General features: G+C 34.3%; 13 protein-coding genes and 1 pseudogene across 23 annotated transcripts; 7 read left to right on the forward strand and 7 right to left on the reverse strand.

Annotated features, from left to right (window-relative positions):
* Nucleotides 1-6,942: 6,942 nt before the first annotated feature.
* Nucleotides 6,943-9,878, forward strand: LOC145628590 (wall-associated receptor kinase-like 8). The gene is made up of 3 exons (XM_081680923.1): nt 6,943-8,061; nt 8,186-8,362; nt 8,541-9,878. The coding sequence occupies exons 1-3, from the start codon at nt 7,128-7,130 to the stop codon at nt 9,734-9,736; spliced, it is 2,307 nt and encodes a 768-aa protein (XP_081537049.1). The 5' UTR covers nt 6,943-7,127; the 3' UTR covers nt 9,737-9,878.
* Nucleotides 9,879-10,985: 1,107 nt separating this feature from the next.
* On the forward strand, nt 10,986-15,077 carry LOC145628591 (wall-associated receptor kinase-like 8). The gene is made up of 3 exons (XM_081680924.1): nt 10,986-12,050; nt 12,148-12,315; nt 13,713-15,077. The coding sequence occupies exons 1-3, from the start codon at nt 11,069-11,071 to the stop codon at nt 14,885-14,887; spliced, it is 2,325 nt and encodes a 774-aa protein (XP_081537050.1). The 5' UTR covers nt 10,986-11,068; the 3' UTR covers nt 14,888-15,077.
* A 2,544-nt stretch (nt 15,078-17,621) lies between these two features.
* Nucleotides 17,622-21,916, forward strand: LOC145628592 (uncharacterized). Of its 3 annotated transcripts, XR_014111460.1 has the most exons (7): nt 17,622-17,915; nt 18,633-18,733; nt 19,338-19,415; nt 19,521-19,592; nt 19,915-20,012; nt 20,732-21,445; nt 21,559-21,916. XR_014111460.1 is itself a non-coding variant. In XM_081680925.1 (6 exons), exons 1-6 carry the CDS (start codon nt 17,892-17,894, stop codon nt 21,298-21,300), a joined length of 942 nt encoding a protein of 313 aa, XP_081537051.1. In that variant the 5' UTR covers nt 17,622-17,891; the 3' UTR covers nt 21,301-21,916. The 3 variants fall into 3 exon arrangements, 2 of the variants coding, with proteins under 2 accessions (XP_081537051.1, XP_081537052.1); XM_081680925.1 differs by having other exon boundaries at nt 20,732-21,916; XM_081680926.1 differs by lacking the exon at nt 18,633-18,733 and having other exon boundaries at nt 17,623-17,915; nt 20,732-21,916.
* Nucleotides 21,917-28,488: 6,572 nt separating this feature from the next.
* LOC145628593 (wall-associated receptor kinase-like 2 pseudogene) lies at nt 28,489-32,696 on the forward strand (annotated as a pseudogene). Of its 2 annotated transcripts, none has more exons than XR_014111461.1 (2): nt 28,489-29,823; nt 31,445-32,696. The product of XR_014111461.1 is annotated as a wall-associated receptor kinase-like 2 pseudogene, transcript variant X1 (transcript). The 2 variants fall into 2 exon arrangements; XR_014111462.1 differs by having other exon boundaries at nt 28,630-29,823; nt 31,445-32,676.
* Nucleotides 32,697-40,091: 7,395 nt separating this feature from the next.
* LOC145626372 (wall-associated receptor kinase-like 8) lies at nt 40,092-42,842 on the forward strand. 3 transcript variants are annotated; one of them, XM_081678793.1, is made up of 4 exons: nt 40,092-40,366; nt 40,811-41,890; nt 41,998-42,170; nt 42,414-42,842. In XM_081678793.1, the coding sequence occupies exons 2-3, from the start codon at nt 40,867-40,869 to the stop codon at nt 42,117-42,119; spliced, it is 1,146 nt and encodes a 381-aa protein (XP_081534919.1). In that variant the 5' UTR covers nt 40,092-40,366; nt 40,811-40,866; the 3' UTR covers nt 42,120-42,170; nt 42,414-42,842. The 3 variants fall into 3 exon arrangements, with proteins under 3 accessions (XP_081534919.1, XP_081534918.1, XP_081534921.1); XM_081678792.1 differs by having other exon boundaries at nt 42,420-42,842; XM_081678795.1 differs by having other exon boundaries at nt 40,092-41,890; nt 42,420-42,842.
* Nucleotides 42,843-43,214: 372 nt separating this feature from the next.
* LOC145626373 (wall-associated receptor kinase-like 6) lies at nt 43,215-47,384 on the reverse strand. Its single transcript, XM_081678796.1, has 3 exons — nt 45,276-47,384; nt 45,005-45,163; nt 43,215-44,740 (listed from the first exon to the last, which is right to left on the reverse strand). Exons 1-3 carry the CDS (start codon nt 46,297-46,299, stop codon nt 43,497-43,499), a joined length of 2,427 nt encoding a protein of 808 aa, XP_081534922.1. The 5' UTR covers nt 46,300-47,384; the 3' UTR covers nt 43,215-43,496.
* Nucleotides 47,385-49,879: 2,495 nt separating this feature from the next.
* LOC145628594 (wall-associated receptor kinase-like 2) lies at nt 49,880-53,712 on the reverse strand. Of its 4 annotated transcripts, none has more exons than XM_081680930.1 (4): nt 53,582-53,712; nt 52,136-52,663; nt 51,854-52,012; nt 49,880-51,533 (listed from the first exon to the last, which is right to left on the reverse strand). In XM_081680930.1, the coding sequence occupies exons 2-4, from the start codon at nt 52,512-52,514 to the stop codon at nt 50,302-50,304; spliced, it is 1,770 nt and encodes a 589-aa protein (XP_081537056.1). In that variant the 5' UTR covers nt 52,515-52,663; nt 53,582-53,712; the 3' UTR covers nt 49,880-50,301. The 4 variants fall into 4 exon arrangements, with proteins under 4 accessions (XP_081537056.1, XP_081537055.1, XP_081537054.1 ...); XM_081680929.1 differs by having other exon boundaries at nt 52,136-52,750; XM_081680928.1 differs by having other exon boundaries at nt 49,880-50,741; nt 50,832-51,533; nt 52,136-53,712.
* A 3,830-nt stretch (nt 53,713-57,542) lies between these two features.
* On the reverse strand, nt 57,543-64,601 carry LOC145628597 (uncharacterized). The gene is made up of 8 exons (XM_081680933.1): nt 63,724-64,601; nt 62,148-62,239; nt 61,293-61,993; nt 60,011-60,081; nt 59,319-59,408; nt 59,012-59,209; nt 58,428-58,500; nt 57,543-58,266 (listed from the first exon to the last, which is right to left on the reverse strand). Exons 1-8 carry the CDS (start codon nt 64,102-64,104, stop codon nt 58,103-58,105), a joined length of 1,770 nt encoding a protein of 589 aa, XP_081537059.1. The 5' UTR covers nt 64,105-64,601; the 3' UTR covers nt 57,543-58,102.
* A 1,387-nt stretch (nt 64,602-65,988) lies between these two features.
* Nucleotides 65,989-67,896, forward strand: LOC145628599 (TLC domain-containing protein At5g14285-like). Its single transcript, XM_081680935.1, has one exon. The coding sequence runs from the start codon at nt 66,826-66,828 to the stop codon at nt 67,570-67,572; it is 747 nt and encodes a 248-aa protein (XP_081537061.1). The 5' UTR covers nt 65,989-66,825; the 3' UTR covers nt 67,573-67,896.
* Nucleotides 67,897-77,811: 9,915 nt separating this feature from the next.
* LOC145628598 (ALBINO3-like protein 2, chloroplastic) lies at nt 77,812-86,743 on the reverse strand. The gene is made up of 14 exons (XM_081680934.1): nt 86,290-86,743; nt 85,700-85,806; nt 84,675-84,802; nt 84,519-84,590; nt 84,093-84,194; nt 82,490-82,549; nt 82,185-82,250; nt 81,186-81,233; nt 79,973-80,149; nt 79,357-79,412; nt 79,155-79,272; nt 78,869-78,955; nt 78,347-78,456; nt 77,812-78,206 (listed from the first exon to the last, which is right to left on the reverse strand). The coding sequence occupies exons 1-14, from the start codon at nt 86,652-86,654 to the stop codon at nt 78,041-78,043; spliced, it is 1,662 nt and encodes a 553-aa protein (XP_081537060.1). The 5' UTR covers nt 86,655-86,743; the 3' UTR covers nt 77,812-78,040.
* A 2,099-nt stretch (nt 86,744-88,842) lies between these two features.
* On the forward strand, nt 88,843-95,958 carry LOC145628596 (dynamin-related protein 4C-like). 2 transcript variants are annotated; one of them, XM_081680931.1, is made up of 3 exons: nt 88,849-88,889; nt 89,049-89,262; nt 94,040-95,958. In XM_081680931.1, exons 2-3 carry the CDS (start codon nt 89,052-89,054, stop codon nt 95,956-95,958), a joined length of 2,130 nt encoding a protein of 709 aa, XP_081537057.1. In that variant the 5' UTR covers nt 88,849-88,889; nt 89,049-89,051. The 2 variants fall into 2 exon arrangements, 1 of the variants encoding a protein (XP_081537057.1); XR_014111463.1 differs by lacking the exons at nt 89,049-89,262; nt 94,040-95,958 and adding an exon at nt 90,112-90,244 and having other exon boundaries at nt 88,843-88,889.
* A 919-nt stretch (nt 95,959-96,877) lies between these two features.
* On the reverse strand, nt 96,878-104,920 carry LOC145628600 (wall-associated receptor kinase-like 1). The gene is made up of 4 exons (XM_081680936.1): nt 103,987-104,920; nt 103,788-103,898; nt 101,129-101,377; nt 96,878-98,093 (listed from the first exon to the last, which is right to left on the reverse strand). The coding sequence occupies exons 1-4, from the start codon at nt 104,918-104,920 to the stop codon at nt 97,135-97,137; spliced, it is 2,253 nt and encodes a 750-aa protein (XP_081537062.1). The 3' UTR covers nt 96,878-97,134.
* Nucleotides 104,921-106,636: 1,716 nt separating this feature from the next.
* Nucleotides 106,637-110,075, reverse strand: LOC145626374 (wall-associated receptor kinase-like 22). Its single transcript, XM_081678797.1, has 3 exons — nt 109,199-110,075; nt 108,982-109,095; nt 106,637-108,196 (listed from the first exon to the last, which is right to left on the reverse strand). Exons 1-3 carry the CDS (start codon nt 109,995-109,997, stop codon nt 106,992-106,994), a joined length of 2,118 nt encoding a protein of 705 aa, XP_081534923.1. The 5' UTR covers nt 109,998-110,075; the 3' UTR covers nt 106,637-106,991.
* A 6,464-nt stretch (nt 110,076-116,539) lies between these two features.
* On the reverse strand, nt 116,540-121,189 carry LOC145626375 (wall-associated receptor kinase-like 6). Its single transcript, XM_081678798.1, has 3 exons — nt 120,271-121,189; nt 120,071-120,181; nt 116,540-117,805 (listed from the first exon to the last, which is right to left on the reverse strand). The coding sequence occupies exons 1-3, from the start codon at nt 121,187-121,189 to the stop codon at nt 116,610-116,612; spliced, it is 2,226 nt and encodes a 741-aa protein (XP_081534924.1). The 3' UTR covers nt 116,540-116,609.
* Between the last annotated feature and the right edge of the window lie 7,137 nt (nt 121,190-128,326).

A 128,326-nucleotide genomic window follows, 5' to 3' on the forward strand; every position in this document is an offset into this window, starting at 1 on the left:
AATTTCTTATGAGGCAGGTAGGTATTTTATTTTACAAATATACTAATTTTAAAAAGATTATGGATGTATCAATTAATTAATTTCTAAAAATGTTTGGTTGACTTTAGGGTTATCCATCCTTTTGAACGCGAAAAAGAGAGACCATACAAATTTTTGAAGGGAACATATCATTCAACTGGTAATACTCTTCAATCCTTCTATTCCACAAAGATGTTGAAATGAAGATTGTAATGAAAACTTGATGAAATACAAATCGATTAAAAAAATTACCTCAACCAACAGCGCGTGAGCTCGATCAAGCTCACGGTCTTATTTTATTAAGTCTGCGGTGTACCAAAGCCTTGTTGCCTAGTTGGAGCTTGTCATTGTTGAAAATCTTCATGTGCCACACCAACTCCTTCAAGATCTTTCTTTGCTAAATTTCCTACCATTTGTTGTGCATATTCCATGGCTTAGACTAAAATAATTTGAGCAGTAAACATGCATCTTCCTCTTGGAGCTTGTCATTGTTGAAAATCTTCATGTGCCACACCAACTCCTTCTCCTCTTGCTCTCAATAAGTGCAACCACCTTGGTAGTCTCCAACGCTTTGATAACACCAAAAACCATGATCACAGCCGCAAACACAACCAAACCCGGTTGCCAGCAGAAATGTGGTAACCTGACCATCCCATACCCCTTCGGTATTGGTGCTAATTGTTTCCTTCATCGCTGGTTTGGTGTCATATGCAACACTACTTACAACCCTCCAAGAGCGATCCCTGAGATAGCATTTGGTTCTAGAAAGTACAGACATATTAGGCACAATATGTTCAAGTCCTGCAAGATGGTTTGAAGGAAGAGTTTCTCACAGTTGCTAATCTTGCAATGCGTTGTTTAGATTTGGATGGAAAGAGAAGACCTGCAATGAAAGAGAAGTACTACTAGAAATAGAATCAGTCTTATCACTTCATTTACCACAAATGAATGAACCAAATAGACAACAATCAGTCTTATCACTTCATTTACCACAAAAAGACAAATGAATGAATGAACCAAAGATCGGTAGCTTGGGAACACAACTTGTGAAACAGAACGAGCCACTGGAATTTAGCAAATATTATGAGAATCAATATCAGGCTGCAATGCAACCCAAGGTTTCAGGGAAACCCTTGCCTTCATGACTGCGTGCCAAGGTACTTTTAACTACTCTTCCTGTGCTGTTACTTCTTCTCGAGTTATTTTTCTTACATTACACTTCTCCGGTTCAATTCCACCCTTACCAACATATAAAGGTTCAGCCCCATTTGAAACCTGTAAAGGGCTGACTTATTGAGGGCTAAATGCCTAAAAATACATAATGAGCAGTCACCCAGGGCGTGGCCTGCCTGTTTTGAAACTAAACCTTTCTATTTTGTTTCATGCTCTATATTACTCCGTATGATTTTCTTCAAATTCTTTGTTCCTGTAAATCTAAAGTATAATCTCTCTTCGTTTCTTTGGTTTGTACCATAAAAGCTATATGAAGATTAAGTAATCTAGCTTGTACTATGTATAAATTGAAGAACATTACTCCGTATCATGTATCATTTATAAGCCTATTCCCTTTCCCATTTTCCTTTTTTTTTTCCGTTTTTCTTTTGAAGGGCCTAACTTTTGTTAATTACACAAACTTGAAACTCCCAATGAAATTTGAGCTGGTCGCATCCACCACGACACTACATCTATAGTCCTATACCAATTCAACAATGTCAACTGATTTCATGTAGGCTTGCACATGCTAGTAATATGTAAAAATCTCCACGAGTGCAATACCTTGTTTGATTTATCCGGAAACTTCTTAAACGCGGACATATACTCTACCAAAACACTGGCCAAGAAAATTTGTTCCATGCAATGGATTGAATGAAGATCTGATCTTAATAATCCGGAGCTATATCCATTTCTTTTAGCCTAGGATCCACGATCAAAATTGGATCAAAGTCATTATGCTAATCTAATCATCAGGTCACGAAATAGTGACACTTGGCATTCTAACTTTTCGCCAAGTGTCGCGCCACCTTGGATAGATTTAAATAGATTCATAAGATAAAAAAGTTAGTTAAAATTTCTTTTTTCAATCAAATTAGGATAGAATTTTAGAATAAGATGGTTAGTTTAGAGTTTTATTTTCGATAAAATACCAAATAATAAACTTATAATTAGGCCACAAGACAACATCGTATAGCATTTTAACTTTTCGCCAAGTGTCGTACCACGTTGGATAAATATAGATAGACTTTGTAGAAAAAAAAAAGTTAATTTAGAATTCTATTTTCAATCAATTAAATTGAATTATAATATAATTTTATCTTAAAATTCCATAAACAACCCGGGCATCGCACGGGGCACAAAACTAGTATTATATATATAAAGGAGAGTTTTTCCCCGAGTTTTTAGAGTGCCACGTAGGATTTAATTTTCTTAGCGCGCCATTGACGATTTACATGTAAGTTGTAGCCAATTAAATAAGAGATTATTAATATTTGTTACAATTAAATAATTCAAATACCACGTAAGCAAAATTGACGAATGAGATTTTAAAGTTTAAATTAATCAAATACAAAATATTATCTTTTGAGATTAGGAATTTTATCTAATAGTTTAAAACTAATTTAATAACAATTTTAATCACATAAACATGAAAAATATTTTTTAAGAAAATACTAACAAACCGTGCATCGCACGGGCTTCATCTAGTACAATAATACTTACGAGTAGATATTTTAGAGCTATTTTGTGACCCAATCTCTTTTTGCTACTTTACTAGCTCTAAGAAAAATCCATGATCGAAATTGGACCAAATTTCCTTTGACACTATTTTTTTGTACAACATCAATCACGTAAAATCCAATGCGAAGCAATTATTTGGAATAAAGTAAATATTATCATTTTCCCAAGACTCCCAACAAGTAGACCAGTATTAACTGGCAAAGTCACATCTTTTTTCCCTGCTTTACAATTAGTACTGTTAATAATGCATGCAATAATTATTGAGAATTTGGACTCATATGTTTTCTTTGGAATACAGTCATTATTACGGAGTAGTACTGTTAATAATGCATGCAATAATTATTGAGAATTTTGACTCATATGTTTTCTTTGGAATACAGTCATCATTAGTACTGTTAATAATGCATGCAATAGTTACAATTAGCCACTGCACACCATGAAAGTTACTTTGATGATTGTAAGAGATCGACTTCCATTCATACTTATCCAACCCGAAAAAAAAAAATAATAATAAAATTTTTTGCAAAAAACCACTTTTTAAATCTTTTTTTTGCATTTAACCACCTTTTTAAAAAATGTTGCAAAAAACCACCAATTTTAAAAATTTTATTGCAACTTACCACCAATTCAATGTAAAACAATTGATAAATTTGGCTAAAAAAGTGGTAATTTGCAACAAAATTTTAAAAATTGGTGGTCTTTTGCAACATTTTTTTTAAAAGGTGGTTATTTGCAAAAAAACAAGATTTAAAAGGTGGTTTTTTGCAAAATTTCCAAAAAAAAGTACTCTTTGGGGGAAATTGCCCATAACCACGTCATGGCCATGTCCATTTGAGATTTATGAACATTGCATGTTATTGTAACACTTGTCCAATACAGTGTGGTTGCTGAGATTTTTTTAAAAAAAAATATTGATGACTTCACGTGGGGAATTGGAGGAATGGAGAAAGGTGGGAAAACTTATTTGGAAAGTGACACTTGACAACATGTTGTTTATTTCTGCAATCAATGACCACAAAATTGAAGGATAACTAATAAGAGGGCATGGGCATAAGTGGGCATGAGCAGTGACGAAGTCATTATAGGAACATGAGGGGACAACTGTCCCCCCATTTTCAATAAAAAAAATTAAAAATTAATTTTGTAAGCATAAACAGTTTAAGTAAATAACAATACATACATTACATGTACAACTAGTATCATAAAGGTTGAATATGGTTTGGCAGTTGTTGGGTCTAGAATAAGGCTTATTTCTTCCTTCATTTCTAGGTTCGATTCTTCACAAATACATTTTTTTTGTTTAATTTTTATTACTTTATCCTCTTTTGAAATTTTATATTTTATTGTATAGTTTATACATACAAAGTGCTCTCATTTAACTTCTTTTTCGTCATATTGGTTTTTGCCCTTTTATTTACTTGTATTTGGATTTCATTATATAGTATATAATCTATATATTTAAAGTATTATAAGTCTTCAAACCTCTAACTACTCTCATTTAGCTATTTAATCAAATACCGGCGTACCGCCTTGTTGATAATGATTGCTAATATGTTATTCAACTATATATGATCTTTTAATGAATACATATTTCCGTAATTTTTTCATCTCTTTAATTATGTGCGCTTAAATTCTATTTTATTATTTTTATTAACGATCCCGCTAACGGGCGCCCCGAGGCGTTAGTTAAGGTATAAATATTTATATATAACTTATCAATTTATTAATTATTACTCATTTAATGTGATTATATGTCCATAAAATAATGTAGCAGAATCAATTTTCAATAGATTAACATTTAATGCTACTTTTCATTTAAGATATTCAATTCTCCATGATCTCATATATTTCCCATGAGTAATACAACAATACAAGAGTAGTATTATACTGTAGTTAAGAGTTTACTTTTTTTTTTTTTCCTTCATATCAATTTTATTTATTTATTTTTATTTTTTATTTTTGTGAAGAAACGCTTCATATCTACAGTAAAATGTAGTTATTTTTTCCCCATTTTTTCCATTATATTGATTCTTACTCCAAAAAAAAATATGATTTTAGATGATTTTACCATCTTGTTTTTTGGTTCGATCTTTTCGAATGCTAAAACCATGGAAGCGTGCATAATTTTGGTAGAATACCCATGCTTCTTCTTCACTAAGAAAAGTTTGACCCACAAATGGCTCAAGCCATAAGTTCAATTGATCATGATTTTCTTCTTCATATGATGGAGGTTTATTCAAATCAAACATTTTTTATTTTCAGTTTTTGTTTTTGACGATTTATATTTGATGGAGGTTCATATTATACCCATGAAATATCAATTTTTCATATTTCTGTTTTTGACGATTGGAAGAACAGTGATATACATGTAAAATAATTGTCTTTTTTATCTTCCATGAATTAAGGAGAGTTATGGCAGTAATTAATTTTGGTTTGCATTCACATTTCACATAGTACTCAGAGTATTTTTCTTTTGGGACATAAGAAATATTTAATACAATAGTAATAAATGTGAGAAAGACAATGCATCAGATATTGCTCTTATCTAGTGCCCCCGGGGCGCCAATTAGCTTTTGCCTTTTACTAATTGTTTGGAACTAAGTTTCATATTTTACTTTGATAGATTACATTGTAATAATTTCAATAGTCAAACAAAGTTGATTTAATTTTTTTTTTCGAATGTAACCCAAATCTCTTTATATCTATTATCAATTTGTTTAATTGCTTGTTATTTGATAAATCATATTTATTAAATAACTTAAAATTGGGGTTTACCAACATTTTTTTTTTTTTTGGTTGATAATTTTCTTAATGTATATGCAATGAATCTTTTAACCACTCCTCTTTTGTCATATTAGAATATTTGTCATATTTCATATGCAATTTTAAATACATATTAAGCAATTATGTGATCCAAATTTTTTGTCGATTTATTAAATATCTTAAATTTGTCCCCCCAGATTTGTAATCCTGGCTCCGTCACTGGGCATGAGAGTTGGTCATGAATGAGGTGTAAGAAAAAGAAATTGATTAAAAAAAATGTGATGACCACCTTGTCAATGGTCATCCATTGACTATACTCTTATACGAACTAATTAAGCCATAGAATTGTACGAATTGTAAGATTTATTTGAAAGACTATATTAGACTATTGTATTTGATATATTGCTATATATATTCATCAATTTGTATTTTATTGGTTTTCTTTACTCATACCGTGTATATCAGGCTAACTACAGTGCCATTTTAGACTTGTTGAGAATATGGTTGGAATTTTCAATGTGATTTTATAATACTATACAAAATTTGCAATTTAATTCTTTTTCAAAAGAGGGTTGTTGTGTTTTCAATTTATACGCAACTAATGCTATTCCACGTGTTCACACCCAAAATATATATCTATATGACTGTATTAGTTGTATGTGATAGAGAATATCTCTCATCTTAGGTTTAGGATATATTTTGTATAATATTATCTTTGATATCTATACATATCTTATGTTACCTAATATGATTAGGTTTCTCATTGTAACCCTATAAATATTGATCAATGGAAATCACTCTGATCAAGGAGTTTATATTTTCTGACATGGTATCACAGCTTAGGAGATCTTGGGATCATATACAAAAATTCTCACTCTGCCGGTGGGTTAGAAAATTAAACCCACCGGCGGGATATACAAAGTTTTTTATGCTTCCGCAAACACACATATAGATATTATTTTTCTTTTTTCAAAGTTTTTTTTAGAATCTTTATGTAACCTTAGCTTGCGCCTCCCACCAACAGTAGCAACCGCGAAAGCCGCCTCCCGAAATCTAACAGTATGCTCAACTTCTTATTGGGCAGGTAGGTATTTCATTTAACAAATACTTCGTATACTACTAACAAATTTTAAAAAGATTTATGGATGTATTAATTACTTTCTAAAAATGTTTGGTTGACTCTAGGGTTATCCATCCTTTTAAACGCGAGCGGTCTTTTGAAAATTGACTACCATATTATTTTTATGATATATAATATAATCGGCAACTTTGGGGTATTGTTTGTGAGATATAAAATATTCCAAAGTTGCACATAATATTTAATGGAGATAGTAAAAAAAATTACCTCAACTAACAGCGCGTGAGCTATATCACGGTCTTATTTTATTAAGTCTGCGGTGTACCAAAGCCTTGTTGCCTAGTTGGAGCTTGTCATTGTTGAAAATCTTCACCACTTCACCAACTCCTTCAAGATCTTTCTTTGCTTAATTTCCTACCATTTGTTCTTTCAAAAAAAAAAAAAAAAAAAAAACAATTCCTACCATTTGTTGTGCATATTTTAATTTACTTGTATTTATCTCAGGGCTTAGACTAAAATAACTTGAGCAGTAAACATGCATCTTCCATGGCTTCTCCTCTTGCTCTCAATGAGTGCAACCACCTTGGTAGTCACCAACGCTCTGATAATACCAAAAACCATGATCACAGCTGCAAACACCACCAAACCCGGTTGCCAGCAGAAATGTGGTAACCTGACCATCCCATACCCCTTCGGTATTGGTGCTAATTGTTTCCTTCATGGCTGGTTTGGTATTATATGCAACACTACTTACAACCCTCCAAGAGCGATCCCTGTGATAGCATTTGGTTCTAGAATATACACAGACATATTAGATATAACCGAGACCCAAATAATTTTCCGAAATGCAGAGGTAACTTCGCGTTGCTATAATCCCCAGGGGAATGTGAGCTCTGAGTCTGGAGGGAGCTTAGATATGTGGGGTTCACCCTTTGCTGTATCAACTGCAAACAAGCTTACGGTCATTGGCTGCGACGAGTATGCATTGATTGATGGTTCTGGAGAGAATTTACGCTATGAAAAGGGTGGTTGCATTGCCTTGTGCAATTCAGAAGGGGTGACCAAAGGTTCTTGTTTGGGGTCAGGTTGCTGTCAGACGTCTGTGTTAAATGGCTGGCAAGGGTTCTCTATTAAGCTCTTTAGCTTGGAAAACCGCCGTTCATTTACTAATAAGTCCACTTGTAGCTATGCTTTCTTTGCCCGAAATGGAAGCTTCGTATTTGGTGGAGCTTCAGACATGACAAATACGGGTGTTGTTCAAAATAGAATCCTGGAGCAAGCCCCTATTGTGCTCGATTGGAACGCAAAACTTAATACTTCCTGCAAAGAGGCGAAAAAAAACAATTGGACTGATACACCATATCTTTGTCAGTCCAATACTGAGTGTATTGACACTGATCTGGGAGGATATCGCTGCAGCTGCCTCCCTGGCTATGAGGGAAATCCTTATCTTCAATCCAGTTGCAAAGGTACAGTCTACAGCATTTTCAGATTTGGTGTTTGTGTCCTAATTATTTTGAGTCTTAATATTAAGGGAAAATTTTCAATTTGATTCTAAATAAAGCACTCCATTTTTGTTTAACTTTCGCACAGACATCAATGAGTGTGCTGCTGGTCCAAATAATCCATGTACCACGGCCTGTGTTAACACCCCAGGGAGTTACAGATGCTTTTGTCCCAGAGGATATTCTGGCGACGGATTAAAATCTGGGACCGGCTGCATAAAGAATTTAGGCAAAAGCTCATCCTCCCTCAAGAAAATCACTCTAGGTAATTTATCTGTTAATCTGTTTATGGTTAAATGATGACTGCAGAACATGTCAAGCGCTTATGCCATAGGCATTGAAATTTTTTTGTTTTTTTTTTTAATGCTAGAAAAAAAATATATTGTGTTTTGTAACGGAGGTAATGATGTAATAATTTTAATCTGTATTTGTGTGAACTACAGGACTAGGAATATCCTTGGGAACAATAATTTTGCTACTTGTTGGTTGGTGGTTTTCTTCTGTTATCAAAAGGAGAAGGATCGCCAAGCAAAAGGCTGTATACTTCGAGCGGAATGGTGGGTTGCTGTTAGAACAGCAAATGGCTACTGATGAAAGTGTAGTAGCAAGACTAAAGATTTTTACTTCTGACGAATTAGAAAGAGCAACAGACCAGTTTAATGAAGACAGGATAATTGGACAAGGAGGTCAAGGAACAGTTTACAAAGGAATGTTGGGTGAAGGAAAAATTGTTGCTATAAAGAAGGCTAAAGTGGTTGATGAAAGTCAGCTAGGAGGTTTTATCAATGAAGTGGTTATATCATCACAAGTAAACCATAGGAATATAGTGAAGCTACTAGGATGTTGTTTGGAAACTGAAGTTCCGATATTAGTTTATGAGTTTATTCCAAATGGAACTCTCCATCATCATATCCATAACCCAAGTGAAGAGTTTCCTATCACTTGGAGAATGCGATTGCAGATTGCTTCTGATTCTGCAGGAGCACTTGCTTACTTGCATTCATCGTCTTCTATTCCTATCCTTCATAGAGACATCAAATCCTCCAACATACTCTTGGATGATAAATACAGGGGGAAGCTGTCAGATTTTGGGACTTCAATGTCGATTGCTATTGATCAAACCCATGTAACCACTCGTGTCATGGGAACCTTTGGTTATTTAGATCCAGAGTACTTTCGATCAAGTCAATTCACTGAAAAGAGTGACGTTTACAGCTTTGGAGTAGTCCTCGTCGAGCTTTTAACAGGACAAAAAGCAATACGTGCCACGTTAGAAGAAGACAGAAGCTTGACATCTTGGTTCCTTTCCCATATGAATGATACTCGTTTGCTCGATATTATCGATTCTCAAGTCTTACAAGAGGGTTCAGAGCAAGAGTTGCACATTATTGCTAATCTCGCAAGGGAGTGTTTAAACTTGGATGGAAAGAAAAGACCAACCATGAAAGAAGTTCTAATAGAGATAGAGGGAGTAATGTCACTTCGTATCCCCGAAAGAAATGGAAAGAACGGCCTAGAAACCGAGCACACTGGAACAGCTAAACATACTTGTGATGGGATTGTAAGTTCTAGCTCGTTTTACACAGAGAATAGCTCTTTAGATTCTGCTGAAATGTCACTGTTATTCAATCCCCGATAATTTACATCTCTAGTAGATGATGGAATAGTCCTTCAGTTAGTCTAGAAGTCAAGGGGAAAAACTATAGACTGAGAAAATCTGGAAAACAGTTGAAAAGATTATAACTGAAAAGATCTACGTAATTAACTATTGTTTATCTTCATTTCTAGCTTAGAAATTCTTGTCTCATACTAAATGAAATGAACTCTTAATTAAAGTGTTGTCTAATTATTTACCATCTTTACCCCATGTGAAATGACCATAACATCTCTGTGAACGAGTCTGCGCAGTGTGAACTGTATTGGGTTAAGCCTACCTTATTAGCAGAGTAGCAGCAACTCCAGCAAGTACTCCGTATGAAAATAAAACGAGTTATCATACCTAGACAATCGCCGCTATCTAGCTATCCCCCCTCTCAAGCCAGTATAGGTTCAGGATCAAAAATCTGAGTACTAAACTTTATTTTTCTTATAAAACTGTTGATACTCATTGATATATATCTAGTATAAGGCTAGAATGAAAGTCCTAATTGAAGAAACCAACAAGTTATTTTAAGTGTTATTTTACTAAAATTAAATACTCCGTAACTCAAACTTTAGAGAAGACTGTTTTACGTATATTCTCTATCCAAAAACAAATTTAATATTTGCTAAAATGGATTTTACTTTTTAAAATCATTTTTGCTAAAGTAAACCCACTTGTTCTGAACTGACTTATTTTAATTAGAAAGATCATGGAGTAGCATACTAGCATATACATATAATAAATGAAGTGCATATTCAAACCTGTGAAAAGTATGTAAAACATCTCTGCCAGCTTGCTTGGTTAGTCTTGTGGCCTTGTGGACGGTAACCTTTCATTCTCGTCTACAAACACATATATAAATGCACAGTCAATCCTGTGAAAAGTATAGAGTGCTTCAATTGTCTAAAGCATACTTATCTTTATTTAATTAAATAAAATAACCAAGTGGAGCACTGAAGCTCAGTCGTCTCTCAAAACAGATCCACATTATTATAACAATATGGCAAACAAGAACTTCAGGCTGTTTCTTTTATTTTCCTTTCTATATGTATTACATGCATTATGAAATTTTCTGTGACCAAGAGCAATTATACTTTGTATGCAACTCAAGCTCTAAGATAGAAGTATTCTTCGGATGTCAAGTTGCTCTAAGAGAGAAGTTTTCTTATTTCAAGTCGCGCACGATGTTACCAGACACAAATAGTATATGCTTAATCAGGACAATTTCTACACAATGGGCGTTTTCTGGCTGAGGACATTGATTTTATCAATGCAAGTAATAGATTTGTCAATGCAGAACTTGGTAATTGAACTTTGAGGATTGTAAAAATGAGTCTTTCAGTTCCATGGTTTCTCCTCTTCCTCTTGCTGGTCTCAATGAAAGCCATAGCACTAGCCCCTCTTGCCAGCAACAACACAGCCATAATACCTAAAAACATGCTCACAGCAAGAAACACCACCAAACAAGGCTGTCAGAGGGAGTGTGGCAATCTAACCATCCCATTCCCCTTTGGCATTGGTTCAGAATGTGCACTTGATGCCTGGTTCATAATCAAATGTGACAACACCTACAACCCACCGAAATCCTTCCTTGAGACACCCCCTGATTTAAAAGATAGGGAAATCGTGGAAATAACAGAGACCGAAGTAGTGATTCGGAATAAGATAGCATCCAAGTGCTACAGGTCCCAGGTGAATGAGATCCCAGAGAGGTTTGGGGACTTAAATATAGTAGGTTCTCCCTTTACTATATCACACACAGCAAACAAGCTCACAGTCATTGGTTGTAATGATTATGCAATGATTGGTGTTTATAGAGGGAATCAGTCTCATGAGACTCCCTTTTATTATGGGGCTGGTTGCATGGCAATGTGCGCTGAGCCAGATAAAACAAATGAGGTGATCCCAGGGTCTTGTTCAGGTTTAGGTTGTTGCCAGACATCCATCCCAGTTGGCTTGCAAAAGTTCAAAATTGATCTTTACAGGTTCTTTGAGAATCCCCATAATAAAACAATTAGTGAACTTCAGCCATGTACCTACGCTTTCTTTGCTAGAGAGGGTAACTTCAGTTTTGGCGGAGCTTCAGATTTGACACCAAATGGCACTGTATTCAAGAGAACCATGCAGGGAGTCCCTGTAGTGCTTAATTGGGCTTTTGAACGTAGTGCTTCCTGCAAAGAGGCGAAAAAGAACACTACTGCGTATGTTTGTCAGTCAAATAGTGAGTGTGTTGAATCAGATGGGGGAAAGTATCACTGCAGTTGTCGTTCTGGATACGAGGGCAACCCTTACCTCGAACCAGGTTGCACAGGTTGGTGGTACTCCATACTTTATCAGACTTTCCCTATTTTCCCTGCTCTTTATTTGATGATGGAATTTTAACAACCAAATTGCTTTTTTTCCTCCAGATATTAATGAGTGTGCTGCTGGTTCAAATAGCCCATGTAGCATGGATTGTATAAATACTCAAGGGAGTTACAATTGTTCTTGCCCAAATGGATATTCTGGTGACGGATTCAAGTCTAGAGCTGGCTGTGTAAAGATTTCAGAAAACAGCTTCAAAGATGTCATTATTGGTAATTTCTGAATTCATCTGACTTTTTAAGAATAAGTCCTTCCTATATGCTGACACTGCCAAAGTGAAATTTTATTGAAATGTGGCATTAAAAAGACATTGAACGATGCTCTAGGACTGCATAACTAGATTATACATTCAAGCCTTACAAAAGCAAAAGATTGCAACAAACCAAAATTCTAACGCATTATAGTTATAATCATTGTGGATATAAAAATCAAAATTGATCTGACAAAACAAAACCACCCTATGTGGCTTAGTGGCTTCTTACCTCAAGCAATTAAAGTCTACTTAGGAACACTCATAATGCTTGGTCTTTTAACCAAAGTAACAAAAAACAATTTTAAGTGAGACCTTTATCTATCTTGAACGGTGGAAAGTGAATAGAAATTAATCGCTTCAATAAGAAAATATCTTAAACAGATTTTCTAATCTGACTTCATTCTTCAATCATGTCGCTACAACAACAATGTCAGACTATATTCTCGATAACTTGAGGTGTTTTCATCTAAATATTTATAGTTCTGGTCTAGTATGAACCCGTGTGAAATTTTCTGATCTAGACTAATTTTCATGTTTGGTCTAAATTTGGTTCTTCATGATTGTTTCTACTACTTTGGACTGATTTTTCAAGTCAGATCTGAATTATTTCATTTAATTTGATCTAGTTTGGTTTTAACAAAGATGAAAATCAAAAGCAATAAGAATAAGGTGAAGAGTACAAAGTCCTAGTCACAACACTAGCATGGGTGACCCAATCAATGAGAGAAATGAAATGTTGAGCTTAAACATATATAAATGCGTGTTTTTGTAGCTTCCTGGTGTTTCCAAATTCTGATTACCTAGAAGTTATATTTTATGTTTTCATTTAAAATGGTAAAGCAGCAAATTGAATTGTCTCTCTGTTATGTACTCAATGAGAAAATCAGTTGCAGTCTTGTAGAAAGATAACACACTACTTAAGAAAAATCTTGTGGGTTTAAATTTAACTATTTAACTGATACGCCCCTGAATAAAATTATTTTCTTCTAGTATCTTGTCTATAATTTATTAGAAACATGAAAATGCAGGGATATTAGACTTTTGTTTTTTTTTTTTTCTTTTTGGTACTAATAGACTTAATATACACTTATTGGAGAATGGAAGGAGTAACTTAGTTGTATATAGCTACTAGTAAGCTAAGGGTCTGTTCTGATTTACTGAACTGAATTGAACTGATTGGAGCTGAACTGAACTGAATATTTTATGAGAGGAGAAACTGAACTGAACTGAATTTAAGCTAAAGAGAACAGGCCCTAAGAATTTATTTTTCTTTTGATACGATAAGATGCAAATGAATTAGCTCAAGAAGTCGTAGTTATTGATCATAAATGCATTTTTTTGCAACCTATACCACAGGACTGGGCACATCCCTGGGAACAATAATTCTGCTTCTAGCTGGGTGGTTTTTGTATGCAGTTACGAAACAAAGAAAACAAATTCTGCAAAAAAGAAAAAATTTAGAGCGTAACAGTGGCATGTTGTTACAGCAACAAATTTCTTGTAGTGAAAGTGTTATCGCAGGGATGAAAATCTTCACCGCTGATGAGTTATACAGAGCTACTGATGGCTTTAACAAGGACAGGATACATGGAAAAGGTGGCCATGGCACTGTGTATAAAGGAATGTTGAGTGAAGGAAAACTTGTTGCCATAAAGAGGACAAACATAGTGAATGAACTAGAGTTACAACAATTCATCAATGAAATGGTAATTCTATCACGGATTAACCACAGGAATATAGTTCAGCTATTAGGATGTTGTTTGGAGACAGAAGTCCCACTCCTAGTTTATGAGTTTATTCAAAATGGAAATCTCTTCCATCATATTCATAATCCAAATGAAGACTTTCCAATCACTTGGAAAATGCGCCTGCAAATTGCTTCTGATTCAGCCGGAGCACTATCTTATTTGCATTCATCATCTTCTAATCCTATTTTTCACAGAGACATCAAATCGTCCAACATATTGTTGGATGACAAATACAGGGCAAAAATATCAGATTTTGGGACTTCAATATTAGTCGCTATTGATCAAACCCATGCAACTACTCGTCTTATGGGAACCTTTGGTTATTTGGATCCAGGATACTTTCACTTAGGCCAATATACAGATAAAAGTGATGTTTATAGTTTTGGAGTGGTTCTTATTGAGCTTCTAACTGCACAAAAGCCTCTACGCACAACTAATGAAGAAGACAGAAGTTTAATTTCATGGTTCCATTCCCACATGAAAAATTCTCAATTGCTGGACATTATAGATCCTCAAATCCTAGAAGAGGGTTCAAAGGAAGAGTTCCTTGCTATTGCCAATCTCGCAATGAGGTGTTTAAACTTGGAAGGGAAGAAAAGACCCGCCATGAACGAAGTTCAACAAGAAATAGAAGAGGTCAGATCACATCATTTGCCCCAAACAAATACTCCAAAATGGCCAAAGTCCCAAGAAGTGTGGACTGAAATAGTAAAATATGGTCCTTCCCCAGAAAATAGTTCTTCCAGTCCTAGTGAATTGTCTAGGTCATTCAGTCCTAGATGATACTGATATCTTCGACATTTGCTACTTACGCTTTCGATTCAAGTTTAATGATAGTCTTATCATTAATCATTCCTTCTTTAAAGTACATGTACTCAATACAGATCATATATGTCTTGCATTCCTATATTGTTCCTCAAATTGTTACGAAATTTGTCAAATAAACTTAACAAGTTATATAATCAATTGGGTGAATCAGAAAAGTGCAAATCTTGTTGGGTATATATTTAAGATTCATTTATATGTAAACTCTAACATTTAACAATCTATAAATAATGCAAAGAAAACAAGAAACAATTAAGAAAAAAAATGAATTAATAACATACTATCATTAATGTAGTAGCATATTCACATACCTCTATCAGGCATTTCATCAAACAGTTGACGTGCAAAAGGTCGTGTAAATTTTTTTAGCAATTTGATCAAACCTGGAAATCAAGCAACCTTTTGTAATTAGATACGCAGTTATAAATAAACTAATCAAAGAATGTTTCTTCACATACCAATAAATGGAGAGTAATAGTTGGTGATTGTGAATTCATAACGGTAGAAATAATTACGGAGCACTTTCAACGAATTTGAGGGATGTTTGGTTGATAGAAATCAAGATTTCAATAAGAAATTACTCCGTACACAATTTTCACATACTCCATTTCTTGTTTCATGAGTTTAGGACAGTGAATCGAGTGGAGGTGAAATAATGAGTCTGGAGCAAAATAACTAGTAAAGGAGTTTCAAAAATCTATTTGAATGAACAGTAGTATTATGATTATTATTTTTTTTTTTTTTTTTTTTTTTTGAACACGATGGGACAATTTAGTATCATTCAAATTTTTTAACGACCAGACCCAAGCCCGACCTAGACATCCAAATCCACACATCTAAATAGTACCATGAGTCAAATTTGATATTGATCTAGGGATGTCAGTAGAGCGGGTCAAATAGGAGACATGCCCCATCCCCGTCCCAATAGAGTGAGGAAACGTCTTGGTTTGGCGGGTGATGGGGATAAAGATCATACCCGCTGTGGGTGATAGAGCGGGTGGATTTTAGGTTGTACCCGTCCTACTTCATACTAGCTCACCCCCATCACTCGTAATCAACCGATCCCGAATCCCATACCCCACATTTTTTTTTTTACATGAAGAAGAAGGATTTCATTAATAATAGATAGCTAAACGCCACTTACAAACAATTTCTAAGAAATATACTATTCCAACACAAATACATATCACCTTAAAATTAGTTACATCGTAAATTCGATCAACAAACGCCTTATTTAAAAATTTTATCGCAATAAAATATGTGAGTTAGCACTAATTCGGCTTGAAATCCATTGATGCAGAGTTGTTTGAGTGATAATACTCGTAAGGTGCTCTAGATTTCGAAGATTATGAAAACTTAAATCTCCCATCCTCGTCGGACGAAACCAATAAAGAAATTAAACCTAATAGATGGGATCAATTTATTGAAAGCAATTAAAAAGTTTTTGGGCTTACTACCGATAAAAATAGTAGCGGAAGCTTCAACCAAGATTCACAATTGAGATCAGGAAAAAAAAAAAAGAGATATAAAAGAGAAGGAGAGAAAAAGGGGAAAAGAGGGAATGAAAACCTATATTTAAAAAAAAAAAAAAAAAAAAAAAAAAACCCACCACCTAGCGATGGAGAAAAACCATCTCAAAGGAAAAAACCTAGAGGGAACTAGAAACCCTCTCAAAGAGAAAGAGAACAAAGTTTGGCATCACATCTATTTGTTTTTTAAAAAAATGTACTTCCTTTGTTTTTTTTATTAAATGCATCCCTTTTTACAAATGGAAGTTTATTTTAGATGCATTATTTTTCATTTTGGTTAATGTATTCTCTCTATCTCTTTTTTATTACATGGGTGCTCTCTATTTTTTATATTTACCTCATTGCACTCTAAAAATTACATAAGAATTCGTAGTTACAAAAGTGATGAATTTAATAATAATAATAATAATAATAATAATAATATAACAGAGGAAATATATACCATTATACTACATAGTATTCTAATATAAAAATTATGTATTTTGAAATTGTAAATATAATACATTGTAATATACTTATATATATTTTTTTTTTAAAAAAAAAATTGAAAGTATAATATCAACAATGAATTTTTTATATTATTATTATTGTAATCTATAATATGTAGTGCTGTTGTATTTGAAAGGATTAAACGAGTCTTGGGTAGGGATTATGTGGGGGTGTGGGAGGAGAAAGTTTGTTATATACACCCATGTGTATATTGTTCTTATTTTAATAATAATTATTATTATTTTTTATTTAATCATCAAATGAAGATCAAATACTAATCTTGTGTTAACTACGTGTACGGTATACTCGGGGGTATATAACAAATTCTAGTGATATGGAGATGATTTTAAAATTGTTTTTGCCAGGATAAGAGATAAGGATGAATTTTCGAACTGCCGCGAGGTATAAGGATTAAGATGGAGATGGGGATTAAAATATTAGGCGGAAATGGATATTAGAATGTTAGGCGCAAAATCTTAAGCTGACCACACTAAGCCCGACCTGATTTTGGGCAGATTTGCCCCGCACAATTTTTTTGTTTTTGGGCGGGTTTAGACCGGCTAATTTGGGTACATAATTTTCAATCCGAATCTTGATCCGCCCCCAAAAAAAAAGGGCTAATTTATTTGGCCATGCCCCCGCGCCCCGCCCCACGAATACATCTATCTACTATCTAGAAATACAACAGCAATTGCGGGAATGTACGTTTGACGTTTTGCCGGGAGAAAAAGGAAAAAGATAAAGAAAAATCAACAGTGATATTGGCGGTTCATTAGGAAAGGGTCAAAGTGTCAAACTACCCACAAAATTCAGATTCTGTTTTTATCTATCTGAACGATTTCCGACAAAATAAACCAGAGCAATTCTAGGGTTTCCGACTTCCACATAATTTCTTCCCAAATTCAACCTCCTCACTTCTAATTATTTCTGAGCAGAATTCCACGATGAGTATAACTCAATTTGCAATGGTACTCTTTCTCTCTCCTCTTCTTTCTCTCAATCATCAGTTTTGTGCATTTTTCTGTTGTTTTTTATTCATTCTAATTTGAATTTGAAATCGATTGTATTGTTGATAAATTTGCGAATTTAGGTATAACAATTTCACAATTAGCAATGATTAATGGTAATTCCCTGAAATTAGTGACCTTTTCTTTCTTTGATTGTTGATTAATCCTTGTTTAGTAGACCTCTTTTAATAATCAATTGACAAATAATTCCCAAGTTTCCTAGGCTAGAGAATATGAAAGTAAAGATCTTTACCAATTATAGAATAAGGGAATTTGTTGGCTTTTTTAGTTTGCAATTGCTTTTTTTTTTTTTTTTTTTTTTTCTCCCCTTTGTGTGCTCAATAGTAAGTCAGCCATTTAGTTGGTGATTGCAGCTCTATTGTCGGTCTGTGCTGCATTAGGTTTTAATTGGATTTTTGTTGGTTTGAAGCTTTGAACAGTAGAATCTAAAGTAGATATTCTTTTGATCTTTTTAAACCAAGGTTCTAGTTTTTGGACCATATGTTTAAGTTCTAAATTTATGGCTCTGAAGTGAAGTATATGTAAACTGCATTCGCGGTGACTAACATCTTAAGTAATTAAACTAGCGAAGTCTTTAGTAATTTCTATTTTCCTTTCGATGATGCTTGCATTTGCTTATGCTGCTTTTGCATCAATTTACTTGTGTCGTACTTACAGGTTGAGGAGCTTGGTTCCCTTATAAAAGATAACTATCCAAGCAGACATCTTGTGCTTGCAGTTGAAGAGGCCTTGGTTAATTACCTTCAGGATGATCCGAGGTTTTTATTTTAAACTTCTTTGTATTGTTTTAGATGGTTTGGACGCAATAAATGGAAGTTCATGCTACTGGCATTCAGCAGCACTTTTTTTTTTTTACATTCCGATTACTGATACTTATGTCACCATTATGCCCTGCTGACCACTTTTCTCAACTTGATTCATGCACCCCTATAGGTCATGATAATACTTTGTATTATAGGGCTATAGGCACTGCTGACTGCCATTATTATATAACCTATAAATCTTTGCATTTAATATTTTGAACTTACTTAACATAATGGCCTTCTGTCTTTTTCCCTTATTTTGGCATGGAATTGCAGGCTTTGCAGCCACACCTTCAAGTGTATTATCACTTTGAAATAGTCTGTTTTTTAAGGACTCTAATCATTTTTACACTTGGTAAAAGGTGCTTGCAAGCTTTTTAAGTTACTAAATGATGAAGCAAGCAGAGTTTATGATTTCATTAATAGCCGTGTAGGGATTATTAATTTTTTTGGCATTGGGGAGAAAAGGGATGTGGTTGTGATGTGTATAGCATGTATGGTAGTAGAGTTGTAGTTAGTATATTATCATTATCGGTAATTGGAATGTTATTTTTTACAGTCCAGGTGGGATTCTTGAGTTGGAACCCATGAGTTCATACAACCGCCTTATCATACACCGTCTTGCTGACATTTTTGGGTATGATATGAATCTTAAGATTTATTAGTAATGTATGAGTACTGTTTTTATTTTTTTTTTGGTCTGGTTATTTTGCTTTTCTGATGTATTGTTTGGTTTTTCTAGATTTGTTCACGAATCTGTAGGTGAGGGAAATGATCGCCACTTGGTTCTGCAACAGTGCTTGGAGACATCAATGTATGTGATGTTCTACGTTATTTCAAATACTCATTGGTTTTTTTTTGTTTTTTTTTCCTCCTCCTATTTTCTGGATTTCAATTACAAGCTTTTTTTTGGCATTACTTTCTCTTGTTGATGTGTGGTACGAGTAATGAGCTGGGATGCTTATCTATTTTAGAGCCTGCATACTCTACACTTGCATTGTAGATCTAAGTCTTAAATTGAAATGGTTTGTTGTTACATGTCTGCCATGTTCTGTTGTACTTAATTGTGAAGTTTAGTTGCAATGGTTCTTCTATGATCTATACTGATTTAGCTGAAAGAATCTTTGAATTCACAGACCTTCTATACTTGTTAGTGATGTTCTCTGGCAATATGGTGCATGTGACTCTCCTTCAATGCCTTACCAATTATTGAGAAGAGATGAGGAGTGCACTGGTAAATTTTTCCCTTCCACTTTTCTAGAGGTTCATTAATTGATTATTGATAATTATTTTATAACATTATTTTGATCCATAGTAGCATTTACCTATTTGTCTAAGGTTGAAGTCCATCCCTCTCATAACAGTCATAAGTCATATCTGCAATTCTATCTGGTGGTAATTGCACTTCAGATGGTCTTCTGTTATCTTTTATTTGAATTCATGTGACATGATTTAGCTTATAACCTACGTTCCTAACAGTTGAATATGATTCATATTATTACTGCTGGTAAATGCAGGTCATTTAGTCTTAATGAGTTGAGATCCTGTTTCACTAAAGCATAGTAATGAAGATGAAATTGTGTGGCTGTTTCTTATTACATATTTTAATAAATCTTTGAAAATGGAGAAAGGTAAGATGGTTGAACATTGGTATTATTAAGACTTAGCCTGTTAGCCTTTACTTGGTTTTTGAGAGAGATAAAGCTTGTCTGACTTTACCTGATCTGGTTGTGAATTGATGAGTTGAGGGTTGAAATTTCACTTTCCTTTTTGCATGATTGTGTCATAATTAATGAAGTGGTGAGTTGATGATACAATCTCATCTTCTGCAGTAGAATTGAATAAGATTCTTTGTTGATTTCTTATTGAAATTTAGTCATTTTGGAGTAATTATATATGGACTCTGGAACTTCTATCAGATTTTGTATTAAATTCCTTTCCTGTTCATTTTAGTATTGAAGATGAATTTACCCTCTGCCCCAAATTTTGTTGAGAGAGAAGCAGCTTATCTAGCTGCACGTGAACGCATATTTGGTATGGACGAAGTTCAGGCAAAAGAAGCTGCAAGACAAAGGCCAAGAAATGTTCCTGTTGTTGCCCGTCGCATGATTGCCCATGCGCTTGGCCAAAGAATTAATCATTGCAATCAGAACCAAGGCTATGATGCTAGACATTCTAATGGGCAAGCTATGGTGGATGACCTAGAAAGAAGTATCAAATATGATTTAGATTTGCACCACAAATCCTCCCTTGACTCCAGTGTTAGCACTGACAACATTGTTGAATGTATTAGTGCAGAAGGTAATAATGCGGGTGATTGTTTCCCTGCTGCTCATGGAATCTTATTGCCGGAGGCATCAGATAGGAACTCTTCTGGCAGTGGTCATAGACCAAGTGGAAGAAATGGGTTGGTCATCTCTAAAATGAGTATGAAAGAGGAAAACATGGGAGCTGCAAAAAGAATGTTTGCTCATGCCCTGGGTATACCGGCTTCAAAAGATGGCATTTCTCGGGGAAAGTGAAAGTTAAAGTTGGTATGGATAAAGAGTTGACGGATATTTGAACATACTATCAAGAGGTATCTCTTGTGCCATTCTCAGCTTCTGTTTGATCAGGAAACTAGAAGAGCCCACAGTTGAAGCCATTACTGAGAGTTGAATGCTTGAGGTATTAAGATCTGGGGATTTTTTTTCTTTCCTTCCTGATGCATAGCAAAAGAGTTGGCCATGGATATAGTAATGGCTATTTGTTGACAGTTTAACCTTTCTTGTTCGCCTCAGGATTGATTTGTTTAGGTCAATGTGCTTTGTTTGTATCAATTGCCAGAGCTGCAAGATTGAAATGGACCTCTAGCTACTCATTCCGAAGGCAGCAATGTTTGTTATCTCACCCAGTCTTTTAAACGTATGCTCTACCCAGGTTTCATTATGATGGTTAACAGTTGGGATGAAGTGCAGGCTTTACTGGATCTCTGAGATGTTGCTAAATAATGACTGCTGTATCAAGAATTTAGGACTATTGTTATATTTATGGATGTTTTAGTTAACACTTAAAGTCTTCTAATCAGAATGATTGTTTGTGACATAATTTATTATGTACTTTATATCTTTAAGTAATATATGAAATCGTTGTTATTTATTTCTTTATGTTATCTTTTTAATAGTCAAACTGTCACAACTTTGTGAGCTTAGATACCTACTGATTGTTACTGTTTATTATGAGTTTATGACTTGGTGCTCGTCAACCAGAGTGAAGATTAATTTTTACGTTGTTCTGTATGCAGCACAAGTTGGACATTCACAGATCTTATTGCGTGCATACAAATTCTGTTCACTGAATTTATACACATGTATTCTGGTCAAATCGATCTGGGTATGATTTATATACAGAGTACATATTAAGGCTGTTTGCTAACTGATAACAAATCACTGTTACATGTAGGTCTGCCACTGATGATAAGAAGTGTGACTTTGCTACTTTTGCTACTTTTTTTTTCTTCGCTGTGATAAATTTCCCCCAATATTTCCTATCAAAAAAAAAATACAACTAAGTAATTTGGTTCCATTAGGAGAACATTGACGGTTGACCACTTGACTTGTATCATTCATTCAGTATTCCTTCTTTTGGAATAAAATGATATCAGATCATTCATTAGCTGAGCAGTCAAGTTGTGTATTCATCTAGTATTTTGGATGACAATTGTCTCTCATTCTTCGGTGTGGGAACGTCAAATTTGTGTAAAAAGAAACTAGTTGGTTGATTTTAGTTCAAATCTTAATGGTTGTTTTCATATGTAATCATTTTAAGCTAATCTTTTTTCTCAGACAAAATTAATGGTAGTGAACTGTTGCTCAATAATACATACCTTAACGAAATTTTGGTCTGTGTTTGGGGATATTTAGCCATGAATCAATTATTAGATTAGATTAGTGTGACTTGCATGAAAAGAGCAGTGTTAATTTAGACTCTACATGAAAAGAGCAGCAGCCTAATTGTGAATTCATCTTGCTTGGGTGATCCTCTTTCCTTGGGATTGTGTGTCAAAAATAAGTTTCGTTATAAAACATGGTAGATAATCATATTCTGAAATATTAGTATCAAATGTGAAGTATTTGTCATGCTATATAATGTCAAAAGTTTCATTGTATCCAGATCCCTTACATCAGATGGGGCAAACTCTAACAAAAGGCAAAATCGAGAACAAGAGAAAACCAAAGTTGGATTCAAAGGAGGAGTATTTCATTATAATTGGCGCGGTATTTTGTTGGGAAAGCATTGAGCCAAGGCCACCATGAGGGAGCTAGGCAACTGAAGATTTTCTCGAGCAAGGATATTGAAATGTCTACAAACAACTATAACCCTGATTATTTATCTGGCACTGATGGTAATAACTATATCCTTTATAGAGCAACCATCGATGATAAAAAACGGACAATTAATTTTAGGATGGAGGGAGTAGTAAATTAATTTATTAGGAATTTAAATTTCAACATCTTCAACATGACTTTCAATAGAATTCTTCAGCTGTATGAGAATGTTTACTGTTGCTAGTCCTACCATGATTTTAATGTTTATTTGAATGTCATAACATTTTACTACTATTTGAAATTTTGAATGGTCTCCAACTCAATTTGGACAGATTTTCTCCCACTTTCTTCTCAACTTTTCTGTTGATTTTGCCCTATAATAAGCGTTTTTCCCTTTTCTTCGTAAAGAGTAAAATTGATCATCTTATATTGCTGATTTGAGCTAATTTGAGTTCCAAAATCTCCTTATTCTAAGGCAGTGATTCTTCACGTTACAACATCACGTAAATTTTTGGCCTACATTCCCATTTGTTTATTGCCCTTTACAGTGTTCTTTTTTCCTAAATTCTGAGTTCATAAATTCGTTGGTCTAGATGAAAGTCAAAGCTCTCAGAGGTATGTTTTATCAATACATACTGACATACTGAGTACTCATTAGTTATTTATTTTGCTAAAGCTGTAATCTTTAAGCTATCACTAGTTCATTCGGATTTAGCTGTCACGATAATAGTTTAAAATATTACGAGTATATATCAACGTGACAACTAATTACGGAAGGGACAAAGTAACCCTGACCTAGAAAATCATAAGTCTTTCTATTGATTTACACAAGCACATGAAGCTATACCCTAACAAATTGCAACTAAGAGAAACAAGAATAAGATCAAGAACTAATTTAATTGTTCAATGCTTTATCCTGGGGAGGACTTATTTTCATTGTTAATGGTGGAAAATTCCAACTGTATCTCATTAGTTTTTATATGCGTACCACCTGTTTGTTATAATGTCCAAAATGATAGATTAGTTGAAGGGCTTCATATGTCATGATTGTCATCACTCAGTAATAGTGTGTAATTCTTAAACCTTTCAAAGGTAACTCAATTAATCATCTGTGTTTTGTAGGTTTACAGTTCACAGGCAAGCAATATGATTTCATAAGCTGAGCAAAAAAATCGAGCCATAATAAGGAAAGGTTAATTAATTAAGGTATAGATGGGTCAAACTCAAACAAAGTACAATAACAACATATGGCCAAATTTAGAATCCAAGGAGGAATATTTCATTAAAAATGGAGGAATTTTGCTGGAGAAACAAATTGCTCTGAGCCAAGGCCAACATAAGGGAGCTGGGCAGCTGAAGATTTTCTCTAGCCGGGAAATCGAAAAGGCGACAGATAGCTATAACCCTGATCTTATTGTTAACAGGAATTCTTATAGCACCGTATATAAAGCAACACTTGAAGATCGTATTGTAGCTGTCAGCACCCCGCCAGATTTACTTACAAGTCACCAAACTCCCAAATTGATTGATCTTTTTTTGACTGAAGCCTCAACATCAATGGTAATGAACCATGACAATATGGTTAAACTCTATGGTTGTTGCCTTGAGACATATATTCCAGTACTAGTGTATGAGTACTTATCAAATGAAGACCTCTTTCAATGTTTGCATTATGTTGAACCTAGCAAGTGTATAAAGTGGGCAGATCGTTTGAGGGTCGCAACTGATACAGCTTATGCACTATCCTTTATGCATAATGCCTTATTAAAGCCAGTGGTGCATAGGGATGTCAAGTCATCAAGTATACTACTTGATTCTTCATTCAGCGGAAAATTAGATAACTTTTGCTATTCAGTGTCTATTACTCCAGGGGAGACTCCCCGAAAATGGCCTGTTGAAGGAACTCCAGGGTATATTGATCCTGAATACATAGAAACTCAAGAGGTGACAGATAAATGTGATGTGTACAGCTTTGGGGTTTTTATGTTGGAGCTATTAACCAGAAGGCAGCCTCTTCCGATGGCCAAACGTGGTACAGACTTGGTGGATGTGTTCGTTTCAAATGTGGAGCAGAATTGCATGATGGAGATGATCGATAATGAAGTCTTGCAGCAAGCAAGCAGGGATGAGATTCAACAGGTTGCAGGGCTTGCATTGGCATGTGTGGCAAAGAAAGGAGCTGAGAGACCAACAATGATTGACGTTGTTTCTGAGCTTTGGAGCATACAAGGACGAGACATGAGGTGGAACAGAAATTGTGTATGACATGCCAGATTCAAGTTTAGTAATAAAGATGCAGAAGAGCAAGGCGTATAGCAGAAGACAACAGGTGATTTAGTAGTACACAGTCAAAATTGAGCTTTATAATTAATGTTCTTTTTATGCATGTCTTTTTATGTCTATATAAACTGTAGGTGCCAAAAAACTGTAGTTTTCTATGGAAAAATATTTGTTACAATTAAAGGGGCTGGTATGTTTCTTAATGCCTATGCTTCCAATTCACCTTTTATGTGCTCTTTGGTCACATCTTCAATCACTTTCAGTTTATACAATGAAAAACCAATTCTAATTCCTCATTTTAAGAAAGCATATATTTTTAGTCCTTGGGTCAAATATATAAATATCTTTTTGTTCTTATGCAAGCATGTTAAACCTTTCTTCCTCCTTTGGCAATATACTTGTATGATTCAAAGACTACTGCACCAGAAAATTTGTTATTAGACAATCTTCATTGATTAATACATTGGTATATATATTTAGTTATTTAAGGGTTTTTGTTAACACATCACTGTTATGTAGGTCTGCCACTGATAATAACAATTGTGACTTTGCTACTTTCTTCTTCACAGTGTTAAAATTCCCACCAAATATTTCCTATCAAAAGGCTGACCGTTGACCACTTGACTTGTATCATTCATTAAGCTTTTTTTTTTTGACGAAGATCATTCATTAAGCTCAGTCAAGCTGTCTATTCATCTAGCATTTCTGATTACGTACAGTTGTCTCTCTTTCTTTGGGATAGGAATGTCAAAAATGTGTAAAAAGAAACTAAATGCTCGAATTTGGTTCAAATTGTAAGCCAATCTTTCTCTTCAGACAATATTAATGGTAGCTAACTGTCCCTCAAATAATACATGCCTTAACAAAATTGTGGTCTGTCATTGGAGATTATCAGCCATGTATCCATTAGTAGATTATACCAGTGTGACTTGCGTGAAAAGAGCAGTGTTAAATTAGACCCTTCATGAAAAGAGCAGTAGCCAAATTGTCAGTTTATCTTGCTGAGTTTCTCCTGCTTGGATGATCCTCTTTTCTTGGGATTTTGTGTGTCAAAGGTAAGTTTCTTTATAATAGATGCATAGTTGGTAATCATGTTTTAAGTTACGAAATAATAGTATTCTGTATAAAACGTGATGTATTTGTCTGTCATGCTAAACAATGTCAAAAGTTTCATTGTATCCAGGTCCCTTACATCAGATGGGGCAAACTCTAACAAAAGGCAAGATCAAGAGCAAGAGAAAGCCAAAGTTTGATTCAAAAGAGGAGTATTTCATTAAAAATGGCGGTATTTTGTTGGAAAAACAAGTTGCATTGAGCCAAGGCCACCATAAGGGAGTTGGGCAACTGAAGATTTTCTCGAGCAAGGATATTGAAAAAGCTACAAACAACTATAACCCTGATTATTTATCTGGCACTGATGGTAATATATATATCCTTTATAGAGCAACCATCGATGATCGTGCAGTAGCAATCAAAGCCCCGACTGAGCCAGAACCAAATCCCGAATTGAGAGATCTTTCTTTGATTGCAGCCTCATCAGTGATGGTGATGAATCATGACAATATGATAAAACTGTATGGTTGTTGCCTTGAGACTTTTGTACCAATACTAGTTTATGAAATTCCACCTTGTGCAAACCTCTTTGATCATTTTCATAGTAATGTAGCATCTAACCAACGTGGTATAACATGGATTGATCGTTTGAGAGTTGCAACTGGTACAGCCTATGCCTTATCTTATATGCACACTGCCTTGCCAAAGCCAGTGGTGCACAGAAATGTGAAATCACTGAGTGTATTTTTCGATGATTCATTCCGTGCCATATTAGCAAACTTTGGCTACTCAGTGTCCATTACTCCAGGGGAGAATACCAAGGGATAGCCTGTCAAAGGAACACCGGGATATCTTGATCCCGAATATGTAGAAACTCGGGAGGTGACAGATAAATGTGATGTATATAGTTTTGGGGTTTTATTGTTGGAGCTGCTAACCAGAAGGCCACCCTGTGTTATGGCCGAAAATGGGATAGACTTGGTCAGTATGTTTGTTTCTATGGTGGAAAAAAATCTTATGATGGAGATCATAGACAGTGAGGTCTTGCTACAAGCGAGTAGGGATGATATTCAAAGGGTTGCACAACTTGCTTTGAAATGTGTGGCAAAGGAAGGTGTACGAAGACCGACAATGATTGAAGTAGTTAGAGAGCTTTGGCTGATGCAAGATCAGCATTGAGTAAACGAAACGGATGGGACTCTAAAGTCTCCTTTGACTAATTGATGATTTATGTTTGTTTTATTTTGATATAATATATACTGTTGCACACATTTTTTTGTTTTTGTTTTTGTTTTTTTTTAAAAGTTACACGCTAGTTTATTTGGACAATGATTCTCTCTATCTCTTTCCTCTTCGTCTTTTAAGTCATGTAATAACTTAGACAATTTCTTTCTCATAATTTGAATCTTTCATGATTCTTGTATAGTTGTATGTAATAACTATGGAGCAATAAACAATTTTTTTTTTTTTTTTAATAATGCATTATAATACAAGTACAAATTCTATTACCTCATTAATCAATAAGTTGGTGAGTAGTCATTGAATTATGGTGAGTAGCATTCAAATTTCAACATCTTCAACATGACACGACAGTCAATAGAATTTTTCAAAGCATCCCCCTTATGTCATTGGTATTCTTTGGTTGTCCAAATTCTAAATCCAGAGTCTCTTAGATATCTCAATAATTTCTGAGTTAAATCATAAATTCGTTGCTTAGAAAGTGTTTGTTAAAATGCTCAACAGAAATAGAAGAAAGTCAGAGCCCTCAAAGGTAAGTAATCCTGAAGCTATCATTACTCATCTGAATTTAGTTGTCACGATAATAGTTTAAAATATTATTGAGTATATATCAACGTGACAATTAATTACGGAAGGGACGGAATAACCCTTACCCAGAACAATTGTCTTTCTAATGATTTGCACAAGCGCAGGAAGCTATTTTCAAACAAATTCCAACAAAGAGAAACAAGAATAAGTAAGATGAAGAACTAATATAATTGCTCAATGTTTTGTTTATTGGAAGATTTTTTTTAATTGGTAATGGTGGAGAATTCTGACAGTATGTCATTAGTTTTTATATGCCTACCACCTGTTTGTTAAAATGTCCAAGAGAAGAGATTAGTTAAAGGGGTTCATATTTCATCTGTAAGGGTGTGTAATTCCTTAACCTTAAAAAGGTAACTCAATTAATCATCTGTGTTTGTGGGTTTACAGTTCAAAGGCAAAATGATTTCATGAGCTGAGAAAAAAATCGGGCCGGAGTAAGGAAGCATACATCAAGTTATAGATGGGTCAAACTCAAACAAAGTACAAGAACAAGAAAGGGCCTAAGTTTGAATCCAAGGAGGAATATTTTGTTAAAAATGGAGGAATTTTGCTTGAGAAACAAATTGCCCTGAGCCAAGGCCAACATAAGGGAGCTGGGCGGCTGAAGATTTTCTCTAGCCGGGAAATCGAAAAGGCTACAGATAGCTATAACCCTGATCTTATTGTTGGCAGCAGCTCTTATAGCACCATATATAGGGCAACACTTGAAGATCGTATTGTAGCTGTCAAAGCCCCGCCACATTTAAGTATAAGTGAGCCAAATCCCGAAATGATTGATCTTTATTTAACTGAAGCCTCAACATCTATGGTAATGGACCATGACAATATGGTAAAGCTCTATGGTTGTTGCCTCGAGACATATATACCAGTACTAGTGTATGAGTTCTTACCAAATGGAGGCCTCTTTCAATCTTTACATGGTGATGTTGCACCTAGCAAGCGTATAAAGTGGGTTGATTGTTTGAGGGTTGCTAGTGACACAGCCTATGCCCTATCCTATCTGCATAATGCCCTATTAAAGCCGGTGGTGCATAGGGATGTCAAGTCATTAAGTATACTGCTTGATTCTTCATTCCGTGGCAAATTAGCAAACTTTGGCTATTCAGTGTCCATTACTCCAGGGGAGACTCCCCAAAAATGGCCTGTTGAAGGAACTCCAGGATATATTGATCCTGAATACATAGAAACTCAAGAGGTAACAGATAAGTGTGATGTGTACAGCTTTGGGGTTTTCATGTTAGAGCTATTAACCAGAAAGCAGCCCCTTCTGATGGCCAAAGGTGGCACAGACTTGGTGGATGTGTTCATTTCAAATGTGGAGAAGAACTGCATGATGGAGATGATCGATAATGAGGTCTTGCAGCAAGCTAGCAGGAATGAGATTCAACAGGTTGCAGAGCTTGCTTTGACATGTGTGGCAAAGAAAGGAGCTGAGAGACCGACAATGATTGATGTTGTTGGTGAGCTTTGGAGCATACAAGGACGAGACATGAAATGAAACAGAAATTATGTTGGCTGATTGGTTCAACTGTTCTCAGAAATAAAGATGCAGACGAGCAAGGCACACAGACATTTCTGGTAAATTTTGACATTACTAGAATGCTGTTCTTACATATGTTTCTACTATCTAGTATTGGTGCAAAAAAAATGTAGTTTGCTATGGAAAAATGGTAGTTTTGGTCCTTTATTTGGATTAGGAATACTATTTACAATCTTTTAACTTTTTAGTCTGCTAGGACTGTAGGAGTACTGTCTTCTTTCAGGTTTTAGGTAAACTTGATTCCACCCCCCCCCCCCCCCCCGATTAATGTTTGCAGTAGCATCTGAAGATAACTAATAACCATAAAAAAGGACTATTTATGTCGATCTTTTTCAAATACCGAAAAAGGGCTGGTATGTTTCTTAATGCCTATGCTTCCCATTCACATTTCATGTCCTCTTTGGTCACATCTTCAATCATTTTCAGTTTATAGAATGAAAAACTAGTTCTAATTTTTTTTTTGGGTCCTTCCGATTGAACACATCAAGCACAACCAGTTATCAAGAATTTAGAAATAGTAAGCATCATGGTGGTCATAGGTATTCATGTCCTCAGTGACCACATGTATTGGCATTTGCTAGGGGGTGTATGTTTTTTCTTCTTGACTAGGAAATATTCAAGATGCAGGCTTTGTAAAGAATGATGCAGAAAGGTATAAAAATTCAGGTACTCAGCAGAAGGCAACAGCTTGCCAATCTAATGGAGCAAACATGCAGAGCATATACTTTGTGTTCTTCAATGTTAGAATTGGGGATGAACATTGGAGTTGTGTTTAATGAGACAGAAATGAGCTTTTGTCTAGTAATCTAGTACTTCGTATATATACATATGTCTGTACAATTTCTGCTAGATTTTACACAGAGATTGAGATTATATACCTTGTGAAACCTTGTGTTAATGTCATCAAGTGGTAATACTGCTCTTGCTGTCTTTCTCCCTTTCCTGCACTTTTTAGTTAATCTAGAAAGGTTAAGGTTTGTGGCCTTCCTGGTTTCACAAGGGGTGGCCTCCTCGAGCGCCCCAACTTAACACCCTTGAAAGCTATGAACATCACAGTTCTCTGTGACCTCGAGTTTCGATGTCTCTGAGATTAACAAACCCACAAGTAAAATTATTGCAATTTATGTAACATCTAAAATGACATTATGGCCCATGGCTGCACATTACTCTGAACTCGTGGCTTTGATAAAATGTATAGAATGTAATGTATAGAGTGTGAGAATCTCATGTCATCATTTAGTGTATGAAGTACTATTTTAGAAAAAGAACTTCTAAATACAATTTTGTTACTTTATTTATTTATAAAAAACGAGCTGCAGGCCTGCAGCAACCAAAAATTATGTAAGGACCATAGACTTGTTGGCCATCCTGCATCTGCCTAGAACCTGTTTGATAAAATGCCACACAGAGGAGATAAAGTCAACGGTAGATCTCACTATTCTCCCTGATAATTTAATCCTAAAAGGAGTTTTCTGTCATCCATTCCTTGGTAATTTTTTCATTCCCAAAAGTATAGCTGTGTTCGAAAGGTAGATCACTATTTCGTCTGTAGTCATTAATCGGGTTGAGTTATAATCATAAATTTTTAATTCAAGAGTCAAATTTCTATCATCTGTGTTTCGTTTTGTTAATTTACTAATCGAATTTCATGCTTCACAGGCAATATGATTTCATAAGGTGACTGAAATTTTGGGCTAAAACAAGGAAGCATTCATCAAGATATAGATGGGTCAAACTCAAACCAAGTACAAGAACAAGAACAAGAGAAGGCCTAAGTTTGAATCTAGGGAGGAATATTATATCAAAAATGGTGGAATTCTGCTGGAAAAACAGATTGCAGTTAGCCAAGGCCAACATAAAGGAGCTGGGCAGCTGAAGATTTTCTCAAGCCGGGAAATCGAAAAGGTGACAGAAAACTTTGACCCTGATTTCATTCTTGGCTTTAGTGTTCATAGCACCACCTATAAAGCAACCTTTGAAGGTCGTCTTGTAGCTGTTAAAACCCCACTAGGGCGAGATCCAAATCCCGAACTGATTGATCTCTTTTTAACTGAAGCCTCAACAACCATTGTGATGAATCATGACAACATGGTAAAACTCTGTGGTGGTTGCCTTGAGACATTTATACCAATATTAGTGTATGAATACGTTTCAAGTGGAAGTCTCTTTGAATGTTTACATGGTGATATTGCATCTAGGATTAAGTGGGTAGATCGTTTGAGGGTTGCAATTGATACAGCATATGCACTGTCCTACATGCATAATGCCTTGTCAAAGCCAGTGGTGCATAGGGATGTTAATTCAAAAAATATACTACTCAATGAATCATTAAATGGAATATTATCGAGCTTTGGCTACTCAGTGTCCATTACACCAGGGGAGACTCCCCAAAAATGGCCTGTTGAAGGAACTCCAGGATATATTGATCCTGAATACATAGGAACTCAAGAGGTGACAGATAAATGTGATGTTTATAGTTTTGGGGTTGTTATGTTGGAGCTATTAACCAGAAGGCAGCCTCTTCTGATGGCCAAAGGTGGTACAGATTTGGTGGATGTGTTCGTTTCAAACGTGGAGAAGAATTGTATGATGGATATGATTGACAGCGAGGTATTGCAGCAAGCAAGCAGAGATGAGATTCAACGGGTTGCAGAGCTTGCATTGGCATGTGTGGCAAAGAAAGGAGCTCAGAGACCGACAATGATTTATATTGTTAGTGAGCTTTGGAGCATACAAGGCCGAGACATGAAATGAAGCAGTGATTGTATGACATGTCAGGCTCAACTGTTCAAGCTTAGAAATAAAGATGCAGACGAGAAGGCACGCAGCAGAAGACAACAGGTAGTTGATAAATTTGAAATAGTTTGTAATAATATATCTAATACAGTTGCAAGAGTGCAGTTTGTTCGGAACAGCAGTAGTTTTGATCCTTTGGTTTAGGACAAGTACTTTTTAATCTTTACAATCTTTCATTTATTTAATCTCCTAGTACTACTGTCTTTGCTGTTAGGATCTAGGTATACTCGCTCTTAATAAAGATTTATATACAACGTATGTAGACATGTAGTATCTAGGGGAAAAAAAAACAGGGTCCAAATTCTGTTGTTGCTTCTTAGAATACTGAAAAGGTTCTGGTATATAATTTGTTAAGCCTTTGCTTCCAATATCCCTTGTATGTGTTCTTTGGTCACATCTTCAATTGGAAAAAAAAAAGAAAAAAGAAAAAAAAAAAAAAAAAAAGATAAATATCAGAGTTACTAGCAATGTCATAAGTAGAGCTGACAAAAGTTGAGCCGACCCGAAATACCAACTCAAATCCGATAATTATCCGACCCATCTGAACCCGAAAAAATGGCGACCCAAACCCGACCTGACCCGACCTCAAACCAACCCTATACCCGAGTTGATCCGAGTATGTAAGACCCGAACATGAACTGATCTGGAGATGACCCGACCCGAATGTAACCCGTAAATTATTGACCTGAACCGAACCCGACTTGAACCGAAATTAACCCAAACCCGTTTTAATCCGTCGAAACCCGAATTTAACCCGACTTTTTACTAACCTGATCTGAATTTAACCCAACCCATTCCTAACCGGACCCGAATTTAGCCCAACATGTTACAAACCCGACCCGAAATCAACCCGACTTGTTATTGACCTGACCCAAATTCAACCTGACTTGTTATTGACCCGACCTGAATTTTACCAAACCTACTCTAACCCGACCCAAAAATTCAACCCGATATATTACTAACCCGACTTGAAATCAACACGACTTGTTATTGACCCGACCTAAATTCAACCCAAATTGTTCCTGACCCGATTTCAAATCACCTAAATGCAATTTAGACCACCTTATTATTGTTGATCAAAGCATTTTGTCTAGGGAGACCAAGTCGGTCAAGGCCAGCAAAAAAAAGGAGTATTATCCTCAAATTTAAGAGTTAAATCATATAACTAATATATAAAGCTAAACTTTTAGCCAGGTCACGAAACAACGACACTTGGCAACTTTTTGTCAAGTGTCGTGCCACGTTGGATAGATTTAAATAGACTTCACAAGATTTAAAAAAAAAAAAGTTTAGAAATCTATTTGGATAGAATTTTAGGATAAAATTGTTGGTTTAGAATTTTATTTTCGATAAAATACCGATATTTCAAATGTACAAATTGAATTATAATTCTATTCAAAAAAAATTATTAGATTATAATTCTAAAAAAATTATCATATAAATTTATCCACTAAAATTTCAATATACCCCGAGATATATCCCCTAAAATTTCAAGACAACAAATAATGATCATATACCCCGAGATATATCCCCTAAAATTTCAAGACTTTTCGACACCGGGTCCCGAAACCTCTAAATTTCTCAAAAAGTGTGGATATTAGCCTTCAATTTTGGAATTTTTACTTTTTTTTTCGCCAGGAAATAAAAATTTCCGAATTGCTTACCATGGTCCCTCATACCCTCCGGGAATCCAATTGGGTGGATGGAACCATCCAATTTGCCTTTAAACGACCAATTTACCGGTATACAACTTGCACCGAGTTCATTAACTCAAGCCTACCACGAACATTTATGACAACATGTAATGATTATATATGATTCCAAACGGAATTATATGACCCCAAGATGTATCCCTTAAATTTTCAAGGCTTTCCGACACCGGGCCTTGAAATCTACAAAATTTCTCAAAAAGCGTGGATATTAGCCTTCAATTTTGGAATTTTTCGACTTTTTTTCACCCCAAAATAAAAATTGCCGAAATGTTTACCATGGTCACTAATATCCTCCGGGAGTCCAATTGGGTGGGTGGAACCATCCAATTCGCCTTTAAACGGCCAATTTACCGATTTACAACTTGCACCGATTTCATTAATTCAAGCTTACCACGAACACTATGACAACATATAATGATCATATATGGTTCCAAACGTCATTATATGACCCCGGGATATATTCCCTTAAAATCTCAAGACTTTTCGAAATCATGACCCAAAACCTCCAAAATTTCTCAAAAACCGTGGATAGCCTTCAATTTTGGAATTTTTTTGACTTTTTTCGCCCGAAAACAAAAATTCCCAAAATGTTTACCATGGTCCCTAATATCCTCCGGGAGTCCAATTGGGTGGGTGGAACCATCCAATTTGCCTTTAAACGGCCAATTTACCGGTTTACAACTTACACCGATTTCATTAACTCAAGCCTACCACGAACATACATCTATAACAACATATAACGATCATATATGCTTCCAAACGGTATTATATGATCCCCATATGTATTCCCAAAAATCTCAAGACTTTTCATCAACACCGGGCCCTGAAACCTCCAAAATTTGTCAAAAAGCTACAGTGGACATTAACCTTCAATTTTGGAAATTTTTTACTTTTTTTCGCCTGAAAATAAAAATTGCTGTAATGTTTACCATGGTTCTTAATAGCCTCTGGTAGTCCAATTGGGTGGGTGGAACCATCCAATTTGCCTTTAAACGGCCAATTTACCAATTTACAACTTGCACTGATTTCATTAACTCAAGCCTACCAGGAACATTTATGAAACAAATAATGATCGTATATGGTTCCAAAGGACATTATATGACCCTGAGATGTATTCCGTAGTTACTCAAGACTTTTCGATACCGGGCCCCGAAACCTACAAAATTTCTCAAAACACGTGTTTATTAGCATTTATTTTTGGAATTTTTAGACTTTTTTCGCCCGGAAATAATAATTGCCGAAATGTTTACCATGGTCCTTAATATCCTTCGGGAGTTCAATTGGGTGGGTGGAACCATCCAATTTGCCTTTAAACGGCCAATTTACTGGTTTACAACTTGCACGGATATCATTAATTCAAGCATACTACGAACATTTATGACAACATATAATGATCATATATGGTTCCAAACGGCATTATATGATCCTGAGATGTATTCCCTAAAATATCAATACGTTTCTACACTGGTCCCCGAAACCTCCAAAAATTTTCAAAAAAACGTGGATATTAGCCTTTAATTTTGATTTTTTTTTTACTTTTTTTCGTCCGGAAATAAAAACTGCCTAAATGTTTACCATGGTTCCTAATATATTTGGGGAGTCCAATTGGGTAGGTGCAACCATTTAATTTGCCTTTAAACGACCTATTTACCGGTTTATAACTTGCACCGATTTCATTAAATCAAGTCTACCACAAACATTTATGACAACATATAATGATCATATATGATTCCAAACGTCATTATATGACCCCGAGATGTATTCCCTAAAATCTCAAGGCTTTTCGACACCGTGTCCCGAAACCTCCAAAATTTCTCAAAAAGCGTGGATATAAGCCTTCAATTTTTGGAATTTTTTGACTTATTTTCGTCCAGAAATAAAAATTGCCAAAATTTTTACCATGGTCCCTAATACTCTCCGGGAGTCCAATTGGGTGGGTTGAACTATCCAATTTGCCTTTAAACGGCCAATTTACCGGTTTACAACTTACACCGATTTCATTAAGTCAAGCCCACTACAAACATTTATGACAACATATAATGATCATAAATGGCTCCAAACGGAATTATATGATCCCGGGATGTATCCCCTATAATTTCAAGACTTTTCGACACCGGGCCCCGAATCCTCTAAAATTTCTCAAAAAGCGTGGATATTAGCTTTCAATTTTGTAATTTTTGACTTTTTTACGCTGGGAAATAAAAATTGCCGAAATATTTACCATGATCCCTAATATCGTCCGCGAGTCCCATTGGGTGGCTGGAACCATCCAATTTGCCTTTAAACGACCAATTTACCGGTTTACAACTTGCACGGATATCATTAATTCAAGCATACTACGAACATTTATGACAACATATAATGATCATATATGGTTCCAAACGGCATTATATGATCCTGAGATGTATTCCCTAAAATATCAATACGTTTCTACACTGGTACCCGAAACCTCCAAATTTTTTCAAAAAAACGTGGATATTAGCCTTTAATTTTGAATTTTTTTACTTTTTTTCGTCCGGAAATAAAAACTGCCTAAATGTTTACCATGGTTCCTAATATATTTGGGGAGTCCAATTGGGTAGGTGCAACCATTTAATTTGCCTTTAAACGGTCTATTAACCGGTTTATAACTTGCACCGATTTTATTAAATAAAGCCTACCACGAACATTTATGACAACATATAATGATCATAGATGGTTTCAAACGTCATTATATGACCCCGAGATGTATTCCCTAAAATCTCAAGATTTTTCGACATTAGGCCCCGAAACCTCCTAAATTTGTCAAAAAGCGTGGATATTAGCCTTCAATTTTGGAATTTTTTGACTTTTTTTTGTCTTTACCATGGTCTCTAATATCCTACGGGAGTTCAAATGGGTGTGTGGAACCATCCAATTTGCTGTTAAACGACCAATTTACTGGTTTACAACTTGCACCAATTTACTAGTTTACAACGACCAATTTAATTAACTTGCACCGAACATGACTTGAACCGAAATTGACCCTAACCCGTTTTAACCCTTCAAAACTTGAATTTAACCTGACTTGTCACTAACCTGACCTGAATTCAGCCCGACTCGTTCCTAACCCGACCCGAATTTAACCCAACCTGTTACAAACCCGACTTGTTACTGACCTTACCCAAATTCAACCAGACTTATTATTGACCCGACTCAAATTTTACCAGACCTATTACTTACCCGATCAAAAATTTCAACCCGATATGTTACTAACCCGACTCAAAATTAACACGACTTGTTGTTGATCCGACCTAAATTCAACCCAAATTGTTCCTGATCCGATTTCAAATCATCTTAAATGCAATTTAAACCACCTTATTATTGTTGATGATCAAAGCATTTTGTCTAGGGAGATCAAGTCGGTCCAGGCCAGCAAATTAAAGAAAGGAGGATCATCCTCGATCAAATTTAAGAGTTAAATATAGTATATACTAGATGAAGCCCGTGCGATGCACGGTTTGTTTGATTTTTTTTTTAAATAATGTTTTTTTTTTTTTTTGTATTTATGAGCCTAAAATTATTTATATATTTAGATAAAATTCCTAATATTAAAAGATAATATATAATATTTAATTAACTTAAACTTAAAAATCTCATTCGCCAATTTTGCTTACATGACATTTAAATTATTTAATTCTAAAAGAAATTAATAATCTCTTATTTAATTGGCTACTACTAAGATTTATAATCCTACATGGCGCGCTAAGAAAATTAGATCCTACGTGGCTCTCTAAAAACTCGGGAAAAAACTCCCCTTTATATATATATATATATATATATATATATATATATATATATATATATATATATATATATATATATATATATATATATATATATATATATATTAGATTTGTTGTATGGTCATAGGAGATAATTATCTTCCTAAATTATAGACTATAGTTCCCTAGTATATATATTGTCATATATATAATAGTCAAAGAAAATAATTAGCTTGATAAAAATGATAATTATCTATTTATAGATAGTTGAACCTGAATATGACCTGACTTAGAAATGACCCGACCTGATTGTAACCTGCAAATTATTGACTTGAACATAACCCGACTTGAATCCGAGAATGACCCGACTTTGAAATGACTCAACCTGATTATAACCCGCAAATTATTGACTCGAACCGAACCCTACTTGAACTCGAAAATGACCCGACTTGATTATAATCCGCAAATTATTGACTTTGAGCCAACCTGATTCTATCCCGCAAATTATTAACTTGAACCGAACCCGACTTGAACCTAAGAATTACCCTAACTCGTTTTAATCCGTAAAAACCCGAATTAAACCCGGCCTATTGTTCACCCGATCCGAATGTAACCCGACCTAAACTCGACCCAAACCCGATAAGAAGTATGACTCGACGTGACCCGACTCAAGCATGACGCAACCCAAACCCGACCCGCATAGGTTATGAAATTAATTCGAATTGACCCGACCCGAGTTGACCTGATCCACTCTTACCCGACCCAAATCCGACCTGTTTACCCGAATTGACAGCTCTAGTCATAAGCTGAACTATTGCTGGTACTATTATGCAAATATCAGAGTTCTGAATCTTTGAAACTGGCAATACTCTCTATTAGCCTCTCCTTGATTCTTTCCTCTCACTGACTCTTAAGTTTTAACTCATGTGCTGCCCCAAAAAACATTCAGCTAAATGATAGAAGTACTTAGGTAAAGATATTTATGATAAAATGTTCTCATGAAATTTGTTTTTACAAGCTTGTCATGATATTGGTGTGGGTCATTAGTGTAGTGATGTCCTACCAAGCTTAAAATCCTAGATCCATCACTATTTTAAAAAGTAAAGTTGTTAATTAAAAGTAATTGTAGTGATTCTCCATACAATTATACACCCGTCTTATTTAGAAGGTTCTTATTACTCCCTCCGTTTTTAAATACTGGTTCCATTACTATTTTTTGCACTATTTATTTGTCCTACTTTGACTAATATTTGTGATTTATACATAAGAAAAAATATAGTCTTGTGGGTACTTGTTGGAATCATCTCAATGAATAGATTATTAATTTTCAATTGTTAGAATTTATACTATTGATAATTAAAGATATTAGTGATTAAATATTAACATCGGCATGCATGTCTGAGATAAATGAAGCAAGTATTTAAAAACGGAGGGAGTAAATATTTAAATTACTCCGTATTAGACTATACGTTTGACCGGTTCTCCTAGGCCTTAATATTTGGATTGACTATTTGTATTACACAAACTTTAAAAAAAAATCGGGTGTATAATAATTATTGTACATCCATTATAAAGATAACCTAAAGTGATTAAAAGTTACCCTTGAAATGAATAAAAGTTACCCCAATATGAGTTAAAGTAACCCAATTCAAATAAAAATTATCTACGTTTTATTAATAAAGAATCAAATTTTAAATGACTAAAAATCAATTATTAGTGATTGAATGTAATTAAATTACCTTTATAAAACTTTTGTTGTTGTTGATTTATATCAAAATTGTATTATGTTTAAAGTTACCCAAAAAAAGACAAAAAGTTACCCTAAAATTAGTTAAAAATTACCCTTGTACCGCTCGATGTGCACTAATATTAGTGTAAACCGGATGTATACAAAAGTTTTTGTTTGTATTATATCTCCACCAACCTTTTTTTTTTTTTTTTTTTTTTTTTTTTTTTTTTTTTTTTGAGAAAAAGGTAGTCTTATATTGATCCACCAACTATTAATACCCGCTATTAATGATTAATAATATCAGCTAATTAGTTGAGTGAGGATCTCAAATATTCTCAATTTTATTTCTTTGGCTTTCTTCAAAACAATTTAATTCATTAATCATTAATCATTTTATTATTATTGCTTTAATTAATTAATCGACTCGCCGAGAGATGTCCGGTGTCTTAATTATCACTTCAATCTGCGGCTAAGGTTTCGAATCGTAACTACAGTGGGCATTTTAGAGACGTTTCGAAACTGGGAGAGGAAACGTTACTGAGCTTCATACAATTATATTGCTTTGATCATATTTTGTACTTATACAGTTGGATTTTAAGGGGTAAGTTTTTATTTTTATTTTTATTTTTATTTCTTTTTGGCTGCAGTTTACTAATTTTCTTTCCTAAGATAATAAGATTGAACCTTTCACTTATTTTTATTATACTGTGTAGAACATTTACTGATGATCATGAATAATTTGGTGAAAAATAAGTGTCATTTTAATATATAATATTATAAGGAGTAGAAATTTTTGTAATTATAAGTGCTGTAATAATTATTGTAAACTGATTTGTGCTGAACTCAATTAAACAAAAACAAACTAGGACTCTGCAGAATAATTGAAACATATTTTTGAATACAAACAGGGTAATTTTTTTTGTAGGATTGAAATTACTAATATCAGTACTCTGTAATAGTTTGCTACTAAGAGAGCAGGATATCTCCTAGATGAGTTTCGGAAATATTGTTCATTATTATGCTAACACATATTTTTACTTCTTAGGCAATAATTTGTGATAGCCTAAGCAAAATAATTTGCCCGAAAACCGTCTCTAATATATGGATAAAGTTCAAGTGAAAATCAATGAGAAGATTGGGAACAAGAGAAGATTAAATTTAGATTCGAAGGAGTTGTATTTCAATCAGAATGGAGGAATTTTGTTAGAAAAGCAAATTGCTCTTAGCCAAGGTCGTAATGTAGGTCCAGGGCAGCTGAAAATATTATCACTCAAGGATATTGAGAAGGCTACAAACAACCTTGACCCTAATCTTCTTGTTGGTAGTAGTGCTCAAAGAAACGTCTACAAAGCAACAATTGAAGATCGTATTGTAGTTGTTGGAGTTCCATTGCAGCTAGAGAGAAATCCAAAATTGGTTGATCGCAACTTGAATGAAGCATCAATAGCTATGGTTATGAATCATGAAAATATGGTTAAACTCTATGGTTGTTGCCTCGATACTTATATACCAATACTAGTGTATGAAATGTTGCCAAATGGGATCCTTTCTCAACATTTACATGGTGATACAGCATCTATCAAGTACTTAAAGTGGGCTGACCGTTTGAGAGTTGCAACTGATACAGCATATGCACTATCTTATATGCATAATGCGTTGCGAAAGCCAGTGGTGCATAGGGGAGTTAGCTCAGCAAGTGTACTTCTTGATTCTTCATTCCAGGCTAAGTTAGGAAACTTTGGTTATGCAGTGTCTATTAATCCAGGGGATACATCTGAAAGATGGTCTGTTGAAGGAAGTCCAGGATTTATCGATCCTGAGTACATTGAGACTCAGGTGGTGACAGATAAGTGTGATGTGTACAGTTTTGGTGTTTTATTGTTGGAGTTGCTAACCAGAAGTAATCCCATTAGGATGCTTAGAGGCGGGAGAGACTTGGTTGATGTTTTTGTTTCAGCTTTCCAAAATAATTGCGTTATGAACATGATCGACAGGGAGCTACTGAATCAAGCAAGTAGGGATGAGATTAAACAGGCTGTGCAAATTGCAGTGAAATGTGTGGCAAAGAAAGGGACTGAGAGACCAACCATGATTGAAGTTGTTGTGCAACTTCGGCAGATAAGAGGTAGAGTGGATGTCATTCAGTTCACTGACAGATAATTTCCATGTATGCAGTATGTATTAGTTAGATAGTGTAGATCGTCGAATTAATGTGGTAAAAAATTTCTGTAGATACCTATGGTGGGCGTGGAAATAATCGAATCCAAGGCAATCGTAAACATGCACATGGTGCTGGAAAACTTGATCAGCAACAAGGGGGTGAATCTGGGCAAGCACAAACACAATCTAACTAAACAATCTTTGTGCAGGAACTAGAAACATCATCAAATTGCATTCAGACTCAGGTACTTTCTCTTCTAAATCTCCCTACTCTAGACCTGATTCATGTGTCAACAGCTAATGGCACCAATCTCCCTATATCTAATGTTGGCAATGTGCCCTTATTGGAGTCTAAATCACATTCTTACAGTTGAATAATGTTTTACATATGTTCCCAAATTGAAGTCATTGAATGTTGGTTCAGAATCTCAGATATTGTAACCAATAGCAATAAATTACTGAATATAATAACTTTCTGTTTGTGTTAGGGACAGTCATATGGAGGGGCTTCTTCAAGAAACATAGGGAAGTTTAACCTTATCATGGCTGTCAACTTCGTTTGTCTCCTCAAGCTCTGATGTTGGAACTATTAACCAGAAGGCAGCCCCTCATAATGACCATTAAAAAAATTGCACGGTGGAGATGACTATTAATCATGGTGATCATATATTCACAACAGTCTACTGCTCATGTTATTTATCTTTTCTTTTTCTTTCCTTCGTGGTTGATGTGTAAGAGGCATCGATTAGTACCTGTATTAAGTTAAGCTCCTCTAGAAATACTTTGGAGTGAAAGAGAGCAACAAACTTTAGCATATGCCTGATGTAAAAATACCGGCCTTTATTAAACAGGCAAATGTATTTTCCAGAGCTGGCCTTATAAGTTAAGCAGGCCAGAATAAGCATTTGCAAAAACAAGCAGTAAGAACAGAGAGAATTTTGACTGACAAAAGAATAGAAAAGATTTAGCTTAGTCCATAACAAACGATAAAGGGAAAATAAGCAAAGTATAACATTACAGATGAGCACAAACTAACAAATTGCTAATTTGAAAATAACTTACTAAACAAAAAGCCAGAATTAATGACATAATTTACACAAGGGATTTCCTTGAATCAATAAATGCAGCTTTGGTAGCCAGTTAACTTAAGCAGAAGAGATATCACCTTTTGAAGATAAATGAATATTTTTTTAAAAGCCGCCATTTGGAATATAAATGAAGTATAATTTTTGAGGTATATATAGTTTACAATTATGTCTTCTCTCAAGATTAAAACCTGAAATTCAAATTGATTACCAATCAAACTCTAGCTTATCTTTGCAGAAAAAGAGAGACGATAACCATGGCATTGCCTAATAAGTCAGACAATACAGAAAATTACTTAGAACTCTGTAACACCTAATACAAGCCCAAACCAAACCTAGGCAACCACGGCTTTAACCCCTCTAGATGCGGAATAGCACTGCCTGAATGTAGGTTTCCCATTACAATTAACAAGTGGAACTGCAGGAGACAAAAGTGCAACAGTTTTTGCATTACAAGTTACAATATCAGGGTTAGTTCATAACAAACTACGTGTCATTATTACCATATTTTTTGAACAAAGCTTGTGGAAAATAAGAAGAGATGGATCTTAAAGAGCCTAAAGAGAGATCTTCTGTGTAAGATGCAGATGGAGGCATTAAACTATCACTTGCACTTACTTCGATTTCTATGGATTTATGTTCATTGGTCTGAGGCAGATCATTTGTATATGTAGCAGGCACATCTTCCAGTTGACGGATGACCTCCAACTGCAATGCAACTTCTCTCATTGTTGGCCTTTGTTTCCCATCCATATCCAAACACTGCTTAGCAAGATTGGCAGTGGCTAGGATGCTTTCTTTTCTACCCTCTTTCACAACTTGAGGTGCCAATATATCACACAAGTCTAAACTTTCCATAGCTGATAGAAACCACAACACCAGACTTTGACCCTCAGGAGTGTCAGCAGGACGAACTGCCTTTTGCCCTGTCAAAAGCTCCACAAGAACTACTCCAAAGCTGTAAACGTCACTCTTTTCAGTGAATTGATGTGATCGAAAGTATTCAGGATCAAGATAACCAAATGTGCCTAGAACACAAGTGGTTAAATGAGTTTGATCAATAGCAATAGATCTTGATGTTCCAAAATCTGATAACTTTGCTCTATATTTTGAATCAAGAAGTATATTAGAACTTTTGATATCTCTGTGAAAAATGGGCTTTGAGGATGCGGAGTGCAAGTAAGAAAGAGCTCCCGCTACATCTATAGCAATATGCAAGCGCATATCCCATGCAACTGGGAAATCTTCACTCGGATCATGGATACACTTGGAGAGAGTCCCATTCGGGACAAACTCATAGACAAGCAGAGGAACTTCTGTTTCCAAACAACATCCTAATAACTTGACTATATTTCTATGGTTGATTTGGGATAGAATAACCACCTCGTTAATGAATGGACCCAACTGGCCTTGCCCTTCTACTATGGATTTCTTTATTGCGACAATGTTTCCATCAGTTAACATACCTTTATAAACTGTACCTTGACCTCCCTGACCCAGCACTCTGTCTTCATTGAAATCATCAGTAGCCCTTTTCAGCTCATCAGCAGTGAAGATTCTTGTTTTTTCTATCAAACCATCCTCAGATGACATTTGTTGTTGCAATAACAAACCACCATTTTGCTTAAAGTATGTAGCCCTTTGAATTCTCTCCCTTCTTCTGCTAGCTATGATGAATAGCCAAAACCCACTAAGAAAGAAAAGTATAGATCCCAAACCCAAGCCAAGTCCTGCAAAATGCAGATAACAGTTATATTTTGCAAGGATGAGGCTTACAGAACACTGAATTTTAACCTTCAAATGCAAAAATTTCTTAACAAAATAAAATAAGGCGTTTTCATATTCCATTCCTAAATAATTTTTGAGCACCATAATTAAGCAGCTAATTCTAGGCTTAGTGGCTGAATACTAACATGAACAGCAGCCTCAGCTTTATAGTATTCAATAACAGATCCAAGTATAATTACAACAAGAAATAAACAAATTCTAATTACCTAGACCGATGAACAATTTCAAACCATTAGAACGACAACCAGTTCCATCTTTCCTTCCATCACCATAATATCCAGTTGGGCAGTGACATTCATAGCTTCCTGGAGTGTTGACACAAGTACCAGAACACGGAGTATTTGGCCCTGCACACTCATCAATGTCTGAGACAAGAGTTAAAAAATGGTTAATATAGGGGTGTCTCAGAATATAAATTTATTTACAGTCCAAAAAAAAATCCATGTAATACGAAGGAATTAGAAACAATATACTAACCTTTACAACCTGTGCTAAGATAAGGATTACCCTGATACCCTTGAAGACATTCACAGTGATACCCTACTACTCTCAGAACCTTATCAAGGTCAATGCAAGTTGTATTCTGTTGGCAAGCATAAGTTGCTGAATCCTTTTGAGCATCCTTGCACAATTTATTGGGAATAAACCAGTCAAGCACTATAGGCACAGAGTTAAGACTTGCAGCATCTGGGGACCCCCGAATGTTGAAGCTTGATTTTTTGAGTATGAAGGCATAACTGCAATTCCCTGATGAAAACCTTGTCACATAATCAACTTTTTTAAGGGTAATATTCCAGAACTGTAATCCCTTTGGAATGGGAGCTTCACAGCATCCAGTGCCGGAGCAAAGTTGATCAAGCAAATCTGCTTTTCGATTGCACAAAGCAACACAGCTAAAGACTTCCCTGCCAGCAATGGTTTGCGCCTCAACAAATCCATAGTGATGGCAACCAGTGACCACAAACTTGTTGGAAGTGGATGACACAGCATAGGGTTTGGCTGTAAGATTAAGATTATTCAAGGTGACAATTTCACCTGAGCCTGCTAATTCAGAGTTGCAAGCAGTAGCAACAGGAAGAGCTGTAGTTATCAGCTGGGTCTCAGATATGTCAAGAACTTGTCTATTGAAAAGTCTAGGCACAGAGGAATTCTTTTTTATGTCACAAACTATAACATAGTTATCTCCCAAAGCACAGCCTCTGCCAATGCCAAAAGGGTAGGGAATTGTCAATTTTCCACACTTACGTGGGCATCCAGGCAGTGTAGTACTGGAAGCAGTGAGCATGGTGGTTCGATGTGACTGCATGAATGAAGCCAATGCTAGGCATGGAAAACCAAGCAAAAGCCATGTAAAAGAGAAGAATATTGCTAAGGAAATTTTTCTCAAAAGAAACATATCTCTCACCTCTACTGAGATCATGTAACTAATACTTCCCTGCTCAAACAATATATAAGAATCATAGCCTGTTATAATAGCCACTTTAATGCAATTCACCCACATTATTCCAAAGTCTAAGAAGATTATTTTATTTTATTATTAGCACAAAATTAAAGGGACTTTGGGTGGGAAAAATACAATGACTATAAGAGTACTAGTATAATAATTAAAGGGGAGATTATGATAACCTTAAAAATTTAAGGGTCACAAGAGCAATAACTTTAAATTCTTTTAATCCTGCAGTCTTTTTCTAGCCAATCTGCACAAGGTTCATATATCTTTAGCATAACTGCTCTTTTTTGTAATCTGAAAAGTAAATGAGCAATTTAAGTATGATTATTGGCCTAATCTGTTGACTCTTATGCATTATCAATAGATTAATAGCCACTAACCAATAGTGTTTTTGTGGTCCAAAACATCTTTAATAGCTATAAAATAGTTGTTTATCTTTCATCCTAATGGCATACTATATTTATATCTGCATATAGCTTCTATATATCATTCCTTCACTCTCTCCTAAGATTCATCATATTTATAAGATTTGAGTTACCTAATTAGACTTTAGACTACAGGGGAGCATTAAATAAAAGAGTGCCATCATTTACCGGGCATTAAAACGTGTTTATTAAAGAATAAAAAGGAGTTCTCCATCACATCTAAACAACAGTTATGTAAAGTCTGTTAGAAATCTTTATTAATTTCTCTATGTAAGGCCTATGTCTGCCTTCATACATTTCCATACTTTTCATGAATCATGATTGTCTTACTTGAGAACCTACAGAGCCTCTTTTCACCTTAAGAAAAAATAGTTTTTGGAACTATACATTCAAGAGGTACAAATAAGGGCTGCCTAATTTTCATGTATCCCTGGCATTTTCCAAGGCCGTTCTAACTCTATTACCTGACAGTGTAATAGGCTGTTAGAACATACTACTACTAGTACTCACTCTGACCCTATTAGCTTTCCCAAGATTCTATTTTCGTATGTCCCTTAAAGATTGTCCCACTTCGTAACATAAATACACGTCCCCACCACTAATACCACTTACATGTATACTCTTAAAAGTAAAAAGACAAAGATACCCTCATCCACTTGAAATATTTCGGTTCAATCCATAATAAAAACACATCTGCCTATGGGTTAGGGTCTTAGGGATGGAGGGAGCGCAACATTAACAAAAATCAGTGCCTAGAGTGCCTCACCATGTACTAGGCAGCAGGGTTTGAACAATAAAATTCATTCAAAATTAATGGAATATATCCAACTACAAGCATAGCACACAAGCGAGAAGACTTCATTAGAGTAACTGAAATATACCCAATCCTATAATTATTCTGTTTAAGCTAGCTTAGCAATACTGTGACTAACAGAGATGAGATGATCCAGTCACATGACTAAGTGTAACTGTATCATAATCAGCAATTCCGCATGATGACCAGGAGAATTGTAGTCACTCTTAAGAGCAAGAAATTAAGGAATCCTTAATTCAGACTTACAGTATCACGGGTAGATAGAAAACATACATATTATTTTACACCGATAAGGCGATAACAGTGCATTAGGTTCTGGTCCTCAGCCCCTCTACGCCAGCATTCAAATGAGCTTCAGGGTGTTATCTTAAATGAGACTAAATAGGCATCCTTGGTTCAAATACAGGTCAGTCTATACTTTTTATAAGATATAGCTCAAACCACTAGAATAATTTAATACAATCCACTATTCAGGTCTGCAGATTATGTTGCTAGTTAGTTGTACCTGCTTATTTAAACTAATGCTTGAGGCCAGATAGTTGCAGTATCAGAAATTCAGAATGGTGCTTTACAAAGTAATTAACTTTAAATTAAAGCTTATAAAAAAAGAATACTGTTGTATTTCTCACTATGAAGGTTGATTAACACTCTTAATCACTCATCAGACCTAACTGTCAAATTATTTAATTCAAATGAAGGTAAACCTCCTTCCAATAGTACTGTCAGTTTGCTGAAAGATGTATTTTGAATCAGAGTATGGATCCTCTAGTAACTCTATTTCATCGACTCTCCGGATCAGGGCCACAGGATAAAAACTCCTAGCAAAGTTGAAGCACGGTTTGATCTTCAATTAACTCAGTTTGGGAGAAAAAAAATGTAGCTTCCTAAATTATGAGTACAGAATCTATTTTAACAGGTAGAAGAGCTTTTTTTTTCCCCCAAATACAATCTTGTGCAAATCTAAGTACAAAAGTCAAAAGTTAAAGTTACAGCTAGCAACTACTGCCTATAATATTAAATATACCTATCAAAATCTAGCAACAAAAGTAAGCTGATATACACAAACACTGAAAGATCTATCAAATGAAATTAGTGGAACTAAGCCTCGACCAATAAGCCCACTTAGTAGAAAGATTTGTCTTCTGTTTTCATTAACTAATGAAGCATAAAGGTTCTCCAATATTCCCTCCTAATTACAATACCATTGATTAAAAAAACACTCAACATCAATGTGTAAAATATAGCTAGTTAAGCCCATTAAAATATATCAAAGGTGAAGCAGAACAAATACCATCACTTGATTAACTATAGTTTAGGCAAAACTATTCTAATAACAGCACTATGAGTACATCAGAATTTAGTATAAACCTTAATTGACGTTCTTTTCATCAAGCAAGACGTAGGTCCTTTGCTGAATCAACTTCAATTCAATTGATTAGTTTCTGAAGTCGGTCCTTTGATGAATCACATAAGTTATCAGAAGGCAAAAGGCTAACAAACAGCGAAAAAGTGTTTGCATCAGCTTCAAATCCCTTGCAAACCATAATGTCACAATAGTATAGTGCATTTGACAAGTCATTATTGAGAATATATCCTCGGATGATCATATTATAGGTACAATCACTAGGGGGGCAACCATCTTCGTCCATTTTGCTTAATAATTGAGCAGCTTCATTCATGAGCCCTTTCTTGCAGAAGCCTTTAATCATTATTGTGTATGTTTTACAGTCCGGTTGCAGACCCCTTAACACAAGATTAGAGAAGAATTTGCTGCATCTTCAAGTTTTTTTTTTTAGAAATTTAAAATTCCAACAAAAACATAAAAAAACCCTAAAATTAACATCGCAGAATCGATTGATAATAGCCTTAACAAAAAACTTCAGAAGCAATACAATCTGTGAGTTCGCTCTAATTCGGTATAAGATCTGCAGATGCATAATTTTTTGGATGAATATCCTTCCGTGGTCTTCTAAACTCCGGTAGAAATTGCGAAACCTTCGATCTTCATTCTTCAATAAACAAGTAATTAAAATCCCTACCATGAACACCAACGATGATCTTTTTATTGAAAGCAATTAAAGAGATTTTGGGGCTTTCCACCGGTAAAAACCAGCGGAAGCCCCTACAAAATTCACAAATAAAAATCAAGAATGAAGGAGATGAAGAAAAGTAGGGAAGGATTGAAGAAAAAACAAAGAAAAAACCCTAGCAAAAAAAACTGGAAAAAACCCTCCCAAGGGAAAACCCTAAAGGGAACTATCTCTCTCTATCTTCAAGTTGCCCAGCCTTATACTTAATGCTAGATTATTCCAACGACAACTCATCATTCGGAAAAAAAAAAATAAAAAATAAAATAAAAAAAAATAAAAAATAAAAAACTCATGACTCCGACTGAATGAAACGGAATGTCATAATTTTTACAAGAAAATACAGGAGTGATCATTAGACATTAGTCATACTGCTCACAAATAGTATTAATATACACATAGTAACAGGAACAAGATCCGTGCAAATTGCTAGCTACCTTATTAACTTGGCAGCGTTTACAACAGTGATGTTGTAATCACTTTTTGATCTAGTGGTGTTGAAGGAGAAGGAGGAGAGGAAGACCTAATTTAAGGTAATGAGCAATGTTCTTCTGGGTAGGATGCAATAGACAGTATCTTGCACTCACTTTGATTTCAGTAAAATTGAAGCTCATTTCTGGCAAATTGTTTTGATGTGAAACATGCACGTTTTCTGACCTAACAAATACAGGTTCAAGACAATAAGAGCATATAAAATTCTGGTTGCCAAAACCAGAGTTCAGAAAAATCATGCCCCGTCATGACTTTCGTGTTGAATTCTAGAGCCTGTGGACCAATTTGAAGAAAAAGACCAATTTTCTTCCATATAAGATGTGTCTGGAGGCAAAAGACTATCACTTAGACTGTAATTAATCTCAGTTAATGTCTCTGCAGTGACCTCTGGCTGATTTTTCTGAGCTGAAACAGGAGCATGACGAAGTTGATTGATTACCTCCAACTCTAAAGCAGCTTCTCTCATTGTTGGTCTTTGCTTACCATCGATGTTCAGACATCTTTTAGCAAGGTTAGAAACAGCAAATATAGCTTCTTCTCTGCCCTCCTTAGCGACTTGAGCATCCAGAATATCATACAAATTGGAATTTTCCATAGCTGACAGAAAATATGACGCAAGACTTTTTCCATTATGAGATTCAGTCGGAATAACAGCTCTCTTTCCTGTCAAGAGCTCTACAAGAACAACTCCAAAACCATAAACATCACTCTTATCTGTAAATTGATTTGACCGGAAATATTCAGGATCTAGATAACCAAAAGTACCTTGAATACGAGTGGTTAAATGAGTTTGATCAACACCAACAGACCTTGATGTCCCAAAATCTGATAATTTTGCTCTATATTTTGCATCAAGAAGTATGTTGGAAGTTTTTACATCTCTATGAAAGACAGGCTTAGAGGACGCGGAGTGTAAATAAGTGAGTGCACCTGCGACATCTATAGCAATTTGTAAACGCATTTCCCATGTAATAGGGAAATCCTCACTAGGACCATGTATATATTTTGAGAGAACTCCATTCGGAATGAATTCATAAACTAGCAGTGGGACTTCTGTTTCCAAACAACATCCCAACAGGCTGACAATATTTCTGTGATTAATTTCTGATAAAATAACCACTTCATTGATGAATTGACTCAACCCATTGCTGTTTCCAATATTAGATTTCTTTATGGCAACCACATTTCCATCACTCAACATACCTTTATAAACTTTACCTTGACCTCCCTGACCCAGCACTCTGTTCTCATTGAAGCCATCGGTAGCTTTCTCTAGTTCATCAGCAGTGAAAATTCTTGTTTTTTCGATCATACCATCCTTGGACCACATCTTCTGCTGTAATAACAAACCACCATTTTGTTTAAAGAATTTGGCTCTTTGCATTCTCTTTCTTCTTCTTCTAGCTATAATGAAAAGCCAAAACCCACTGAGCAAGAGAAGTATAGATCCCAAACCCAAGCCAAGTCCTGCAAAGTGCAAATAACATAAATATTATGCTCAGGATGAGGTCATCAGCGGATAGCAGAGAATTATATGCCCTAACAGTTATGTGTTTTGGTTGGTAGAGCTAGAAGAGAAGACAGATATTCAGATGTCATTAGAGAAATGTTCTTAACTGTTAGAGGTTTACATATTCATTCCAAAATCTTAATCAGTACTGTAACCAGGCTTTTCATTTAAGGCCATGGCTGATTACAAGATAAGAGAACCCTCAGTTTATTGAATTTTATAAATGTTAATCTAACTATAATTTCTACTGCAAGAAACATATAAAAAGAACAATTACCAAGAACTAAGATCAATTTCAAGCTGTTTGAACGACAGCCAGTACCATCCTTCCTGCCATCACCATAAAAACCACTTGGGCAGTAACACTCATAGTTTCCTTGAGTGTTGACACAAATGCTTGAACAAGGATTATTCACCCCTGCACACTCGTCAATTTCTGGGAAAAAAGATGTACTAATAGTCAAATAGCTATTTATGGGGGTGACTCTAACAAGCTTAATTTTTAAGCTGTTAATATATTTAGCATGCCACAAAAAAGGGCGAGAAGTAAGATTCTTACCTATACAACCCGGACTAAGATAAGGATTTCCCTGATACCCATGTAGACATTTGCAGCGATAGCCTATGACATTTAGAGCACGGCCAAGATCAATGCAACTTGTATTCTGTTGGCATGCATAAGTAGTTGAGTTCTTCTGAGCATCCTGGCACCGTTCATTGGGAATAAACCAGTCAAGCACTACAGGCACACTTTTCAGATATCCAGAGTCTTGGCCCTGCAGCCCCTGAAAGTTAAAGGTCGACTTTTCAAGTATGTAGGCATAGCTGCAATTCCCTGATGAAACACTTGTGTTGTAATATATATTCTCTAGGCTAATATTCCAGAACTTTAAGCCCTTTGGAATGGGAGCCTCACAGCAGCCAATGCCCGAGCACATCTTGTTATGTAAGTCCTCTTCTCTAGTACACAAGGCAACACAGCTAGCAACTTCTCGACCAGTAGTTGTTTGTGCCTCAATCAATCCATAATGATGGCAACCAGTGACCACAAAGATGTTGGAGGCAGATGACACAGAATAGGGTTGGCCTGTCAGATCAACATTAGACCAGGTCTCATCTTCACCTGATCCTTCTTCAGCAAAATTGCATGAAGAAGCAACACGGCCATCTGTAACTGTAATCTGGGTCTCGGATAAATCAAGAATATGTCTACCAGAAATTCTAGGTACAGAGAAATTTTTTTCGGTGTCACATACTACAATATACTTATACCCCAAGGAGCATCTCCTCCCAATGCCAAAAGGGTAGGGGATTGTCACGTTCCCACACTTACGTGGGCATCCAGGCAGTGTAGCATTGGCAGCAGAGAGCATGGTGGTTGCTTGTGTTTGCAACAATGAGGCACACACAAGACATGGAAAACCAAGCAAATGCCATATCGTAAAGAAGAATATTCCTAAGGAATTTAATACTCTCAGAAGAAACATTTCTCTCACCAATTTCATGATCTACTGATACTTCCCAATAAGGAAGAAAAATTATATTAAAAAACAAGAAGCTGATGCTATCCTACAAAACATTTCATACAGTATGCAGTGAACGGAAAATGCAACACATAGACGTCAACAGTGGGTGTCAAATGTGTGTGATCTATCTATAATGACTCCCGCCCAAAGGTGACATAGGCAGCAATGTTACGCAATCTATCAAAAGAGACTCCCACCCAAGGTGGATAGGAGAGTCAAAGACTCAAATCCATAAAGCAACACCATGGTGATAACAAATAGAGAAGAAACATAGGCATAGTAATTAGACAATGACAGTTAGCTACATTTTGATAGATAAAAAGGGATAGGCTGTTTATTAAGCCACTGTCATATACTCTATAATTATCTAGAGTCAAAGAATTTTACGAGAGTGTAAAATGGACTATGGGTGGAGAATGCCCACATGATTATGAAAGTACTAAGTATATAGGTAAAGGGGTAGATGATGAGAATCTTACCAATTAAAGGTCTTCAAATTTGTATTCTTTACCGAGCGATATTGCACATGGTCAATTACAAATTGAACTATTTCTCTCTGAGTTTGCTTTCTTAAAATTGAAAAGTAAAGGAAACAAAGGTTGATTAATATCATTTTCAGAAGACACTATTGCCTTATCCACTCACCATGAATTTAGTGGTCTAAAATAAACAATCAGATAAAGAAAAGACTTTCATAGGAAAATCAAAGAAAAAAACAAATTCTGATATATACTAATCATATACCTTAAGAAATAACTTTTCAGGGCACATTTAAGAATAAGTTTTGCAAAATTCAAGCTTAATAGACAAAATAGGACAATCTTTACCAAACAGTAAAAATTCTAGATGTTGTTATCAGACTTCAGTACGTAGTCTACATACCATATGAAATCAATGATACCTTTTGTAGTGTCCAATTTGAGAAGTTGTTCATTACTTCAAGATATGCATGGAAAATTGGAGGCAAACGAGCATAGCTTAGAGCCTTTGTAATCTGTGTAAATATACACACCAAGTGAACAAGATACATTGCAGCTTCTCTCCTTATTAGCCACAGCCCTTGCTTCCTGCCACATCCAAAAAAGGCAAAAACTGCAAAGTAGTTTTGTAGATTCGGCAAGGACATATGTTTCAAGCTCTCACCAGCGAGTTCAGCATGTAAAATATAATTCAAATCAGACTTTTCTACATGATTGTCACAAAGAAGAATGGCCGTCTTCCTTCCCAATAGCAATATAAGAATTAATTCGTATAATAAAGTCATGAGCATGACTCTTTGTGCTAGAAAGTAAACAAGACCTAGACAACCAATCGCCTTTAAGTACGTATAATCAAAGCATGTTTGATGAATAGGAATGAAACATCATATCCCAAAATCAAACAATTGTCCTCTACATTTAGCATTGACACCATATTGAAGATTTGATGCCCCTAAAAACAACAAGACCGAGGATGCCAAGTGCAGGTACAATCTTACGACCTTACTCCTGCAGTCCTTCAATTCAACTGATGAATTTCTGAAGCAAGCCCTTTGATGAGTCACTTAAATTACCAGAAGACAAAAGCCTGACAAACAACGAAATAGTATCAGCATCAGCTTTAAATCTTTTGCTAACCATAACGTCACAATAGTATAGTGCATTTGACAAGTTATTATTGAGAATATATCCTCGGATGATCATATTATAGGTACAACCATCAGGGGGGCAATCATCTTCGTCCATTTTGCTTAACAATTGAGCAGCTTCACTCATGAGCCCTTTCTTGCAGAAGCCTTTTATCATTGTAGTGTATATTTTACAATTCGGTTGCAGGCCCTTTGATACAAGATCAGAGAAGATTTTTGCTGCATCTTCATGTTGTCCGGCCTCACACAAGCTGTTCATTAGGATATTGTAAGTGACAGTAGTAGGCTTGATACCTTTATCCTCCATATCTTCAAGTAATGCCACTGCCTCACCCAGCCGAGCCCTTTTGCACAGGCCATCTAGCAATGAGTTATACGTGATAACATTAGGAATAACCCCGTGAGCTTGCATATCTGTGAATAACTGGTGTGCAAGTGTAAGTTTATTGGCTTTACACAAGCCATCAATAAGAGTGGAATAGGTTACAACATTCCGTGTTATCCCTTTTTGAAACATATATTCAAACAGAGTAAGAGCCTTATCAATGTTTTTGAATTTGACATATCCATTGATCATAGTATTAAAACTTACTAGATCAAGCTCACAACCATTTTGGGCCATGATATGAAGTAGCTTTTTTGCATCTCTCATCTGACCACGCAAACAAAAACCATAAAGTAAAGCATTGTAAGTAATGATGTCAGGAGCTACACCCTTGTCTGTCATGTGTCTTAAAATAGCTTCCGCTTCCACAACATTACCATCTTTACAAGACATATCAACCAGTATGCTGTAAGTCTTAACATCTGGTGCAATGTTGCTCTTTAACATCTCGGTCAAAACGCACTTAGCCTCTTCCCTACATCCAGAATTGTAAAGGCCTCGAATCAAGGTATTATATGTGACAACATCGGGTTGAACACCCTCAATTTTCATAGCAGCTAACAGGTCCATAGCTTGTTGTAATAACCTATCCTTACAAAGACTATCAATAATAGTGCTGTATATGACAAGGTCAGGCTTACAATAACCAGCAGATTTCATTTTGTTAAGCAAATTGAGAGCAGATGTATTGTCACCAATCCTACAAAGACCTTTAACCATAGAACCACAGGTAAAAATGTCGGGTTTGAAACCAAGCTTAACAACCTTATCCAACAAAAGAGCAGCTTGAGGGAGCATATCATTAAGTATATAACCATTGATTAAGGTGTTAAAGGTATAATGATTAGGGGGATAACCAAGTTTAAGGGATTTAGCCATGACAGAAAACCCGAAATCAACGCGGCCTAAATGACAGTAGCAATTAGTAAGAATACCAAACGAATGCATGTCGTATCGAATACCCAGTAATTCAAGCTGCCTGGAAAGGGAGATAATGGTAGAATGAGGTTGAAGGCGTTTCAGTTTGGAAATGGCAGTGAATAATTGATTGAAAACGATAACAGAAGGAAGAGGACGCAAAGAGGTCAATTGATTGAAGAGGGAAAGGGGTAATTTGAGATCGGAAAACCCTAATTTGCAATGATCTCTAACAGAATTAAGAATCAAATGACGATCATCAAAATTAGAAGAGTAAAACCGAGAAAGAAATTGAAATTGAAAAGGAAGAAGAGAAAAAGGCGAGAAATGGAGAAGAACAGGAGAGAGAGGAAGAAGAGTACCAGTGAAAGAACGCGACATTGTCGAAATTGCTGTAAATATAAAAGAGAATGCAAAAGCAGCGATTCCCTTTAACCGTGATGTTCTTGAGTTTCAGTAGCCTGCAATTATAGGAGGAGATAGGACTAAGGAGGTAGATAATGGTGAAGAACAGGAGTGAGTACTTTGTAGGAGTATTATTTTGGTGCTATTGAACTATTCATGGTTTGATTGGACTCAATTTCTCAAGTATGGACTCAAAATTTGGGTTGTCAATTCGGATGATCGGATCGATTCTGATATGGTCGGGTCGAGTTGGGTCAATTTTAAAGTTAAGTCATACAAAATTGTTATATTCACGCGAGTCCAACTTTGAATCAGATATCTTTCAGATCGGATCGGGTCGAGTGTGCTTTTGATACCTCTACTCAAAATCTTTATCTCAAATTTTACTCAGAGTAAGATAAGAGGTTAATATCTCGATTACAATCTAGCGAATCAGACAGAAATTTTCCACACGGCTACAACAGATCGATGGACCCCCTCGCCGATAAAAGCTGTAAATCACAGCGATATGAAAAAGGGTATGAAGAATGTACGATTTGCAACAACGATCGTAGCTTTGCTTACGGAATATTTTTATTTGATTCAATTATTATGTATTCATTAGATTTAAATCTTTTTGTAGATGTCGTATGACTTTATTTATGAATTAATTTTATTTCAAAAAAAAAAAAAGATAAGAACATTACCAAATGAACCAACACTTTGTTGGTACTACAAAGTACAAGGGTAGTACTTACTAGCACTTCATATGTAAGTATGTAATAATATGGTATTGAGAATATTTTTACTCCGTGTTTGATTTCAAGATTACTTTTGAATGATTAGGTTTCAGTCCCCTCCCAATTGTTGTTGCGATGGATTGAACACGAGTTCTCTTTGCAACAACCAATTGGTTGATATTGAGAATATTGACCTACAAGTAATAATTAAAACTGGGGGCATGTATACAATGTATCACTTGTTCAAATTCCTCACTCACATTTGTTATTTCAATAATTTTTACTCATTGCCCTAGTGACACATTACCAAACAAAAAAAAAAAGTATTCATAATTTCATATGCTATAGTAATAGTACAACCTATTACAAAGTATTGAAGACTGACGTATTCCAAATTTCAATACATCAAAAAAAATTTGAAGAACAATACAATCAAAGTTGAAATATATGCACCATTGCTCATTTGGTTTTTATCCACGTACTGAAAAAATATGTACAAACTGCAATAAGAATATAACAAAATAATACGCAGTAATAACAAAGGCACAATGCTCTTGAAACAACACTGATATTTTCACTCGTATATTTCAAAAATGATCAAATGAGTCGCAACAATGTTTTTTCTTGATGGAAACTTGGAAAGCGCTACAGCAACCAGAATCTCAGTTTCACACCACATGGTATATCCATATATGCCTCCGAATTTGATTCTGCATCACCAATTAACAATGAACTTCAACTGTACGAATTTACATGAGACTGAATACCTGCCCACACATACGGCTCCCCAAGATCAAGGACATCATAAAACATAATTTGTTCTCAATACAGCACGAAGGAGTTCATTGGGGAAAACCAGAAGCTTATGAAGTCGACATTTACAGTTGCGCAGTTGCTTCAAGCTACTGGAGACAAGCTCAACTAGCGCCAACTGGAAAGTTAGATATCACGTTTGGACTTCTGATGCCATAGATGGATACTTGTTTGTTAAAACATGAAGCATAGACTGGGTATCAACCAGTTTCTCCCTTAACATTGTGTTATATTCATATAGATCTTTAAGGTTCTTATGGATATCAGACACATCAACATTAGAACTTCCATTAAACTCTGCCACAAACAAATTGTAATTGAGTTAAAACCACGGTGCAATTTATCAAATTTATATTTTCCTTCATTCTTAATCACCAACATGGGTGGATAGAAAAACTAGAAAAATATTGAAATAGCAAGTAAAATAAGAAGCAAAGCGATCATCAGCATTAACTTACCAGGTAAAGTTGGTGGAGGAGGAATATTAACATCTTTCAAGCTTTTTGTAGGTTCTGACAAATGTTTTCCAACCTGGTTAAACATCATGAACTCCATTAATTATGCAGCCAAAATAATGTGAAAAATTGTAAAAGCGCTGAATCTATACATCAAAAGATAGATGCAACACTTGTTAAAAGTTCTTTTACAAAGTACACACATGCAAAACCTCACAATCTGAATCTAGATCAGCTCACATGCAGGACAGAAACACAAGTAAATGCTTATTTTGAAAATTAAGTTATCAAGGCAGCTAAATGGACTGTCTTGTGAGGAGAAAGGAACTAATAATTCCACAAATTAATAGGTGACCAAAACAAAGACTTGGTGCAAGACAGTTGAGAATCTCGTCCTAAGTCGCAAAAATACCATTGCTCTATTGGTCTAAAGACCTAGCAGTCTTGCGACATTTTGAAAGGAGAATTGTAAAGTGAACGTTTTTCTTTTCAAGCAAAATCCAAAAATGCAGAGCTTTGAACAAACTAATTTAGTGTAGAGACCTGCAGCGTATGTAGACCAAATACAAAGTCCATAAGAGACTTACCATTCCCTTACGCGAACTATCTTTCTTGTCAAAACTAATGGCACGCAGACTAATTTCTTGACGACTCCTTTTGTGTAAGGATTCGCCTTTTCTATGCGAGGCACCCCCAGCACAATCACAACATCCGTTGCCACTAAAGTTATGATTATCTTCAAGTAATGAGCTAGGACCCCATGTATACATTACATACTTCCGCAACTGGATCCAAGGTTAAACAGAGTGACTAATCAGAACTCGATTCAAAACGAAGAAGGCAAACCACCACAATTAGTAGTTTACTATTATGCATGGAATAATAGAACAGTACCTTATCCCAATGATCCTGAGCTTTACGTCGACTTCTGATATTCCTGAAAACTTGATCTTCATTACGTAGTCTTTTGATTCTATATTCACACTACAAGTCATGAAAAAAAGCTCATCAGCAAGCAAAAAGGTGGACTAGAGACTTGTTTTAGTCATATAACTGACCATAACCAAATTGAACAGATAAGTTTTAAAAAAAAAAGTATTTCAAAAGAGTAGCGTGTGCAGGTAGAAGTAAAATTACAAATTTTCCCTTTACTAGGGAGTAGGGACAGGAGCATAACTAGTTTCTTCCCAAAGGAACCTAAAACAAGAAACCAGCGAAGAACCAATTGCCAAATCAGAGGTTCGAGCTGACTTTCCATGTGATACAAAACACGGAAGTATCCAATTTCAGAGGGAAAGAGTTAACTCGGTCATAAACCAAAATCTGCTGGAAGTAGAACAACCTTTGCACTATAATATTATAATAACAATGAAGCTACCCATGAAATATAGGATAGTACAATGACAAAGAACAGAAGACATTGAAGGCAAATTTACAGGCATCACAATAAACAAAATAATCCATGTACATAAACTATATGAGAACAGGCAACAGCCTCAAAAATTGTGTTGTGATTTTCAATGCAGTGTCATTTTGGTGATACATTGGCAAGTAATAGATAACATTAGAATAAAATCATTACTTACTTGCACCAAAAGGTAGAAGAAAATCCCAATACTTATGCAGTAAAGACCACCGAGGTCTGCAAGGAAGCTCACTGCAGTACCAAATGAAACAAGATATGAGATTGTGGGGGAGAGGGGGATCATTGGATTAAGCTATTAAAACAAAATTAAAGATCTTAATGAGTCAAAAAACTGAATCACTGTCATATAAAAATGATAGCACCATCCAAGTCTTAACTCCAGTCCAAATAACAGCCGTTGACCACAGCAACATCACTAACATGCAACAGATACCAAGTTCAGCTTAGAAAGAAGACCTTTAATACCATACATACAGTCATTAATATTGCTGACGTAAAAAAACAAACCCAGAGCTTCTTCCCCTGATTTGGTTGAGAGTTGTATTAATGTCATTTGAGAGGCACATCTAAATTGGCCACATTAATATCACATGGCTTCATGTTACCAGCCAAGCAAAAAGTTCAGGGGAAACATTTTAAGGAAGGAGAATGCTACAATAGAAGCTAGCTTCTTTTTTTTTTTTTTTTTTGGGGGGGGGGGGGGGGGGGGGGGGGGGAGAGAGACATTTGCAGAGAACTCGAGATACTGTATTTTAATTAACAGCCCACACAATTTCATTATTGAAAAGAAACTAGATTTTATGGGGGACTCTCATCAGTCATCACTGAATCCTCATACTTCCTTAATTTTTCATAACAAAGAACTAGTCACCATACTAACTGACAACTGCTTCTCACCTAGTTTGAAAGTCTTTATCAATTAAGGATCTTATGGAACAAAACTTCTGTTATTGCAGAGGTGAGGCTGCATACGTTTGACCTCCATTACACCTCCATAGATTAGACACTAGTGAGAGACACTGGAATACTGGTACACTATGGGTTGTTGGTTGATAATCAAATTTTAAAATTCCTCTACTTCTAGATTACCTTAATGGTTACGCAAACAAGTTAAAGACCTATTAGTTTTAAAATTTGGCATTAGAGAATGCATGGAATTTAAGGAACATAAGGAGCAATAATTAAACAAAAACTCAGTCGTCAAATTCATCCCCATTTGTCCACTATACATGAGAGACAGCAGATCCCCCTTGGAAAACATTCTCAGCCAGTAAATCAAACCACATCATTGCAGATAACAAAGCATGTTCATGCTCAATATTCAATGGCTATTGGCTAAGAACTAATGAGCATTTGTGAACAAAGCAACATGTTCTGGATATAGTGAAAATAGAGATTCGTAAACAAGAGAGGCCATTAACATTAAAACCAAAAGTGCTTACCTGGTCCCAATATATTCTGATTATCAATCTCAACTATGTAGTCAGAGAGAAAATTGATGTGCAATGTGGTGTTCATCAATCCATTAGTTGGATTCTGAAGGGACGCCTGAAGAGCATTTGCATCTCTTATAAAGGAACCCGGAACAAACTCATGGAACAGAGGTTGGACAAGCTTTAGATTACGTAGATTCTGATACACTCTGGGAAATAAATTGAACTTTAATATATTTGTACCCATGCCTCGGAATGCTAAAGGCATATCATTCAAATCAGTTCCATTTCTCACCGTACCACTGACTAAACTCATATGTTTCTTCTGGGCAGGGTTTCTTGCTGTAAGATTGAATTCAAATGCAACTGCACTGGCAGGTTGACCAGGCAAATCAATAAATTGCCACGAGATGTACACATTGTCCCGTCCAAGAGGGCAATTGTTGCATCTCAAACTTACTGTTGGTCCACGGGAAGTGTTAAGGCAAGAATAGTTGGCAAAGGTTGACAGAGGTGCTACGCGATAGTCAATGGATCCTGGATTGCCCAAAAAAATAGTACCAAGACTGCGCAATTGAGAGCAGCTCATACTAGAAATGGTTGTAATATTGAACTCCATATCATTCATGAAAGCAACTAAATCAGGACCATTTGTTGCCCTCAGATTGTGAACCTCCACGCTTCTATTGGATATGATCTGATACAGAAGCCTGAGGAAGAGTGAGGAAAGCATGTCAAGAAAGCTTCCTTGCAGCAGCATACCCATATATAACAAGAAATGGACAGAAAATTTGTACACAATCAAATTTTGATAGGACATATGCATCAGAAAAACAACAAATTTTGTGCACAATCTATACTCACGCCGAAAACAGACCAATGAAAAGTATCCAGCTGGCAATGGAGAATGCTCCCCCAAGTTCAGTTTTTCGCTTCTTAACTACCTTCTGATCCTCCTGCACATAGATATGTGATATTCAGTTCAACAAGAGTTCTGATGAGTCAATGCGTCATACATAAGATGTTAATAATCGGAAATAATGACAAAGAACAGGGGGAATGATAATAAAGCAGTTATGGACATCTTGGCTCCATAACTGCGATGTCCATAACTGCAGGAGTTGAGACATCCGGTCAACAAAGACGCAATTCTGTGAGACCATAATACATATAACTGATATAAGCAAAACTAATATCCTTCTACGAGAATAACAAGATAATGTTTTAAATGTCATAGGTCGGATGATACATGGTAACCCAAGCTAGATTTAGTCTGTTCTCATGGTTAGTAAATAATTGACTGAATAAATTGCTTCGTGAATAGTTATATAGCTTTTTAGGGAGAAAAATATAGTTCGTGTTGGTTATAGTACCTCCAAACTTCAGTACACAGCATTCCGATTCTCTTGACGCCTAAAGATCCTTTTTTTTTCCTTTCTGTTCTGCAACTTTATTCTTGTCCTATTCTGCTTCTACAACAGGCCAAAATGTACAAAGATCTATAACCTCCCGCAACTACAATATCTGATTGTGAGACTAATTTGTTTTATTCAGCTTTATGTATCAAAGGTTTGGTAGATAAATTAGGTGATGGCAAAGAGAGACACCAAAATTCCGATCTAAAGGAAGTTAACTAAGCTCCACTAATCTAAACTGACAGAACCTCACGATCTTCTAAAATCTGATAAACAATCTGATCCTTCTAATTTAGATCTAACAATGGCTTTCTATAAGAGACATTGGGTTCTCATAAGAAGTTTCAAGCCCACACAACAACAGAATGCAGAAAAGAAAGACAACTGAAACAAATTTCATCAATAGCTAATTTCATGACCCTCTTCCAGAAAAGATGCTCCCAAGGCAATAAGGGCTTCTAAATGCTAAACCATAAGTGCACTAGAAACCATGGCCTGCTTGATTTAATAATAAGCATGTTATGCCAAAAGAATCGATATAATGAACAAGAACTTAGTGTTTAACCATCAGACATGATATCCATAAATAGCGTTCTGCCAATATGTAAATTATGCCATTGGACTATTGGAGGTAACAAATTCTCAAGCACATGAGCAACAGAATAACATCCTCAGCTATAATTTCAAGTATCAAACAAGATGGAGGTCATTATCACCTAGCAGCACTTTGCTTATCATAAAACTTTATGCTTAAACTATTAAACAATTGAGTCACATCATATAAACACCACACACACATGCTCTCGCGCCCCACATAAACACAGGTACAAGCAGTAGTACTACAAGACAACAACACATACATATAAACACATCAAATTCCATTACTAGACACAATCAAATTCCAATCAAGCTAACTAAACTATTACTTATTTAATATTCATCCCAATAAACCATCAAACACAATCATTTGAAACTTAAAAGCAACAAAAACAAACCAATAAAAAAAGTTAAAAACCCCAATTTACCAGCCAATGCCTTGTAGCAAAGCAAACATCAAGACGACTGATCCACCATCTAAGCTGGAACCAAATACTTCTTCCATCCCCCAATTTGCGAAACCTTAAAAACACACAGAACAACAACCAAGAAACCAACAAAACTGCTGTGGCTTCTAAGAACACAGCTTGAGATTGAGTAAACTTCTTAATTTGATCAAAAGAAAAGATTGTTTCTGGGAATGAAATTGAGTAATCAACCCCAGAATTAACAATAAATTTTGAAGGATTTATAGTAAATAACCCGCAACTTTTTGTGGTAGCATTGAAGAGATACCCAGGTGAACAAGCACAAAGGGTTTTGTTATATAACACTGAATTAGCAGGACATGGAGCTTTGAAACCTGACATCTCAAATTGAATCAAGAAAAAACCAGAAAATTATAATAAACAAAAATGGAATTTGGGGGAAATTGGGAATCTTAGATATTATCTAAAATCCCAATATTCCCAGATTTTTTTCTGGATCAGAGAAGCTGAAAATTGATCTGGGTAAGCATAATTTTGACTTTTAAACAAGGAATTATTTTTTTTTAACTACTAATTGAATAAATTTGTGAACTGGGTTTAGCTGCTAAGGGGTAGAATATCAGCCAACGAATCTGAATTAATGTTTGAAGATATAGAGAAAAATAAAATGATAAAGTAGAATTTCTTGGAATGTGAAAGCGTACAGAAATAATTGGCGTGAGAAATGAATGATTGAGGAAGATGAGAGAGAAAGAGAAGAGAGTGGTCAAATTGTTGAAGAAGAAGAAGAAGTATGGCAGAGAAGCAAAGGATGTTGTTGCTACAGAATAGAGACAGTAGGAGAGAGAAATAAAAATGGGAAGAGAGAAATAAAGGTTTTGAATCTATGTCGTGTTTTCTAGAGTTGCTCAGAAAACATGTAATCAGTACAGGATTTATTAGTCTAATTACAATTACTGATATAATGATTTTATTCTGTGTACTTCGTATATACGTAGTATAATGTATTCGATCTTTTCAAAGGAAAATGTCACAGAGTAAAGGTTGCCTTAAGAGTTAAGGGTACATATTCATGTGGATGAAATCATACATCAATATTCAATACATTGTACCAAATACGAGTATTTGGTACGAGTATTTTTTTGGGTTGGAAATGGATTTAAATAAACCATTATTGTTATTGAGTGCATTGGTACGAAGGTTTAGATGACAATTACTACTTACCCGAGATAATAGTGATCACCTTTTTCTTTTTTTTTTGAATACGGGCTTGTTTCATTTGCATTTACATTTCTAAAAGAAAATATAATCATGTACGGAGTAGCTACATGTTTGAATCGTCTTTATATGTTGTTGCTAAATATTAATTACTCCTCGTAACTTATATTTTGCAGATAATTAAAGAATTTTTGACAATATTCTATGAACTTACGTACATGGTCAAACCAAGGCATTTAATTTGAAATAGAAGGAGTATCTAGCATTGATAATCGATAATCAATAAAGTAGAGGAAGGTAAACAAGTGAAAGGACAGTTAACACAGTAATAAATCCAATAAAAATTGTAGGGAGAAAACAAAATTATATTCTACGAGCACTAATTATTTTTGGCACTTTTTTTTGGACAAGGTCGGGTTTTTTTTTAACTACGAATGTGATCTTACACTGCCCAAACCCGCATAAAACTCAAGCCATATTGAATCGAGCTAGTGGGCTTAGTATTCATGTTCACCTCTAGTATTCAAGCAATCAATGCCTCATTCTTCAACTTACATTAACTTTAAATAAAATCATTTAAATTAACGGAACTCTTCTAACCAAACCAACCTCAAATGAGAATTATGCCTACAATTATCATGTGCATCATTTATAACCAATGATATTTCGAAATTAAATCAATTAAGAAATCATTATTATATAGATAACTCATGCATAACAAGAATATAGAGTTACATACTAAGCCTTATTCTATTCAACTTATTTTTATTAACCCAAATTTATTTTTTACAAAAACTGGAATAATTTTTGTAAGGTGAACTAAAAGAGTTACTGATTTTTATTGAAATGAAATTATTTTTATTGAATATTGTATTTATAACGTGAGAGAACAGTGTCTAGCATTAATTTAATAAAATAGGAAAACGAGTAAGGAAATTGGATTATTAGTTGACAACTACCTCAACCAACAAGTCTAAGTTCAATCAATCTGTAATGATATTGACCAAATAACCCTTATTACACTAATGAAATAACCCACGACCTTCATGAAATTTGATTGAGATTGGAGAAGATGGAACCCTAAAAAGGAGAAAATCTAAAAATTGGGGATTAATCGAAGAAGATGAATTGAAAAATAGCTGAAAAGAGGAAAGTGAAAGAGGAGAGATAACGTGATTTTGATTTATTTTTTTTTTTTTTTATTTTTAAAATTATGGTTGGCCACACCGTGTGGCCAGCCACATATAAAAGTTTGTGTATATAATAATCATATACGCAGTATAAAAATTTGTGAAGGTTGATGTGACCAATTACATATACGAATTTATAAATTTCAATTCTAATCAAACTTGTGTAAACCTTTATTAAAGATAAAATTAGGAAGGAAAGAAGATACTAAAAATAAGAAATAATTACAAGTTCAATTCTATAATAATTCTATCAAACTCATATGAATATATGATTGAAAGAGGTTCAATTTTTCTTTGTTTATTTATTTTTTATTTTTATTTTTATTTTTTGAGAAAAAAGAGGCTCAATTTTAATCAAACTTTTACGGAGTAAAAAGAATCCTTCAACGGGTTTTCACCATTATATCCCATCAAACTCTTAATCATAAAGTCGTCTCATTAGTCATTACCCTCTTCCTCTGTTTTAGACTCTTCCCTTAACCCCCCAAACCCCTTCTTCTCAGTTCTCACCCACCTTCGCCTTTCTCTCTCCTCCTCACTCCCATTAAATCAATAACTTCAATTCTTCAAATTTCACACCAAATTTCCCCAACAAATTCAAATTCAACAAAAAAAATCCCCAGAAAAAACCTAATTTCAAAATCCCCAGAAAAAACCCCCAAAACAACAAAAACCCCAAATCAATCAAATAATAATGGAACCCTTATCAATTCAACCGACCCAATCATCAATTCTACTATTTCTACCAATTTTTCTTACAATTTATTTAACTGGGTATTTCATAATCTTCAAAAATTGGCCCCCTAAATTCCGCCCAGAAGGTGCTAGCTGCTTCATCTCCCTCTTCCATGGCACCCCAGCTGCAATCCTCGCTATTTTCTCTCTCCTCAACAGCAACTCCTCTCACCAATCTTTCTTTTCCCAAAATACCCTTCTCCAAAACACGATCCTTGACTACAGTATTTCTTATTTCATCATGGATTTGACCCATTACCTAATTTTCTACCCTTCTGATCTTTTATTTATTGGGCATCATTTAGCAACTTTGTTCGTGTTCATAACTTGCCGTTATCTTGTTTCTCATGGTGCATTCTCCATCTTGGTGCTGCTAATTTTGGCTGAAATCACAAGTTTATTGCAAAATCTTTGGACTTTGGCAAATGCAAAAAGGGTAGAATCGGAACTTGCTGAAAAAATCTACTCTATTTTGTCACTCCCTTTTTATGTAATTTATACTGTTGCTAGGGTTATTTTAGGGCCATTATTTGTGTATAAAATGGGGTATTCTTATTTTAAAGGAGATGGGAATGGAATTATTCCAACTTGGGTTATGATTTCTTGGATTTGTGTTATTGTAACAGCAATAACAGTCAGTATTTTGTGGATATGGAATTTATGGGTGGAGTTGTTTAGACAATGGAGGAAGAAGAAAGTTCAATAAGGGTATAATTGTAATTTTACTTTCTTTTTTTTTTTTTTTTTTGTGCAAATATAAATATTAATGTAAGGCACTTTGGATTTTATATATAAATATAATTTGAAAAAAAAAAAAAAAATCAGGTGCTTTCATTTTGTTTTGGCTTTATTTGTATGGTTTTCAATTTGTTAATTGGTGTTTTGTGTTGTAAGTTGTGATTAATTATTTAATTTATTGTCTTTGTCACTTTTTGACTAAATCAACTTATAATTGAAGTACATTAATTAATCAAGTTTATGATGTTATCAAGTTATAGTGATGTTGTAAATGATTAAATAACTATATCGTGCTTGGTTTTTGAAAATCTCACGCTGAGTCGAGTAGCTTAGATTCACTAGTCATACCAATTAAAGGATAAAATTTCCTTAAAATCATACCAAGTTACTCACTCCCATCAATCCATCATATTATTATATAGTCACTTGGATTAGTTGCATTACTAGTACGTAGTATATGTAAAGGTGAAATGTATCTAATTTTTGTCTTTAAGCCAGAGTATCTTTAATTTATAAAGTAATCCCTATTATAATATAGTAAATTTGTTTATGTTATCTTATGTCTAAATGAGAGATAACCCTAGTATTTATCAAGTAAAAATAGTCGCCCAAGTTACTAACTAGACAAAAAACTAAGGGTTCGTTTGGCATCGCTGTGGTTTTCTGTTTTTTGGTTTTTTTGTATTTTAAAAGTATATTGTATATGTCACATAATGAATCAAAAAATATTTAGACTTATTAAAATAATGATAATTTTGAAAACTGACAACAGAAAAGTGGAAACACCTTTTTCTTGTTTCCTGTTTTTGGTTTTTAGTTTTCAAAAAAACAGGAAACTGAAAACTAAAAATGATGTCAAACAAACCCTAAATAACAAAAAATTAATTGGTTATCGATTGATTGAATCATTGAATGACATAAACATATTTGAAAATATAAGTTGGAAATCAATAGAGTCCGTTACGATTATAAATTTATGGTAATTTGATATGTCTAGAATTAGAAAAGTTTAAATATGGTGGAGAGATAAATACTCCGTATTATTTAGGTTATCTTTTGTGGGCTACAAATATTAGCAAAAAAATATCAATACAGCTTAAGCAACTAATAGCGACTTTAGCTTTAAAAAACATTGCTATACTAGTATCTATCAATCTATCATAGACTCATAGTAACATTAAACAGAGGAATTACTATGTTATTATGTTGGCCTATGATGTTGATTCAAAATTCCAATTGCCTTCTTAACCATGAATTTTTCTAAGCCAGTTGTAAACATTGCTATTAGCACAAAGAAAATGAGATCACGCAATTAATGCCATACATAAGCTTGTTGTATAAAAAAATAAAAAAATCATAGGCATATTCTTTTTTATGAGAACATAGTCTCGATTTTTCTAGTAGTACCATTATTTTTTCAATATTGAACCCACTATATTAAATTTCTCTTTATTGAAATATACTTTACTAGGTAGGAAAATAAACTTGCCTTTATTCTATACAACTTTTAGGTGATTTGCCGAAAAAGTTGGTATGATGTTTCATTATTTTTTTGTGAGGCGTGAGTTATGAGCTTATGACTTCACGAAAGTGGATAGGATTTAACTTCCATCTTTCTAGTGTTAACAGGTGGAAAATTTGTGGATTGCAACTATTTAAAGTTTAAATTTTGTAAATTACAATTATTTAAAAAAAATTTGTAAATTGCAGCCTAAAAATACTATTAAATTGTTAATTGCAATTTAATTCAATTTTTTCATCAATTTGTGTTTTATAAAATGTTTCGTCAAGGTTTAAGGGGTCATTATAACTCTGAAGAATCCAAATTAAGCTCGTAATTGACAAAAAATTAACGTAAGAGCCTTGTTTTCACGGCAAAAAATAGTTACACGAAAATCTATATATTATTTATACGCAAAACGAGCCACTTACGTAATTTTTTGCTAATTCCGAGTTAATTTAGACCCTTAAGATCTAAAATGACCCCTAAAACCTTAACGAAACATTTTTCGGCACGCAAATCAATGAAATAATTGAATTGAAAAGCAATTTACAATTTATTAGAGGGCGTTTGGTTCACAAACTGGTATGGGGTTGGAATCAAGAATGAAACCATAGTGGTATGGGTTTGGAACTTGATTCTTAGGGCCTGTTCCGATTGACTGAACTCAGCTGAACTGAACTGAACTGAGCTGAACTGAACTGAACTTATTAATTAGTGATTTTTAACTACGGATTAGTGATCTTTGATTATTTATTGATTATTTATTACTATACATATGTGTATATACAAATGTACATATTATTATTATTAATAATAATAATAATATTATTATTATTATTATTAATAATTATTGATGATTATTATTATTATTATTTATTATTATTATTATTATTATTATTATTATTATTATTTATTGATGATTATTATTATTATTTATTGATTATTATTATTAGTATTATTATTTCAATTATTATTGTTATTATTATTATTATTTATTACTTATTTATTATTATTATTATTATTATTATTATTGTTAATATTATTATTATTATTATTATTATTATTATTTATTATTATTATTATTATTATTATTATTATTATTATTGTTGTTGTTGTTGTTGTTGTTGTTGTTGTTGTTGTTGTTGTTGTTGTTGTTGTTGTTGTTGTCGTCGTCGTTGTAATAAGAGCTTAAAAGAATGAAATTTGGCTTTATATCATTAGCAATATCATTAGACGTAAATTAAGTGCTGAACTGAATTTCAACGGAAGAGAACAGACCCTTAATACCATATGTTTGGTATGCTTATGGAATGCAATATTTTTCTTTTATTTGATACCTAAAAGTATAGGAATGAGCCAAACCCACCTCCCCCCAAGGTATCTAAACCCCATACCTTGAGAGTTTGAGGTATGGGTTTGAAACTCTTAAAATCATAAAACAAACATAAGGTATGGGTTTAAACCATTTTAAACACATACCTTATACCATAATTATGTGAACCAAACACCCCTTTAGTACTTTTGAAGTGCAATTTGTTGTAGGGAAAAAGTCTAAAAGCTCAAAGTTATCCTTGTTATTTCATAATACTCCTATTAGTATTATGGAATCTCATATAGGTTCAAGTGGTTAGTTTTATATGAAATTTTTTATAAAAATGAATCCAATTTATTTATGTGGATTATAATAAGAAAAATGTATTTCTGTGAGATCGTGTTTGACTTAATTAATTCGATTTGTAGATTTATAAAGTCAATTTTTTTAAAAATATTTTTTAATAATGCATATTTGACTATATAAATTCTTAAATGTTCAATACAAACTATCTAAAGATCAAAACATAATTATCATTTGAAATAGTGCTTAGAAAGAGAAGAAACAAAGTTGCACCTGTTTGTTATATGGCTTATACTCCGTATCTTATTTGAACTTATTTTAGGAAAAAAAACTGCAGGTAAAATAAGGGAAAATTTGCAAATTACAGTCATTTAAAACTTGTATTTTGCAAACTGCAGCCATTAAAAAAAAATTGCAAACTGCAGCCCAAAAGTTGTTATAAATTGTAAATTGTAGCCTAATTTAATTTTTCATCAATTTGCGTGTTAAAAAATGTCCGTTTAAGGTTTTAGCGGTCATTTTAGATCTTAGGGATCTGAAGTGAGTGTGTAAATAATGCTAAAATCAAAACGTACAACAATATATAAACAAAACTAGCCTCGGTAGTTATTTAGAAAATTATGTACTACAATAATAGGTTATAGGATGTTTCCCTATTCCAAAAAAAAAAAAAAAAAAAAAAAAAAAAGGGTTATAGGATGCTTACAACGTAGTCAAGGTCTCAAGGAGATGGGAAACTTCCTTGGCCAAAATCAAGGCTGCAGAATTTGGTCTTAATTGCATTGGCAAGTCACTAAGCAACAAGATTATCATTAGGAAGATTTGCTGTAGTTTATTAACATACTTAGAAGCAACAATTACCGTCTGTCCTATCTTGGTTTTTTGGAGAAAGAAAATTATTGATTCTTCCATTACTTTGTAAGTTAAGTGCATATCTTATTGGCCGAAACCTCCAAAATTTCTCAATAAACGTGGATATTAACCTTTAATTTTGGAATTTTTTTTATTTCTTTTCACCCGAAAATAATAATTGCCGAAATGTTTATTATGGTCCCAAATACCTTATGGGAGTCCAATTGGCTGGGTGGAACCATCCAATTTGCCTTAAAACGACCAATTTACCAGTTTACAACTTGCACCGATTTCATTAACTCAAGCCTACCACGAACATTTATGACAACATATAATGATTATATATGGTTTCAAACGGCATTATTGATAGGTTGTCGTACACCTGTCAAAAATAAATTCCTAACAAAACCAACTAACAATATAGTAGGGTAAATAGGGTCGAATCCACATAGAGATGACTATTCAATCTAACTTCTAAGGTATGGAGAAACTAAACAAGTCACGAAATTGGGATAAGAAAGTAGTCTAAATTAAAAGAGGGATAAAATAATTAATAAAACGACCTAGGGTTATGGTTCACCATGCTTATAATTCTATTTCTATCAAACATCAATAACAATTCAATCAATCAATTATCTAGAGCAATTGCTAAGCCTACGGTCGGGTCTTAACGCTCTCAATTCAACATATGTAGTTCGGTCGCTAACATAATCAGAATTGCTAATTGTAGGTAAGCCTCTAAAAGTAAGATCTTTCGATTCAAACTCTTATTAACAAAAATTAATCAAACAATTGATCAGGTTGCAAGATTAACAATAAAACACTATCAATTAGAGAAATCAATAATCAAAATATTAAAATTATCAATCAAGATTCATAATATAAACATGGATTCCCAAACCCTAGAAATAAACTACTCAAACATGGAAGAAATAAACTAGATCTAAGTAATAACACATAATTAAATATAAGAGATATAAATAAAATACCTCAATGAATTGAAATAATAAACCCAAGAATCATCCATGGAAGAATCCATGGAGATGCCATGGGAAACTAGGGTTCAAGAGAAAACTCAAAAGAACATAAAATAACAAAAAGCATAAAAAGGCATAAGGGAAAGAGTATTTATATTATCCTAAAACTAATCTAAAAATAATTAAAGAAAAAAAGTAAGAAAATATAAATTACATAAGTTGAATTATTAGTGGACGATAGAAGATGACGTGGCCTGAAGACTTGTGACGATGTGAATGAAAAAGCTACTCGAGGCTTCAAGGCTGCTCGACCAATTTATCGATTTACAACTTGCACTGATTTCATTAACTCAAGCCAACCATCCACGAACATTTATGACCACATATAATGATCATATATGGTTCCAAAGGACATTATATGACCCCGAGATTTATCCCCTAGAATTTTAAGACTTTTTGACACTGGGTCCCAAAACATCAAAATTTTTGGAAAATGCGTGGATATTAAACTTCAATTTTGGAGTTTTTTGACTTTTTTTCGCCCGAAAATAAAAATTGGCGTAATGTTTACAATGTTCCCTAATACCCTCTGGGATTCCACCTGGCTAGGTGCAACCATCTAATTTGCCTTAAAACAGCCGAGTTATCGGTTTACAACTTGCATCGATTTCATTAAGTCAAGCCTACAACGAACATTTATGACAACAAATAATGATCATATATGGTTCCAAATGAAATTATATGACCTTGAAATGTATTCCCTAAAATTTCTAAACTTTTCGACACCGGACCCCGAAACCTCTAAAATTTCTCAAAAAGCGTGAATATAGACTTTAGTTTTGGAATTTTTTAACTTTTTTTCGCCCGGGAATTAAAATTGCCGAAATGCTTACCATGGTCCCCAATACCCTCCGGGAGTCCATTTGGGTGGGTGGAACCATCCAATTTGCCTTTAAACGGCCAATTTATTGATTTACAATTTGCACCGATTTCATTAACTCAAGCCTACAACGAACATTTGTGACAACATATAATGATTATATATGGTTCCAAACGGCATTATATGACGCCGAGATGTATTCTCTAAAATCTCAAGGCTTTTTGACACCGGGCTCCGAAACCTCCAAAATTTCTCAATAAGCGTGGATATACGCCTTCAATTTTGGAATTTTTTTACCTTTTTTTTCGCCCGGATATAAAAATTGGCAAAATGGTTACCATGGTCCCTAATACCCTCAGAAAGTCCAAATTTGTGGGTGAAACCATCCAATTTGCCTTTAAACGGCCAATTTACCGATTTATAACTTGCACCGATTTTATTAACTCAAGCCTACCACAAACATTTATGACAACAAATAATGATTACATATGGTACCAAACGACATTATATGACTCCGAGATATATTCCCTTGAATTTCAAGACTTATAGACACCGGACCCGGAAGACTCCAAAATTTCTTAAAAAGGTGAATATTAGCCTTCAATCTTTGAATTGTTTGACTTTTTTTTCACCCGTAATAAAAATTGACGAAATGTTTATCATGGTTCCTAATACTCTCCGCGAGTCCAATTGGGTGGTTGGAACCATCCAATATGCCTTTAAACGACAATTTACCGGTTTACAAATTGCACCGATTTTATTAACTCAGATCTACCACGAACATTTATGACAACATATAATGATTATATATGATTCCAAACGGCATTATATGACCCCGAGATAAATACCTTAAATTTTCAAGGCTTTTCAACACCGAGCCTCGAAATCTCCAAAATTTCTCAAAAAGCATGGATCTAAGCCTTTAATTTTGGAATATTTTGACTTTTTTCGTTCGGAAATAAAAATTGCCGAAATGTTTACCATGGTCTCCAATATCCTTCGGGAGTCCAATTGGGTGGGTTGAACCATCCAATTTGTCTTTAAAAGGCCAATTTACCGGTTTACAACTAACTTGCACCGATTTCATTAAATCAAGCCTACCACGAACATTTATGACAACATATAATGATCATATATGGTTCCAAATGGCATTATATGACCCCAAGATGTATCTCCTAAAATTTCAAGGCTTTTAGATACTAGGCCCTGAAACCTCCAAAATTTCTCAAAAAAACGTGGATATTAGCCCTTAATTTTGGTATTTTTTGACTTTTTTTTGCCCGGAAATAAAAATTCCCTAAATGTTTACCATGGTCCCTAATACCTCCGGGAGTCTAATTGGGTGGGTGTAACTATTCAATTTCCCTTCAAACGACCAATTTACCGGTTTACAACTTGTACCGATTTCATTAAATCAAGCCTACTACAAACATTTATGACAACATATAATGATCATATATGATTTCAAACGACATTATATGACCTCGAGATGTATCCCCTAAAATTTCAAAGCTTTTCGACACTGGGCCTCGAAACCTCCAAAATATCTGAAAAAGCGTGGATTTTAGCTTTCAATTTTGAAAGTTTTTAACTTTTATTCGCCGGAAATAATAATTGCCGAAATGTTTATCATGGTCCCTTATATCCTACGGGAGTTCAATTGGGTGGATATAACCATCCAATTTCCCTTTAATCAACCAATTTATCGGTTTATACTTGCACCGATTTCATTAAATCAAGCCTACCACGAACATTTATGACAACATATAATAATCATATATGGTTCCAAACGGAATTATATGATCCCGAGATATATCCCCTAAAATATCAATTCTTTTCGACACTGGGCCTTGAAACCTACAAAATTTCTCAAAAAGCATGGATATTAGCATTTAATTTTGGAATTTTTTGACTTTTTTTCGCCCGGAAAAAAAATTGCCGAAATGTTTACCATGGTCTTTAGTATCCTCCGGGAGTCCAATTGGGTGGGTGAAACCATCCAATTTGCATTTAAAAGACCAATATACTGGTTTACAACTAACTTGCACCGATTTCATTAACTCCGCCTACCACGAACATCTATGACAACATATAATGATCATATATGGTTACTGGAAAAGCATTATATGAACCCCAGATGTATTACTTAAAATTTCAAGACTTTGCGACACTGGGCCCCGAAACCACCAAAATTTCTCTAAAAGCGTGGACATTAATTAGCCTTCAATTTTGGAAAAATTTGACTTTTTTTCGTCCGAATAAAAATTGCCGAAATGTTTATCATTGTCCCTAATATCCTCCAGGAGTCCAATTGGGTGGGTGGAACCATCTAATTTGCCTTTAGACGACTAATTTACCGGTTTACAACTTGCACCGATTTACCGGTTTACAATGGCCTATTTAATTAACTTGCACCGAACCCAACTTGAACCGAAATTGACCCAAACCTGTTTTAACCCGTCAAAATCCGAATTTAACCCGACTTGTTACTAACCTGATCTGAATTCAACCCGACTCGTTCCTAACCCGACCCGAAATTAACCCAACCTGTTACAAACCCGACCTGAAATCAACCCGGCTTGTTATTGACCTGACCCAAATTAAACCCGACTTGTTATTGACACGACCCAAATTTTACCAATTCTATTACTTACCCGAGCCAAAAATTCAACCCGATCTGTTACTAACTCGACTCGAAATTAACACGACTTGTTATTGACCTGACCTAAATTCAACCCAAATTATTCCTGACCCGATTTCTAATCACCTTAAATGCAATTTAGACCACCTTATTATTGTTGATCAAAGCATTTTGTCTAGGGAGACCAAGTCGGTCCAGGCCAACAAAAGAAATTAGCATCATCCTCAAATTTAAGAGTTAAATATAGTATATATTTGTTGTATGGTCATAGGAGATAATTATCTTCCTAAATTATAGACTATAGTTCCCTAGTATATTGCCATACATATTATAGTCAAAGGAAATAATTAGCTTGATAAAAATGATAATTATCTATTTATAGTTAGTTGAACCCGAATATGATCTGACTTGAAAATGACCCGACCTGATTGTAACCTGCAAATTATTGACTTGAACATAACCCGACTTGAATCCGAGAATAACCTGACTTGGAAATGACCCAACCTGATTATAACTCGCAAATTATTGACTTGAACCGAACCTGACTTGAACCCGAGAATGATCCGACTTGAAAATGACCCGACCTGATTATAACCCGCAAATTATTTAGTTGAACCGAACCCGACTTAAACCTGAGAATGACCCGTCCTGTTCTAACCCGCAAATTATTGACTTGAACAGAACCTGACTCGAACCCGAGAATTACCCTAACCTATTTTAACCCGATAAAACCCGAATTAAACCCGACCTATTGTTCACCCGACTCGAATGTAACCCGATCTGTTATTAACCTGACCTAAACCCGATAAGAAGTATGACCCGACGTGACTCGACTCAAGCATGACCCAACCCAAACCAGACCCGCATAGGTCATGGAATTAATCCGAATTGACCCGACCCAAACTCGACCCGATTACTCGAATTGACAGCTCTACCAACAAGGCAACATTTAGTAGACTATTTTCAAGAATAACCCATCTTTTATTTTATCAAAGCAAACTTATTTTACACAATAGTATTATGAAGGGTAGATTAAACATTGAAAATTTGATATGAAGTACTAAATGGTAGAAAGAAAACCATTCCAAATCTAACAAATAAAAATAAAAAAGTTTATGGGTTGATTATTACTTGTGTAATTGTGTTAGATAACAATCATAACATCACACCAATGATGTGAGTCATGTGACCATAATTAGAAAAATCAATTAGCAAATAAGACTAGGCTATACATTATTGCCACTATTTTCACATGATAATTCTAGATACACTCGTACACATTATACTTATCATCTTTTCGGGAAGAAAGACAAATTAATTAAAGGCATACATTGTCAATTGAAAACTCATGCGAAAGCACAATCGGTTGGTAGACTTGGTACATAAGTAGTTAAAAGTAGTTGAAGTACTGGTGACTAACACACATTAATTGCAACATTAGAATCAATTAGTTAAGGTTTAGAGAAAGACAACCATACTAGCAGCATATGAACAAACTATTGCCTTTTCCTTTCTTGTTATTCAACTCTACTAGCGCGTCTAATCTTATTTCAGACTATGCATCTTGTTTTCTTTACACATAACACTAACTTTAAATCATATACTATGTGTTAAGTAGACTTTATCAATGTCCATCGATCCAAGAAGCATTGACCTCTTCCAACTTTGAAGAAAAGCCTCTAGTTATGTAAAGAATTAGAGAGAGATTTAGCACTAATTAATACTTCCAGTTAGATAATTGAATGGAAGATAAATCACAAGATGCATTATGTATAATTGATACAAAAGAATTACAAGTTGCTATTATTTTTCTCAGGCTTTACTGTCATTCTGTGCCTACCTATCATATTTCTTAAAATAAATTACATGTATATACAAGTTCAAAACTGCTGAGATTGCTCTCATGGTAAAATTCAAAGAATTAAGCAAAAAAATGTACAACAAAATTTTGTATCCTTCTTGTAGGTTCAATAGTCAGCTCTTCGGCTGCTGGCAAGGTCAGCAACAAAATTATCACCTTTATCGGTATCTTTTTTCAAGTTCTCCAAATAAACACTATATTTAGGATCATAGGCACAGGCCATGCGCAAATATTTGTCAGATTCCTCTTTACGACCTTCAATGCGTAAGAAACTGAAATCGGAAAAGATAAATATAAGAAACTGGAACTAAAAAAAAAAGAGAATACAGAGTATTAACGAGTATATGCAACTGTTCTTTGTACTTTTCTTCTACATCCGTGAGACTACTGTAATCAAAACCCTACTCCGTACCTGGCAAAACACATTATACCCTCATAATAACGATCCTTCACAATAGCCTCTTCTGGCACTTCAATGTCCTTCATTCTTTCAAAGTGAGTAAAAGACTCAGCTACTTTCCCCTGATCAGAATAGTATAATAACAGCAGGGTAGCATACCACCAAAAGGTTAGTACATACACTTGAAAAAAAATGTCAGGAAACGTAAATTAGCATCTTGCTACAAGGACATTATAAACAGATTCAGGGCCACTGGAAAAGTGCAAATTTAACACAGATCTAGTTAGAATTTAGAAAGGTCTCTCTGAGATGCCAATTTCATTCACTACCTAATGTCATCAAACAGCTCTTTGATCTTCGTTAGGTTGATTCAAACAAATTCAGAAATATGAACTTTCCACATGGCTTGTGCCTCATTTCATTGTCACTAGTAGACTGAACATCATGTTATTGACTTATGCATAATATGCAGAATTCATTCTTGTATTACAGCTAATAAGCACCTATAAACTTATGCACAATATGAATGTGTACCTGCCGATAATAAGCAGCGCCAGCTGACATAGATGCTTGAATGAGAAAATCGATCGACTCAGCATCAGTTGGTTTCGCAAGAGAAATCTATGACAAGAAGAAGAGTAAGGAAAAGAAAATGTCTTTGCCCTACAGCACTGGGTAGCTGTAATGTTTCCAGGATCACAACTTCCAAAAATAACATTAAAATTCACACAAGCCATCCTCTTCGAGAATTGGATTAATCAACGTAAATTGGATCATACCCATGTTGTAAACATTCATCCAAAGACATGCAAAATCAAACCTTTGAAATAGCAGATTCTAAATACTCAGCAGCATTTTCATAGTCTTTCAGCTGTAGCATAGTCTGTCCCATAACAGTCAAAGCTGAATAACACTCAGGATCCTTGTCAAGAGCCAGTCTATTGTAAGAGGTAGTTCAGTTAAGCAATCAGAGAGATGCAATGAGGCCAATCAAAGGTAATTATCGATAACAATAATATTACCTCAGCAACGGAAGTGCTCTATTGACTCTTCCCGCACACAAGTAGGAAACTGAAAGCTGTTTGAAATTGCAAAATTAAAACAAAAAGAAATTATTTCACACGATTTTCTACAAGTTCAAGGTAAAGTTAATCAATATCTTCAAGAAGCGACTAATCTGACTATCATGTAACTTTTTCAACACAAATTTTAAAAAAAATCAGGTGTACAATAATTATCATACATCCGTTGTATATTTGCCCTAAAATGATCAACCCCAATATGTATAAAAGTTACCTCAATGTGTATAAAAGTGGCTCAGTACAGATAAAAGTTATCTACACTTAATTGGTAAAGTAATACTACTTTTTTTATGACTGAAAATCAAATTTTAGTGAATGAAAATTTGGAAGTAATTATATTACCCTTATAAACCTTATCTCGTTGCCTATTTACTTTAAAATTGTATCAGGTTTAAAGTTACCCAAAAAGCGCAAAAAGTTACCCTAAATTGGCTAAAAGTTACCCTAATATTGTTCGATGTATACTTATTTTATTGTAAATAGGTGCACACAAAAGTTTTTTCTTTTTCATATATATAGGGACCCTCTGAAGGGTTTATGATGAAAATGCACTCACATTAACCAGTTGTTCAGAGGATAAGTTGAAAGCAGAGACATGTCCATGTTCTTTTGGAGCGTCCAGAAGTGCAGACCCGCTTACATTCTTTTCATGATCAACATCCACATTTTTACCCTTGCTGGGTAAGGGTACACCCAACCTTTGGCGAATAGCAGGGTTTTGCAGACAAAGGTTCTGTATCATTTAGTAAACAATAAATGAGCTATGTATCAGAGAATTGTTTGTAACCTACAAAATAAAATAAGTTCGCAAGGCAGGTTCATACAGAAGGGGGGCACCTCATTCATGGCAACGAGTGAAGCTAAGTGATCAGTCTCTGCCTCTGATACCCACCTCAAAAAAAAAAAAAAAAAAAAGCCAGAGAATACAGAAGCTATAAATAAATCATGGTACTATAGGTCCATAAGCTTCGTTTTGTTCTACGGGTATTTGGAGATGGATGTGTGATAGGGAAGAAGAGGTTGGTGGTGATAGTGTTTAACATGTCCAGTTCAGACTATAAGTACAATAAGGTTGGCTTATCAAGAGGGGAGGCTCAAGAATTTAGGAAGAAAACCATGTTAAAATAGTTGTAAATAGGAAACTTAGGACAAGACATAAACCAATTGCAGACAAATAATGTTACACTCTGAAGCATATGGTTTTAAACAGAAGATAACAAATAACTCCAACACCAGAAATATCAAGAACCCAGTAAGCAGTTCCTATTATGACACCTGGGGGAAGAATTAGTTCAAGAAGGCACACGCTCCACAATGGACACAATGAAATAGCCCTCAGGCATTCTCTTAATAGCACTCAAGCTAACCTTATGCATTTATGGAATTTATGGAAGGCAGGACAATTAGGATCAATTCTTGTATGACACGATTCAAAAGCACATCAGCTAATATGTACAATAGTAGCCCATATCCCAACTTGGTGTTACACAGCCTACAAACTCAAAAGTGAGGCCAACAAGAAGGATTACAAGATAACATGAGATATAAGCATGACTTGAGGATCCAAAGTCTGCCAAAAGTGTAACATTAAAGATAGTAATATCCTTATTGGGTTCTTTCCATTAATTTCTAGAACTATTCTTTTTTTCCTCTATTTAAGGTAGAGACTAGGAAGTAGGTGCACATGCGCGATTAAATAAAATATCAAAAACCAAAGCTACAAGTTCTCACATTTTTCTTCTCTATAAGAAAACAAAGGACATACTGACCTGAATAAGGCTTAGAGAACTGTTGGTCACCCAATAGACATGACTTCCCTGACAAAACAATTGACATAAGGATGGAAACATTACAAAAGTTTGATATCCTATGAGAAAATAGAGACAGAATACTAAGGCATCACAGTTTACAGCTAAAAACATCACATATTCTATTCTCGACGACACATCAATAACTATATACCGAAATACACACCAACAATGACATGTGTTATCTCCTGGTGTGTCTTTAGTTTATTTTTTATTTTTTTATTTTTTTTTTGAAAAAAAAAATATTATACATAAGGAAGAAATCTTTCTATGTATAAGTATAATTACGAAATACACTGGAAGATTTGATTTAGCTTTTCAAAACCAACATATTGACAACTATTAAGTTAAGCAAAAAAATAAAAATAATATTCTTAACATATTTTGTGACATGTGGACTATTTTTTAGGAAAGACATATTATGTACTACATAGGTTTATTACAACAAGATTATATACTATGTATTATTTTCTTGATTTTTTTTTTTTTAATTATGTAATAGAAGCTACGGGCTTATAATGAAACGTGAATATTAAATAAACAAAGGATCTTTGTGTGATTTCTTGATTTTGTCATGTTTTTAAAATCAGTTATTGAAAACTACCGTGCATGGTACGGGACCTAACCTAGTATTAATTGTATAATACTCCATCACAGTTCTCATGCAACAAAATCACTTTTGCTCAGAATACAAAAAAGTTATTCAATATGAGCAGAAGGTTCCAAAATTCCATTCAGCAAATCAAAATTAATTTTAGCCAGCTCAAATGGCACACTTCTCATAATTTCAAAACAGAAGATGTAAACAAATTATTACCTTTTTCTAGTTATGTTTTGGCCTTTAGTCATATACTCATATACGAAGCATTCAATATAAAGATCATATTTAATAATATGGGATCGGGGAGGAAAGAGAGAATCAAAACAGAGATCAGCAGAATATTATTTAAGAAAACTAACCTGGGGCATATGAAATCCTAAAAATAGCATCGGTAATGTTAGAAATTCCAAATACCTCTTGTACAACTGCAGCCAGAGAAAGAAAAGGGGAAAAAAACGAAGGGATGTAAGATACTTATGAGAACCCATAAATGTATACATGTAAAGCTAACAAGTTCCATATCCAGGCAGGTTTTTGCATCCATAAAAATGATATATACAGTATAAAAGAAACCCCAATCTCTCCAAGAAAGCATACTGCAATATTATACAGTCCTATAGAAGACAATAAAACACATCAAAATCTATAAAAATATGTCACTCACTTTGGCTAACAGCTGAAGCATTCCTTTTTCTTCTGAAGCAAAAGAGGACCTAAAATTTATCTGACAAATAATAATAAAAAAAAAAGGGGGGCTCAGAATGCTTTTCACTGATTTCAGCCCATAAAATTGATTTCACTTATTTCAGTAGCTAGAGGGGAAAAAATAAAATAGACACAAGAAATTTCCAATAAAGAAAATTAAAATAGATCGATGGTGATAGGTTAATAGCTGAAACAACCTTACATATTTCAGATTCCAGAGTGACAGTATTGTAGATTTTAGGCAACGTAGTCAGAAAGTTCACAGTTTGGTCAATATCCCATAGTTTCAGAAAGAAGCTCACTGTTGCAGATTTTGAAAGATGCATGCAATAACAATGTTCTTAATTTTACTTCAAAAGATGCACCTTCAGCTCTACAATTTATATGTCTGAAGCCATACATAAGCAGAAAAGAAATTACGGAGTACGTAAGACACAAATACAACCTTTTTCTAAATTTAGCTCTAAACAGGGATATGGACCATATGGTTAGTCAACACTACAGGACTCATCTAATCAACAGGCAACATCAATGACTATCACAGACCAGCATGCATAGTGCTATTAGGACTAGATATCTGTTCAATAATTTTTAATAAAACCTAAAACCTTAAAATTTAAATGGACATGAATCTAAGATAGGAGTTTTAGAAATTAATACAGACTTTTGAATAAATTGACTTACACATGTCCAAAACTTGACATAGAATCCAAAACAAACTGAAACCATCACAGTACAATCAACATACCAAGAATTCAAAAAATTGTGCCTATCTAAACAAATATTAAAGTTTTATTTATAAAATTTTCTTTACCATAGATCCCATCCCACAGAAAAAGCTAGAAACATGAGAATTCTGGAATGGCAGCCAATTATTAGATATACACGTCAAAATTATAATTCTATACTTTCACAAAAAAAAAAAAGCCTTCCCATGGTAACAATATTCATCAAATAAACCAGAGCACAAAAGCAAGCCTCTCAAAAAGTCTAATACCCAAATTTCCCAAAACAGTGGTGAGATAGAGGCCAAACAAGACTGAATTATCAAACAAGGAACAGAGAGTATTGTTGGGAGGGGGGTAATTGACCATCTTCTGCTTAGTCAAATGCAAGAGACCAATAAGTCACTGACCACCTTTAGGGCCCGGGTTCAGATTGCAAGGGGCAGGGCAGCAAATTGCACCAGGTTAAGATTTATATATTAGAACCTTCCCTAATAAAATTTGGTCAGTTCAGCACATGACAAGAAAAACAATTAAGGCTACTGTATTATGTCACCCATAATCCACCTAGAGATGGCTGGACCAAAAATTAAACACACTAAAGGTTTACTCCAGAAATACCAATCAGAACACAAATACAAAATTAATAGTTGAGCTTGGATGATTTATAAAAAGCCAAAATTCACTAATAAGTTGGTAATGGGGACACAACCACACAGATTTTCAGATGTAAATTCTAACAAGGATGTTAATAACTTTAATATATTCATTAGAAGTCACAGTTACCTTTTTTAACTAGTGAGAGATTGAGAATGAAGAGAAGGAAATATCCGGTACCTGGATATTACAAAAATGCAAACCAGCTATAAGCAGAGGTAAGATGGGCCCAAAAGGACCATTTGGTACTTCAGTCAAATTCTGAAACCATAAGATTCCTTCCTGCAGAAAATTACATTTTAACCTTATTGAGTAGCAAATTAAAAAGAAAAATATCACAACTTATAGGATATATACTAAATGTCAGCTGCAGTAAGACCCCAAAAAAAAAAAACTTGATGGAGTGGAAGTGTGGAACCATCTATACAAGAGTTAAACTTTGAGCTATATGCCAGAATGCCACCACTAAACTTGGGCATTTACAACCACATCCCCCCTCAAGCATGAAAAAACCGATGAGACCTTGGAACACAAGCAAATGAGTATTAAGAGGGCAAAGCATCACGTAAAGAATTATCACAACACTCAAAGTTGCCAGTGACTTACAGTATCAAATCCTGGATACAGATCCAGTGACATTTTCCGGATACTAGCCATCCATAAGATGAAGCATGGGATCTGCAAACCAACGCAAAGCAGGCAAAAGTGTCAAAAACATTCACCTTCCTAAAAAAAGCTATAGCACAATCACTTTCAGCTGACCTGGACTGCAAACGATGCCAGAAACCACAAATATGAAGGACACCCTAGCGCTTGTCTTTCCCTCCGAAAAAGAGAGAACTGATCTACGTAACTTTTTCCCGAGAAAGGTAGCGGGATTGAAGGAGGCACTTCAAAAATCCAAATGACAACAATGAAAAAACCAGTATGAAATGTTTGTCGTGGTGATCAAAGAAAAATATTTAAAGTACAGACAAAAAGGCACCAAATTTTCTCAAGTAAAGCTAGTCCATAATACCTATTTTGTCACATCAGAAGGTATGTAATAATTGTGTGATTTGTGCCTAAAGCAAGCTAGTTATCAATTTCCACATAAATGATTAAGAGAAAATTCCCAAAAGGACACTATGGTCAATAACAATATTCTCAATTGTGGAAAAATCATTCAGCAGTAAGCTCTGATATAAAAGGCTCTGTATTCTTTTTGAAAACAAGGGCACAAGGTTCAGTATTCTAAGAGAGGTTGTCAACAATCATTGAGTACTAAATATACAACTAGCAAATAAAGTCCCCAATTGTTATAGTTTCACATGTAATTGAGTACTAAATATACAATTGTTCAGTTGACATGTAAATGTTCTTAAATAGCAAGCCAAACTACAAGCTATTAGTTAGGCCAATGCCAATGGTGAAAACAAAGCCACATGAACCAAACAGAAGGCACACATTGGTCAAGTACCCCACCTATCCAAAGTTAAATGGACTCGGTAACTATTCCAGGGAATTTGAAGTTGATAGTCCACCGTGTTTATCAAAACAATATACATAAGAACAACGAGTTCTCACTGCCACACTTGATCCTTATCTCGATATATCCTTGGAACTTATTTTGCTAAATAAGCCATTTAAAATGTAAACTCTACAACCGTTCCAAGTTTAAAAGAGTGATCAGAAAACTAAAATAATCTATTTTAACCTATAATCAAGTTGCCTTTGACAATAGAAAGAGCTAAACTGCAGAAGTGCAGATACACAACGAGTTGATGACGGAGGTATAAATAACATACATTTCGGGAGCATCTCGCCAATCTGCTTCATCTTGTGAAGCTGCAACACTATCCATGGAAATAATGTAATCCTCATAGCCACAGTTGATGATGCAATTACTATCCACCTTTCCAAAAAAAAAAAAAAAAAAAAAAAAAACCAAAATTACAAATAAGATATGATAGATAGTCGAAATTGAGTAGCATATATATGAACCATAAACCCAAATGTTCATTAGGCATCAATAAGAACTACAACACAATTACTATTATACGATTCGTCTGAAAATTAACATAAACTCTATTGGAATTTCAAATTTTCAGCACATTAGAGAACATCGAATTATATTCATCCCAACAAGAAAATTCCATCCACTAACAAAAATTGAAATTTAAGTGATAAAACTACCAAGGATGATCAATTTATATGAAAATATACATAATTTATCACAGAAAATAGCCAATACTATCAAGTTCCACCAAAATGAAATCAATAAACATAATTACAATCATAATTCTACAAATTGAATAAACATAAACATCAACTTGATCAACAAAATTGATATCACAACATTAAAACAAAAAAAATCTTATAAACTTAATCGAATTACCAAGGAAGACCAGTGAGGTCATGGAAACCATCAAGAACAGAGACAAAATAACGAATCGGAAGAACAGAATCATCTAGAAGGCGATCAACAACATCAGAAATCTGAGAACCGTCGATAAACCCTAATCTACGAAGCTCCGATTCAGTGACCGAGTTGAGCTGGTGAGTGAAGTCCGAGCCAGAAGGTTGAGAGGAGAAGTAACGAAACGACGTCGTGGAGGGGGAGAAGAAGGAGGGAGTGTGATCGGAGGTGGTCGGTAATGGCGGCGAAGGGTTTGGGGAAGAGGAGAGAGAAAGTAGGAATGGTCGGAGGAGAGAGAAATGATTGCGGCGGAGGTGGCCGGAGATGAGCCTCGAGGTCGCCATTAATGGCGGCGGGGTTGGTCTGTTTTTAAATATGGAGAAAAAAGGGGTTTTGTGACTTGAGTCATCTTACCATTTCTGGAAAAATAGAGGTGATGTAAAAATTTAGGGAAATTATCACCCAAGGTTCGGGCTTTTATTAATAATACACCAATTTAGTTTTGTTTATCAGCAGTACACCCAAGGTTTAATACACTCATCTACAGTAACGCTAACGTTAATTAAAGGTTAATTTTAGGTTAATCCACTTAAAATGACATGACTAATTTGCCCCCCTACTCCAAATACATTTTTTTTTTACATTCCTACTCCAAATACATTAAATTGCTCCTTTCAAACCTCAACTACCTATATTAAAAACTCCTAAGTCAAAAGATCATTCATCTTCTTCTTCCTTCTCACTCTCTCCCCTTTTTCTGCTGCTGTGAGGTTCCATAATCGACGGGCGAATTGAACAAAATTCTAGCAAATTCTGCACTTCATTGTTAATCTTAAGGTAAGTTTTCATCCGAGTCTTTGATTTTCTGACTTTCGCTTAGTTTTGGTATTATATGAATTTTTTGTTTAAATGGTTGAACTTTGGTTTCCATGTACAATTGTTAGCGAATTGTGGTTTAAATTATGCACAATGTGCCTGTAATTATTATTTGTTGCTTTATTGTTGTATTTTTGCACAAATAATTCGAATTGGGTGTGTTTGAGTAGATATATGTATGTTTGTGTGTGAAAAGGGAAAATCAGAAAGGAGGGAAAGTATGTATAGAGGAAGAGGGGCTGGATAGGGTAGAGTACATAAAGGAGGGAAAATGAAGAGGGGAAAAAAGGGAGGGAATTTTTTAAGTTAAAAAAATCGAATTAAACCCCAACTTAACCTTTATTTAACGTTTGTTTAACGTTAAGTGTATAGTTGATAATCGTGTGAAACCTTAGGTGTACCGCTGATAAACAAAAACTAAGTTGGTGTACCATTGATAAAAGCCCGAACCTTAGGTGTACCATTGATAATTTCCCAAAAATTTATTTTTTTGGCTTTAGCGTGGCTTAGTTATGCCCTCTAAGCTTCGATCACCCGAGTATACCTTAAGTTAGGCCCTATTCTATTCACCTTGATTTTGTTGAACTTAAATTATTTTTACTGATTTTCTATTATAATTCTTCTTTAAGAAAAAATTGAATTTTACTGAACTGAACTTATTTTTACTGAACTGAAATTAATTTTATTGAATTGAACTTATTTTTACTGAACAGAAATTATTTTTCTTAATATTATTTATTTAAGGTGAAGAGAACATGGCCTTAATTGTGAACGTATATTATGCTCGCATGAGTATACTAGATTTTATTTACTATGTAGGGAGTATATATGGATTACATATATTTGAAGGGACTTTTGGAGTGATGATTTATCTATTGACATTATCATTCCCTCGTATTTTGAATGACTAGATTGCTATTCATGGTTTATTTTAACCAAAATTGTCCACTTATTTACTCATATACCATTTGATTCATACTCTCTCCGTTTTTAAATACTTGCTCCATTTCTCCATGCGCGGAGTTTTAGGAGAAATTGGATAAAATAATAAAATATGGAGGTAGTGGGGTACTCGAGAAAATAAAAAATTATAAAAAGCAAAAGTAGTGGAAGAATAGGAGGAGAGAGAGTATTATGTTGGGTCCACTAGGTGTGAGAAATGAATTAAATATTGTAAAAGCTTTCCAAAAAAAGAAATGGAGCAAGTATTTTAAAACGGTCGGAAAAGGAAAGTGGAACAAGTATTTAAAAACGGAGAGACTATTACTTTTGAAAATATGATACTATGTGTATTATTCGAAAATATTGTACTGTAATCTGTGACCCTTTTTGGTAATTAGATGTTAGCTGATCAATATAGCGGTTTATATTAGCTGGTTTGACTAGCTAGTTATATTAGCCTTTTTGACTAGTTAGTTATAAATACTTGATTATTATAAAAGTGTTTGACTAGCTGATCAATAGATATTTATTGTTAGTTGTTTTTAGTGTAGTTTATATTTAATACCCAAAAGCTAATTCTCTCGTTAGCAAGATCCTCTCGTTAACAAGATCCTTTAAATGAAATCTTTAATAATGCTCAATAAGAAGTTTCCAAAACTCTGCTTACCAAACAAGAAGCCTCAACACAGCAGTTAAAATGAAGACAGCACAATTCACTTTTATCTAGGGTTTTTACATTCATCTTTGCTCCAATTTCTCAGGTAAACGCTAATTCTTTATCAGACTTTAAATTTTCTGCAATTTTCCCATTTCCCCATATCATATTATCTGTATACAACAAGATTATATATTAATATCAAAGTATAACTGCTCTATATCATATTGCTAATTCTTGTACATTTTATCATATTTTGCATTAGATCATGGAGAAGAGGATTCAAAATTCAGATCGAATATCTAATTTACCAGAACCCATTAAAACGCATATACTTTCGTATTTGTCAACTAGGGATGCAGCAAGAACTAGCATTTTATCGAGCAGTTGGCGTGCATTATGGATTCAATTACCCATTTTTGATTTTGGAAGGTTTAACCTTAATAGCTTATTGGATGTGGATGATATGCCTAGTGATGATGATGATTCTGCTAGAATGAAAAGGGAGTCAATTGTTAAGGAAAAGGAGGAGTTTTATGCTTTTCTTGATAGAACCCTTGGGTCCATTTCAAAGTTGGAAGTGCTCAAACTTTATATACCTCAGTATGAGTTGGAGTTGAAGTCGCGGTTGGATCATTGGCTTGATTGTGTTGTTGGTTGTCGCGTTAGAACACTAAGCTTGGAAATTGGTGGTAGGAATGGTCCTAGGTATAGTTTGCCTAAGAGTGTGCTTAGTGTGAACTCCATCACTAAGATGAATTTGAAAGGGTGTGAGTTGATTTCGGCTTCTTTGGCAAATACCCAATTGCCTTCAGTGACAAAGCTTAGCCTCGTGAATGTTTATTTAGATGAGGGTTTTATGGGGAGTCTTGCTGTTAGCATCCCTAATCTTGAGGATTTAGCTGTGAAAAGTTGCAAGGGGTTTACAAGGCTTGAAGTGTTTGGTCTCACTAAACTTGTGAAGCTTGATGTTGGCCAAAATTGCGATGAGCTTGAGGTGATTGTGATTGATGCACCGAGTCTTTTGAATTTCATTTATGTGTATGAAGATGTGTGGGAAGAAGTTTTACAGTCATCCGAGATTGAGTTTTCTGATTGCAAGAATTTGAAATTTCTGAAACTAGTTGGTTCTAGCTTGTATGATTCTGAATTGAATACGCTTCTTGAAGATGCTCCTGTCCTTGAAAAATTGTTTCTATATGAGTGCCACAATCTAGAAGACGTTTCCTTTTCAAGTCAACATCTAACCTGTTTGGAATTTGAGCGTTGTAGGAGTTTGTTAACCGTTCAAATTGATACTCCCAACTTGAAAATCTTTCACTACACAGATGATGAACTTATAACCTTTCGAGGAAATTGTTCTTTCAAGTTGAAGAAGGCTACCGTTTACCTAAAGGCTGACATTAAGAACGATAAGTGGTATGCTAGACTCGTTAAGTTTCTCTCCAAGCTAGGCAATAGTGAACAATTGTCAATCTGTGTTGGTTTGGAAGAGGTAATATAAGGAATGGTTCTTCCTTTCCTTCACTCATTTTGTATTTCTTTATAGTCTTTTCATCACATTGCTTTTATGTCAATTGGATTGGAAAACTAATGATTTGTATTTGATGGAGTTGTGTTTGTCAATAAAGGATCTTATAGTTCCAGAAAAAGTGAGGATGAAGTCTCGCCCTCCCCTCCATGGCATCAAGCATTTGATAGTATCGCTCCGTGCATCATTTATAAAACGTACTCCTGTCACCTTTGTCGAGGCTCTTTTGTGGCTTGCACCTCGTCCAGAGTCTATATATATATATAACGACTTCATTCCAATTTACAAAGTGCTTAAGGTACTTCATTCTATCTTGTAGATCATATGATCTGTAGTTGCAGTTTCCATTTGATTCCTAGTCAATGTGCCTTTTGTAACACTTAATTCATAAATAGATGCTATTGAGAAAATTTTGGGATTAGTAGAACAAATTAGAAATGCAACTAGAATAAATGAATAATCTTTGCTAAATAATGCAACTAGAACGCTAGAACAGAATCATGTATAGTAAATTAGTAATCATGCATATAGTGACATAATCTCTGTTCAACTCCACTAACATAATTTCTGCTCAACTCTCATAATTGCATAATTAGTAATCTTGTGACTTCTATTAGTGCTTAGTGTGAGATGATTTTTTTTTTTTTTTTTTTTTTTTTTTTTTTTTTTTGGCATTTGACACCTACAATTGCTTGCTAATGCTTCAAAAGAGATTGCCATTGTTTATGAACTTTGTTTATTTACATTGTTGCTTGCCATTTTCAACAAGGGTATAATGAAAGACGACAAACTTTTCCTTAATATGTCTGTTTGGATGAAGTGCATATTCATGCCTGAACTTGTATATACAAACTTTAAGCTAAAGTTTCTTTCTATTTGTCCGAGATTTAGATTATATCCTCTTGGTATGTGCTAAAAGAGTTGTTTGTGTTCAGTTAGGCAATTTTTTGGATTTGTATTTGGCACAAAATTCTTGACCATTCATCTTATTTATGTTAAATGTAGTAGGTGCTGGATAGGATGAATTTTGAAATATATGATTGAGAAATATGAGCATATGTAGGAGCTATGGGACACCTCTTTCAACAAATATCTTGTCTTGCTCATACCAAACCCCAAAAAAAAAAAAAAAAAAAAAAAAAGGAGAGAGCGAGAGATTCATATGTGCTCATACAAAACTTTTTTTTTTTTTTTTTTTTTTTTTTTTTGGGGGGGGGGGGGGGGGTGCATGATTCAAAACTGTAAATTTGTTCTTGATCTTCTGTTTTCAGTTCACGTACGAGATACCACTGAAAGGCGTGAAAAAATGCGGTTGTTGGAAGACACCTGCCATCATTTGTTGGCGGCACGCCCTTGAAAAAGTATTGCTTGAGAACCAAGAGGGGGATGAAGATGATACAAGACTAGCCAATTTCTTCACTAAGGGAAGGATTGATGAGAAGATGGTGTCTTTTGTCAAGAGTGTGAAGCCTAAGAAGAAAAAAACTATGAAGTGATGTTTCCCCTTTCATTTTGTTTCTAGTCACTGGTTGTTTGCTAGAATTAGGTAGACGGAAAACTTTCAAGGCATTTGAACATATTAAAATATTAAGGTAGATGCAAGCTGCAACTCTCACAAATCTGTAGACTTCGCGATTAGCAGAGTCACCCTTGTTATATGTCCATCTGAAATGAACATGCGGAGTTTAATTTTGTAAGAACTGCGGAAGTTTTTTTTTTTTTTTTGTAACCATGGGGCTTTGAAAACTTATGTTTATTTTTTAAGTGCCCTATATTCGTACAATAGTTGTTACAACTAGCTTAGTTGGCTAAGTGTATCTAGTATATAATTGTAGAGTTTTTTTTTTTCCAACTTTTATTCATAGCACTTTAATTCTTGAATGGAGCAATTCTAAGCATTCTTTTTTCAATATATATCTCCACATATAATTCACTGTAGCACTCAAAATCCCCAACATTTCACTTTTTTTTAAACTCTACGTACTAAAATTTCACTTTGTTTTACGACTATTTTTTTGGTACATAGTATAATATATGTCATGCATTACCACGAGTATACAATTTCGTTATCAACCATTCACTATAGTACTATAAATCCTCAAGCCTTCAATTACATGCATTTTTTTAGGGACTACCCTCCAAACGTTTTCCGTTTCTTTAATCATCAAAAGCAAAAAAAAAAATGTACAACACGTTTTTGTGGAACTGGCCTCAGCGAATAACTACTTGCAACAGAACAAAGTATGTAACTCCTAGAGCAAGACACTAACTCATATGACACTAACCAAGTAACACGAGTAACCCCTATAACACTAAATGGGTAACCTCTATAACTTTGAAAAGGTTAACTTCAAAATAGCATTGCGTGACCACCGACATAAAAGAGTAAGACCCTGTTTTTTGATCTTCTAAGCAATTAAAGCATAGAATATCATATTTCAGCATAGCACAACAGGTGTCATCACATTATTAATACAATTATTAAAAAAGTTAATTAGGATTCAACAGAACCGACCAATCCAAAACCGACCATTGCAGCTCAAGTCTAAATTACAATATCAAAATTAACTTTTTATATTTTAAATATATTTTTTCTTATATATCCCGTGCATTTTGCACGGGTACACTCTAGTAGCTAAGAATTTTGGAGTAGATTGACTTGTAAGCGACGCTGATTTATTAGTTTTTTTTCCTACCTTAAAAAATCATTTACATTAGGTACATCAAACATCTATACACTTAATTGGGCATGCTATGTTCCTTAAAAAAAAAATAAAAAAAATTGGGCATGCTATGAGTTTGTATTATGTGTTGGGCTTGTGTCAAGGAAATTACACTCATTAAATCATTTACAAAAATTCAAACCTCTTTTGGAATTTAAATATATAATATGGTTTTTTTTGTAAGATCTATACTAATCTATTACAACATAGATTTCTATATAGTACTCCGTATAGGTTTAACTGTCATGTTATACTTGGGTTTTGGATGTAAAAAAAAAAAAAAACACTATTGTACTCCGTACTACAAATCATGACTTTAACTTCAGAAGTAGTACATTAAAGTATTAACTTCATATGAGTAAATTAGGAGAAGTTAATTTGGGTTAATTACGGAGTAAAAGTTTTTGCTTCTCTACAGACCACAAAGAACTACTGTAGTTACTCCACCCGCAGTATAGGAAATTAGGAATATTAACCATTTCCTATTCCACATTATTAATTTAAATACTCATTAACTCATTAATCAATACTAATTGTAGATATAATGCTTTAATCCTCTCTAAATCACTGCTTAACAAGCTTAAATAAACCAAACGTTTCCCACTTCTATTACTGCACAACAATAATTGTCCTGCAACCTGCTTATGCATTGATACTCCCAATCATTTTAATTTTTTGGGTTATCCAAAAGTCTTCATTTACATTTAAATTAGCATGTAACACTCCAACTTCCACCAAATCACTCGTAAATTCGTAACATTTCACTATAAATACTCATACTTCATAGTTTCATACAACAGAAACAACCAACAATTCCTTCTTGTAACTAGATTAAGTGCTTTTACCAACTGCCTAAAAAAATGGTACTACAAAACAAACCAAAATCCAGTAGTAGAGCAACAAGAACAAACGTTAACGATGATAGCAAGTCACTCGTACCAGTTCATACACCACTGTTCACAATTAACTCTCATGCTGAAGATGTTGATATCACCCCACCACCACCCCTGATTTCATCATACAATGACCGTATTCGGCCTCTCCTTGATGCAGTCGACAAGCTAAGAAACCTGAAAGTTATGAAGGAAGGGATTCAGTTACCAACTATCGTCGTAGTTGGTGATCAGTCCTCTGGCAAATCTAGTGTGCTAGAGTCCTTAGCTGGGATTAGTCTTCCTAGAGGGCAAGGTATATGCACCCGGGTTCCGCTTATTATGCGCCTGCAGCATCATTCTAGTCCTGACCCTGAACTCTTCCTTGAGTACATGGGTAAAAATGTGAGGACTGATGAAGCTAATGTGTCTGATGCAATCAACTTTGCTACTCAAGAAATCGCGGGTAATGCTAAGGGGATATCTAATGCTCCCATAACATTAGTTGTGAAGAAACATGGTGTCCCAGATTTAACAATGGTTGATCTGCCCGGTATCACTCGGGTTCCTGTTCATGGACAGCCTGAGAATATATATGAACAGATTCGGGATATTATTATGGAGTATATTACTCCAGAGGAGAGTATTGTCCTGAATGTGTTATCTGCAACAGTTGATTTTTCGACGTGTGAGTCTATTATGATGTCTCAGAGTGTTGATAAAACTGGACAGAGGACACTTGCTGTTGTGACTAAGGCTGATAAGGCTCCTGAAGGCTTATTGGAGAAGGTTACAAATGATGATGTCAGTATTGGTCTCGGGTATGTGTGTGTTAGGAACAGAATTGGGGAGGAAACTTATGAGGAAGCGCGGTTGGAGGAGGCAAGGCTGTTTGGGTCTCACCCTTTGCTGTCGAGGATTGATGACTCGATTGTGGGGGTTCCTGTATTGGCCCAAAGGTTGGTTCATATACAGGCTAGTATAATCTCAAAGTGTTTGCCTAACATTGTTAAGCAGATAAATGAAAAGTTGAATTCTAATGTTGCTGAACTGAATAGCATGCCTCAGAATTTATCATCTGTGGCAGAGGCAATGGCGGTGTTTATGCAGATAATGGGATCTGCAAAGGAGTCTCTCAGAAAGATTCTGATTAGGGGTGAATATGATGAGTATCTTGATGATTCAGGTATGCATTGTACTGCTCGTTTGGCGGAGATGCTGAACAGGTTTTCTGAGCAGCTTCAGTCTATGAGAACTGATGAAGAAAACACTGCATTTCTGATGGAAGAGGTTCGGGTTCTGGAGGAGGCTAAGGGTATTGGGCTGCCAAATTTCCTTCCTCGTGGTGGGTTTCTTACCATCCTGCAGAGAAAGGTTAAGGGAATTTCTGGAAGTCCTGTGGATTTTGTTAACAAGGTGTGGCAATACATTGAAAATGTGGTGGTGCAAGTGCTGATGCATCACTGTGACAACTACCCACCGCTTCAGTCCTCAACTAGGAGGGCTGCAAACAGTCTGATCAGCAAGATGAAAGATCAATCTGTTAAGCGCGTTGTAGAAATTGTTGAGATGGAAAAGCTTGCTGATTACACTTGCAATCCTGAGTACATGACCATTTGGACTGAGCTGATGACCAGCCAAGAAGAATTCATGAGGGTTCTTGAGGACGAGTCTGAGAAACCAGTTGTGAAAATGAAAGGGTTCGGTGAGGTTAAAATTGAGCATTTGAGGATGCACAAGCATGTGGCACAGCAAGCATTGGACATGAAGATTAGGATGACAGCGTACTGGAAGATTGTTCTAAGAAGGCTGGTTGATTCAATGGCCTTGCATCTGCTGTTCAGTATTCAGAATCTGGTGAACAAAGAACTGGAGTACGAGATAGTGAATGAGCTGATGGGGCCGTATGGGGGAGGCATCGAAAGGATGCTAGAGGAGTCTCCATCTGTAGCAACAAAGAGAGAGAGGCTGAATAAGAGTATTAAACTGCTGAAGGAGTCTAAGGATGTTGTCTCAAAGATTATGGACAGAATTGCTCTTACTGAATGAGGGTTCATCAGAACCATGTGAGATTCTGTTCGTCCTGTTAGTTTCAAGAATAAGATTAAGTGCTACTGCTGCATCACTAGCAGATTAGCAAGTCAGTAGCTTATTGTTTATGCTTCTACTAAGTTGTCTTATTTTACTTTTCAGTTTGTGTGTTTTGTTTTAGGTATTATGTTCTGGCTTCCCGGCCTAAACCAAGCGATATTATGCTCACCTGCGAGTTTGTTTATGCTGTTAAAGTTATCTTGTTGCAATTGTTAGCTCTAAACATATAAAATTTGGGTTCTTATTTGGAATTTAGTATGAAGGATCAAGCAAAAGAATGGTTACTTGGCTAGACATTTTGTTGAATTGATCAGTTAAAATTCATGACTTGAATAGTTTACAAGTAACAGCCAGTAAATTTGTAAAGTAGTTTCTCAACTCTCCCGATTCATCATGGTTCTATTTCACTGTCATTGAACTGTTAGCTTTTCGTAGTTTCTCAATCCCTGTTAGACATCTAAGTCCTAGCAGAAGACAAAGGAATTAGCAGGTACCATAAGAATTCCTATTAAATATTGTGTGTAGGAATTTAAAGTACATAACAGAGCTTCAATAGGCTTATTAGTGCAGAATGCCTTCTGTTAAATAACATTTGATTGAAATTATGATGGTAGGATTGAAGGCGGTTGCTTCTTGATTATAGTTATAGGCAGGTGATGTTTTCAGTAGCATCAAACACATGATCATTCAACATATTTGCAGAATTAAAGATTGTAGAAATATCCACCAAGAAAAAGTTGGCATATTGTGAATGCGTGAAAAATAGTTTGTGAATTTCCAGATTATTAGCAAATTTCATGTAAACACTTATAAAGAATATCCAGATTATTTGCAAATTTCATGAAAACAGTTTTAAAAAACACAGTAGATATCAGCATTACCTTACTAGTTTACTACCTTAGGAGATAAAAAAGAAAAAACCTGAAAAGCTAAAATACAAGTATATTACAATGACCTTCCTTAATACATTCTATTCACAATTAGCTACATGTTGCACCACAAAGTTTTTGGACAAGGTATTCAATTCAGGATAAGGTCATCCTAACAAAATACATGCTCAGAAATATATATTTCATTTTTCTATGAATATAATTTCATGAAACCTTCCTTAGCTATAGTTTCAAGTATCTTACATCATAATGTATGTGCCATAGCTCGTTGGACCATAGTGGAGGAAGCATCCGTGTCAACACCAGGAAAGAATGAGCTTGTACTTGAAGAACCAACATGCTTATCACTCAATTCCATCATCACTTCCTTGCCAACCATAGAATTTGGTTCCATGGAATAAGACACATGGGATGACCTGATCTCATCTAGCACAATCGCGATTTCTTTCATAGTAGGCCTTTCTTTTCCATTCATATTTAGGCACTGTCTTGCAAGGTTAGCAACAGCAACAAACTCCTCCCCCTTTCCCTCTTCTAAAATCCGAGAATCCAAAATATCAAAAAGAAGAGAATTTTCCATGTGGTACAGAAATTCAACAGCTAAACTAATCCATCCCCCATCATTGGTTGGGCAAATTGGTTTTTTGCCAGTTATAAGCTCAACAAGGACTACCCCGAAACTGTAAACATCACTTTTCTCAGTGAATACGTTTGACTGGAAGTACACTGGATCCAAATAACCATACGTTCCAATAACACATGTAGTCACATGAGTCTGTTCAATGTCAATGGCTCTTGAGGCCCCAAAATCTGAAACTTTGGCTCTAAATTTGGCATCCAAAAGTATATTTGCGGACTTGATATCTCTGTGATAGATAGGGGCAGATGAAGACGAAAGCAGGTATGCTATAGCATCAGCTGATTCTGCTGCCATTTGTAGACGCATTTTCCAAGTAAGATGAAAGTCTCCACTAGCATCATGAATATGCTCATAAAGTGTCCCATTTTGAATAAACTCATACACGAGCAGAGGAACTTCTGTCTCTAAACAACAACCCAGTAATCTGACCACATTCCGATGATTAATTTCAGATAGAATTACTACTTCATTGATAAATTGTTCTAACTGATTCTCATCTACTTTTCTGGACTTCTTAATGGCCACGATTCTCCCATCCTTTAACATACCCTTATAAACTGTGCCTTGGCCTCCTTGACCAAGGATTCCACACCCTTTGATCAAAGGAAAGGTAGTCAAAATCTTTGTTTTGCTAATATAATAAGATATTTCATCTTCCTTTTCCCACTTTAATTTCACACCCTCCCTGTTGAATTGGAATTCCGCCACAGTTTCAACAACTTCAACCACCACCATAACTCCATCCCTAATTTCCTACCAAACAGGCAAACACAACTTCAACACTTCAATCACTTGCTAATTTAATCTCAAGGAAAAATTATTTTTCAAGATTAATGTTATGCTTATGTACAGTATAGGGGTGAAAGTTCGATTTGCGGTGTGGTTTATAGCCTAAACCAAAAGTAAACCAAAATATTTAAGTTTGAGATTTTTCAAACTGTACCACACCATATTATTATTCACTCCAAACTAAGGGCCTGTTCTCATACACTGAACTTAGCTGAACTGAATTGAACTGAACTGAACTAAAATGAGTATTTTACAAGAGAAGAAAATTAGGAGCTGAACTAAACTGAAAAATAACATATGAGAACAGACCCTAAATCACACCATTTTTAATTCAATTTTCAAAACACAAACCAAACCGCACAACAATTTTATGGGCCTCACTCAGTGTAACTTATTTGTAGCCTTATAGTATGGAGCTAAAATCAAATTTGGGCTATAATTTAGATATAAATCTATATTTCTGGTTTGATTTTCGGTTTTTCAAATCCAAAACCGAAATCAAACCGCAAATCGTAATTTTTTAAAAATTAAAAAAATGCACCAAACCATATTAGATAGAAAAAAAAAAAAAAAAAAACTGCATTACTAATTCAATTTGGTTTGCAGTTTGATGTGGTTATAAACCGTATTAGTTTTATCCCTAGTGTAGACAATAAAACAATATATCCCTAAACATGTGTTTTTATTCAAGATTTTTCATTACTGCCCAATATCACCCATTAATTGCTAGTGGTGGGCAGGAATAAAAATTTAAAATAAATATACTGTCAAGTGAACAAGAATTAACGCCTTGTTTAGTTCATTTTATTTCAACTTTAGATGAGATAAAAAAAATTAAAAAAAAAAAATCCAGACATCATTTTATGGGCGAATTTTCATTGTTAAAATAAAAAATTACATATTAATTGAATATACATTAATACATTATTGTATCTCACAAGACCTCACATTAAAGTTTAGTCAAATCAAACAATTACATAATTTTTTTTTTTTAAAAAAAAAACAAATCCGATAAAAAATGATAATGTCAGATTAGACAAGCAAAAGCAAGGTGAACTAAACCGTCCTAACTTTAGCATTAACATGGCCGATAGGGGTGATAATGAGTCTAGCCTGTTTGAGCTCGGTTAAAGTTCAATCAAAGCTCTATTCAAGCTCGATTGTGGTGGCTTGACTCGAGTTGAGTCTGAGTTCGCCTCATGAGCTATACGAGTCAAGCTGAATCTTGAAAGTTTACTTTGAACTCATCACAAAGTTAAATTTTTGATGATGAAAAATAAAGAAGCTAAGTAATCTAAGAATAATTATAATAAAAAAATAAGTCAAGCTTGTTTGTGAACAATTTAATTTTCCGATCAATGTTTGATCAAAGTTTGGCTGGAGTTCAAAAAAATTTAAATGAACACAAGCAAGCTGACCATAGTTCGGGCTTAGCTTGTTTGATCACCCCTATACCCGACATATATACATACAAATCCATTTCCGCTAACTATTGCCATATCGACCACACTAACCAGACGATCAAGAAACATGATTTTATACACTCTCAAGGGAAGGATGTCATTATGCATTCTGCACTGCAAGGTTTTTTGGAAAAAAAAAGGAGAGATAAAAGCTCACATAGAGATACTAAGGAACAAAATACAGTGTTTTGATTCATTTCATATATATGCGACCAATGAAGAAAAGTTGCCGAGAGCAAATTGCAACAGAAGGACAGAACCCCTTCATGATATGGAATTTCAACCGAATATACATGTGAAAGTTCAAATAGCAAAAACGGACAAAAAAAAAAAGGCAATTTCTCAACAATGTAAGATAGAACCACAGAACATCAAATGAACAACAGTTACCTTAAACTGTCAGTTACCAGCCATAAGTGGTAAGGCTTCGATAGACAAGGAAGTGCAAGGGCTGTTGTCCGAAAAGGATGTGTCTCTACTGAAAGGGGAACTATACTCCATGACCTCACAATCACACTTCAAATATTCTGGTTTCGTTGGCTTGGACACATAGGGTGACCTAATTCCATCAAGCAACAATGCAACTTCTTTCATCGAAGGCAGTTGTTTTCCATTCATATTCAGGCATTGCTTTGCTAGGTTAGCAACAGCAAGTAGCTCCTCTTCCTTAGCTTCTTCAGAGACGGAAGGGTCAAAAATATCTGTCACACAAGAATTTTCCATGAGAAAGAGGAACTCAGTAGCCAAACTAATATACCCACCCGATTTGTTGGGGTAAATTGGTTTCTTTCCAGTTATGAGCTCAACAAGGACTACTCCAAAGCTATACACGTCACTTTTCTCAGTAAATTGATTTGATTGGAAGTACTCTGGGTCCAAATAACCATATGTGCCTTGAACACAAGTGGTCACATGAGTTTCCTCAATAGTAATGGCCCTTGAAGCTCCAAAGTCAGAAACCTTTGCCCTGTATTTTTCATCCAAAAGTATATTGGAGGATTTTACGTCCCTATGATATATTGGAGCAGATGAAGATGAATGTAGGTATGACAGAGCACTAGCTGATTCTGAAGCAATTTGTAAGCGCATTCTCCATGTAACATAAAAATCATCAATCGGATCATGAATATGCTGGTAAAGAGTTCCATTTGGAATGTACTCATAGACCAGCAATGGGACTTCTGTCTCTAAACAACAACCCAATAATTTGACCACACTCCGGTGATTGACTTGAGAAAGAATAACCATTTCATTAATAAATTGTTCTAACTGACTCTTGTCCACCTTCTTAGATTTCTTAATGGCAACAATTCTTCCGTCCACTAACATTCCTTTGTAGACTGTACCTTGCCCTCCTTGGCCAAGAATTCTATCTTCACTAAAATTGTTTGTCGCTTTCTGTAACTCACAAAACCCAAATATTCTAGTTTTATCAACAATACCATTTCTTGAGGAGATTTGCTGCTGCAATAGTAAACCACCATTTCTCTTAAAGAATTTAGCTTTAAGCCTAACCTCTTTTATCCTCTTTACCAATCTGTAAAGCCAATAGCAAACGAGGAGTAACATCACTAATCCTGTGCTGACGCTGAATCCTGAGACAACATCGAAATAGGCAAAAACAAAGTAAGACCTTGAGTTTCTACAAGATTGGAATAAAACTTTCTCAGTAAGATTAGAAAATTTTAAAGATTCTACCATATAAGGAAAATAAGCAATCATTTTCAAACATCCTGACGTAAATTTGATACAATGAGGGCTTTGTTTGGCTCACTAGATCTGATTCGATGTGGAAGTTACTAGTTATCCAAGTGACAAATAGTAATAGACATGTAACCAATTACCCAACTTGAATCCCGGAATCTACCCAAAATCAATTCACGTAATTTGACTTGGCCCCAACCAGTATGACAACAATTATACACCCATTCATATCATAATAGACCCAATGGAAGTAGGTCACATGACCCAAAGCGCATCTTAATACAACCCTAATAATCATGCACTCGAAGATGACCATGCCTCAATCGACTCAACCTCAAAATCATAGATCTTCAAACTAATGATCAAAGTAAATGTAAATTGTAGTGGACTTATTTTATCCGAACTTAATTTTTTTAGAATTTATTTTATCCAAAATTATTCTTTTGATTGAACTTATATTTTCTAAATTAAGAGAAAATAAAGTATACTCCTTTTGTTCCAAAATACAGTTCTCATTTTCCTTTTAGGCGTCCCAAAATGTTGTTCTAATTTTGTATTTTTTACTTTATTTTAAGACACTATAAAAGTACCTAAATACACTCAGTTTTTAAAGTTTTTATTCACTCAGCTGACTAAGATACCCTCATATTTTCTCTAATTATTTATGCTCCTACCCATGTGCATGTAATTTATTCCATATCTAATTTCTTTTTTTTTGAAAGAATTCCATATCTAATTTCTAGTACTTTATATTTGTGATCCATTCACATTTCTTATACTTTGCTCTTTTTTATTTTTATTTATTTATTTATTTATATTATGTATTCTACGCACTTTCTCCTCCCATTTACGTCCCATTGTTTTTGTCAAATAAGAACTATATTTGGGAAGGAGAGATTAATAAGATGAAACAAACAGACCCTAAGTTCATACTAACACCTCTATTTTGTACAACAAAGGAAAATAAGAGATACTAATCCTTGTCTTTATAAATGGTTGTCCCATTTGGTATCTACATGATTTTCAATGCAATATTGTAATTAAAATATTTCAAGCTATACATTATAAAACTTGTATATTTAGAAACTAAAAGTCAAGATGAATATAACAAGATCCCAAAAGAAATGTTTTGAAGTATAGAAAAACCATTAAATTATTAAATTCCATAACCATTTGAATCTCACCAAATGGAACAAACAAAAGAATAAGAAGGGAGTAGTATGGATTTTTATAAAATTATTATAAATCTCCTTCAATAATAAGTAACAACTTCAACTCTCTCACCTACTAATGGCAAGATCCATAGGTACTTTTAGTGTGTTGTACTACTTCCGTACTTTTAAACTCTACTCAAGTTTAGGATAAGTTTGTGTAAGAAAAAAAGGTGAATAAAGTAAGAGAAAGGGTATGAAAAAGGTGTATTTATTGTGGTATTAAAGGGGTAAGATGGTAACATGAGTATGTCAAAAATTGAATAAAGTAAAAGTGAATAAACAAATACAACAACCTGAATGGAAAAGTGACTTATGAGTAGACAAAAAAAAAGGAAGTGAATACTTATTACTCCCTTTGTCCCTATTTGTTTGCTTCGTAGACAAGATGTGCTTTATTTAGGATTGAATCAAAAGATTGCAAGTGGAATTGTGGAAGAGGGTGTATTTGTTCTTTTCACTTTTATGAGTATATGCAAGTGGGTTCAGTGGTGGGGCCCGTGGGGGTATGTTACTAATCTCACTACATTAGGAAAGGGACATCCAAAAATAGATTATATGGCAAACAAATAGGGATAGACGGAGTACCTAAAGGATTTAAGTTTATCCTAAATTAATATTGCCTTAGTTTCACATTATTTGCAACTTTTTCCAAATATAGATGCTATACATTATTTGCAATTAATGTTTTGTTTTCCTTTTAGGTGATCATTTCTTTCTATCAATCTCCTTATCATATGCATCCATGGCCATATTATAAAAAAATTAATATTGTATAACTATACATTAGGACAAATTTAATTAAATCTCACATGATCATATTCTTGTACTAGTATAACTATTGGTAAATATTTAAAGTTTGGCCATAAAAATAGAAACAAAAAATTATATTATGAGGCGGGAGTAAACTCATTCACACATCCATGGAGGAAAATGACAGTCTAGGGATTAGGGCTATGAACACTGAACACATTTTACTAAAAAGAGATAATTTTCAAAAGAACTCAAAACTATATCTGTTATATAATTATTTATAAAAAGAAAACTATGAGCAATTTGGGCCAATTTTATCAAATTCTGAAGCACTTACCAAGTATAGAAGCCAGGTTAAACAATTGATGCTTCTTACAAACATATTGTGGAGTCGTTCCAGCCGTATCGACAGTACAACCATGTTTGCACTTTTGGCATTCTCTCACCACTAAGACAAAAAAGAATTAAATTATCAGTTTGTCCTCAACAAGGATACATGTCTGTGGAGAATAGAATAATGCAATGCTGCCACTAACATTGACATCCAAGATAAGGGTTCCCTACATAGCCTTTGAATGGATCTGATGAGCAAGAACAAGTATGAAAACCAAAGCCGAAAGTAATACAATCGAAGTTATCAGACATCAAATCCTCTGCTGCTGTAAATGGACCACTCCATTCTAGTACAGTAGCCAAACTTGAGAAACTCCCTGAGAATTCAGCCACTCTTCTTATGTCAAGTAAACCCGCAGCCACATTGCAAGTCTGGGGATTTGATAGTGCTTCATGATTCATGTCTATTTCATAATAATCAAGGCCATCTTCTCCCCTACCGTAGAAACTGTCGTCTGTTGAAGATGACAGCCTAGATTGGCAGCATCCAACCCCATTACAGCTAGTCATGTTCTTCTTAGAAATATTGTTTGTACATACTGAAGCACATCCAGTCACGACTTCACTGCTACTATTCTTTAAAACAAGGCTGGCACCACAACCCTTAGACAAAAAAACATTTAACTGTGTTGATAAAAGAAATGGAGTGCCACGAAGGTCAACACGCTGGACAACCGGTGAGTCAGTAACACCACCATTATCACTTCTGCAGATATCATGAAAAACGTTTTTCACTACTAGTGTTTGCCTGTTTGACATCATATTACTATTATCCATAACTGGTGATAAAGCGAAGTACCCTCCATCCCAATTTATGTCCATAACCTCAAAAAGGAGATCGCGAACAGGCAAGAATGGTTTCGGGGGATGAAAGGAGGTATTGCAAATGATCTCATAGGATTCATTATAAAAACATTTAGAACCAATCCCAAATGGATATGGAATCTTGACCTCACCGCACTGATCTTGGCAACCAGGCTTTGCAATAGGTGGACCGTCCTGCAAAGTTGAGGACGAAACAGTTAGCTGCAGTGATGATTGCAGCTTAAGAAGCAGCAAAACCAGTAATATCATCATTGATTGCATAAAGTTGGTTCTAATGTTTAGATGTTACAAGTAGTATAGCTTAGTCCTAGATAAGTGATGATATTTTTATATACACTACTACTATTATTTTTCCAATAATTATAAATGTTTTTTTTTTTTTTCACATTTCAAAGACTTTAGGCTATTGCCTATTACGACTTTTCCAAGTCGTCTCTATGATCTTTCAGCTTCCCTATTTATTTTCACATTATCAGTCAAACTTTGCAATTTCAAACGACAAACATTGGTCCCTTTTAAAAAAAAAGAACCCTACATTAATTTGGATGTTTCCGAACCAACCAAATAACACATTTGTGGGAGTGTGACACTGTTGACATATATTTTGTCACATCATCTTTCTCTCATCTCACAATTCAAACTCCTACGAATTACGGCTGTCTTGTGTCTTCAAGTCCCGAATAATCAATAAGTTTAGTGTGGTTACAAATTACTTATTATTATAATTGCATTTCACTTGAACATGTGAGAAACAGAAATTACTTATTATTATAATTAACCATCATCATTCTTAGAAAAATTATACAAGTAAATTGTACACCTAATTCAGATAATGCAAAAAATTTACCGTAATTCAAAACATAATTTATATGAATAGAAATTATGAAATCCCTAATTTAGATAATGCAGAATATTCAGTGAGTGAATTGATTATTGAAAAATTAGGGTTCAAAAATAGTAATTCAAAATCATAATTAACAAGTTTTATCGACAATTAATTAACAAGCATTATCGACATTTGAATATAGCCGAAAGACGACTGACCTGACTTTATCTAGCTGCGCCATAACTTCATTAGTTCCGCAAAAATGGTGATCAAAGCTTTCTTCGTTTCAGTGTTCAGTGATTTTTTTTTTTTTCGGGACATTTTAGAATTACGAAGGTTTTATACTTTTTTTTTTTTTTTTTTTGACAAAGAAGGTTTTATGGTCATACAATTATACTTGGTACGCCAGTACAAAGTCGAAGTGGGACAAAGGCCCAATTTATTCTAAAATAGCAAGGGCCCAATCCAATTCATTCATAACTAGATTACGATCCAGCCCGATAACGAGGACCAAGCCAGCAACAAAGATTTACAAGAGAGAAACAATTAAATGTGGACAGTACACTAGAGGTCACAATTGAAGTGTGCGGGGCGAATTTGGTGAAGTCAGGTCGGATTGAGTTGAGTCAATTTTAAATTTGAGTCATGCTAAATTATTATGTTTCTGTGTGTTGTATTTCTTTAGTTCAATACACATGTTTTTTCTTCTTAAAATTTACGAGAACTAAAGATTTGTAAATTTGTGTATCTTTTGGAAACTGTAGTTTTTAAACTTGCAACATGTCTGCTGGTATGCAGTGCCTACCAGGCTACCAATAGAATTTATGAGGAACCTTTGAACTATAGAACACATTTTAGTTCTCCTGCATAAAGTTCTAGCACTAGCTTCCGGGAGGACATTAACCTTAAAGAAGCAATATACGTAGTAACTGAATTAGAAGCAAAAGACATCCTTCTTGATTATATTTATAGGGCAGATGATGTTTTCAGTAGCATCAAACACATGATCAATTGATCATTCACCCATTTGGGCGAAGAAGTTAAAAATTTTAGAAGTATGCACCACAAAAAGTTGGCATTTAGTGAGTTTGTATACAAAAATTTTGTTTAGATTAGGCAAATTTACAGTTGGGGGATGCTTGTGAATTCCCAGATTATTTGCAAATTATTTTCAGATCTCTAGCCCGTGAAATTATATTACAGGAAAAAACAGTAGATATCAGCATTACCTTAGGAAATAAAAACAAAGAAAAAACTAAACCTGACAAGCTAAAAATATCTTCGTATTACAACGATCCTCCTCAATACATTCTGTTCACAATCAGCTACATGTTGACACCACAAAGTTTTTAACAGTATCACAGTGCACAAGTACTAGTTACGGTATTCATGATAAGGTCATCATAGCAAAATACATGCTCAGAAATATAAATTCCATTTTGCTATGATTATAATTTCACGAAACCTTCCTTAGCTATAATTTTCAAGAAACTTACATCATAATGTATGTGCCATAGCTCGTTGGACCACAGTCGAGGAAGCACTCGTGCCAACACCAGGATAGAATGAGCTTGTACTTGAAGAAGCACCATGCTTATTATCACTCATTTCCATCATCACTTCCTTACCAACCATAGAACTTGGTTCTGTTGAATAAGGCACATGGGATGATCTGATCCCATCTAGCACAATTGCGATTTCTTTCATAGTAGGCCTTTCTTTTCCATTCATTTTTAAGCATTCTCTTGCAAGCTTAGCAACAGCAACAAACTCTTCCTTCTTTCCCTCATCTAAAATCCGAGGATCCAAAATATCAAAGAGACGAGAATTTTCCATGTGGAACAGAAATTCAACAGCTAAACTAATCCATCCCCCATCATTGGTTGGGCAAATTGGTTTCTTGCCAGTTATAAGCTCAACAAGGACTACCCCGAAACTGTAAACATCACTTTTCTCAGTGAATACATTTGACTGGAAGTACTCTGGATCTAAATAACCATACGTCCCAATAACACATGTAGTCACATGTGTCTGTTCAATGTCAATGGCTCTTGAGGCCCCGAAATCTGAAACTTTGGCTCTAAATTTAGCATCCAAAAGTATGTTTGCGGACTTAATGTCTCTGTGATAAATAGGGGCAGATGAAGATGAATGCAGGTATGCTATAGCATCAGCTGATTCTGCTGCCATTTGCAGACGCATTTTCCAAGTAACATGAAAATCTCCATTTGCATCATGAATATGCTGATAAAGTGTTCCATTTTGAATAAACTCATACACGAGCAGAGGAACTTCTGTCTCTAAACAACAACCTAGTAATCTGACCACATTCCGATGATTAATTTCAGATAGAATAACAACTTCATTGATAAATTGCTCCAACTGATTTTCATCTACTTTTTTAGACTTCTTGATTGCCACGATTCTCCCATCCTTTAACATACCCTTGTAAACCGTGCCTTGGCCTCCTTGACCAAGGATTCTGTTTTTGTTGAAATTGTCAGTGGCCTTCTCCAACTCTGTGACAAGAAAAACTTTCATACTCTGGGCACCCTCACTAGAACATGATTGTTGCAACAGCAAGCCACCGTTTCTCTTGAAGTAGTTAGATTTATTTCGAATCTCTCTCCTTTTCTTTACTACTCTATACATCCCACAGCAACCAAAGAGCAACACCATCAATCCCATACCTAAGCTGAATCCTGAAACAAGCATCACAAAAACATATAAAAACATTATGTTGAGTTTTTGGATAGATTCATATAGTCTGAATACAATAACTTGAGCACGATAACTTCTTAACAATATTGTATCTATCCCAAGATAAATGACATAAGATCATTACTTGCTAATAAGAGATAAGACCTCTATGGTGGTATAGTTTCTCTGATTAACAATCTCAAATCCAATTATTTATAATAAAGAAACTAAAATTCATAAATTAGCAACACCTATGATGTAGATTAAGGAAATTTAGAATGCAGATGTTTAGAGTACATCAGGAGGAACTCAATATTATGGTGATTGCAAAGACGTTGATGTGGACATCTGAATGAGGTTAACACTACTAAGGGGATGCTAGCACCCTTGAGATGTAAAAATGTAGTATATGATTTCATTATTAGAAGGGATGAAATAGAGAAAATGATACCAGCTCATTTAGTTTTTTTAGACAGTAAAAATAACTCATCAATAATTACATCAATTTAAATCATTTCAATGGGGAGCATGGCTATTTAGACAGACTCTAATCTATTTAAGATGCTAAAGTTAAGGCTTTCCAACACGGTAAGGAATGAAAAGCCAAAGCCATTCCCGTCTAGCAAATACACCTCAACCAATGGACATGTGACATTACATTTATCTGAATCATAAAACTGACGCAAATTCATAAACTGAATAACCGATCTTATTGAAAAGAAAATTGGCAAATTACAACTAAGTAAAACGCTTAAATGGCTGAATAAATTTGTAAAGAAGTTCTTACCAAGTACTGATTGCCACTTGAGCAATGGATTCTTCTTGCAGGAATAATTGATTGGACCTCTATCATAACTGGTAACATCGCAACCATGCCTGCACTTCCTACATTCCTTCAGAACTAGAAAAAAAGGGAATTGATTGGTTAACCTCAAAATTATCAAGTAAAATAGAGTTTCCATCAAAAGGGAAGTAAAAAAAGATTAGTTAGATAGGTTGTTTACGTTGACATCCATATGGAAGATAGGGGTTTCCTTCGTAAAAATCTTGGCAGTAACAACCTTTGTCAAGACTGTCACTGTAACAAGAAAAATTGTGATGATGAACTGCTGAATTGGCCAGTACATATGAAGCTGGAGCAGCCCATATTAGTATTGTTGGGACTGTGGTTTTGGAGAGCTCGTAGAGCCGTGATTGGCTGTCCATTATTCCTATTCTCATATCGCCACAAGAAGAATCTGCAACAATATCAGAATCCAACTCATAAAACTCAAAGGAGCTTTCAGTGTTAGTTAACAAGGCTTGACAGCCTCCAACCCCATATAAATCTTTCTCAACAGTAGTATGTTTTCCACAAACAGCAGCACAACCACTCAAGATGTTTCCACTCCTATTTCTTAAGATAATACTGCCATTGCAACCTTCCATGACAAGGACATTCAACGAACTTGAGAAAGCAAATGGACTACCCCTAAAATCAATCCTAGCATTAGACCTGCATGTATTATGGACAGCAGTTCTCACAAATAGAAGATATTGATCCTCCTCACGAAAACCAATATCCATCACTTCTAGATTTAACTTATGCAGGAATGGTTTATGGGGACGAAATGAAGTGTTACAAAAGATTTCATAAAACTTATTGTAGGAACAGTTAGGACTGATTCCAAAAGGATATGGAATCAGGACATCACCGCAGTATTCTTGGCAATCAGGCTTGGCAAAGGATGGAGAGGAGTATGATGCTGTTAGCTGCAGTGCTAAGCACGCCAGTAGGAGAAAAAGAAAAAGGGAAATCTGCATTGTGTAATGTGTATGTTCCTACTTTTTGTTTTTTTTTCCAATTTTTGCTGTATTGTATAAGCTAATTCAACTTTTTGAGCAATACAACTAGTCAACTATGCCTTGCGAGTTCTTTTCATCTTATTGTGCAAAATATCAAGACTCCTTTTTCCCATTTGGAATTTAAGAGAGAAAAGATCAGTGTATAATATAATCTTAGCCACAAAGGCACAAACTAATGTGAGTAAGGCCCTGTTTAGTTCACCTGATTTTAGCTGATGTGGTATGATCTGATCTGAACTTATATTTTCTGATCTGATCTGATTAGAACTTATTTTTTCTGATGTGATCTGAACTGAACTTATTTTTTCTAATCTGAACTTATCTTTTCTGATCTGATCTGATCTGAACTTATTTTTTCTGATCTGAACTTATTTTAATTATTTCAATATTCTACTTTTATTTTAATCAATAATAATGTTTTTTTTAAAAAACAAATTAATGTTTTATTATTATTATTATTATTATTGTTATTATTATTATTATTATTATTATTTATTATTATTATTATAAAATATTTTAGATCCCTTACAAATATTTTAAAAGAAACCTAAAAGTATTAATATTATCAGATAGTACAAGGTAATATACTTGTAATATTTGATAATTTTATTATTTACAATATCCAACATCATAAATGAATTTGTTTATAAGAATGTATTAAAATGGGATCCTAAAAAACCTAAATTGCAGATTAAATTTGTCATAGCTTTATAGGGAATTTTACAAATTTTTAGGTAATGTAAAATGGTTGACTAAATTGAATTGAAAATTATCATTTCATATTTCAATATTCCGAACAACTATGGGTAACACCTCTATTTTCCTATATAAAACAACATCTTAGTGTCATAATTTTCACACTTTAAATCAATCTCCTAAAATATTTTTCTATTCATTTGTTCAATAGGTTGTTTGTCTTTTATCTCCATCATAGGTAAATACTTCAATATTCTATGTCATTAATTTTATCATTTGTCCATTGTTTTTTTGATAATGTAGGAAAATATACATTTATTTGATTTCATGAATTTTACATTTGACCTAATGCAAGTAATATCGATGAAAATGTAAAGCACGATTAATATTTTATCTTCAGTTCATTTATTTCAAAAGAATCCTTTTGATTATAATCCTGGTGCCAATTCAACATTAATGTCTATAATTTATGCATGAAATATTGATTCCAAAGTGCTCTTTATCATAGTGTAATGGCTGGTAGGGTAGCATGGTCTGAAGAATGTACGGAGATATTGTTGGACATATGCTTGGAGATGAAAGAATTTGGATATTTAAAGCTTAATTGGGATAGAATAGTGAGTACTTTGTTCTTTAAATTTTGGAAAACAATTCAATATCAAACTAGTAACAAATCATTGGAATGATTTGAGATGTTTTGGACAATTCAAATCTCAATGGAAAATACTCACAATGATGTCAAATATGGACACTAAACATCAATTGGCGATTATGGTTGCTGCATTCACACTTCACAATTTTATTCGATTACATGAGTTGGATATACCCATTGATAGTGGTATAGAAATCGAACCAAGAGCAGATTGTGATTTGTTTAACGAGAATCGTAAGGCTGTAATGAACTAAGTACAACTTAATATAGCAAAGGAAATTTGGAACTTCTTATATGATGGAAATTATATTTGTAAACGTTTATGATTTGGAGCTTATAATGAAAATTTAATTATTATCGTTTATTATTTGAACAATAATAATAATAATAATAATAATAATAATAATAATAATAATAATAATAATAATAATAATAATAATAATAATAATAATAATAATAATAATAATAATAATAATAATAATAATAATAATAATAGTAATAATAATAATATGTAATAATAATAATAATAATAGTAATAATTTGTATTTAATTTGAACTTATCTGATCTGATCTGAACTTATTTTTTCTGATCTGAACTTATTTTTTCTGATCTGATCTGATCTGAACTTATTTTTTCTGATCTAACCTGATCCGAACTTATTTTTCCTGACCTAAACTTATTTTTTCTGACCTAATCTGATCTGAACTTATTTTTTCTGAAATAAGTAAAAATAAGGTGAACTAAACAAGGCCTAATACTCCCTCCGTGTTTTTTTTAAGTGATACATATTCCATTTCCGGCCGTGTTTTTTTAAGTGATACATTTCCTTTTTTGGCAAAACAATACATTAAAATATTATATCTCTCTCCTCTCATGGTCCCCACCCAAATCCACTACTACTTTTTTATTATATCATTCCTCTCACATATATTACTTTTCAATAAACTATTAACCCTACTATCTTTCTTTAACAATTTTTTAATACTCCACTACCCCACTTACCTCTTATTTTATTTAAGTCAATTAAATTGCCTAAAACTATGTGCCGGTCAATATGTATCACTTAAAAAAACACGGAGGGAGTAATGTCAACTTCTTAAGCATTACAACTATGACTTTTTCCAGACAACCTACCCCTATTCGTTGTCAAAAAAAAAAAAAAAAAAAAAAAAAAAAAAAAAAAAAAAAAAAAAACAATCTCCCACAAGTCAGTCAAATGAGCTTTATATTAACAACTTAACGAGTAGTTGAGTCAAGTCAGTCAACTATTTTTTTCAACAAAAATGAACCAATACAATTAATCAATTAAGTCCTTATATGAGTGAGTTGTATATTACCTAAAGACCTAACTAATCCATCACATTCATGTGGGTCCGTAATTTATTACTTGTTCCACTTTCTTTTTACAAAGGTGAACCAATACAATTAATCAATTATGTCCTTAACTCCTTATATGAGTGAGTTATATATTACCTTAAGACCTAACCAATCCATCACATTTATGTACTTCGGTCCGTAATTTAGTACTTGCTCTACTTTCCTTTTACGGTCATATTTTAATATTTTATTATTTTTTTATTTTTTTATTTTTTTTTTTTGAAAACCTTTCACAATATTTTATTAATTTCTTCTCTTTTCATGGACCCCAACTATCATACTTTAGACCATCCATAGCAATAAGGATATAGATCCTTTTAGCTAACTTTTTGTGTGGCTAGAAGCATCTTTATTAATGCTCAAATAGCTAAATGGATTCTCTCAAAAAGAGGAAAGGGTAGAATCCGAGGAAACTAATCCTCCGCCTTGGCCAAAATTTTGTTATTTTAATGTTTTTGTTTTAAAAAGTAAATATTTATATAACATTCATTTCATATTATTTGTAATGATTATACACTTCTATTCACACTTAATGTCAAATCGTTGCAAATAATATAAATTCGAGGTAATATATTAGTAGGAAAGATAGTATATAGTGGGGTATGTATAAATAGGAGAGAGAAAATGAAAAAGGATCCTTATTGTTGTTGGAAACTTAAAGAAAGAGGATAAGGAAAAGGATGGAAATACTGAGAAGTGATGTAGAACAAAGAAAATGTGATATGTGCATCCTTCTCATTTCATATTTTATCCCCTCCTAACTTAGGAAAACTCTTGGTGCATAGGCCCTATATATTAAGGATGCAAATAGGATGACATTTTTGTAAATAATGGAAATCTAAGGATGAAAAATATAATGGCAAAAAGTACCACTATATGCATAATAGTACATAAAAAGTACTATTCAAATAACTTATACTTTAATGGTACATTATATATGTATAGTACTAATAGTAATACACAAAAATGTACCACTGTACAAAAACAAGAGAGAAAATGTACCACCGAACCAAAGATTGCCCTCCTATAGTCCTATATGCATGCTAAATATATAGGCCCTATGCGCCTAGATGAACTCCAACTACTATACTTTATTCTTTCATCAACCCCACTTTGTATTTTATTAGTTTTTACAATTTCTCTTAAAATTTTGCACATGAAAATGATTCTCCTAAAACTCTACGCATGGAGAAATGAAGCAAGTAATAAAATACGAAAGAAATAATAGATGTTGTGACGAGCACATATTTCAACATGTTTTATAACAACTGAAAACCTAAGTTGTAATCCATGATGGTTAATTTGTTAGACTTTTTTTTTCCAAGATTGTTACTCCCTCCGTTTCTATTTGTTAGTCTCATATAATATTTTGGGTGTTATAAAAAGATCTACATATTGAATGTATTCCATTTTTAACTTAGTTTTTCTTTTCTATTCTATACATACTAATTTATGATTGGTTAATAAATTGATTGTGGATTGATGGCATGACTCTAAGAAAGGAAATCCCTCCTTTTTTTTTTTTTTTTTTTTTTTTTTGAAATAATGGAAATCCATCCCTTGAATTATGCAATTATGGCTGATGATTTTCCCAAAAAAAAAATAAAATTAAATAAGGCAAAACTAATTATGAATTGTTTTTTATGGAAGACTTTTCAATTGCTACAATTTTATATTCAATCTTGACCCTTTAAATTTTATAGATCAATCTAGTTTGTTCGTGTAGTATTTTGACATTAAAAAATTAAATAAAATAATAAAAAAAAATAAAAATAAAAAACTGTATTTCTTACTTGAAAAAAAAAAATATTTTGTCGCCATTTATGGTTTCTACATCTCCGTCAAATATGCATACAGCCATGAGCCATATAAGCATGTTGTAAACAAGGTGATCTGATTATGTAATTAAGAATTAACATAGGGTAATTGGATTTTCCCCCACCCAAATTAAACATTCATCATCATCAATTCATCATACTTCAAAATAAATCACACAACTTCATTCCATCATCCGGTCATCCCATGTGCGAGGATTTGTGATTTATAAATTTATTTTCATAATATAGTAATTGCAAATGAATGAAATAATGGAGCAAAGCAAATTAAAGTACAGTAATTGATAGAAACTTTTTTTTTTTTTAGGACATTGAATGATAGAAATTGAATGAACGTGTATTGTATATATATATATATATATATATATATATATATATATATATATATATATATATATATATATATATATATATATATATATATATTTTGTTAAATTATTTTGTAAATCACAAAGTCATCCCAATAAAAGGTTTGGATTAGTCAAAATCTAATGAATGGCTAAGATTTAATCTAATATAATGGCTAGCCATTTGAAAACTATCCTGTTTTTACTTTAATGTTAGATTCCAAGTATTCTATTTTCTTATTTTATGTGATTGATTTCATATTTGCTCATTTTGTACGGGGTTGTTCAAGGGAAAGGTAAACCTTTGTTTCTCTAATACTTTCATCTTCCTTTTCCCACTTTGATTCCACACCCTCCCTGTTGGATACTTGGGTGTGAATTCCACCAAAGTCCTCTACAACTTCGACCACCACCATAACTCCATCCCTAATTCCCTACCAAACACAACTTACTAATTAAATCTCAAGGAAAAATCAGCCGTAGAAGTCAATTTTCTTGAAAATGTTACGTTAATGTCAACAATAAAACAATGAAATCTCTGAACATGTGTATTCATTCAAAAAAATTCATTAGCGCCCACGCCACCCAACACAACCCATCAATAGTTAACGGAGGACAGTAATAAAAGTTTAAAAGTAAAATAATTTCGAGCGCGAACAAGCATAAACTTTAGCATTAACATGCCCAGCATATATAAATACCAATCCATTTCTGCTACCTAACGTCATACTGACCACACTGAATAGACGATCAAGAAACAAGATTTCGTGCACTCTCTCAAGGGAAGGCCGGATGCCAAAATGCATTCTGCACGGTTGCTGCAAGATTAAAAATAACATGACAGAGATAAAAGCTCACTAACAGGGTGTTTAGTTATAGAAAAGGGAAAGAAAAGAAGGGGAGAGAGGAGAAGAGGAGGGGAGGGAAGGGAAGGGAAGAATGGTGAGTTTTCCTTCCAAATCTCTCCATTGTTGGAGGGATCAATTTCCTACAATTTAATCCCTCCATTTCTCTCCCCTCCAATTCCCTTCCTTCCTCATTTGTTATCCAGATGAAAGAAACTCAATCTCTCCATTTCCCTTCCCTTCCTTTCCCTCCATTTCCCTAACCTTTCTTTCCCTCTATTTCCTTCAATCCAAACACACCGTAACAGTTTGTTAAAGGAAGGAAAAGGAGAGAGAGGTGAAGGATAGGGAAGGGGAAGAATGATAAGTTTTCTTTCCAAATTTATCCATTGTTGGAAGGATCATTTGCTTAGAATTTAACCTCTCCATTTCTCTCCCCTCCAATTCCCTTCATTCCTAATTTGCTAACCACCGAAAGATACTCCATCCTTCCATTTCCTTTCCTTTCCCTTCATTTCCTTCAATCCAAACACACTCTTAGAGATACTAAGGAACAAAACACAGTATTTTGATTCATTTCACATACATGCAACCCATGAAGAATAGTTGCATGCAAATTCTGAGAGCTAATTGCAACAAAAGGGAAGAACCCCCTCGTGATATGGAATTTCAACGGAATATACTTGTGAAAGTTCAAATAAAGACAAAAAAACAAAAAAAAAAAAAAAAAAAAAAAAAAAAAAGGCAAATTCTCAACAATGTAAGATAGAACCACAAGATATCAAATGATCAACAGTTACCTTAAAGGCTTAAACTGTCAGTTACCAGCCATAAGTGGTAAGGCTTCGATAGAAAAGGAAGTGCGAGGGCTAGAGTCCCAAAAGGATGTGCCTCTACTAAAGGGGGAATTATACTCCATGACCTCACACTCACTTTTCAAATAATCTGGTTTCATTGGCTTGGATACATGGGGTGACCTGATTTCATCAAGCAACACTGCAACTTCTTTCATCGTAGGCCGTTGTTTTCCATTCATATTCAGGCATTGCTTTGCTAGGTTGGCAACAGCAGTTAGCTCCTCTTCAGTAGCTTCTTCAGAAATGGAAGTGTCTAACATATCAGATAGACAAGAATTTTCCATGTGAGAGAGAAACTCAGTAGCCAAGCTTATATACCCACCCAATTTGTTGGGGTAAATTGGTTTCTTTCCTGTTATGAGCTCAACCAGGACTACTCCAAAGCTATACACGTCACTTTTCTCAGTGAATTGATTGGATTGGAAGTACTCTGGGTCCAAATAACCATATGTGCCTTGAACACAAGTGGTCACATGAGTTTCCTCAATGGTAATGGCCCTTGAAGCTCCAAAGTCTGAAACCTTTGCCCTGTATTTTTCATCCAAAAGTATATTGGAGGACTTGATGTCCCTATGATATATTGGAGCAGATGAGGATGAATGAAGGTATGACAGAGCACTAGCTGATTCTGTAGCAATTTGTAAACGCATTCTCCATGTAACAAGAAAATCATCACTCGGATCATGAATATGCTGGTAAAGAGTTCCATTTGGAATGAACTCATAGACAAGCAATGGGACTTCTGTCTCTAAACAACAACCCAGTAGTTTGACCACACTTCGGTGGTTGACTTGAGAAAGAATAACCATTTCATTAATAAATTGTTCCAACTGACTCTTGTCAACCTTCTTGGATTTCTTAATGGCCACAATTCTTCCGTCCACTAACATTCCTTTGTAGACTGTACCTTGACCTCCTTGGCCAAGTATTCTATCTTCACTAAAACTGTTTGTCGCTTTCTCTAACTCACAAAACCCAAATATTCTAGTTTTATCAACAATACCATTGCTTGAGGAGATTTGCTTCTGCAATAGTAAACCACCATTTCTTTTAAAGAACTTCGCTTTAAGCCTAACCTCTTTTATCCTCTTCACCAATCTATAAAGCCAATAGCAAACTAGGAGCAACATCACTAATCCTGTGCTGACGCTGAATCCTGAGACAACATCGAAATTGGCAAAAACAAAGTAAGATGTCGAGTTTCTACAAGAATGACATTTTCCGGATAAGAGTAGAAAATTTTAAAGATTCTTACATAGAAGGATAATAAGCAATCATTATTAAGCATCCCGACTTAAATTTGATACATTGAGGCCTTTGTTTGGCTCACTATATTTGACTTGATGTGGAAGTTATTACTTATCCAAATGACAAATACTTGGGAGGGAGGACCTGTGTTCGATCCCCCGCAACAACAATTGGGAGGGGACTGGAACCTAACCACACAAAATTGATCCCGAATCCGGATTAGCCTAAAGGATAAACACCAAAAAAAAGAAAAAAAAAACAAATAATAAAAGGTATGAAAAATGTGTAATTATTCTGGGATTAAAAGGGTAAGATGGTAATGTAAATATGTCAAAAATAGAGTAAAGGAAAGTGAATAAACAAAAAAAAACATCCTAATAGAAAAGTGAGTAGATCAAAAAACGAATAGATGGAGTACTTATTAGAACATTTCATTTCCTAGCCGTCAATTACGAGAGTCACTAATGACTCATAAAACTAAGTTGGTATTAAGTTTTTCCTAGTCGGTACATAATAAAACATATATTACCAAATAGAATGCTATTGATACCAAACAACACCTACAAAATTCTCATCATATAGGAGTATTTCCCATTATATTTGTACAGTTTAAAGACGTATCTTTGGCAACCTATTACCTATGCCTTTAATAGTGTACTAACGAAACAATAAAAATTGATGGGAAAATTTGTCAAAAGTAAGCAGATCTTTGCTCGGTCTTCCCAAAATAAGCAAACCTATAAATGACCGGTTAGCTTTTGGATTAATCGGTTGTTTAGTTGATAATGCCACATGTAACAACATGATTGGTTCATTTTAAAATTTTAATTAATACTTCCTCTGTTTTTAAGTTGACTCAGTTTGACTTTTACACTATTCACACAACACGCTTTGAATCGCTTTTGTGATTTATAGATACGATAAAACATATTCATGTGGGATCTGTTTGAATAGATTCAATGTATATTTTATTAATATCCACTTTTTATAATTTTACAATGTTGATAATTAGAGATATTAATTGTTAAAAACATGCGTTAGCAAACGTGATAATAGAAATGCGTCAACTAAGAGGAAGTATTAATTATTTTAATAAATTAAAAAAAAATCCTACCCCCGCCACCCCCACCAAAAAACTGCCCTTGCCAGAGTGCTAGCCACAACATCACCACACCACAACACACCGCCCGTTGGCGACCCCTTCCCACCACCAACCATCTCTCCTTCTCATTCCCTAACCACCAACATCTCTCCCTAATCATGGATGGACAGCAACCCCTCTTCCCTAAACGGCAAGCCCACCCTGAAACTCATAAAAATATAGAGAGGGTGGAAAAGCAGCACAGGCAGCAATGGATGGGGGTGATTGCGATGCCGGTGGGGGAATCAGGTGGTTGTATTGGGGGAAGGGGTACTTTTTATAGTGACCAATTGAGAAGTTTGTAGGTCATCAGACCTATTTATTGAAAACACTTCTTAAAAATCAACTTATTTTGAGTTAATTAATAATTTTTTCTTATTTTGAGAAGAACGAACAAAGACTTACTTTTTTGACAAATTGATATTACAAAACTAATAGGACAAATCTAATTATGCTTCACATGACCATATTCTTGTATATATCAATGAGAACTATTAGTCAAAGTATTCAACAATTGACCATAAAACTAGAAAAGAAGGGAGTAAGCTCATTCACACATTCATGGAGGGCAAAAACAGCCTAGGGGCTAGGGATATGAACAAATAATTAAAAGGAGATAATTTACAAAAGATTTCAAAACTATATCAATTATAATTTTTATTTTATTAGAGAGGCTAACGCACACAATGCACGTGGCATAGTTTATCATTTCCAGAGAGCTCTTTTAGAATGGGTTCTTTACCACAAGTCCACAATTTATATGTTGGTAGCATTAACAAGAAAAAAAATGTGTAAACTAATTTTTTTTTAGGGATATTAAATTATTAATGCCCGCACATTTTTCTTAAAAGTAAAAAAAAAAAAAATAATAATTAACAGTTACCATTAGTGAGGGCAGGTAAATAAATAAACATTTTAGAGGGTATAATTAACTAAACACTATTTATAAGAGTTATCTCAAACTTTTTAATAAGTAGGGAAAAAGAAATCTATGAGCAATTTGGGCCAAATTTTCAAATCTGAAGCACTTACCAAGAATAGAAGCCAGGTTAAACAATTGATGCTTCTTGCAAACAAATTGTTTAGTCATTCCAATCGTATCGATAGTACAGCCATGTTTGCACTTCTGACATCCTCTCACCACTATGACAAAAAAAGAACTAAATTATTAGACAGTCTTCAAGGAGGAGAAATATTTGTGGAGAATATAAGAATTCAACACTGCCACTTACATTGACATCCAAGATAAGGGTTCCCTACATAGTAAGCTGACAAACACCAACAAGTTTGAAAGCCAGAGTAGAAATTATCACAATTGGAATTGTCAGATATCAAATCCTCGGCTGCTGTAAATGGACCACTCCATTCTAGTACAGTAGTCAAACTTGAGAAATTCCCCCAGAACTCAGTCACTCTTTTTATGTCAAGTAAACCCGCAGCCACATTGCAAGTCTGGGGATTTGTTAGTGCTTCATGATTCATATCTATTTCATAATAATCAAGGCCATCTTCTCCATTAAGGACGAAAAATTTGCCTGTAAAAGATGACAACCTAGTTTGGCAGCATCCAATCCCATTACAGCTAGTCATGTTCTTCTTAGAAGTATTGTTGGTACATATTGAAGCACATCCAGTCACGACTTCACTGCTACTATTCTTTAATACAAGGCTGGCACCACAACCCTTAGCCACAAAAACATTTAACCGCGTTGAAAAAAGAAATGGAGTGCCTCGAAGGTCAACATGCTGGACAACTGGTGAGTCAGTAACACCACCAATATCACTTCTGCAGATATTATGAAAAACGTTTTTCACTAGTAGTGTTTGCATGCTTGACCTCTCATCCTCATATTCTGGTGATATATCGGAGTACCTTCCATCCCAATTTATGTCTATAACCTCAAAACTTAGATTGTGAACAGACAAAAATGGTTTCGGGGGATGAAAGGAAGTATGGCAAATGATCTCATAGGATTCATCATGATAACAACTAGAGCCAATCCCAAATGGAAATGGAATCCTGACCTCACCGCAATGATCTTGGCAACCACGCTTTGCAATAGGTGGATCGTCCTGCAAAGTTGAGGACAAAACAGTTAGCTGCAGTGACAATTGCAGCATTAGCAGCAGCAGAACCAGGTATATCATCATTGTTATTGCATAAAATTGATTCTATTGTTTTTGATATGAGCATATGACTAGTATTGGTAGTCCTAGATATGTGATGATATTTTTATATGCACTACTTGTATTATTTTTCCAAAAATTATACTCCGTAATTGTTTTTTCAACATTTTAAAGACTTTGGGTTATTGCAACTTTTCCAAGTCGTCTCATTAATCTTTCAGCCACCCTTTCCACTTTACATTCTCAGTCAAACTTTGAAGGTTCAAACAAGAAACATTGGTCACTTGGTCACTCTTAAAATAGGAAATTATGCTTTGATTGGATCTTAGTGGGAGTGTAACATTAATGACATAAACTTTTCCACGACGGTGTTACTAGATAATTGACATTCCCTTTAAATATTATGTGCATCATTTTCCATAATTGACTTGTTTTTAGTCCATACTACATTTTTTTTGGTTGGAAATCTTCTACTGTTTTCTACTTCCCCTGTTTCTAAATAAAGCTTTTGATTATTCTTTTACATCATTAGTATAATATACTTGACCATTTGATTAAGCATTAAAAATTACGTAGTGAAACGTGATATTCAGAATATAGGATTAATTAAACAACAATTAAAATAATGACATTTATCTAAATATATTAAAGCAAGTACTACATAATATAATCAAGGTAAAAAGCTAAAGTGATGCATCTAATTATAGCAAATGAGTAACTCCGTAATATATTTCTCTCATCTCATAATCACAATTGCATTTCACTTGAACAGGTGAAAACAGAAATGTAAATAAATAAACCAATAAACCAATTTTCCGTAAATCAAATCAATAAAAAAGTTTAGATGAATAGAAATTATGAATTCCTAATCCAGATAATGCAGTATTCTCTGAAATTGAGTTGATTATTGAAAAATTAGGGTTCAAAACTAAATCATAACTAACAAGTTTTATCAACAATTAAATAAATAAAAAAGGATAATATTTTAAAAAAATCAATATAGCCGAAAGACGAATAACCTGAATTTATTTACTCAGCTGCGCCATGACTTCAGTTCAGCAAAAATGGTGAATTGCAGCTTTCTTCGTTTCAGTGTTCAGCGATTTCTATTTATTTATTTTTTTTAATTACAGCATTTTTTTTCCGGGACATTTTAGAATTACTAAAGGTTTTATTCAAAAATAGCAAGGACCCAATCCATTTCATTAAAAGTTCAAACAAGATACGGTCCAGCCCGATTAGGGGAAATGGGGAATTGACGAGTTAAGCTAAAATACGGTTCTTAAACTTTGGTATTTGTAGCATTTTATTCCATCAACTTTCAAATGAGGTAAAATGGTCTCTCAACCACCAATGACTCACTTTTTAGGTACAAATTATCAAATTTAATGATTTTAAATGCTAAGTTTAGTAGGGGTGAGCAAAAATTCCGAGTACCCGAAATTGGAACATGAACCGGTTAGGAACCGGCGGATCCGGAATCGGAATTGGACCCGGTGGTTCCAATTCCGAGTAATAAATTAAGGACTCGGTTATAACCAATTCCAATTCCAATTCCAATTCTCAACGTTTTGGAACCGGAACCGGTTGGGTACCCGGTTACCTAATATATGCTAAACTAAATAAATTTTAAATAATAAAAATATGTTGAATGTATCTAATTTGTAAATTTTAAAAAGTATTATTAATGCTTAACATAAATACAAATAGCGTAATGCATATATAAATATAAGTATTAAACGCTAAAAATGAACCTAAGTAAAATAAGAATTATAGTTTGTATTATATTTTAACAATTACATACATAAGTGGGTACCCGGAACCGGAACCAGTACCCGGTTGTTCCAATACCAATTCCTAAATTTTAGGACCCTGTTGAACCAATTTCAATCCCGATTCCAAATTTTAGGACCCGGTTCCAACCAATTCCAAGTCCGGGTCCTAAAATTTTGACAGGGTACCCGGTTTGCTCACCCCTAAAGTTTAGGGACCTTTAGCCGAAGAGTTGGCATTAATTAAATTAGAAATGAAAGTTTAGGGACTTATAGGGTGAGGTGGCTAATCAATCAATTAACTTATACTAAAAGCAAACCTAAAATGACACTTGTCACGATGTCATTAATAATTTTCCCTCCTTTTTGCACTTTCCTTTTTTTTTTTTTTTTTTTTGGCCAAATTTTAATGACTTCCATTTTATAAGCTATAATAATACTTATTTATATTTTGACAACATATCTAATCCAATCATACTCAGATCAATTAATTTTTTTTTAGCATATATTCTATATACTATTAATCTTTTAGTTACAAATATACTAACATAGATTAAAAATAAGGTATTGAAATATATCATTGTCCAAGATTATTATAATATTAAGGAGTATCAATTTTTTCCTTTCCAACATTAATCATTTGACAATAAAATTTATTTTAATTAAAAATAGAAAAATCATTTTGGTAGCGTAATTTGTATGAATCTTAAAATTATACATAACGTTTATACAAACAACTAAACAAAATTATTTTATTATATTATATACTCCCTCCGTTTTTTATAGGCTAGAGTTGGATTTGCACATTTGCCGAGACACAACTTTAATTATCAACATCTTTAATTAGAGATTATTAAAAATTATGATTTTTTAATATATAAAAGCAAAAAATATGACAAATGAAACAACATATTATATGATCATATTTATATTGTATATTGGTAAAATAAATTAAGTAAATGATGACACATGAATTACTCTACACATTTTATGCAATGTGATTATTGAAATGAAATTAAAATAAAAACCGCTACTACTCACTATAAATATATTTTAAAAAAGTTGATTACGGAATACTAATTATCCTAAATTAATATAAAATCAACTAGATTTTCATTTAATGCCGGCCAAAGTGTGTCAACAAAAATATAAGGACAAATGTATATGAGTTCGTATACGGGTACTAACCTTTTTTTTTTTTTTTTTTTTGAAGACATATACGGGTACTAACCTAAGCTTATATTTTCACTTTCTTATATAAAACCTAATAGCTTCTAAATTTCTATTACTAAATTATTTTTTTATAAAATACAAAATAATAACCTTTACGCATTTGGTAAAAATTAAAATTCAAGTTATTTTGTCACAAATATTTTTTTATTGGATAAATTATTGTTACATTAAAAACCATTCTTTATTCCCCTAAAAAAAAGAAAAAAAAACAATAACAACAAAAAAGAAATTCTTTATAATTTTTGCTGTAAAGTTTAATTATAATCGTGCATGGCACGGGACTTAACCTAGTGTAATTATTATAAGCCAAAGTTTAAGGACCTTCAAACGACACATGATGCTCCCACACAAAAGTGATTATAAGTTTTAACCCCGGCCCTAAGAGTAATTTAGTTCAATTAAACTAATTTCATTTCAACTAAACCAATTTAATTTGGAAAAATGGAAAAGAAAAATCCAACATTTGCACTTTTTCCTCATAAAAATCCAACCTTTATTTTATTCCTTAAAAATCCAACCTTTATTTTATTCCTTAAAAATCCAACCTTTATACCCCACCTTCTCCTATAGATCCATTACCTGTTGTTGACCTGTTTTTATAAGTTATATGCCACGTGTCAACTATTAATAGGGCAAAACATTTTTTAATTATTAAAAAAAAAAAAAAAATCAGAAACCCGCTCACCCTCTTCCCTGACCACCACATCCCCACCGCCCACCAGCCACCTGCCACCAGAACCCATCAACCCCAATCTCCTCTCTACCGGAAAACCCACTACACTCCTCCCACCACCAAGTGACAGGGTAAAGTCGTATCCCCTAATCAAAAGTAATTCTTAAATCCTCTAACTAATGTAGATAGGGAAGTAGGGTCGAATCCACAGAGAAACGAGTCTTTCTATTCCTAATTAAATAAAGTAATCTAAATTATAAAGTAACCAATATGTAAATTTGGGTGTGAAACTAAACTACGGAGATTAAGAATAAGGAGAAAACAATGAATAGAATGATCTAGGGCATAGGTTCACCAATAAATAATATTCCAGGGTAGAATATAATAATCATTCATCAATGCATACGTCAATCAGATTATAAAGGGCTTTCGCTACGTATTATAATCACACAATTAATTTACCAGTATTAAATCTCATCTTTCGAATCTCGACTTAACCATTTATAAATTAACCTGCCTATTGAAACTAGACCTAAACATCAATTCTCATCTGTCGAATCTCGAACCAATATTGTTAAACTCATGCATAAAAGATCTGCGGAAATCTAGTCACAGAGCATTAAATCAATCAATAGGAAATTAATCTAGCATTGATAATCAACAACAATAAATTACCCCTTCATATTATTTATGGATCCCCATAAACTCTAGAAATAAAACTACTCACACATATTAAAAACTAAACAAATCAAAGCAATAAAATAAGTCATGATGAAAGGAAATAAGATTAAGAGAAGAGAAATCGTTACCAAATTAATTTGTATTAATGGAAATAATCAAGAACAAGAGTTGAGAGAAGAGTTAAGAGAGAGAAAAGATCCTAAGTAGAGAGAGAAAGTCTAAGAAGGAAGAAGAAGAAGACCCCCTAATAATTCCGTACAAAATCGTATTTAAACGTTTTTTAAAACAAGAATTAAAACTAAACTTAATCAGGTTTTCCAGAAACGCGCGCCCGATCGGGCGCGCCTTTTTCTTCGCGTTCTTCCCAAGCAGCATCGCCTGATCGTGCTAGAGGCTCGCACGATCGGGCGCGCTATAACATGCACAACACTATGGTTTTCCGCGCCCGATCGGGCTAGAGGTTGCCCGATCGGGTCTTTGCTCCCCTTGAGGCTTGGACTTCGATTGGGCTAGATTTCTCGACCCAATCCGGATTTCCTCTCGGGTCTCGAATACTTGGTCCAAATGCCTCGGGATCCCAATTACCGAGCCCTTAATCACCGGCTCTCACCGATCCTGGGCTCCAAAAGTGGTCGTGTCCTTCTAGCTTCCGTAGTTGATCCATAAAACCCGGGAAAATGCTCCAAGAGTGCAATTTCCTGTAAAATACAACTAAAACTACGAAAACACTAGAACACACAAATTAGTAATAAAAGTGGTCCGAAAGAGCCAAAAACACTACTAATAACGACCAAGGGACGGGGGTAAAACACTATATAAAATGGACATATCACCAAGCCGCCCCTACCTCCATTTCCAATCTCCGTTTTAGCAATCCCGCAATCACAACCGCACCACCCTCCAACTCCAACCTCACGCTGCAAAGTTCCCACCAATCACCAATCCACATCCACCTTGCTCGCCACCAGCAACACAACCACAAACTTCAGCCCACCAATTTCTCTTCACCAACAACATCAACTCGCCAACAACAACAACAATTAACGGCTGCTGTGGTTTAATCGAAGCAAATCGGTGGTGGCAGCCCCACAATCAAAGCAAATCGAAGGTTTAATTGAGTCTGGGCTTGTGGTTTCAAGCAGAAGTAGGAGTGGGAGAAGGGTTTCGGTTCTGGGTTTGGGTAGGGTGGGGTAAGTGGTGGCAAAGGTGGTGGCGGCGACGGATGTGCGTGGTGGTTCTGTTGTTTCAGTTTGTAGGAGATTTATAGGAGAAGGTGGGGTATAAAAGTTGGATTTTTGAGGAATAAAATAAAGGTTGGATTTTTAGGAGGAAAAAGTGCAAATGTTGGAATTTTCTTTTCCATTTTTCCATTTAATTTTAGTAAAAATTATTTACTTTTTAAAAATATATAAGTGAGATAATTTAAGCGTGAATGTATGGTCGTCGCCATTTACTTCAGTTAAACACATTTAGGGCCTGTTCTGTTCCGTTGAAATTCAGTTCAGTTCAGTTCAACTCTTAATTTATGTCTAATAATATTGCTAATGATATAAAGCCAAATTTCATTCTTTTAAGCTCTTATTACAACGACAACAACAACAAAAATAATAATAATAATAATAATAATAATAATAATAATAATAATAACAATAATAATAATAATAATAATAATAATAATTGAAATACTAATACTAATAATAATAATCAATAAATAATAATAATCATCAATAAATAATAATAATAATAACAATAATAATAATAATAATAATAATAATAATAATACTAATAATAATAATCAATAAATAATAATAATAATAATAATCATCAATAAATAATAATAATAATAACAATAATAATACTAATAATAATAATCAATAAATAATAATAATAATGGAGGGAAATGAAAAAGGGATGGATAATCTTTCATTTGTAAGAAACTAGTCTCTCCAACAATGGAGAGATTTAAAAGGAAAACTCACCATTATTCCCTCCCCTCCCTCTCCTTCTTTTCCTTCCCAACTATCTATCCAAACACATTGTTGAGGACTTGCTTTGACCCTATCTGTTTTATAATTTCTATTATTCAAAGTAAAAAAATTAGGGAAATTTTCACTGGTAACACCCAACTTCTGTTTTTTCTCAATGGTAGAATGCAAATTTTTGGATTATCATTGGTAATCACCAATTACTAATACTAATTTACTAGTAACATTAATGAAACTTTTACCTAAATCCTTAACCATGGTTACCATGTTAAGTGGAAAATTGGAAGCGAAATGACTTAATTGCCCATATTAACAAGGTCAGGAAGATGCAGGCTACCATTAATCAATTTACCAATCATATGGCAAATTTGCTTCATATAGAAAGGGATTCAGAGTTGTAATTTACTCAAGAAGAGTTAAATGTTGTGCCTACACCTGACGAAAATTCTGATTTCTCTAAGCCAATTGATTTTGTTCAGATGATCAAATTCTCACAAAAACTAAAATTAATCATAAAACCAGTAGTTCTTCCCCAAATTAGATCAAAACCCACCAAATTAAACTCAAAATTAGATCAAAAATTGGAAAAATAAGTGATGATTGGATCAACTGCACCTGAATTAATCGAACCCCAGAAAAATTGAACCCAGTAGTTCATTCCCAATGCTATATTACTTCGTATTAAGAGAAATTGGGAAGATCTTTCAAAATAAAAAAAAAATAAAAAAAAAAAGAGAAAGAGAGAAATTGAGAAGAAGAAGAACAGGGAGTATGAATATAATTGGGGGTTTATGGTTCATATAAAGAGGTAACTGCT

This window comes from Chenopodium album, chromosome 4, assembly GCF_948465745.1.
Source record: "Chenopodium album chromosome 4, dcCheAlbu1.1, whole genome shotgun sequence".
NCBI classification, from domain to species: Eukaryota; Viridiplantae; Streptophyta; class Magnoliopsida; order Caryophyllales; family Amaranthaceae; genus Chenopodium; species Chenopodium album.

Bases quoted from the DNA above. Each gene is read 5' to 3' on its own strand.
- LOC145628600 (XM_081680936.1), bottom strand. From the start codon at position 104,920: ATGATGATATTACTGGTTTTGCTGCTTCTTAAGCTGCAATCATCACTG. The intron at 101,378-103,787 runs GTAAGTGCTTCA...ATGTTGTCTCAG, and splicing joins TAACCTGGCTTCTATACTTG to GATTCAGCGTCAGCACAGGA. The intron at 98,094-101,128 runs GTACAGTCTACA...AAGGAGGCCAAG, and splicing joins TCTTGGCCAAGGAGGGCAAG to GCACAGTTTATAAGGGTATG.
- LOC145628592 (XM_081680925.1), top strand. From the start codon at position 17,892: ATGAGTATAACTCAATTTGCAATG. The intron at 18,734-19,337 runs GTTTTTATTTTA...TATTTTTTACAG, and splicing joins TACCTTCAGGATGATCCGAG to TCCAGGTGGGATTCTTGAGT. The intron at 20,013-20,731 runs GTAAATTTTTCC...TGTTCATTTTAG, and splicing joins AAGAGATGAGGAGTGCACTG to TATTGAAGATGAATTTACCC.
- LOC145628599 (XM_081680935.1), top strand. From the start codon at position 66,826: ATGGAACCCTTATCAATTCAACCGACCCAATCATCAATTCTACTATTT.
- LOC145626372 (XM_081678795.1), top strand. From the start codon at position 40,867: ATGGATAAAGTTCAAGTGAAAATCAATGAGAAGATTGGGAACAAGAGA. The intron at 41,891-41,997 runs GTAGAGTGGATG...AAATTTCTGTAG, and splicing joins GCAACTTCGGCAGATAAGAG to ATACCTATGGTGGGCGTGGA.
- LOC145628594 (XM_081680927.1), bottom strand. From the start codon at position 53,081: ATGAAATTGGTGAGAGAAATGTTTCTTCTGAGAGTATTAAATTCCTTA. The intron at 52,013-52,135 runs GTAAGAATCTTA...CTTTTTTCCCAG, and splicing joins TCTTAGTCCGGGTTGTATAG to AAATTGACGAGTGTGCAGGG. The intron at 51,534-51,853 runs GTAATTGTTCTT...TGCACTTTGCAG, and splicing joins GAAATTGATCTTAGTTCTTG to GACTTGGCTTGGGTTTGGGA.
- LOC145628591 (XM_081680924.1), top strand. From the start codon at position 11,069: ATGAGTCTTTCAGTTCCATGGTTTCTCCTCTTCCTCTTGCTGGTCTCA. The intron at 12,051-12,147 runs GTTGGTGGTACT...TTTTTCCTCCAG, and splicing joins CCTCGAACCAGGTTGCACAG to ATATTAATGAGTGTGCTGCT. The intron at 12,316-13,712 runs GTAATTTCTGAA...CCTATACCACAG, and splicing joins CTTCAAAGATGTCATTATTG to GACTGGGCACATCCCTGGGA.
- LOC145628596 (XM_081680931.1), top strand. From the start codon at position 89,052: ATGGAGAAGAGGATTCAAAATTCAGATCGAATATCTAATTTACCAGAA. The intron at 89,263-94,039 runs ATGATGATTCTG...TCACCCCACCAC, and splicing joins GGATGATATGCCTAGTGATG to CACCCCTGATTTCATCATAC.
- LOC145626373 (XM_081678796.1), bottom strand. From the start codon at position 46,299: ATGTGGGTGAATTGCATTAAAGTGGCTATTATAACAGGCTATGATTCT. The intron at 45,164-45,275 runs GTTAGTATATTG...CTCTTGTCTCAG, and splicing joins TCTTAGCACAGGTTGTAAAG to ACATTGATGAGTGTGCAGGG. The intron at 44,741-45,004 runs GTAATTAGAATT...TGCATTTTGCAG, and splicing joins GAAATTGTTCATCGGTCTAG to GACTTGGCTTGGGTTTGGGA.
- LOC145626375 (XM_081678798.1), bottom strand. From the start codon at position 121,189: ATGATGATATACCTGGTTCTGCTGCTGCTAATGCTGCAATTGTCACTG. The intron at 120,182-120,270 runs GTAAGTGGCAGT...TTTTTGTCATAG, and splicing joins CCCTTATCTTGGATGTCAAT to TGGTGAGAGGATGTCAGAAG. The intron at 117,806-120,070 runs GTAAGTGCTTCA...ATGTTGTCTCAG, and splicing joins TAACCTGGCTTCTATTCTTG to GATTCAGCGTCAGCACAGGA.
- LOC145628590 (XM_081680923.1), top strand. From the start codon at position 7,128: ATGCATCTTCCATGGCTTCTCCTCTTGCTCTCAATGAGTGCAACCACC. The intron at 8,062-8,185 runs GTACAGTCTACA...ACTTTCGCACAG, and splicing joins TCTTCAATCCAGTTGCAAAG to ACATCAATGAGTGTGCTGCT. The intron at 8,363-8,540 runs GTAATTTATCTG...TGTGAACTACAG, and splicing joins CCTCAAGAAAATCACTCTAG to GACTAGGAATATCCTTGGGA.
- LOC145628598 (XM_081680934.1), bottom strand. From the start codon at position 86,654: ATGGCGACCTCGAGGCTCATCTCCGGCCACCTCCGCCGCAATCATTTC. The intron at 82,550-84,092 runs GTACCGGATATT...ATTATTTGTCAG, and splicing joins TGCATTTTTGTAATATCCAG to ATAAATTTTAGGTCCTCTTT. The intron at 79,273-79,356 runs GTAATATTATTG...CTCTTACAATAG, and splicing joins AGAGCACTTCCGTTGCTGAG to ACTGGCTCTTGACAAGGATC.
- LOC145628597 (XM_081680933.1), bottom strand. From the start codon at position 64,104: ATGTCAGGTTTCAAAGCTCCATGTCCTGCTAATTCAGTGTTATATAAC. The intron at 59,409-60,010 runs GTAAGTAATGAT...CATGACTTGTAG, and splicing joins TCTTCTACCTTTTGGTGCAA to TGTGAATATAGAATCAAAAG. The intron at 59,210-59,318 runs GTACTGTTCTAT...CCTTGGATCCAG, and splicing joins CTCAGGATCATTGGGATAAG to TTGCGGAAGTATGTAATGTA.
- LOC145626374 (XM_081678797.1), bottom strand. From the start codon at position 109,997: ATGCAGATTTCCCTTTTTCTTTTTCTCCTACTGGCGTGCTTAGCACTG. The intron at 109,096-109,198 runs GTAAACAACCTA...CTTTTTTTCTAG, and splicing joins TCTTCCATATGGATGTCAAC to TTCTGAAGGAATGTAGGAAG. The intron at 108,197-108,981 runs GTAAGAACTTCT...TGCTTGTTTCAG, and splicing joins CAAGTGGCAATCAGTACTTG to GATTCAGCTTAGGTATGGGA.